The 110,161-nt window shown below is 39.0% G+C and overlaps 4 protein-coding genes across 8 annotated transcripts; 3 read left to right on the top strand and 1 right to left on the bottom strand.

Moving 5' to 3' along the window:
• The first annotated feature begins 304 nt into the window (after positions 1 to 304).
• On the top strand, positions 305 to 7,015 carry LOC127440210 (gelsolin-like). The gene is made up of 16 exons (XM_051696675.1): positions 305 to 426; positions 1,575 to 1,771; positions 1,907 to 2,061; positions 2,159 to 2,320; positions 2,414 to 2,563; positions 4,087 to 4,176; positions 4,265 to 4,397; positions 4,477 to 4,781; positions 4,906 to 5,039; positions 5,283 to 5,373; positions 5,551 to 5,721; positions 5,887 to 6,061; positions 6,170 to 6,291; positions 6,417 to 6,494; positions 6,575 to 6,635; positions 6,740 to 7,015. Exons 2-16 carry the CDS (start codon positions 1,579 to 1,581, stop codon positions 6,907 to 6,909), a joined length of 2,190 nt encoding a protein of 729 aa, XP_051552635.1. The 5' UTR covers positions 305 to 426; positions 1,575 to 1,578; the 3' UTR covers positions 6,910 to 7,015.
• Positions 7,016 to 7,153: 138 nt separating this feature from the next.
• LOC127439708 (transcription termination factor 1-like) lies at positions 7,154 to 12,461 on the bottom strand. The gene is made up of 6 exons (XM_051695970.1): positions 12,377 to 12,461; positions 12,203 to 12,236; positions 9,828 to 9,890; positions 9,577 to 9,704; positions 8,834 to 8,863; positions 7,154 to 7,305 (listed from the first exon to the last, which is right to left on the bottom strand). Exons 1-6 carry the CDS (start codon positions 12,411 to 12,413, stop codon positions 7,154 to 7,156), a joined length of 444 nt encoding a protein of 147 aa, XP_051551930.1. The 5' UTR covers positions 12,414 to 12,461.
• Positions 12,462 to 13,294: 833 nt separating this feature from the next.
• Positions 13,295 to 40,288, top strand: LOC127440211 (tubulin-specific chaperone cofactor E-like protein). 4 transcript variants are annotated; one of them, XM_051696679.1, is made up of 9 exons: positions 13,295 to 13,431; positions 14,963 to 15,131; positions 15,488 to 15,651; positions 19,900 to 20,039; positions 23,421 to 23,602; positions 23,921 to 24,177; positions 24,751 to 24,877; positions 25,067 to 25,183; positions 37,393 to 40,288. In XM_051696679.1, exons 3-9 carry the CDS (start codon positions 15,513 to 15,515, stop codon positions 37,715 to 37,717), a joined length of 1,287 nt encoding a protein of 428 aa, XP_051552639.1. In that variant the 5' UTR covers positions 13,295 to 13,431; positions 14,963 to 15,131; positions 15,488 to 15,512; the 3' UTR covers positions 37,718 to 40,288. The 4 variants fall into 4 exon arrangements, with proteins under 4 accessions (XP_051552639.1, XP_051552636.1, XP_051552640.1 ...); XM_051696676.1 differs by having other exon boundaries at positions 13,306 to 13,431; positions 14,958 to 15,131; XM_051696677.1 differs by having other exon boundaries at positions 13,312 to 13,431; positions 14,903 to 15,131.
• LOC127440207 (alpha-tectorin-like) lies at positions 25,067 to 83,094 on the top strand. Of its 2 annotated transcripts, XM_051696669.1 has the most exons (26): positions 25,067 to 25,183; positions 46,937 to 47,009; positions 47,251 to 47,390; positions 48,426 to 48,713; positions 48,884 to 49,021; positions 49,230 to 49,395; positions 49,711 to 49,943; positions 51,816 to 51,995; positions 52,175 to 52,745; positions 55,101 to 55,714; positions 56,531 to 57,101; positions 57,260 to 57,909; positions 58,741 to 58,845; positions 59,326 to 59,866; positions 60,729 to 60,931; positions 64,949 to 65,329; positions 66,389 to 66,675; positions 67,906 to 68,186; positions 69,415 to 69,525; positions 70,926 to 71,128; positions 73,889 to 74,052; positions 74,466 to 74,714; positions 77,616 to 77,778; positions 77,923 to 78,007; positions 78,213 to 78,332; positions 80,425 to 83,094. In XM_051696669.1, exons 2-26 carry the CDS (start codon positions 46,946 to 46,948, stop codon positions 80,526 to 80,528), a joined length of 6,612 nt encoding a protein of 2,203 aa, XP_051552629.1. In that variant the 5' UTR covers positions 25,067 to 25,183; positions 46,937 to 46,945; the 3' UTR covers positions 80,529 to 83,094. The 2 variants fall into 2 exon arrangements, 1 of the variants encoding a protein (XP_051552629.1); XR_007897093.1 differs by lacking the exons at positions 73,889 to 74,052; positions 74,466 to 74,714; positions 77,616 to 77,778; ... (1 more) ...; positions 78,213 to 78,332; positions 80,425 to 83,094 and having other exon boundaries at positions 69,418 to 69,525; positions 70,926 to 70,957.
• The last annotated feature ends 27,067 nt before the right edge of the window (positions 83,095 to 110,161 follow it).

Raw genomic sequence — 110,161 nt, 5'->3', positions numbered from 1 at the left:
ATTCTAACATTAGGACTAAATATTGTTATAAACCGATAGAATAACGCACATACGTTTTCATTGACAGATATTGTCACTGTAAATGCAAATAATCTTTGGCAACAGAGACGCGCAAACAATCATACGTAAATGCTGAAAACTGCCACAATTTGACTTTAAATATTTAGCAGTATTAATAGTGTCGTTTTATAGTATAATAAATGGAAAACTCTATGCGTTTTAATTTTGCCGGAAGAAGAAGAACAAACGCCTGGTTGAGCTCAAGGAGGGGTTTAATACGCAAATGTGACACACCTGTGGAAAGGGCGTCGCTACTATCAGCAGCCTACCTGCGGAAGTTCAGTGCTCAAACATAACCTGAAAGCTGTCGTCCCAGACTCATCTACTACTGCTAATAATATCTTAAAACGAGGACTTCCCCAACAGGTAATTTGTATTTCTTTAAATTAAGTAGCGAATGCATTCTAATTGATACGTTTTTTTGTTTTGTTTTGTTTTTTAGAGAAACATGAATTCGTTTCCTGCTGATTAGGCGTCATTCAGTGCATCTGATGCAGCTTTTAATTATTGACTGGTCTCACAGCATCATTCTCTAAGCAAACATAATTAGCCCATAATTAATTCATGGTAGAAATATAAAACGATTTGTCTTTTTTTTAATTATTATTATTGATTATTATTATTATTATTATTATTCAGCTGACTTTGTTTTTCTTTTATTTATTTTGTAAATTGTCAGTGCATGTTTTTGTTTGTTTTAAGAGAAACTGAAATGATCTGCTATACGATAATGGCATGGTATATTTTAAATGCGTAAGGTTACATTTACTTAGCTCTGTAAATATTGTAGATTATTAAAGTCAGTCAGTTTTATTCACACTCCTTTCAGATCAATTGCATTGCATTGAAAAGCAGAATATGGTTCCCTCAAGAAACAATACTGCAGACATTTAACATACATTCAGTGATCATTTACCACATGATGTGCGATATCGACAGTAAATTACTGACCATAAATAAGAGCATGGTGAAACAATGGATATAATTTGTCAAGTTTAGATGATCATGTTACAGTTACATTAACCAATAATAATGCAATAGGATATCATGGCAGCAGGGTTGCATTTTGCCCATTTTTACTGTCCACATTTGAAACACATCATGTTGTACACAGACAAACAATTAAGAACAGGTAAGGTAAATTGTGGGTGTTTTTGTGCCATTGCTTCACTCTTCTTCAGTAAGTGAAAGAAAGACACGCCCTGACTGTCTCATCCTTTTTGCATTGGAGGAGTAGATGTTTGTTTAGGGACATAATGAGACTTAATACCTACCTGCCTAGCGTGTGATTGCAGAAGCATTAGAAACCATTTTGAGATGTAGAGAGAGTGTTCTAGTCACAGGAACTGCAGTTGTTCCTCCTGAGTATTGTAGCGTCAGAATTATAGATTTCCCCCACTTCCTCTATGTTGCCCTAATTCTCAACATCAGACACTGTTTGGGTAAACTATGGAACAAAGGATTATACAAAAATGGCTATTGTGTTTACAGTAGTTGTTTTTCTTCTCTAACAGCACCATGGTGTACCACCCTGAATTTGAGAAGGCAGGAAAGCAGGCTGGCCTGCAGGTATGGAGGATCGAAAAGTTGGATTTGGCACCTGTGCCTCAGAATCTATATGGTGGGTTCTATACAGGTGACACCTACCTTATCCTCAATACCATCAAGCAAAACTCTGGAAATCTACAATATGACCTTCATTTCTGGATTGGTAAGACTGGTGTTTTTGTGTGTTTAGTTTAAATGGAATTTGTCCCCTGTGAGTATTGAGTAAATCAACTCTTAAATGGCATGAATCTTCAAACATGTTTTTGAAAATTGTTGGTCCCTCAAATGGTATCTCCAGGTGATGCATGCACACTAGATGAGAGTGGGGCAGCCGCCATCTTTACCACTCAAATGGATGATTTCCTTGGAGGGAAACCTATTCAGTACAGAGAAGTCCAGGGATATGAGTCAAAAACCTTTGTAGGTTACTTCAAATCAGGTCTTAAATACATGGTGGGTAGAGTTGTTACATTTGGTGCACATAAAATGCATTTCATAAATTGATTGCATGTGCCATTTCTTTAAACAACCTGCATTTTAATTTCTTCAGCAAGGTGGAGTTGCCTCTGGGTTTAAACATGTAGCTTCTAATGAAGTAGATGTGAAGCGCGTTCTCCATGTGAGTGGCAGACGTGTAGTCCGAGCCATTGAGGTACCAGTGAGCTGGGACAGCTTCAACCAGGGTGATTGCTTCATCCTGGACCTGGGAAAGGTGAAATGGAATAAATTAATCCTTTGCATTTTATCATATATCCATTGAGAATTCAAATATTAAAAATGTATTCATGCTTTGTGCATACCTCAGGAGATATACCAGTGGTGTGGATCCAAGTGTAACCAGTTTGAGAGGCTGAAGGCCACCAGCGTTTCCAAAGATATTCGCGATAACGAGCGTTGTGGGAGAGCAAAACTTCTTGTATGTGAGGAAGGAGGGGAAAATGAGAAGATTCTAACAGTGAGTATAATACGATGCAGTGTTTCTTAACTAACTTGTTATCGGCTAGTGCCTTGGTAAGGATCAAGGAAGAAATTTTTTTTATTATAATTTTTTTTAACACCTTGGCATCTGTATTCCAGGAAAAAACACAATTTTTACAGCAGAGGCCCATGCTTTGCTCATAGCTCTAGAACAGAAAGACAGTGCACAACAACTTTTTAATGTGCACAGACTCAAAATCTTGAGGCTGTCCTCACTGCGAACTGTAGCGTGATGTAGTGGATTAAATCCACTACGTGGTCGACTTCAATGACGTACTGGATGTTTTTAATGTGCATGCGCACAGCTACATATTTTATTATATTCTCTTTTCAACATTATATTATTTAGTGTTGTCAGTGTGGCATATAACCTATACACAATTTTGTTTGACAGGTTATATTAGCATAGTGGCTACTAAAAGTTTGTAGTTTAACTGTCGGTAGACATCATCTTGAAACAAAATCAAACTAATAAAAAAAAAAAACATAGTTATCCATACCAAACAAATTCACTCCAAATAGTCAGCAACCTCTCATATTCTTTAAAAGACTGAAATCCCTGAAGCTCAAAAGTTATTAATATGCTATACTATACTACTGACATAAAAGAAAGTTTAAGGAAATACAGTCATTATTGCACTCTCTCACTTTATTTACTCATGACGCTACATACTGTACACGCTGTTTCCATCAAAAACATCCAGTATATCATGGCTCCGAACGTTTTAAATCCATTAAAACATGGATTAAATAGGGGCCTGGGTAGCTCGGCGAGTATTGACACTGACTATCACCCCTGGAGTCACAAGTTCGAATCCAGGGCATGCTGAGTGACTCCAGCCAGGTCTCCTAAGCAACCAGTTGGCCCGGTTGCTAGGGAGGGTAGAGTCACATGGGGTAACCTCCTCGTGGTCGCGATTAGTGGGTCTCGCTCTCAATGGGGTGCGTGGTAAGTTGTGTGTGGATCACGGAGAGTAGCACGAGTCAGCACGGAGTAGTGCTGTGAGTCTCCGCGGTGTCATGCACAACAAACCACGTGATAAGATGCGCGGATTGACGGTTTCAGAAGCAGAGGCAACTGAGACTTGTCCTCCGCCACCCGGATTGAGGTGAGTAACCGTGCCACCACGAGGACTACTAAGGAGTGGGAATTGGGCATTCCAAAATTGGGGAGAAAAATTATTTTTTTCTTAAAACATGGATTTAATCCACTACGTAATTGTGCTATAGTCCGCAGTGAGTCCATAAACTATATGACGTTTTTGAATTTCTATCAAATGTCAAATTGAAACATCTATAGTTTTTGTTGTAATGTTCTAAGAAATGTTTTTACTTATTGTTTGGCATATTTTGTTTTTTTTACTAATTTGATCTTGCCATGAAAATAGCCATTGATGCCCACATGGCATTAAAAGTATAATAAATATGTGCCTTGGCGAGTATTCAACATGCATTGTTTTTCAACATTCTGAATGTGAGTGCTCTACTATATTTTGTCAGATTCTTGGACCAAAGCCTAATCTTCCTGACGCTCAATCTGAAGACACTAAGACTGATGCATCCAACAGGAAGTCAGCCAAATTGTACAAGGTACATTGATCTACTTGCTGGCTTTTACCCAAGAAATTATATTGAAAATTGTACTAAATGGGATATTATGATGGTCATTATCATTCAGGTGTCAAATGCCAGTGGGAGCATGTCAGTTACTTTAGTGGCTGAGGAGAACCCCTTTTCCCAAAGTGCACTCCAGTCCACTGACTGCTTTATCTTGGATCATGGTTCCAGTGGCAAGATATTTGTCTGGAAAGGTCAGTGAAGCGGTTCAATGCAACCAAAATATGCGGGATATGCCTCAATCTAAACCTTGACCCTTTTTTCCTTAAACAGGTAAAGCGGCAAATAAAGAGGAGCGAAGTGCAGGTATGAAAACTGCTGAGGAATTTATAAGTAAGATGGGCTACCCAAAACACACTGAGGTCCAGATCATCCCTGAGAATGGAGAGACTCCTCTTTTCAAACAGTTTTTCAAGTTCTGGCACGATGCCGACCAGACAAAGGGTATGGGACAAGCCTATCTGCCTAACAAAATCGCCAAAATCAAGAAAGTGCCATTTGATGCATCATCTCTTCACAAATCGGATGCAATGGCTGCTCAGTATGGGATGTTTGATGATGGTAGAGGGGAGAAAAAGGTAAATGTGACACTTATGCTGTCAAAGTACTAATAGATTGGAATTAGCAGAAGATTGCAACAACTGAGTTGAAGTTGACAATTTAATTAATGGACAATTTGTCTTCTGTTGTTGCTTTGGAAAGATCTGGCGCATTGAGGGAACAGACAAGGTTCCAGTTGACCCATCCACTCATGGGCAGTTCTATGGAGGAGATAGTTACATCATCCTGTACTGCTACAGGCGTGGAGAACGTCAGGGCCAGATCATATATATATGGTAAGGAGTACAGACACTCTTACTTCTAGAATCCATTCCTTTATGAATGCTGAATCTGTAAACTAAACATACAGAATGCCTGAGGATTTGATCCTAAGCCAGGGACGTTCATGTTACACATGAACAAGTAACAGAATCTGATGGTCTTTGAGTATCTCATAACCTCACCAAGCTTGGCTTCTGTTAGTCAATAAGATGAGTCATCACAGCAAAGGCTTATTTAATGGAGTTGTTTGTCCAAAGGCAGGGGGAGGACTCCAGTCAAGATGAGAAGGGAACCTCTGCCATCCTGGCAGCACAGCTTGATGCAGAGCTTGGTGGGGCTGCAGTTCAGGTGATAATACAAGTAGAGATTTGAGACATGAACAAATCAATGGGTCTGTTCCAAAACTTAGCAAGTTGCCTCTGGAGGCAGCATTTTAAGGTATCACAGACATGCTCCCGATGTAAAGGCTGACTCCTAAGATACCTTGATATACCACCATGAATGTGAGCATGTTTGTCCACATAGGTGCGAGTAATTCAAGGCAAAGAACCCCCACAACTCATGAGTCTCTTTGGAGGGCACCCAATGGTGGTGCACAAGGGTGGAACCTCACGAGATGGTGGCCAATCCCAGGCTTCTGAGGTCCGCCTTTTCCAAGTGCGTGCCAACCCTGCTGGGCATACACGAGCTGTTGAGGTGAGTGGAATAAACAAAAGTGAAAGAACATTGTCAAATTTTAGCTGTGGCTGTGCACAATGTACAGTTTAGTTTTTGTCACATGTTCTTCTCCATTTTTAAATGTATGCAAAAATGGTTCCCTAAGACAATTGGCATTTGTTTTGTTCACGCTGTCTGAAACAGGTTGATGCTGTGGCCTCCAGCCTCAACTCCAACGATGCCTTCGTTTTAGTGATTCCCTCAGGCTCTAAGCTGTGGCTGGGTCAGGGTACCAGTAATGTCGAAAAGAATGGAGCCCAAAAGCTCAGCGGTATTTTAGGAGTGGAACTTTCAGAGATATCAGAAGGAGCAGAGGGAGGTGTGTGTACATGTTTTGCTTAACTGATGGTAGACAAGTGTTCCAAATGATTTAACCTTGACATTTGAAGATATAAACCCTTTGGTTTTTTGTCAAATTTCTGTATAGATGATTTTTGGAGTGCTCTTGGAGGAAAGGCTGAGTACTGCACATCTGAAAGGCTTAAGAACAAAATGGACACACATCCCCCAAGGCTCTTTGCATGCTCTAACAAAACGGGAACATTCCTTGTAAGTGTTCTTGTCACCATGTTGGAGGGAGGTGTAGAATGGTCCAAAATTAACAGGCCACAATCACTGAAATGCATACAGTTCCATCCTTTATATTTCTCAAATTTTGTTATTTGTCTATCCAGATTGAGGAGGTGCCAGGAGAGATGACCCAGGAGGACTTGGCTCCAGATGATATAATGATCCTGGACACCTGGGATCAGGTAACCACTTGAGCAATAACATGAACTCCAGAAAACTAAACTAATGCTCTGCCATTCTTAAAGTCAATTTTGTGTCCAAGGTCTTTATTTGGATTGGAAACGAGGCTAATGAAGAAGAGAAAAATGAAGCTGTGACTTCAGGTGAGAAGGACCAAATTTTCAATAGCAACATTGTGCAGATGTTTTTATTAGATAACCATTTATCTTTATCCTTAAGTTTCTTTTTTGTTTTTTTTTCTCTTCAGCTGCTAAATATATTGAAACGGATCCTGCCAATAGGGATAAGAGAACACCCATTGTTACGGTGAAGCAGGGCTTTGAACCTCCCACATTCACAGGCTGGTTTCTAGGCTGGGAGCATGATTTCTGGAGTTCTGACCCATTGCAACGAGCCATGGCTGATTTGAAAATGTAGTCCAATGACTCAAAGCTAAGGAAACAGGATTGTTTTATGTCTGTTTAATGTGAAGTGCAACAACCTGTCTTTAAAACTTCATACTAACTAAACTTTCTCTCCATCACCCAAGAGTCTGACTGTTGTTTATTTTTTAACATTAACACTGAGCATATATTCAGTACATTTTTTTGAATATTTAGCATCAATATTTTTCCAGGTCTTATTGATTTGTACAATTATTTAAGGTAAAGTAAAACTGCTGTCACTCTTTCTGTCTTTGTCCACTCTCCTCATCACTGTCATCACAAGATTCCTCAATGTCCTTAAAGATGTCAGCGAGAAGGAAGGTCTCCTGCTGGTCAACTTTTAGCTCATTCTCATCAAAGTCCTCAAAATCAGTCCTGGCAAGCTTTTCTTATACAGGAAGTCAACAATGTCTGGGGAAAATTATGTAAAGAAGGAACAATTTAGTTTGATAGCCAACATAACTTGATAGACATGATTTAAAAGGTAATTCAGACTCCAGTCACTACATGCACATACATGGGTTCTTTTGTCAATAATAAATGAATAATATTAAATTAATAAAAGAAATATTTTTACTGCACATAATGGATTTCAGAACAGAAGTGTTTAATCTAAAAAATTAATATTATGTCCACACAAAAATTCAGTGAAAATACAAACCTCCAAAACCATTGTTCTGCCAATTTGGCACTTAAATTTCAAGCTGATGCCACTTTATGGAGGCACAGACACAGAGGACAAAAAACATGACACCAAGCTCATTTACTCCGCCGCCAGCAGCAGCATCATGCCTGAATAAGCAGACACATTATTCTAGTTACTAGGAACTTGAATAATGCAGCCTGTGTAATTGGACTCAGATGCCTGTTACACCTACTTAATGAACTCCTTAGGGAATACTCTTTATTTTGGATCAGTCGATCATACTAATGGAACCTTCAGAGATCTCATATTTCCCTCATTGTTAGGAAAATTTCCCATGTTCAACGAATGCATTAATTATTGGATTAATGCTGTGTAGTAACAGTATTTTGTTGTCATTAACAAGGCCACCCATGGGTCATTTCTGGTGTTATGAGTGGAATCTCCGAATAGTCATCTTGTAATTACAACACAACGTGAATGCAGCATTAGCATATCACCACAGGAAAAAAAAAAAATACATCTTAAATATTTTCTGCTTTTGATCAGTTTCGTCTTCCTCATTAAATTTCTTTTTTTTTTTTTTTTTTAATTAAAGTGGACAGGAGTTAGTAAGCTAGTTATATAATTTGAGACAGTACCACTGCTCCCTTTACACATATTATACATTCTGCGTAGGGAACCAACTCCCTAGGGGGGCACCAGAAACTCCACCTGCTGCCATTCCTCACACATTATACATTACTCAAGGACCGTATAGCATTCGTGGAACACAGACGATCGCCTCGCAGCTCGCACCACGTCAGATTATCGCCTCGCCAGGTGCGGGGCAGCACAGTTCGGGGCACCTTTTCCCATTGCAATCTTGCGAACTGTGGGGGGGTGGCCGGTTGCTGCCTAATTCGCCTATGCCAGGATCTGCTACTGCGCCTCGCGCTAAGCACCCCCCCCCCACTGTCCGACGATTCGATATCACGCAGGCTGATTTGATATCACGCAGGCAGATCAGTCATGTAATAATCACATTGTTGGTGCTGCAAATAATGCGGTGAGATCCTCCCAGTCGACATCCGCAACATCCTCTATTTGCATTTCATACAGCCTGTGAGCAGAGGTGCAAAAACCATATATGCAAGGTATGCAATGTATGGGGCGCCATGTAAAGGGGGGCGCCAGAGGCTCACTAAAGGTGGTGTAATCGGCCTCCTCGACCCTTACAACATCACCCCCCCCCCCGACAGATACATGGGGCACAAAATGTAGTTTTGCATACCCGCTTGGAAATGTGTAGTTGCGCCCCTGCCTGTGAGTGGTAAAGAACATTTTTATGTATTACAAGTAGATGCCAGGTAAAAACAAGTCAAGATAATACATTCTAACCAAGCCTTCAAAAAACAAGCTCTCTTACGCTTTAATAAGCCTGATTTTGCTTTCCTGAGATATCTTGCCACTGTATACAGCCCCTTACGACATCTGCACAGCTAGGCTGGACATCCTTAAGGGTGAAGCAGAAAATTCATGCAAAATGTTTATGCAGCATTAAGAGGAACAGTAGCCTCTGTAGCAGACAACCACAGATTTTAGACAGTTTATCTGAAACTGAAGTGAGGGGGGAAATTATTATAGAAATAGGTTAATTACATAAAATGTTATGTGAATTCAAATTTGTGTGAATATTAAAAACAATAATGATTATTTTCCTCTTTCTCACCATTTCATTCTTGGCACTTGCTCCAACATCGAGTTTTACCTTCAAAGCAATATCAAACAGGGTAGTTTCTTGTAGAGCATTTCTCTACTGACTCTGGTTGGTGTTTTCTTATTAGCCTCAGATTTCAGTTTTGCTACAATATGGTTTCGCACAGCCCTCAAAAGTCTCTGCACCACCTCCTATGACCATGGCCCTTCTACTTAAGCTGTGTGAAAAGGGATTGATATGACTAACAATAACCTACAAAGGACAAGCTATATACATAGTTGGAAATGAAGAAAAGAGGTCTGTGGATTTAAACTTACAGCTACTGATCTGAGAAAATTTTTTCTCTAGAGCGAACTGGCTATGACCAGTCAATTCTGAAATCTTTTGCCAGTTACTGCCATGCATTGTATGAAATCTGAGCAATGCTTTGATTTCTTCTGTAAACCTTTGGGGAAAAGGAATATAAAGTGTTGAGCTTTTTAAATTTTACATGAAGAAAAACAAAAAGCAGAGCAGCAGATCACTTTTCTCTTAACAAATGACATTTAAAAAATGATACATTTCCTACCTTCCCTTGTATTTGTTTTTATCAAATATTTTCCTCCCACAGGTATAAACATCATGGCAAGGTCTGGGAATGAAACAAAAGTGTAACTTAGGCATTTTCAAAACTCATAACTACTAAGCTACAAAACTGTTGCATACATTTTCAGTATAGCCTCTTATAGAGTTCAACACGGACTAAAATTTATTTAAATGTAGAAAGTATACAGTGCATCCGGAAAGTATTCACAGCGCTTCACTTTTTCCACATTTTGTTATGTTACAGCCTTATTCCAAAATGGATTAAATTCATTATTTTCCTCAAAATTCTACAAACAATACCCCATAATGACAACGTGAAAGAAGTTTTTTGAAATCTTTGCAAATTTATTAAAAATAAAAAAACGAAAAAAAAATTACATGTACATAAGTATTCACAGCCTTTGCCATGACACTCAAAATTGAGCTCAGGTGCATCCTGTTTCCACTGATCATCCTTGAGATGTTTCTACAACTTGATTGGAGTCCACCTGTGGTAAATTCAGTTGATTGGACATGATTTGGAAAGGCACACATCTGTCTATGTAAGGTCCCACAGTTAACAGAGCACAAACCAAGCCATGAAGTCCAAGGAATTGTCTGTAGACCTCCGAGACAGGATTGTATCGAGGCACAGATCTGGGGAAGGGTACAGAAAAATTTCTGCAGCATTGAAGGTCCCAGTGAGCACAGTGGCCTCCATCATCCGTAAATGGAAGAAGTTTGGAACCACCAGGACTCTTCCTAGAGCTGGCCGCCTGGCCGAACTGAGCGATTGGGGGAGAAGGGCCTTAGTCAGGGAGTTGACCAAGAACCCGACAGTCACTCTGACAGAGCTCCAGCATTTCTCTGTCGAGAGAGGAGAACCTTCCAGAAGAACAACCATCTCTGCAGCACTCCACCAATCAGGCCTGTAATGTAGAGTGGCCAGATGGAAGCCACTCCTCAGTAAGAGGCACATGACAGCCCGCCTGGAGTTTGCCAAAAGGCACCTGAAGGACTCTCGGACCATGAGAAACAAAATTCTCTGGTCTGATGAAACAAAGATTGAACTCTTTGGCCTGAATGGCAAGCGTCATGTCTGGAGGAAACCAGGCACCGCTCATCACCTGACCAATACCATCCCTACAGTGAAGCATGGTGGTGGCAACATCATGCTGTGGGGATGTTTTTCAGCGGCAGGAACTGGGAGACTAGTCAGGACTGAGAGAAAGATGAATGCAGCAATGTACAGAGACATCCTTGATGAAAACCTGCTCCAGAGCGCTCTGGACCTTAGACTGGGGCGAAGGTTCATATTCCAACAGGACAACGACCCTAAGCACACAGCCAAGATGATAAAGGAGCGGCTACGGGACAACTCTGTGAATGTCCTTGAGTGGCCCAGCCAGAGCCCAGACTTGAACCGGACTGAACATCTCTGGAGAGATCTGAAAATGGCTGTGCACCGACGCTCGCCATCCAACCTGATGGAGCTTGAGAGGTCCTGCAAAGAAGAATGGGAGAAACTGCCCAAAAATAGGTGTGCCAAGCTTGTAGCATCATACTCAAAAAGACTTGAGGCTGTAATTGGTGCCAAAGGTGCTTCAACAAAGTAGAGCAAAGGCTGTGAATACTTATGCACATGTTGTTGTTGTTGTGTGGTGTGTGTGTGGTTTTTTTTATTTTTATAAATTTGCAAAGATTTCAAACAAACTACTTTCACGTTGTCATTATGGGGTATTGTTTGTAGAATTGAGGAAAATAATGAATTTAATCAATTTTGGAATAAGGCTGTAACATAATGTGGAAAAAGTGAAGCGCTGTGAATACTTTCCAGATGCATTGTATCTGGAAAGCATGACAAATTGCATGTTTCATCATAGCTTAATGTTAAGCAGAAAGCTTTTGGTGCAGAAGGTCAATGACCTTCCATAAAAGCAGTTGAAAGTGAGAGGATGTTTTATGAGTTGAGCTTTCCTGTTCAGAATGAGAAACCAATGGAAAAATAATCATGACAAAAAAATAAATTATAGTACTGTGAAAAATTATTTGCCCCCATCCTGATTTCTTCTGTTTTTGTGTACATCTCAAACTAATTTGTTTCAAAAATTCTAACATGAGTAAACTCAAAATACAGCTTTTAAATGATGTTATTGAAGCAAAAGTTATCCAATACCAACTGGGCCTGTGTGAAAAAGTATTTGCTCCTTAGTTACTGAATCACCAAATCTATGAAACTGCATTCATAATGGGGTTCTGCTGGACTAGACACACCCAGGCCTGATTACTGCCAGCCCTGTTCAATCAAATCAACACCTAAATAGAACTTTTTCAGTATGAAAATTCATAAGTAGTAAGAATTTGGCTAACAGGTCTCACCCAGTAGCACAATATGCCAAGGTCAAAAGAAATTCTAGAAATGAGGAAAAAAGGTGATTGAAATACATGAGTCTGGGAAGGGTTACAAAGCTATTTCGAAAGGCTCTGGGACTCCAAAGAACCACAGTGAGAGCCATTATCTCCAAATGGAGAAAACTTGGCACAGTAGTGAACCTTCACAGAAGTGGTTGCCCTTCCAAAATTCCTCCATGAGCACAGCAATAACTCATCTGGAAGTCACAAAAAAGGCAAGGACAACATCCAAGGAACTGCAGGCCTCTCTTCCATCAAAAAAGGTCACTGTTCATGACTCCACTATCAGAAAAACACTGGCCAAAAATGCCATCCATGGAAGAGAGGTGAGGTGAAATTTTGATCGATTTCTGTTGTTGTATCTTCATTTATTTTCCTTGTGTGCTTTCTAGTACCAGTTTGTGTGGCAGGTTTCATGAGGTCTTCAGCCTCATGAAAGTCAGTTTCCTTATAATCCATACATAGGAATTTCCCCCACTTCTGTGGTCCCTGCAGACAGCTCTTCTGCCATGTCATCACAGTTTGTATGGGCTACCTTTGCCTTTTTTCCCCTCTCTCTTTCTTCCTTCGCCGGCTTCTTTTCAGTTGTTCCCTGATGCTTTTGTAATTCTGTTGTAAAAAGATATGGATTTAACCTCTGGAGCATTATGGATTATTTGTATGCTGCCTTTATGTGCTTTTTGCTGCTTCAGAGTTCTGGCCACCATTCACTTACATTGAATTGACCTACAGAGCTGAGATATTCTTGTATAAATCTTCGTTTGTGTTTAGCAGAAGAAATAAAGTTATACACATCTGGGATGGCATGAGGGTGAGTAAATGATGAGAGAATTTTCATTTTTGGGCGAACTATCCCTTTAAACAAAATGACAGAAAGATTCTGAAAGGGAGCTTTTTGACAATCTCATATTAATGTATGTTTTAACTAACCTATGGTATTTTGTGGAAACCATGATAATTTCATGAATAATAAATTACTTATTACTACTGAGCAAAAATATCTACATTTTCATGATTCGGGTTATGATGTAATGCTGCAATGCTGCCACCCACTGCACTGGAGCGGCAGGCTGCAAAACAACAACAACACTGCTTTGCCAGTAGGAAGTAACTACGTTAGACCTCCGTGTTCAAACACACTGTCAACGGATCAACAACAAAAACACGCAGAGCGAATCGCCGAACCGTTGTCATTGGTAAGACAAACAAACAACTTTGAATAAGATGGCACATAATGCATGCATTTCGGTGTGTTGTGCCTATACATAACAGGAGAGGCGATGCGTTATACATTTAATTATAGTCATTTTTCAACATTGTATGTATTGTATTTTTATTCAATCAACTAGTAGCATCGTAAATATGCTCGCCGGTGGTCATCGCGCGACATATTTAATAACACGTTTTCTCTTAAATGTTCAACTAGGTTTTAACGCAGCCGTTATGTTGTTTTGTGATGAATAAATTGCATCAACGCGCCTATTGGTTCGCTGTCGCCATCTTATTGTATTACTAGAATTTACTGTACATTACGCCTTTCTATTCTATATTTAGCGTAACACCAAGTCATACGGTGCTAGTTTAAAGGACATACGGTCTTATATTGCATATGCAGTAGTGTTTAGTTTAGGAGCACTGAAAACTGACGACGCTCTAGAACAAAAACATTTAACACAGTCTTCGTGTCAATACTACAGAAGTTTCCATTCTAGAACTGCCGAATCTTGTCGAACAGCGCTCATCCGAAACAAAAGCGTTGTCATGGCAGCCGAGCATTTGAAAGTCAACAACAACTTGTCAGCTGTTGACTCTTGACCCGAGGCTTATTTTAGGACACGGCGAGTCAAGTTGATAGTTTTCTTGCATAGGGCGACAAATTGTCAATTTTATCTGGAAACTTTGTAAGTGAAACTTTTGTTGTTTTAAGAAGTCTTACTAAGTAAAAATCTAGTCCCACCCACTATTGGCGTTTTATACTCTCTCTCTCTCTCTCAAAAATATAAATAAAAACTGGTTTGGTTTGGACTGACAAGCTTTGTTGAAATTCACCTTCATGATTAATTTAACCCATAAGTAAACTTGTCCAATAGCAGGGCAGTTATTGAGAGTATTTTCAGCTGGTCATGTGAACATAAAATGGCAGCACCCATGAGGGGACCCTCTCCATGTATAATAAAACAGCTTTTATAAGGTTACTGATATGACTGGAGATTCCATTTCATGTGAGTGCTCAATTTTATACATGTGTTTCAAAATGACAATTAATATTTAGTAGTAAAACTGTTTTAATGAGGAAACAATTACTGTGTTCACCTTTAAAGACTGGTTTTAGATCACTTGAAAGATACCCACAAACAGAGTACCTCAGCAGGCCAATCCGTTAGCAATAAAGATCTGTTTACTCTTACAGTGTCTTCTGTCAAGACAAAAGATACATATGCTCAGGGTGCCTCATCCATTCAAATCATCGGAGCTTTCCCACTGTGCTTCCTGTGTAAAGCAACAACATATAGGAGTCGAACAAAGTGTTATTGGATCTGATTTCAAGGACAGACCTTTCCATGCTAGTGTTACCTCGTTTGTCTAGACATCATAAAGGGATAGAAGAATGATTGTTCTGTGACCACAAGTGCTCTGTGTGACACGTGCATTATCTCATTTGTCCAGTTCTCCGTCTTTATCTCTTTCTTCCACTCTTGGTCTCCGTTGCTATTTTTGTGAGTCAAGGGTTGTGGGACAGCCCCAGCCCTGACCCACTAGGCCGCAGGTTAAGAGATCCATTCCTGGATGCTGTACTTCCATAGCTGTCCATTTAGGATCAAAACCAGAGAGGTGGCCCACCATCAATGTGCTGATAATTGACCTCCAGATCTGGACAGGAGTAAAGACCTCGTCTGTGAGTTAACACATTTCAGTATGTTTGGCTTTAACCTTGTAGCATTTTTCTTGATACTACAAATCAATCTCTTTTTAGAGCTCATGGTGCATTTTGATCATCTGTAGACTAATGGAAGTTTCAGCTCTTTCAAATTTGTCATACTTAACTTTTAGCTGGTTAGATAAATTATCTTAGCTTGTATATTCCACACAATTCAACTGACACCCCCTTTCTGATGTCAATAAATCATATCTTTCAAGCTTTTGCCTTTACACTGAGTGCACATAACTGATAAACTACTTTGTTTTATTGGATTAAGTGGTCTGATACAACCACAGACGCACACTTTCATCTCTAACTTTGTTCTGTTGAAGGTGTGAGAGTGGGACAAGAGGTGAGATGGAGTCGGAGGAGATAGAAGGACGTACTTTAGTGCAGGTGATCAGTGAGAAGTACAGTCCTGACAATTTTCCTTACTGCCGTGGGCCAGGGGTCGGAGTGGTGATCCGGTCAAGCCCCCAGGGTTCACCTGTCAAAGGTGAGTGGTATTTCTGGCCTAAGGTAAAATGCTGGGAGGACTAGTTAAAATTAGATATGATCTGCAGCCTGATGAACTAGTAATAACACTGGTTTTACTTGAATTTGCTTGAAACTGTTAAAGGGCACTTGATATAATTGTATTATGAATTCTAGGGCTAAGGTTCTAGGAATAGTTCACCCAAAAATTTAAATTCTGTCATTATTTACTTATCCTAATGTCGCTCCAAATCAGTATTGCACTCTCTCTTTTGTGGAACACAAAAGGTGAATTTTTAAAAAGTCTTTACAGAGTGTATTGAAAAAATGTGAAGCTGATTTTCCACCATCAGGTCAAATGGATCTCGTTGAGGAACCATGCCGTTCTGTAAACCAATCAGGGCTTGATGGCATGGTTAAGGTTTCTTTTTCCACTGTGGTGCTGTAAACTCAGGATTAGAATGGACTGACTGAGCAAGTGATTATCACAAATGTAAACATATAAAGGAAGTTTTAAAATGTTCGTGTTTTCCCTCATGATGCTGATAGAGGTCTAGGCCCTCCAATCAATTACAGAATCGAATATGTTTGAGTTGAACAAGCATTTCTGATTGGAGTTTCTGAAATTATGGACAGGTTCCCGGGGCACGTTAACTCAAATGTGGTCATGCAATTTTGCATCCACATGTGGTAAGAGATCAGGGCTGCTTTTCCCAAAAGCATTGCAAGCTTAAGTTGATCATAGAAGCCACTGCTGCCAGTGGTTTCTACGATCTAATTAGGCTTACGATGCTTTTGGGAAACACAGCCCAGACCAGTTATATTTGTGAATCAGCGTCACAAAAACGTTTCAAAGTTATACATCTTTGAAGCTGACTACAAAAGCTATTTAAGTAACTTTATGGCACTAATCCAACTGAATATGAAATGAAGTGTATTTGTGCATTTTGATGCGTTTGATGGACAAACCCCTTCCAAATACGTTGTGGCACATGGTTATATTATACACAGAGTGATAATTCAAATAATAATTGATAAAAATGTGTTTGAGCTGGTTAGATTTGCGATATAAAGATAAAAAAAAAACATGCAAACATGCCTCCAAATGCTTCTTTATATTTGATGTAGAATCCTTTGCAGTTGGCGGGACATTAACTTTTGGAAGGCAGAGTTTACATTTGCACAGTGATGTTTTTTTCCATGTCTCCTTAAAAATGAAATTATCTCTATAGATCCAGTAGTTCAATGTTGAGGAACCATCTTCACCTGGCTGACTAGTAGCCAGTATCAGTTCTGAGTGCAATACACTCAACTCTCCCCCTCTCTTCCGAAAGTCAAGTCATTTTTATTTGTATAGCGCTTTTCACTACACACATCGTTTCAAAGCAGCTTTACAGAAAATCATGTATTAACAAAAAAATTTAACTGTAAAATCAATAAAGTCATAGAGTGATCATTGTGTAGTTTGATTAAATATGATTGTAAATTGTGTATAAAAATTAAATAATACTTGTATTTAGAACACCTTTGAGCAAGCTGAAGGCAACTGTGGCAAGCAACACAAAACATTAATAAGATGTTGGTTAATGGAGAAAAATAACCTTGGGAGAAACCAGATTCACTGTGGGGGCCAGTTCTCCTCTGGCAGTAACACACTGACATAGTGATTGATATATGTCGTGATGAAACGGAGTCCCTCCCCTCTAAATCCAATCACAAGTGGTCACAGGAGATGCATTTAAATGACCAGGTGTAAACAGCGATGTGTCTCACCTGACCACATGTGATCGCATCACTCAAGACGCATCTTAATACCAAGTGTAAACGGGGTCAATGACTACGTGTACATGGACACCAGAAAGCTGTTTATTGCGAGAAAGCTGCTTAAGGCTCGAAATCAGTGTATGAGTTTACATGAGCTGTGTTAGCTGCTTTCTCTTTACTCCCATATACATGCAGCTCGATCATTAAGCTTTCTCCACAGACGCACTTCTCAAAAACTGGTTAGAACGCTGATCATGCGTTTACATGGCCACATTAATCCACATTCTCTGGGAAAAACCTAGGTGTGTTAAAGGGATAGTTCACCCAAAAATGAAAATTCTCTCATTATTTACTCACCCTCATGATATCTCCCACGTGTGTATGACCTTCATTCTTCACCAGGACACATTTGAAGAAAAATAGTAAAATAGCTCAGTAGGTCCTTAAAATGCAAGTGGATGGTGATTTGACTTTTGAAGCACCAAAAATCATAGATAGTCAGCATAAATATCATCAATACAACTCTTAAATTAATTGTTTGAATTAATTTCTTCTGAAGCAATCACTTTTGGAAAAAGTTTTCGGGTAAACTTCACGAGGGTGGAGTCCAGGCGGTCTCTCGTGTGATATATTTGTGTTGCCATAATACAGAGGTAATCTCACATTCTCCTCTCGGTTGAGACATCCAGGATAAGCACACAAACGCACTATTGTATGTAAAGAAACAGATAAATACAGATCTAAACCAAAACCTACGAAGCTTCTGTACAGTGTTCCTCCTACTCACTGGTAAACAGCTCTGCTCTTCCATGTGTGTCTCACATGCCTCAGTTCTTGTGTGTTGAAATGCCAATGTGATTACGTCACATACTAATACTGCTACTGACCGGAAGGATGATTTAGAGTTAAAAAAGTACTTACATATTGATCTTTTTCACACAAAAAATGATTGTGTCACTTTAGAAGACATTAATTTAACAGCTGGACTTGTATGGATGACGTTTATGTTGTCTGTCTGTGATTTTTGGAGCTTCAAAAGTCGAATCACCATCTACTTGCATTTTAAGGACCTACTGAGCTGAGATATTTTTCAGATTTTCTTCAAATGTGTTCTGGTGAAGAAAGAAAGTCATATCTGGGATATCTTGAGGGTGAGTAAATAATGAGAGAATTTTCATTTTTGGATGAACTATCCCTTTAAACTGCTTTCTTTTAATCCCTTAAACGTCTTAAGGAAACTAGCGTTCTAGTTTACATGACGTTTCAGAATGGTGCTTTAAACGTGTAAATTGTTGCTTAAATGTAAAGTAAAAATGTATAGGAATTTTTGTGTGTTACTCACTATTTGTCTGTTTCTGAGTGAAATAAAAAAGGCACTTAAATTTTGACATTACAAATGCCATCAGTGTAACAGATCAGACCAGTTATATTTGTGAATCAACAAATCACAAAACAAGTCTCAAAAGTTGTCACAAAAGCAATTCACAAAACTACACTGTATGTGCAATTCCACCACCAACCCCCCACCACCCCACCCCCTCCATTCTAAAAAAATTTAAGGATTTGAGGGATCAGTAAATTATGAATAATTTACTGCCTTTGCCTGATTGTAATGTAATCATGTAATCCATAAAAACTGTAATATGATTTAAACTATATAAAAATGTAATTAAATCTAATTACACTTGATTCTGATTACATAATCAAGTCATGTTATTTTGATGTGTATACCGCTTTTCACAGCACACATTTCAAAGCAGTTTTACAGAAAATACTGCAGTAACAGAAAATGAAGCTGTGATGTCTTAAAGTCATCAATTTGCAGTTTGATGAAAAACACGATTGTAGATCATGCCTTAAAGAGTATATTTGTTTTAGTATTATTTGTAATCCAGATTACATGTAATTCGTTACTACCCAGCACTGATCACCACATACTAAAGACGTTTCACCTGCATGATTGGGTACGGTAATCAAACCATACAGAACCATGCTCAAGTGGAAATGCTTCTGGAACCATTACTTACCGTGCTCAGAACCTTTTGACCCGATGGTAGATTAGCGGTTTATGAGAATAGAGACTCCGGTCTGTCACGCTCAGAAAAGGACAAAAATAAAACACAATAAACCACTGTATAAGTACTCGATATAACTATATTCCAAGTCTTCTGAAGCGAAACAATCACTTTGTGTGATGAACAGAAAGAAATTTAAGTTGTTGTTCACTCTCAGATCTATTCATATTAATTAAGGAAAGCACTTAAATATGACAGCTATGTCGACAACATCAAACTTTTTTGGTTTTCATTGCATCTCATGACAAATTGACATGTCATTCAAGACACAATGAGTCAAAGCAGTGTCCTGGGTATAATACAAGTTCAGCTCTATCGACAGCATCTGTGGCATGTTGTCAATTACCACAGAAAGTATTTTCGACTTATAGACAGAATGTTTTACTTATATTGTTTATTTAAAGCCCCTAACGTCTGTGTGTTTGTGTCAGATCGTCTCAATCTGCCCAGGATCCTGGTTTTGGATGGTTGTGGTATCACAGAGGCCGGAGATGAGGAGGAGGTGGCCACTTTCTGTGCTCACGTGGTAGAGCTAGACCTCTCTCACAACCAGCTGAAAGACTGGGGAGAGGTGAGAAATCTGGGTTTGTGAGTCACAGGTTTTGAATATTTTTGTGTGCATTTAACATAAGGAATTATTTAACATGATTTTACCCATTAATGTCAGTAGATAGAAGGAAATTTTGCACACTTTATCAAGTGTAATTTTGAATATGGTGAGATCATAACATTCAAAAGTACAATGGAATATATATTACAATATATTTTTTGTTTTAATGTTGACATTAGTCTTTTTGCACATGTGCATGCACACATTACTTCATCTTTGAATCAAAGCTTAGCAAGCTGTTGGCAATGCGATGCAGACTGTGCTCGGAGAGGAAATAAAAGAGTGTACAACTTTATGTTTGGGTCAGATTTGGTCATAAAATTTGCCAGTAAAAGTGTAGCCAGGCCACAGTTAATTCCTCTACAATTGAAGGGTGTTTAAATTGGCTTGTTCTCAACTGGTAGGCTGCGACCTAAAAATGTGTCACAGGTCTGTTCTGATAGAGCCGGGGATTGCAGGGGAAAAAGCAATGCTAAATGCCAAAAAATTTTTTTAATGCAATTAACCATATAGGCCCTGTCCCAAATGGCAACCTATGCCCTTGCGGACCTATGCCCTTGAGTCCAGACTTTGTTAACGTAAGCGAGTGCAGACAGATGGGGCTCGTCAGCAAGGCCATAAGGGTGCATGAGTCATAAAAGTGTGCAACAACAAAACCCCATCTTTTTAAATATTTAGAGATTAAATGAACATGACTTCGACACCTAGATGGTTACAGGCAGGTGCTTAGAACACAGAGAGCGTAAAAAAAGTAATACATAGGTCGCGCACGCTGGCATAGCTTGCAAAAGTTAATACATTTATGTACACAGCCACACCTCTTCAGAAATATACTGTAGATTGCCAGCAGACCGAACATTGCTATTTAAAAAAATAGATAACATTTTGCAAGCTAGTGTGGGAAAGTAATAATTCTCTCCTGTCTAAATCTTTCAGAGACTCACAATAATTCTAAAATCCTCTTTGTAACAGCGATAACAAAGGTTTAGTTTTAAGTTCCTTACTTTTATGAAAGTAAAACGTTCCCAAGGAAAACTATTAAATGGAAACTGAATGTGTAATTCCATCTCTGGTAAACTGAATAAAACAATGTGTTTTTTTTTTAACCAATTATACACATCGCATTAAAAAGTGGTAGGATATACACTTGAAAGCAAGAGATACAGTATGTCATTTACAACAATCAGAGAAAACAATTACTGAAATAAATATTAAATCAACACTTGATATTGTTTCGTCCGGCATGATTTATCGCGTTAACTTCTAGCTGTTTAGAGCTTCCTGAGCGATGACTAGCTATGCATATTGATTAAAAGCTGTTTACATCTTATGTAATATATTATGTAATATTGTTTTGTGGTTCAGCAATTCTGTTGAAAGTTTTCATGTTGTTATTGTTATGCATGTTATTCTATATTATGTTCTGTATATGCAATATCATTTTAATATTTCAGTCATTAAAGTTATACTGCATACATACATATTTGCGATTAAAATCATCTTGTGTGTATTTAATGCCTTACCATACACTGCATAATGAAATTAAATTGAGATTAAACTGTACTTGAATTACATAATGTGATTTCTTTAACATTTCACTATTGTCCTTTCACTATTGGTAAACAATAATAAAGAAACGCATAAATGTCTTTTTTTTTTTTTTCAATTTGGAAATCCCAATGCGCTCTAAGTCCTCGAGGTGGCGTAGTGACATGCCTCAATCCAGGTGCCGTAGGACGAATCGCAGTTGCCTCCACATCTGAGACAATCAATCCGTGCATCTTATCACGTGGCTTGTTGAGCGCGTTACCGCGGAGACATAGCGCGTGTGGAGGCTCACACTATTCTCCACGGCATCCACGCACAACTCACCACGTGCCCAACGGAGAGAGAGAACCACATTATAGCGACCATGAGTAGGTTACCCCATGTGACTCTACCCTTCCTAGCAACCGGGCCAATTCGGTTGCTTAGGAGACCTGGCTGGAGTCACTCCGCACGCCCTGGATTTGAACTCGCGGCTCCAGGTGTGGTAGTCAATGTCTTTACTCACTGAGTTACCCCGGCCCCCAAAAAAATGCATAATTAAACAACATTACAAGACTTAGGATTTGTTTCCATATATGAAAAGAAAATAGTTTATTTCCATATGTAACACTGATGTAATTGCACTAAGGAGTGCTGTAAGTGACTTGCGTGTGCTATATTCTGAACGAGCAGGCTAATCGGATAGCAGTCAGCTTACAAAATGTAAGGTAACTGAAAAACAAAGAAAGAGAAATGTTTAATTTCACACTATAGTTTCAATTAAATACAATTATGAGTAACATGTTTTAAAAGTCATGAAATGTCGCATTTACAAAGTTTTATATATAGATATATATATATATATATATCTTAAAAAGATTTGTAGGATTCCTAAACATGCACTTAATAGAGTAACCACTATACGTTTTTTTGAGCCAATGGAATTACTGTGATGTCAGATGAGGATTCGATTGACCGGGTGGACGTCCTTCTGAATGCAAAAATGACAACTGGAACACCCTATGTTCTTGTGGACTTTGCGGGCACAGGCAAATGAAGGCCAAGAGACAGCAAGTCCACATCAAGTGTGCCATTTTGGACAGGTCCATAATCATGCATAATTATGATCAGGGCCATAACTCGGAATTCTGGGCCCTCTGAATTGGATATTACTTTGGGACCCCCCCCCATTTTAATCATAATTTTTTTTATGACAATTTTTATAGGGTAATAATGCTCAGAATTTATATATGTAAAATCTTTATTCTTTTAGATTGTTTCTTTATTCACACCACCCCAAAGGCCCTGCACAAAAAACAACACGATGCAAAAATAAAAGGTCTACTACAAAGTCAAAAGAACTGATTTGACATCAGTGACATAGGCAGATTAACTAAAGGGTTAGCAAATGCACAAATAAATCATATGAATAGGTCTGCTAATATTTAGTATGTAAAGATGATTATAATGAAAATTGGTGTGCTAGGTTTGAATCATTTTGTTGTTCATCTGTCAATATAACAGACAGCATTTGGAATTATACGTCATTGTTTTACAATTCGGTAAATGACGATAAATCTCTAATGTCCTAACCCAGTAGTTAATTCCATTCCATTAAAATTTGAATGTTTATTTATTTATATTACCAATTTCTTCACCGGATTTTCTACATGGAATGAAGATTTAACAAATGCAAATTATAAACATGTTAAAATCCAGTTAGGTTATTTTCCTAAATAACAATACATTGTTTATTTTAAAGGAGTAAAAGTAAATTAAAAATTTAAATTGTTTACTCTTCTCTTCTCCATGAAGATAAGTAAGATCCTATCTTATATCCCTAACCTGGACTTTCTCAACCTGAGTATGAATCCACTGAGAGGGTCGAGTCTGGAGCCTGGAGCTGCCGAAGCCTTCTCGGGCCTCCGCTGCCTTGTCCTCAATAACACGCATGTCACCTGGGACATGGTGCACACACTCACACAAGAGATCCCAGAGTAAGTGTTTGTGTGTTTTTTAGAATTTAAATAGCCTCAGTCTGAATTTGTCAGTTGCTGCCCCCTGCAGACTCTACAGGGCTTTATCTGACGTGTTTATGTGTGCTGTAGACAGTGTTTTGTTACTATACAGTACTTACTTAAACTGGTAGTTTTTGCTTTTGCTTTCGTAGAGTCTTTTATATTTTTGTAATTTTAGCCCTGTTTTTGCTGTATTCCACTTGATATGAACATTGTCCACAGGTCATTTTGTCATGCACTAAACCTACTGTGTGTGTTGTTGTGGTTGTGTATGTGTGTGTGTGTGTGTGTGTGTAGATTGGAGGAGTTGTTTTTGTGTCTGAATGAGTACGTGAGCGTAAGTGCGTCATCTGTACCATTCCCGTCCCTGCGTCTGCTGCATATCACAGATAACCAGCTGCAGGAATGGGCGGAGGTACGCAAACTGGGCCTCATGTATCCAGGCCTGGTGTCTCTTATCCTGGCTAACAACTCCCTTTCAGCTATCCACGAGCCAGAGGACTCCCTGCAGAGACTCTTCCCCAACCTTCGTAGCATCAACCTACACAACTCAGGTGCTGAAAATCTCTCTGCCTGTAGAGCACTTAAATGACTTAAAGCACTTGCACAAGCATCAGTTGCAGTTATAATTATATAAAAATACAATTATGTAATCATTTACTTTTCCTCATGTTGCTTTAGCTTTCCATATGACTTTTTTACTTCTGTGTACACAAAAGGAGTCATATAGTAACACGTCTAGCAAGCTGATCTTTTCCATACAGCAGAAGCAGATGGCGACTGTGCCTGTCAAGCTCCAATAAGGACAAAAATTACCATAAAAGTAGTCCATATGACTCGTGAGCTATGTTCCAAGTCAGACCAAGCTTCTTTTCCTGCATGACATGCATGATACAAGCTCAGCACACTAGACACCAAAGGAGAAGAAGGAGGAAAGGGCTGGTTATTTAGTTCTTGTGGGTCTCACAATGCTCCACGTTTTAACGTGTGACTAGTGAAAGAGAAACAGTGTTTCGCTCAGTAAACTTTAATTTATTTAAGCAAAATATAAGCATGTAGGCCATAATAGATTAAATTAGATAAGCATTAATAGACTTTCAGCTGACATGTAGTTGTTTTTTTTTAAGGTCTAAGTCGCTGGGAGGACATTCAGAAACTGAATTTATTTCCAAAGCTTCAAGAGGTCAGAGTGTTGGGTATTCCTTTACTGCAGCCCTACACAGATCAGGAGAGACGCTGCCTCATGGTGGCACAGTGAGTACACTTACATACACAAAACATTTAAACACTCACATGCAGTTCATAAACATAGTGGCCACTTTTGAATTATAAAAACTTTTACACAAACTAGTGTGGCCACCAATATGGAGTGTGTCTCTTGCTCTTTTCTCCCTCCCTCACACACACAAACACATGTCCTTCTGCTGTGTTTTGAAACTGTAGGTTGCCTGGTGTGACTGCACTGAATGGCAGTGTCATCACTGATGGAGAGAGAGAGGACGCGGAACGCTTTTTCATCCGTTACTATCAGGACTGCCCTGAGGACGAGCTACCACAGAGGTAACCCCACCTCACTTGATGTCTTAGGAAGTTTACATATTCATCATGGAAATATAAAATATGTGTAGTGACAAAGAGCAGTGCCCTTCATTTGTTCTTTAAAACAATACAAACGAAAACTCAGGTCTTATTTGTGACTCATGTTATTAATTTTCCGCAAGTGTTTGATAAGCTTCCATCACATAAATCTTTTTTTAGTCGTATCTTACCAGTTCTATAATTGGTCTCTACTGTTGCAGCCAAGTCAATGGGCCTCATTTATGAAACATGAGCAGAACGAATTTTTGTGTAAATCGTTCTTAAAGCCGTTCTGATGTAAATTCTCGGAATCATGAATGTGTTGTTTTTTTTTTTTTCAAAATGTTAGATGGTACGAACTAAATTTACACCTGCTCCCGACCATGTGTAAATCTTGAGTAAGACAGCGTGTTGTGTTCTGTTCTTCAGTGTGTTGTGTTCTTTCAGGCAAACTGCCATGACTACAGTTTGATAGAAGTGAAATGAAATAAGTAATGAAAAAACTAACTAATAATGAAATGAGTGAAATTTACCTTAAAAAAAGAACATAAATTAGTAAAAAAAAGTTTTTTTAATTTTTTTTTAAATTTTTTTTTATATGAGCTCTATAATTTAGGTTCCATAATTTTGCATAGGTGTCGGTAAATCGCATAAATGTGATAACATATAGTCAATGCTAATGATGTTGAACCCGTAAATAAACACATACGCAATTCAACGGGGGAAAAATAGAAAAAGCCCGCTGTTGTATAGCTTGCAAATCTCCTAAAATCTTACAATGTTTCGGTCAAAGATTTTCCTAAGGCATTCTATTAATTTCTCTGATGATTCTTCCAGTTGCATGTATATCACTGTTATCATCACAAATTACCCAAGAAGTTTCACAAATTACACTGCCAATGCGCTGCGAACAGAACCATAGAAGTTTAATGGTGGTGGACATCCTCCTGCCGGCGTTAACTGAACATTTTTTACACTCATGTCAAACCATTTTGATTGACTTTATGAACTGTTTGATTCACAAAAGAGCCTCCAATGACAGCAAAAACATGCAATGACAGTCCTTACTTTCTTTGAGACGCTATTGTGCTTGCTAAATCTCAATTTTACGATGTGAATGCACTCCATTCATAAAAATTATTTAATTACTGTTCCACATATGTTAAGAGCATTTACTAGCGAGTCTGGTGCCTTCATATATAGGGCGTTTTCATGGGCGTGGATTATGATAATTGTGATTGAACATGTACACGCCCCCTATTTACGAATGTTTAGAATTCACTAACATACGTTTTACTAACAAATCTGGGATGTGCGGAGCGTTTGTGAATCTGGCGAAAAGTTTTCGTAAAAGTCCATTTTATATGCAAATTACTCAGAATTTATGCATATATTTATGCAATGAGGCCCAATGCTGCTAAGAATGTGCCTATTAAATATTTATAGAAATGTACATTATTAAGGTTTTTAAGAGTGTTGTATTATGTAAAGGCATTTATATTATAATTATATGCTGTAAGGTTTCTTGTATGTCTTTCTAATGCTCTACTTTTTGGGTATTCTCAAAATAGGTCTTTATGATTGTGATTGGTTTTTTGACATCCACAAGAAGCAAATTGGGGGATTGTCTTCAAAATGGGCGTTTGCAAAGACTAATACATCTCTAGTTTTATTATAATTATGAGCATTGTTGTAATGAGTGTAGTTTCATAATATTTATAACTTGAAGGCATCTATAAGGCAGCTACCCTTTCTTTCAATATATAAAAACTAATATCTACTTTCCAAACAATATTTTTCCTATTTCCTAATAATATGCATTCCATCTAAGCATTTTGCTGTAATTCAAGTTACATTCTTTTAAGCCCTAGGTATACTTACATTTTGACGCGAACACTTAGCGTCTGTGTGCAGCCGAACGCGAGCCTGTCAAAGTATACTCCATATGACTGTGCGTGCATACACAGGCGGTTGACGGATGCATGCAACGACTGCTATGAAACACCGGACTATTTCTCTTCAAGAGTTTAGCCCCATAAAGATGTCTTTATAGTCCTTCAGACTTGAGTTTACTAATGCAGGTATCTCCTGACCTTCTCACACACACGCTCTTGACTTGCACATCCACTGTTGTTGTTTTGACCTTCATCTCCTGATGTTTAGTGGCAATTACATCTTCTACTGCTTCTTTGTGACAGCAACGGCACAAATTTGAGTGTTCCCACCTTGTGGATCCACTAATTAGTGGAAATAACTCCAGGCGTATGCACATTCTTCACGTTCAAAGACATGCGGTTAGAAAAATCGGGCTGCGCACGTTCAGTGCTCTAGCACTTTGCTGATGACGAAATTTGTGTCACTCATCCTGTATCTGACCGAAGTATACTTTGGGCTTTATAGTCATTTCACAGACACTAAAGGTTAGTTTTAATCATGGATCATTCTAAATAGTCTATATATCTTTATAGATTTCTATCAGTCAGTTTTGCTTGTATAGGAATGTCTGAGCATGAACATTGTGACTTTGGAAATCAAATATGCGAAGCTGCCATCAGGCCCTTTCCCACTGCGGGAACTAAAGCCTGTTTTAGGTACTTTTACCCGGAACTAGTACTTTTCGTCGTTTTCGCACACGAGGAACTATAGTTCCTCTTAGCCATTAAGAGGGACTTTAGACTGATTTTTTAGCTCCTACTCTGGGATAGGTACTTCTACCCTCAGAAGAGGGACTGTTGGAGGTGCTGCAGCCTGTGAATGGTCAAACATGTATGACGCACAAAGCAATGAGAAGCGCAAAGAGTTGGCAGCCGCTATGAGTAAACAAACTTGTAGCTGCTATTTAGTGGTCTGCGCTAATTTGCCAATTCCCTTAACAGAAATAACTTAAAACCAACAAAGTATCCAAAGAGTATCGCCTGTCTCATCAGGTGTGCCTTTCCTCTTAAGAGTTCTCATCTACAAAGTTACTAAGGAAAAGTATCGGGACTTTATGTGGGGAAACCGGCTATTGAATAAACTTTTAGAGAACCTAACCTCCTCTTTCCAGATTATTACAACATTTCTTGACAACATATTTGACCTTCACCTCTTTTTCTTTATTCTATCATCTCCAGTTATCCAGGTGACGTTTAACAGTCCCACCTTGCATGTCTTCTGGCCTCCCCCTAATCCTTCAGTGCTCCCTATTTTTGGGGGAACTTTCAGGGGATATTCTGGTGGTTCTTTCTGGGGATATTTTGGAGGGTCTGTGCCGGCCAAAGGCACAGTAAACGGATCACCCACGTTCTTTAACCCACCCCATTCCACTTAACCTGGGAGAGTGTATGGCAGACTTTTCCAGTTGCTGCGGCAAGCCCCAACCTCCAGCAGGGGAGTCTAACCTTTGGGAGACAATGTGTCCACTCTCTCCCTCCTCAAAGACGGCTTTGTACTAGAATACTCCAATCAGAAAATCGATACACAAGGTGGCAGCTTTATTCGTTCTTCTCCCCCTTATATCCCCCTCTCTCATTTGCTTTAAGGGGATTGAGTTAGCAGGAGGATTTTTTTCAAAAGGGGTTGGAATGACGTCCCTGACTCAGTCTCTCTTTCTGTTTTTTCTATTGAGTGATAGAGATGCTGTTGCCTTTGTTCTGGAATGGCTCACACAGACCTAGTGAATTGACTAAGTTGTGCAAACTGTTATGACACTGGAATTCCCGCTCTAGCACTTGACGGTTGGGAAACTGGAGATGTGGGCCTTTCTCAGAACTAGGGGCCTTTTATCATCTGTCTGACATACAGTATAAGATGCTGAATTAAGAAAGATCCAGTCACAACCATTTTAAAAAATAAGACTGATTTGAAAAATCTTAACTGGTAAAACATGCAAATGGGTGATTCTTACAAAACTTGTCAAGAAAATGGCCTGGTCCTATTTTACTTCAAAGTCAAAAGAAACAAATAATATTTTGCATATTGGACAATTAAGATTTTTTACATTTTGACATTATTTTCCTAAAAGTTTTCACGCACATTTTACCCAACACGAAAAAAGGTGGTCATTATGATATTCCCATTACCGCAATTTGAAAAAGAAAATATATATTTTTAAATTGTTAAGAATTTATACATCATAGTTGTACACTCTGGTACTGCTGTTAATTTTTGCTGGTTTTAATTTATAAAAATATTGTACAACATGTAAATACAGTAAAAAAATACATAAAAATACAGGAAAAAATTTTTTGTTTGTGGGGGTGGGGTAGGTTTGCTTAAAGGGTCATGAAACCCCAAAAGTGATTTTTTGAGATGCTAACAGTTATGTACATATTGCACATCATTCAATACAATAAAAGCACTCTGATATACTGAGGAGAATATGGTTAATTTAAATATTGAATTTTTTGAGCCATTTCGTTCTTTCGGTTTAAATACGAAAGTTGAAGCAAAGTTACAAAATTTAAAAAAAAAAAAAAACTCATGTCAACTCTCTTTTTGGTTTTCTTTTGCTTTGTGCGAAAGTTAACTGGATGTTTTCATGATTTATTGGCATTACATCCTATACGTCCTTGTATACTGGATAACTTTACACTGACAAGGTTAGTATGCGATTTTATCACACTAGAGTCATGTAAACACGTATTATGTTTAATTATTGTGGCTATACTTTTGAAGCAGTGCGTACTTAATGTTTTGTGTATTGAACCTTTTTACTTTCGTGGTATGCGTCTTACTGCAAGCTTTTTTTTTTTTTTTTCAGAAAAAGAGGGATGAGTCAAAATTATTTTCTGTGGTAATCAACATTATGCCAGTAGAGTTCAACTTGTATTAAACCCAAACATATCTGTGTTAAGTCTCAAAGCAGTCCTTGCTTTCTTTGCAGTGTCTGCTCTGAGTGCTGTTCTCACCTCATTTTTTTATCTTCTTCACCCCTCACACATTCACCTTTTTGTCCCATGATTGATATGCAGCATACTACCCATGTTGTTTCTTGTTTTTTCTCCATCTCTCTCTTCCTGTTTCTTTCTCTTGAGGGAAAGCCACTTTCCCAGAGGGATGAGTTTGAGATGAGAGTTGGCACTGGAGAGTGAAAGGGCAGGTGCTGAAGTCGATGGTAAACCGTAGATATTGGCTAAGGTTGCCCCCTTTTTGAACCCAACCTGCTCTCTCTATCCCCCTTGGGCAAAGATCAGAGCTTAGGCTATGTTACAAACTCTGTGATAAACCTCTGAAAGAGGGCAAAGATCTGTGGAACAGCAAAACAGATGAACAGAAAGGAATTATGCCTACCTGACCTCAAAAACCCCTTTGGACGGGGCGCCTTTGAATTCATGAGATGCAAACAATGCAGAGACCTATTCAGCCTAAATTAAGAGTTTCAAACTGGTAGCCTAAAGTAATGGCTAGAACACATAAGAGACTTTTTAAAGTGACTCTAAAGTAACCTTAGTAGCATTTACGGTTGCTTAGACATAAACTTAAGCCATAAGTAGGCATGTGAATGTTATCTTTATCTAACGCTGAGGAGATATTCAAGTAATTCAAACCCTGCACTGCTTGATTGCTCACATTGATTTTCTAGTTGAGGCCATTTTAGTATATACCTCAGAATATCCCTTTAAAAGGTTACAAAACAACTTACAGTTAATGTGTGTAGTTTTTCGATGTTTAAATACTTTCTCGTATCCCAGCTAAATAAGCAGAGTCAACTATAAGTAAGCCATTCCTAGGTTGATTTCACCTAAAATTGTAAACATTGTAACTTTGTTACACTTTCAAATTATTCCTTTGTTTGAGCGGCCCGTCAGGCCCAACACAGCAAGGCTGACGTAATCAGTGGTGTATATTTTGGGCGTGACTCTGTTTGTACAACCAATGAAAGATAGGAGGAGTTTTTTGGACTCTGTTTGAAAACAGAGATTATTTTTTAATTCTGTTCAGTGACATTAGTGGTGAAGAAAGTACACACTTAAGCTTTAAAAGCACTAAAATAAAAACTACTTAATGGACACTAACAACTTTGCGGTATTTTTATGTGCGACTTAAGTGTCCATATACTTTTTGGGGACACTATTTGTAGTATCCAGTTAACAAAAGGTGTGAAATACTTCAGTTGTAGCTTCCTTTTACAGCTAGCCAAGGCTGCCAGATGAACTGGTCCCAGTCACCCTCCAGTGGTCACCTTGGAGATACACTAGCTACAGTACATAGTGTAGGTAGGGAGGAGGGAGACAGTTAAGTTGGTAGAGGAGCCCTATACATTCAATAGCCTTTGAGTAACTAAAATTTGAGCCTTGACCATGGGCACGATGATCCCTCTGAGGAAGACAGAAGAGAAGTGAAAGACAGCAGAGAGGAGGAAGCAAAGAAATGGATGAGGAGGAGAGTGTGAAGGCAATGAAAGAGGGGATTGATTTTACTGTTTTTGAGTTACCATAGCCTGGGACCTTGTTAACAGCTTGACGATGAAGGACTATGTAGAGGACTGGAGGAGAAAAATCTCAGTGTGTACAGCTCGTACATGCCCATTTAAGTTAGACTGAAGCTCAGTGAGAGACTTTGAAACTTAAGAAGATAAGTGGAGGGAGTTAGCAGCCTCTTTAGTGTCCATCACGATAGATGTGATGCTAAAGATGTCAAGAGATTGTATAATAATTACAGCTAACATGCTTGTTGTAAGTGTTCCAATAGGGAAAGATCCAGCAGTGCTTCTAGACTTCCTGTCCCATTTATGTAATGTAAGGGCGGTTTTAACAAATGTGAAAATGGGTCATTTAAGTGTATAGTTAATTTTACATTGGGATGGCAATGGCCTAAAGGTGCAGGACCTGTGCTGCTGGGTTAATAAGGCTTTGCTCAGACAGGCAGCAAAATTTGTGTGTATCTGACTCAAATACATAAATTTTTTTGTTGTCTGAACAGAACAAAACAACAACAAAAAACATGATCCAACAAACCCAATCCAAACCACATTCCTATGTTGTTGTTTTTTTTTCATTATTCTGGAAGCCACATGTATGTAATATCATACACAATGTGTAGTATTGTCTATAGTTGTGTTCGAATTCACTGATTTTCACTCATAGTGAATGTAATTGATTTTGTACAGTATACAGTTGCCCAAAAAAGTATTTTGACTCTTAAGTTGGTGTCACAATAACCGACTCCAAACAACTAGATATTGTCAAGGGTGTCACACTTACCAACTATTTTGCAGTATGACATACTGAGCTGAGCTCACCAAAATGACAACTGGAGTACCTCATGAACATAAACAATTGTGATAGAATGATTTAGGATGGAATTCATGAAGTAACTTTACCTTGTAAATACATTGTGTGATTGTGTATTTATACCCTTGAGGCTTGCCATAGAACATGTATGTTCAACAAAAAGAGACTCTTCTGCCTCCACTCTCTGAATTTATTAGTCATTTTTGTATAGGAGGACCTACAATTGTTGTTTGTGATGATGTAAGGTTGTGAGTGTGATCGCTGATGAAAACATTCAGGGGTGCGTTTCCCAAAGGCGTCATTAGCCAACTATGGTCGCAAGGTCAATCTTTACCAACATAGTTAAACGATTTGGTGTTTCCCGAAGACGTTCAGTTCTTTACCTGTGGTTAGAAGTATAGTTCCTTGTTAGTTTGCTGTGTGGACATCATTTGATATTGCTGAGGCTTCTATATCTTTCATTCTGTCAAGACTTCGACCAAGTTGATGTGCATTTAAGAAAACGATTTATTCCGGGGTTTTGGAGAAAGCAGCGATCTGAAACGTCACGTAAACAGCTGTTAAGAGAAAGTGCTTTATCACACACGGTTTCTGTAGGAGAACACGGCTTTTATGTGTTTGTTAATGCATAAGTGCCGTTTATGTTTTTGAAGAGTGTGCATGTGCATATGAGCTCAAGTGCATTGAAGGAACACCGAAGTCTGATGAGAGAAATCCATCTATTGCAGCGCAATGCATCTGTCGCATTACAAAGTGCATGACGCTTTTGCGTCTTCAGCAGCTTTCTCGAATTAAATGGCTTTCTGGTGTACGTGTAAATGAGCTATTATAATTTAATATTTGCGGAAGTTATTTTCTCCACCCCTTAAGTAATGTCATTGATGACAGCTCAACAACGTGGTTCAAACGATGGATGTGCAACATAGTTCCTATGGTTTCGGAAACAGTCGTGCACGGTTCCCACGGTCATGGAAAACCTGGAAATTTACAGGGAATTTTAAAATTGTGATTTCCAGTCATGGAAAAATCATGGAATATTTTTATAGTTAATATATTTGTATTTATTATGCTCGGGATGTTACGTTGCACTGGATTAAAAACAATGTGAAAAGTTTAAAATATATCATGTTATTTAGAATACCTGACCAATTAGAGACAATGATGTGCCGCTAATCCCCACCCGTTTTAGGATTCACGCAATGTGTTCATATGGATTACATTTAAAATGAAATGTTTTCAGTTTAACTTTTATTAAACAATGTTATGGTTTTGTTTTGTTTTTACAAATTTGTGATTATGTGATTTCAGTGCCATTTTCAGAATGAAAGGCTAAATGTTTGGGAATGGAACTTTCAAGTCATGGAAATTCATTTGTTGAAAAGAGTGGGAACCCTGGTCATGTCTAGCTAGTTAATTTCTCCAACGATGCATCGTATGGTTACGCAGGGAGTTATGTCGTTGTATGGGAAACACACCCCTCATCAGCGCGATGTCTTGTCAGTTCTTCAGTAAAAGAAGCTCATTGGGCACTTCATGAGAAAATGAAAATGAGCCCAGCCCAGTGACAGAACAATTTTTTCTAAAAAGTTTGATCTCCTTTTCCAGTTCTCAGAGCCATTAACTTAGAGTCCAGATGGTCAAAGAATTAACAATGTCCTGCTGTCAGACACTAATCCGAGATCCATCTCTCACCTACTGGCCGGCGATTATGTAAATGGTTACGCCTGAAAATCACTGGAAAAAAATTGGCTAATGTGACGCTTGCTTAATGCATACTTAAAGATGTTTAAATGTTGTTGCAGTAGATACAAAATTTCAAAGCAGTGACATCTGCAAAACAAATTATGCTAGAACTAACTTTATAAAGCCTTTTTTAAATTACATTTAACCAGCTTTGCCCAAGGTGATTTTTATTGGATGTATGAAGTCAGTTACTCTCCTAATAGAGTAGCAACAGGTGTAGTTCATCACAACTATAGATGTTCCACAAAGAAAAAAAAAACAGAAATTATCATAATATTGTACAAAACGTCTATTGTTTTATCATTTGAAACCTAACCAACATCATTTTGTAAAATGTTTGGCTTGAATAGTGTGTTTTTGCCTTCTTTGAAATACCACTTGGTTTGATATTTTATTATTAAATGCAGTGACATTTGTACATTGTTGAGTGTGGCTTAAAGGGATAGTTCACCCAAACTTTTTTGCTAGAAACTCTTCTCCCTGCCCAATAGGGGGCAATATGCATGAAGAATGTGAATCACCAAAAACAAGAAGAAGAATGTGAAAGTTAAAGTTGAAGTGGAGATTGATTGAGCAGGGAGGAAAATTAACAGTAAAGACCTATGATATCACTTCTGAAGACACTGATTTAACCACTGGAGTCTTATGAATTATTTTTATGCTGACTTTTATGATTTTTGGAGCTTCAAAATTTTGGCACCCATTCACTTGCATTGTATGGACTTACAGAACTGAGATATTCTTCTAAAAATCTTCATTTGAGTTTAGCAGATGAAAGAAAGTCATACACATCTTGGAAGGCATAAGGGTGAGTAAATGATGAGAGAATTTTCATTTTTGGGTGAACTAACCCTTTAGTTTCTAAATAGTTTCTTGGGCCACTGTGTCTAAATTACAGGAATGCCTCCGCTCATGAGTTTCTCACCATGGCAAGATGCTATGAAGTGCATAAGTAGAGGTATAGTTTTCCGTAATTCCATACTGACAGCTTGCTACTCTCAGTTGTTGGACAAGAAAACAACTCTCTTGGCATCATGCTGCCACCTACATCATTAATAGAGCAACTAATGTAAATATGTCTGAACAAACAGATCTGATTTCAACATTTGCAAAAGGACAGTGTGGACAGTCAGCCTTTTGTTTGTTTGATAAACAAATCCAAATTGTGTGCAGTGTGAACAAAGCCTAAAATTCTTTATCTCCACCATGCCTTTCCATTAAACACTTGCCTCAGGTTCATTCAGGGTGACTGCCATTGTAATACATGTCCTGAAAGTTGCTTGGATAAAAATGTTTTGCCAAATTATACACACTTTCTTAGATCAGAGGATATATCAGTTACGTTAAGTTGTAGATAAACCATATATCAAACTATCTACATTCACCGATATCTACATTTTGAGCTTATGTCGATTGTGTCTCTGTAGTCTGTAGTTCAGATTATCTACCTGAAAACCGATCGCATTGATTTTTATGCCATCAACAACTGAAGTATCTACAGTAGAATCACTGTATACTGTATGGCTCTACTATGACCTTGGTGCACTGCACAGTAGTAACTATCCGGACCCATCTTCGAGACTGATCTGTACACTTTTCCAAGGAATCCAAGGCAGCTAGGTTATCACAGCGAACACCATTCGCCTTCATTTAAGTAGCTTAGCCACACTAAATGAGACCCTTGAGTGAGATTGTTCTTTCTCTCAGACAGAGTGGCACTTTGTATAGAGGGGGCAGTATTCCCATGGTGAAGGCAGGGAGCCACAGGCACCTACCCAGGCTCAGGCTCTGCTTTGTGGGGAGACTCTTCTGGACAAGCTGGGGAAATTACTTTGATTGGCTGTGTCGGTTACTGTAGCCCACTAAAGCTTAAAGACTTTTTTGTAGAGATTTTATTTAATTGTTCCTGCCGATCCCCTCTTATCTTTCCCACAATCCTTCAGCAAGACGGGAAGAGAGGGAGGGTGGAAGGGGCGGTGGTGAGAACTTTCTCACGGTATAAAAACTTAGTGTGCTATACAAACACACAAACAGGTACACAAACACACAACCACATCTTCACACAAACACACAAGTTCTATGGTTCCTTCCTTGTGCACTGATTGTAATTATGCCTGTAAAATTATTTAGTTACCTTTCTTTAACATTTGAGTGTGATTGAAAATTTTGATGAAAACCAAGTCCATCATTTGTCAGTTTTTTTCAAGCATATTTAAAGTAGAAGACTGTTAGTGTGCATTAACTACATTTTCATGGCTCATTAGCTCTGTTATAAAACCAAATTTGTTTCTACTGCCTACATAGGCAGGATCCATCATGAAACCACACAAGTGACTGATTAGGAACAATTTACAACTCTGCACATCATTGCGCTCCTAATGTGAAGTGCATGGAAGATCGACTCACAATTAGGGTTTGGATATAATGCAGTGGACACTTTTCAAGGGCTGTGATGATGTGGTTCCACCTTATTTAGCAGTGTTAATCAAACAAACGTGATATCTTCCATTTTTTATTATTTAATGTACATTTATAATATTAATCTTTGTGTTGTATTATGCTGGAATTCATATAAAAAAAAAAAAACTATTTAACACTGCTGCTGTTCTAAGTTTTTTCCCTCTTTTGGAAAGTTGTTAAAAAGTAATAGTGGATTTTTTATTTTGTCGCTTGAGTAAATAGGAATGCAAAAATAATATTTGCATAAAATATAAGCATAATACATTGTATGCATAAATATTAAAATTTTAATTAGGTTGAACCATTTTTATTTAAACCTTTCAGTATTTAATGAAATGTAAGTATATTTATTATCAATATATCTCTCAACTTGGCCGCCATCTTGGATGATTTTTTTTTTTTTCCAGAACTTGTCAGCAAAGGATACATGTGATGCTGCTGTAGAATTTAGCCAAAATGAGGTGTCCTAGAAGTCAGCATAATGTTGCTGCCTAACTTTTGAAACAGCCTTTGCATTGGGACTGCCTTAAAATGCTTAAAATGTAAATGGTACGCAAGGTTTTGTAACAGAGCTATTGTGTGCTCCCCATGCTTGGTTTCGTTACAGTCTTTTGGTCAAATCTACTTCAGAACTTCCTACAATTGGTTTTTAACATAGATGGGTTACTGGCTGTTGTAGCAAAAAAAAAAAAAAGCATAGATTTGACCCAACTGAAGACATTGAATTTGCCTTACTCACATGATCTTCTCCTCACTGCTGTCCACTATTTTCAGGTACCACACTTTGGTAGCACGCTATGGCCGCCTAGCCCCACTTGCAGAGGTGGATCTGCGCCCTCTCTGCCATGCTCAGGTTGAGGTGCGTTTTGGGGACCAAACAGAGCCCCTAGAGCTCAGACTGGATCAGACTGTGGCAGACCTAAAAAAGCAGTTGAGAGCCATGATCCAGCTACCTCCAAACAAAATACGTGTGTACTACATCGACCGGCAGCTCGGCTACGCACTAGAGCCTCAGGAAATGAAATCTGGAGTTCGAGCACTTCATTCCTACAGCATACGAGATGGAGATCAGATCTTGGTGGTGCCTAAGACTCAGTGACAGAAGAGAACTGAACCCACTGCAAAAAAATAAAATAAAAAAAATATTCCCCTAATATTCCAGCTTTGTCTCTTCAAAGCTGGAATATGAGGGGCATCCTGTTCCAGTAAAGGCAGTTGAATATTGTGCACTAAGACTGTGCATAATTGAATAGTCTGCCTTATGTTCATGACAGAGAGAAACAGCGCTACTAATAGAAGGTCCCTAAAAAAGACTTTGGATTCGGGAAAAGAAGCTTTCTTTAACTTCCAGTGATCTGTTTTCTGCTTCATGGACGTGTGAATTGTAAAAAAAAAAAAACATGCTGTGGACTTTTAAAGAACTGTTTTAACCTTATTTACTTAATAGTTTTCTTGTGTGTTTTTGAGACTGCTTCTCAGGAATTACCAATATTTGTCTACTCTAAAGAGCATTTTTACTAGCAGTTAATCAAGTCAATCTTAATAGCACAATTCCAAAGTGCACATATTATATGAACATGTTTCCAAAATCAGGTATGTGCCCAGGCTTGTGCATCTCATCACCTTACTATTTAAGCTCAACTTAACAGCTCATCACCCTGCTGTCTGTTTCCTGAACCAATGTTCCATATTCAAACACTTAAAGGAATAGTTAACTCAAAAATGAAAAGGGGTGTTGGGTGGTGAAGCTGTCGTATGGTGGCTGGTTTTAAGAATTAAGGGAGGGGGCATATAGAAAGTCTCCAGTTGCAACACCAGCCACAAAGCCACTTCCTCTTTTCTTGAATTACAACAGAGTCAGCTACAGGTCTGAAACCCTCCAGGGTTTGTATGCGTCTTTCAGAGACACACTTTACATCCACAAACCTGGCTCCTTGCCCTCACCCCCCCCCCCCCCCCCCCATTATCACCACAGGTTTACTGCAATCCCCTAGTCATCTGTCATATCATTCTAATCTGCCATGTTTTCAGTGAGACCCCTGCCACCTCTCTCATTGGTGTAAAGAGTCTTTGGAGTTTGCAGGTGCCATACAGAGCATGTGCTGTTGGGTTCTACACCAGCATTCCAGCATTTTTGGCCCTTGTTTGAAAGAAAGAAAACTGCAAAAAAAAAAAAAGGAACAATAAGAATTAAACCAAGTGATGGCCTGTGCAACACTTTGGCATTCATATTTATTGTATGGATTTATTTATTTTTTATTTTTTTATTATTAACTAATTAAAAAATGCCTCAACATTTTATAGGTTTTACATAGTTCTCTGCCGTCGTTTGTTGAGCATTAGAGGACAGCCAAATATATATAGAACCTCATTCTTTTTATCTATAACTGTGTAAATGCTTTTCAGTGCATTCAGAGAACATGTCACTTACCACAGGTGATTTTACATTGCCATGCCCCTGTTCAGTCTGAATCTAAATTGTATTAAGTAATTTGTGAATGTCCCACACAATTGTAATATGTAAATTGTAAATGTCCCACAAAGATGATTTCAAGAACTAATTTTAAAACATCTTAACAAGTCAATGTCTTTTTTCAGTACATATCAGTCTATAGATTTTAGGAGATGGATTACAAGGGCTTGTCCTGTTCATTCCCATACCGTTTCCCAGCAGAATGGCTATAAGTTTGGAGTGACTTATATAGTATAGACTCCCTCTTTAGTTACCAAGCTCTCCCTATGCAACCCTATCCCAGTGGAGGGTGTTAACAGGGAGCTCAGAATCCATTAGGGGTTCAGATTAACCAAAGAGGTTATATGTATATTATCCCTATTGATAGGAGAAGAGCTTGCATGGATATTATTATCAGACATCGAGAAAGTTTTGTTACAATGTAACCACATATATCAAACTTATGATTTGTTATTGTCTAATCAGCAAAGACACTGTTCCCAGTCCAGCTCCTATTTGTGCTCAAATCCTATAAAGTTGTGCTCATCGGTTCCATCACTGTTTCATTTCTGTCCCATCAATGTAAATTGAGCTTGATTGTTATATTTTTGCCCAAATCCTATGAGTAGACCATATTGTTGCCACATTTATTTGCCTCCTCCCTGTGTAATTTTACTCTTCGCTGATAATTGGAAATCCTTAAAAAGCTTTGGAATGTCCTCATTTGGATAGTAACCTTGCACTATGTCAATGTCTCACTAGTACCACGATGTTTGATTTTTCTTTCATCCACAAATTATAGTCTGTTCACTTTCTGCACCCCTTCCTCTGGGCTTTCAGTGGTGCCTGTGTCTCTACAAGTTTCTCATTGCACATTTTTTGTTCCCATTGTGTTTTGGTTGTGGTGAAGACATTTGATCCTCTCTGTTCTACTCCCAAAGGGCATCTGGCCTCTAACGCCAAAATGTTGTTAACAGAGCAGGTGCTGAGATATTTACTTTATTATTGTTGGGTCTGTATAATGGGTTATTCTGGTTTAAAAAGGGTCATTAGCTTGTGCCGTGGATACTAATGCAGTGTTAAATGATTATGTGAATGTTGACATGGAAGATAGTTGTAAAGGTGTGATATTTGTGTTACTAATTGAATGGTATTTTACGCTACTATGAAGTTCCGTATAATGCCATACATAAAGATAAAAATAAATAGTAGCCAAGGCTTTGCATGAAATTCATTGGTCTTATTGTCCAATATTGTTCAACATTGTCTTATTGAAGTTGTCGATGTAATGTCACTCTTCTATGTAATTACATTTGTTTTATAATTAAAGGCCATATTACAATGTTCATTCTAAATGAACAGAAATTAGTTAAGGCTAGGGTATACTTTGTTTTTCTACATTATGTCTAGTTCATGGTTGAGCATTCTAGTCTTTCAAAGGGTACTCTTTTGACCACAAGCCTTTACAGATATATTTAACGCAAGCGCACAACAAATTGCATTGTGATACTCTTTAGTCCAGTTAAAGGGATAGTTCACCCATAAATTAAAATTCTCTCATTGTTTACTCACCCTCATGATATCCCAGGTGTGTATGACTCTCTTCACCAGAACACATTTGAAGAAAATAGAAAAATATCTTAGCTCAGCAGGTCCGTAAAATGCAAGTGAATGGAGATTTCTCATTTGAAGCTCCAAATATCACAGACAGTCAGCATAAACGTCATCGATACGACTCCAGTGGTTAAATGAATGTCTTCTAAAGCGATACGATCACTTTTGGTTCAAAAAAAGATAAATATTTAAGTACTTTTTAACTATAAACCATCGTTTCCATTAGGTTTCATGAGAGGGTGGAGTCCAAGCGGTCTCTCGTGTGACGTATTCACGTTGCCATAATACAGAGGTAATCTCACATTCTCCACTCAGTTGAGACATCCAGGATGAGCACACAAATGCACCATTGTGAGTAAAGAAACAGATACATTTTCATTTTTGGGTGAACTATCTCTTTAACTCAAGGCACATTTGCAGACAACAAAAATGGGCTGTATGCGTGGATTGTGCTGATGAAAGTTCTGCGTTGCGCATTGTGCATAAGACATAGTCGCACAAGGAAAGCAGAAGCATACATTAGCCTTTATTCAGCTGATACAGATGATACTAGTATTCAGACAGCACCTATGTCATGCCCTCATTTTGTTATGATCAAAAGTCTACATTAGTTTCAATTTATGGAACTCCTTCCTGCTGAGAAGATCAGCTTACACCAGCATGAATTTCCATGCTAGTTCAGTAGTGGTTTTGTGCTGATCTGGCTGGTGTACCAGCAAAACTTAAGCTTGTTGAGCTGTTCACCTTTGCCTGTTGCCAATGGTTCACTGTGGTTTCTTGTAACTCTTCTGTTGTTGCTTTAGTTGTAGTTGTTCTGTTAAGGTTAGGGAATTTTACCCAAAACTCACTAGGGACAAGCCACTGCAGAAACCTCTTACAAAGCCTAGGCAAATGCTAGCATCCAATTGGAGTCTATCCAGCCAGACAGCCACATGCTACCTTGCCACCTGGATCACTGAAGCTGTTTGGCTGATAAAAAATCATGCCTAATTGGTTTCACCACTTTCTGAAGTGCTGGCCTATCCCTGTCAAGCCTACAGGAGAAAGCTACACGTGCCAAATTTGGCATCGCTGTCACACCCACACACTAACCCACAGCTCTGTCCAACCCAAGCTTAGAACTTCTGTCTCCTTAGCGGCCTTACTGTTGGGCAGCATAGCCTCCCAGAGTGAAGCAGGAGCCAGAGTTCACCGGTGGATCAGCAACACTGATGAGCTGTGCCAATCTGAGAGAAGAGGGACAAGGGGTTACCAGGGCATGAAAGCAGGGGTAGGTTACAAAGGTCACACAGGGAACTGCTGAGGGATTTTGTGTGTTTTGGTTAGGTGGGGGTTTTAAGTAATTTTTTTTCATCACCTCACTCATTAACTAAAGCAAAAAGAGCTGGCTGGGCAGCTGGTAGCCTGATCCACCCTGTGCACCATGGAGCAAGGAAGGCTGAAGGAAGCTCATTGTGTGGCCAGGAGGGGGAGATGTTTTCTGGGAAGGTTTGGGTTACCTTAAGGGGGCTTGACATTGTTGAGAAAAGGAAAGAAAATGAGGGCACAGCAACTGCCTGGCGATGGATGCATGAAGGGGGTTTGGATGAAAATGAAGATATTGGATGACCCAGTCAAGTTCTTGCCCAGGATAATTTCCTGCTTCCAGGGTCAGGCCTGGTGGACCTACCAGCAAGCTACTGCAACATTAGTGCTTTCAACAACACTCGAGTCCTTTCCCACGGAAACTGTTTGTTGACTCCAAAGGCCCTCGTTGTACCCAATGACATTATGGTAATTCGGTCAGCCTGATTTGGATCTGCTAGGTTTGGTTGGCAGGTGGTTGATGGCACTGACAGTTTGTGATTACATTTATCAGACACTTGACTCCTATGCCCAGACAGTGGAGTCAATGCTTATCGCTAAGCTCATAGCCATCTCTTGTTCTTAGAGGGATTGAAACTGGTTGTAAAGATGAAGGATTATCTCAACTGAGTTGACCTATTCCACAACCACAAAGGTTTTTATGGGGAGTCAAGATTACATAGAATGAGTGACAAATAAAAAGAAAAGGAATAGAATGATAAGCTGTATTAGCAAGCTCATTACATTGCAATAATAAGATGATGGTGTGAAGATTTGGATTGCTGTCTCCCTCATCCCCTCATTCACTTCTTTCTTCTCTTCATGCTCTATCTGGTCATTCCAGCACAAGATGATTTAACTGTCCAACAGTCAGTCTGGGACCACATTGCACTCTTTGTCAAATTATCTGTGTCCTTGTTGTGCACTAGTTTCGTTAAGAGTATGAGCTGCATTTACACAACAAAGCAACAAGGTGTAAAAGAACCCTCCACTGGGACCCCAACATTGGTCATAGGGAATCTGGGGTCTGCGTCCATCCAGTCAGCTTTCACACATCTTTCCCCGCTCCGGTGTCTAGTTACATCCACTGTCCTCCTAGAAACAATGCTATGTCTGACTCAGATCTCTCTCCCATCTCCTTCCCAGACCCTATCATCGCGGATGCACCAATGATTTCCCCCCTTTTGTTATCTCAGCACCACATCTATGGAAATGAGTCCCATTTTGAGACAAACCCAGGGTTCAGTGAGCTGTTGCAAATGAGGCCGTCCTTAATTAGTGCAGGGAGCCTAGTAAAACAGGAGGGGGAGCACTGATTTGCTCACACAGATGCACACACAGAGTCCAGGCTGATTCATGTTAATTTGGTAACCCAAGCCCTTCTCTTTTTTTTCCAAATAAAGCAATGTTTTTCTGCCATGTTTCCTTTTGTAAATAAATGCCCCTATCATGGGCAGAAGAGCCCCTGAAGAGATGCAGTGGACTGTGCACTAGCCATGGAGAGGGCTGCTGTCTAGGGAATTGGGGATTATTCCAAAGGCCTGACATTTTCTTCAGAAATCCTCTGTGCTTTCAGGTTCAGTTTCAATATTTCTCTTTACTTACTGTGTCAAACACCAACCTTCACTGGTCCACAGCACACACACACACACACACACACACAATCTACTTTCTCTTTACCACTCTTTTCTCTTTCTTTGCCTCTTTCGAAAGTCTCAACCCCTCTCTGCATCTCCACCCCTCTCTCTTTCCCTCTCCACTTTCTATCCTCCCTCTTCCCCAAAAACTGATCTCAGATTAACTTTAACACTATCCCTGGTGCAAAAGGTAGCTCCTGCCTCTGATGCGTCTCCCTCCAGTAGAGCCGTACAGGGAACCCACACACTCACTCCTCCTCTGTCCTCTCATTTTGGGATCACTTTCTCCAGACTTTTGCTCTTTGAAATCAAGCGTACCCTGAGGCACGGATTGGGCTCTGTTTGCCATTCTTGTCCTTGGCGGTTGTCCTGTGGAATCAGACCAGCAGAGTGCTCTGAGTGAGTAGAAGATTTAGGAGGGTTTTCTGGGCATTCTCCCCCTCCCTTTTTTGCATCCAAGAGCAGAGCCCCTCCACTCTTGAGACTGTGTTGATGGTACCCACTTGGATGTGACTTAGAGGCTGATGCACAGGTGATGTGCTGAACTTCTGTCCTCTGAAGGCAGGTGAGTGCCATTTTATGAGTTGTGGTCTTTGAGCTCTAGTGTTTTGTTCTTGTTTGTTTTTTTCCTATTACAAATTGCCTCTCTGTCTCTCCTTGTCTGTTTCTCACGAGTGATGTTCAGATGCTCTCTACCACTTTTACACCCCCATTCTCTCTTTGTTTCAGAAACACACTTTGTGTGTGAAAAGGTAAATGATAGGTTTTAAATACCAACTGGTAATTAAGTAATTTTCATAACATCTATCAATGGTATTAATGCCAGTTGTCAGACAGGCAGCCCGTTAGAGAACTTTGCCAGTCTATGTAATGTGATGTGGAGAGCAATGGATTTGCCTGTTGGCATCTCACACTGTATCTCATGGTTCACTTGGGATTCCCATCGAATGGCAGTTTTGTCTGTGCTGTGATTTCATGATGGAAGATGTTACACAGGACATTATTCAAACACATAGGCTCTCCTTAGGAGACTAGGTTTCAGTTATGTTGGAAGGTGGATCTTTTTTCCTATTTGGCAATGAGAAGCAATGGTACACTTTTTTTTAAAGACTGAATTTATTCCTCATTCAAATAGATTGAGTTAACATTTACAGTAGTATCTATGGCAGTTTTGAAATACTTTGTATGATGATATCCTGATATTGTAAATGCAATTTGCATTGAGATTTTTAAGTTTTCTTTGACTTCTATTTGCATTTACACTGATTTCTAAAAGGATTCCTTGTGGACAATAATAATCTTATTTTAATATTATTTGATTATTTTAATTTTATGACAAAAAATACTTTGTCTGCTGTATGGTGCATACTGCAGTTTTACAGAGCTCAGTGTTACATTTAATCTGTTACATTCTGGTAAAGAATTATCTTACTGAAAAATGTTAAGGCTGACTCACACTTGATTCCATGTCTTGATTAGTAGAGCCAATGACACAACAGTTGTGACTTTTGGTTCAGTTAAGTGGGTGATGATGACATCTGACAACATAATGTTGGATATGCGATAATGTGAAGTAAGTATTTGAGCTTACAAGATTCACAACTGAAAACTAAATCGTAATTGCATTTCCATGCCTAATACAGTTAAATGATATATACTGTAACAGTGGGGTTCAAAAGTTTGACTCCACTTGTGAAAATGCATCTATTGTACTGTTTTATTTTTAATAGTTAATTTTAACACTTCTTTTCATTATAATTATATTACCAGCTTAACAATTTGAGTAAAAAGCTTAATTCAGATTTTAAGCTGAATTAAAAACAAAATTCTTTGTATTTGGTATAAGCCTTTTTGGTTTAAAGACAGCATGCCCTTGAGCTGCATTGACTCCTGATGATCCATGTTATCCCAACATTATTTGAGAATGTTCCAAATAGCATCTTGTGTGCTTCAGTGGAAGCAAGGAAATCTGGCCTTTTATATAAAATATTTTTCATGGTCAATGACACAAATTTGCGATTAATTACCTAGAAACGGGAAAATCCGTTTTTATTATTATTTTTTATTTATTTTTTATTTCTTACTCATTCTACAGTGCACCATAAATATTTTAAAATCCTAAAACTTTGAGTTTACTCAAGGTTTAAATTTTCAATGTGGACTCAAACTTTTAGACCCCACTGTATATATAACGTTATCTATTTTCATGTTATAAAGGCTATAAATTAAATTGTTATGTAATAAGTATATTTAAATTATTAATCCAATTCTAGTACTTAGCAGTATTTGTCACTTAGCAGTATTTTGCATTTGAATATTATGTAGATTATTTAAAGGCAAGTGTCAACTTTGCTGGAATCACCTTAATACAAGATTACTTGTGCATTAAATTGGGAGGAAATTTGGATGCATCAGTTTAAACCATCTTTGATCACTTTTGCTTAACTGATTTCTCATTACCCCTTTTGAAAGTCATTTGGTCATCCATTTGGTAAACTACTGTATGTGTTTACCAAAAACGAGGACAATGAAATATTGTTTTGTTTCAATTTTTTTTTACAGCTTCCCCATCAAAATAAATACTATGTTCTTATCTGTAGCACCACCATTTCAGGAGATGTCCATTTATTTTGGCACACTAAGTTTGGGCAAATCTAAAGGGACTGAAACTCATACTTCAGCCCCTAAGGGTTTCTGTAAAGACACTGGCAACTCAAGCCTGCTAAATTAAACCCATTAGCCTCACTGTTCACAACCCTTTCTCTGATGCCAACAAGTCATAGCACATAAACACTTGGTAATGGACCTTTCAGAAGATGGAGAGGAGCGAGGAAAGTTCTCCCAGCCGCAGGCTCATTGGAACTGTATAGGCCTAGAACTGCATCACCATAGCCCACTCACATGGTAGTGCTGGAGAATGTGATCCCTACACATTGTTCCCCATCACATAATGGAACCTTTTCAGCTCAGGGTGAACAGGCCCATCATGGAGGGGGAGAAAGGGCCAGAATGCCCCCATGGGAGCCCTGGGAGACTGCTCTTTAAAACGGGGAAGACTGGAGACAAATGTGTCTTGGCCTAGTTGTTACTTTTTTTAAATTTGCTTATTGCCACGCTCAGTATTTTTTATATAGAAGAATTGTCAAAGTGTATCATATGAAAGTTAATGATGTTTACAATGCCGGTGGCACTAGAACATTACTGTTTCTTTTAAGTTCGTGATGAGAATTTAACGGCATACCTCTTGAAACTCCACATATGTGTTTCTCAGGTGTTTAGGATGGTCAGAACAGGCACTTTGGTCTCTCTGCTCCAGCTCTTCAGCACCCTTGCTCCCAGAGGAGGTAAGTGATGTACATCCTACAGCCAATAAATCTTATTCTGCCTCCATAGTTCCTAGAAGCATTAAATGTAACAGTTATTACACCTTTATCTTCTGTCATTATTATCTAGACACATCTTTAAATTTACATTAAAAGTTTAAATTAATTCTTTACAGTGCATTATACCACACTGACAGGGGCACCTGAACAGTGCTTTTTTCTTTGGTGACAACATTTCTCAATTTCCTTGCCCCTTGCTTAGCTTTCTCTCAGGATACCCTCTACCCCTTTGGACCAGCTCACAGGGATTTAGAATCCCCCAAGATGGATGACGGCAGCTCTCCAGAGATTCCGCTACTCATTCCATTCATTTTCTTCAATGTGCCTTATAGGTCCCTTTATGTAAGTGTTCAATATACAGCACTGTGCAAAAGTTTTAGGCACTTGTGAAAAATGTTGCAAAGTGAGGATGTCTTCAGAAATAATGACATAAATAGTTTTCATTTATCAATTAATGTCATACTTAGTCCAGTAAACATAAAAAAGCTAATTCAATGTTTGTTGTGACAACCTCTGCCTTCAAAACAGCACCAATTCTTATAGGTACACCTGGACACAGTTTGTCTTGGTTGTTGGCAGATAGGGTGTTCCAAGCTTCTTGGAGAACTTTCCACAGTTCTTCTATCTATTTCGGCTGTCTCCATTGCTTCTGTCTCTTTATGTAATCTCAGACTGACACGATGTTCGGTGGGGCGCTCTGTGGGGGCAATGCCATCTGTTGCAGGGCTCCCTGTTCTTCTATTCTAATCTTTTCTATTTGCAAAAGGAATGTCTGGAAGTCTAAAATGTATATTTCCTTTTGACACATTAAAGCTGAAGATATAAATAACCATCTTAAGACAAATATTTTTGTGAAACATCTTATGTGCCTAAGACTTTTGCACAGTACTGTATATATATATATATATATATATATATATATATATATATATATATATATATATATATATATATATATATCACCAAAAATCTTATTGCAACAAAATGTCTAAAATGATGTGACGTCAAACATAGGTGTCCATTTCAGCACTGAATTGGGAACTTGGTGTTATTTAAATAATCCCTTAAAGGGATAGTTCACCCAAAATTCAATTGTCATTCACTCACCCTCATGTTCCAAACCAGTATGACTTACTTTCTTCCATGGATCGTGATGGATGATGTTAGGCAGAATGAAAGTCTCACTTATATTGTATGGAAGCAAGCTGCAATCAAAGTGAAGAGTGAGGCTAACATTCTGCCTAACATCTCCTTTTGCGTTCCACAGAAGAAAGCAAGTCATACGGGTTTGGAACAACACAAGGCTGACATGAATTTTCATTTTTGGGTGAACTATCCCTTTAATTAATTCGTCCATCCTCCTCTTTGTCCCCACAGGTCAACAACAATGGAGTGATCTCCTTCAATATTCAGGTGAGTCAGTTCACTCCAGAGGCATTTCCCCTCAGTGACAGCCGTTCCTTCATTGCCCCTTTATGGGCTGACGTGCACAATGGTATCCGTGGGGATGTGTACTACCGTGAGGCAACAAAACCCGAGATCCTGGAAAGGGCCACTCAGGATGTCAGAAAGTATTTCAAGAATAGGGCTTCCTTCACTGCCACCTGGGTCTTTATTACTACCTGGAACCAAGTCACCTTTTATGGAGGCAGCCAGACCACACCAGTGAGGAAAATAGATTTTTTTTCATATTGTTTTATTTACCTGACTAAAATCTAAACTGTGCTTCTGAGGAGTATGTAGTATCAGATCACCAGTGCTAAACAATGCAGGGCTCAAAGATTCAAAAGAGAGAAGAAACTGTAATTGTACTTTTAATATTTTTTTTTTTTTAGGTAAATACGTTTCAGGCGGTATTGATCTCTGATGGCCAAAGTTCTTTTGCAATGTTTAACTATGGAGAGATTAATTGGAGCACTGGCACAGCTAGTGGAGGAGACCCTCTAACAGGCCTGGGAGGAACCACAGCACAGGTAATCTAGCAAAACTAGTCTATGATATAACAGCTGTTAGAAAAGTTACAGTATATTATGATCTACTTGATGATATCCTTCTTTGAAACAGATGTCAGATGGTCAAATCTAAACTTTTTCACCCTCTGAAAACCTTAATTTGTACAACATGATCTAACTTCTGCCTCTCAGTCTCTTTCTCATTCTCTGCCATGATTGTTCTCTCTAGGCAGGTTTCAATGGTGGAGATGTCAGCCATTTCTTCAACCTTCCCGGATCACGCTCAAATGAAGTATTGAACATTGAACAGACGACTAATGTCAACTTGCCTGGACGGTGGTTCTTCCGCATTGACACAGACCAGATAGACCCAGCAAATGGCTGCAGCCACATTGGTACAAAAAGAACATTTGCATGTTCCTTAACTTACCAGCCAATAAGCACTGAGAGCAGCAAATACCTTAAACAAAATGGTTCATATGTTTATAACCTTTAATTATAGCTCTGTTTTGGAGATTGTTTTTTTGAGATTGATGATTAAAGTGAAACAGCACTTTAAAGATTAATAGCCGTATTACTATAGCTAGAGCTATTAATTTAATTGATGTTTTCATGGCATCTGACACATCCTTGTTGTTCCGCATGAATACTTGCAACACAACTGCTCTTCACCTTATGCCCTTTCTTGCTCTGCAATCTCTCTCTTTCAGGGCGGTTTTACCGGCGTGGGGAGTTGTTCTGGCTGTCAGACCAATGCACTCAGCGATGTAGATGTCTTGATGTGGATAATGAGGTGATCTGTCAGGAAACTCCATGTGGTCAGTTAGAGACTTGTGAACAGGTGGAAGGGGCCTTCTACTGCCAGCCCACCCGCACCAGCACATGTGTGGTGTTTGGAGACCCCCACTACCACACTTTCGATGGACTTCTCTATCACTTCCAGGTACACTTTAGGATTACAATGTCCCCCTTTTTATAAAAAATCATAGTAAATGAGGAACTTTTTAAGCAAGAATGCATCTTTAAATGAAAGGAATATAAAAGAGCATCATTCTTCACAGATTTATTTCACAGATATCCATTATAAAAGGTTTTGTGAGGTAAATTAATTTTTACAATGGGTCGGTTCATTACAAAACTGAATATCATTGATATCAGCAGGGTTGGGAGGGTTACTTTTTTAATGCAATCCATTACAAATGCTGATTACTTATTAAAATGTAATCAGTAACTTTATCCAGTTACTTCAGTAAGAAAATAATGTAATCAGATTACTTTTATTTTTGATTGCCTCAAGATCGCATCTGTAAATAATGTCAAGAGAAAAGCAATATATTCTTGAAGACATTTAATCATGCCTTTTGAATGCAAACTAACCATGTTTGAGTAATGTAGCTATTATTATATATAAGAAAAAACATGAAAACAGGGGCAGTGCCTTCTTATTAGGAAAACGGAATATGTTCAAATGTAGAACAACTCAGGATTTTTAACCAAATTAGGTGAGTCCTCTATCTGTTACAGAAAATAGTTATTTTCTCATCAAGCAAACACGGTTAAAACAGATGCACTGAATTATCTTGGTTAACGTTAAACAAAATCTGACAGGATATAGGCTACTTCAGATTCAGAAACACTACCAAGTTAAATTCTGCCATTGCAGTTAGCATGTAGACTAATTCACACTGACCATTCATTAACTTCCGACTGCAATAGGTAGATCACATACAATCTTCATCATCATCATCATCAATATTATTATTAATGCAGTGCCTCCAGTGTCTGTCCTCTGCTTGCTCATGATCCACAGTCAAACATCACCAGCTAACGTTTATGGGTGATTCTATGTTTATATTTAAGGAGGAGTTTAATGACAAAAATTTAATAAATAATAATAATAATAATAATAATAATAATAATAAATAAATAAATTAAATATTGCTTTAAAGAATAGATTGAAATAGATAAAAAAAAATGTTAGTGTGTCTTGATTTACTTATTCCTACTTTCTGAGTTTTAAAATGTTACATTTGCCAGTATTTCTCCCTCACCCTTACTTTTGAACATTTATAATAAGTATCAAAATCAGATAAATTATCCATTGCTTTTTCCCCTAAGAACTTAATAACATTTTCAATTCATTTGGTATTCGTGTACAATTTGGATTTTTTTTAACAAAGAAAAAATTAAATGCTGTCCCAATTACTGTTGTCATTACAACATGAATGCATTTCAAAGAACAGTTGTAGAATTTCAACTGAAGTTAAGATGGGAATGAGAAGTCACACTAAAGTTTCGACAGTAGACGTCCCATGTACTGGAATACTGTCCGTTCGCCGGGGGAAGTGGTAATTTCTCCGCTTCTATTCCTGCTCCCGTGAAAATGATCGAAAGACGGTCTGATGGCAAAATTAGGGAACACTTATGACTAGTTTTAGCTATCCTAGCTAACGTTATTTTCGTGGGTCTTACCTTTAAATGCCTCTTTTAATTATATGTCGGGTCCTTGGAAAATCACTGCATCTTCACAACTGGAAGGTAGCCTCTAAATTGTGATGAAATAGCCCTTAATGGTTTGACCTCGTTTGCCTGGAGAGCACAGTGTTGATGTAAGACAGTTTTTAATTGCGCATGCGACAGTAAGTGGCGCCAGATTTACGTGAGTCACGAGAGACCCAGAAGAGACACAATTTTTGTATCCTGATTACATAACACCGTTACAAATATTCCGCTACTCCCCAAGCCTGGATATCAGTAGCAGTTTGTCAAGAACTGTGGGAATTAACCTCTAAGATCTCCTTGATCTCTCTTCCAGGGTACTTGCTCGTACCTGTTGGCTCGTCCGTGCTGGGAAATGCCTGGTTTGCCTTTCTTCAGTGTGGAGGCCAAGAATGAGAACCGCGGTGTGACCTCTGTGTCCTGGCTACGAGATGTCACAGTAGAGGTGTATAACCACCGTGTCACTCTACCCAAAGGGACTCTGGGAACCGTGCAGGTCAGCTTTCTTCATGTTTCTGTCCTTTAAATGTGAAGCTGTTTCTCCTGCTAATTTGAATCGCTTTACAATCAGTATGAATAGCAGCCTAGTAGATTAAATTGTTCTTGCAAGACACAGGCAATATAACCTTTCCCAATGCCTTTCACTTTCATGTATCTTTGTTTCTGTGGTTACAGGTAGACGGCCTGATAAAGACTCTCCCTGTTCAACTTCAACTAGGCGCAGTCAAGGTTTACCAATCTGGTGTTTCCGTCGCTTTGGAAACAGACTTTGGTCTCTTGGTGACCTACGATGGATTGCACTATGCCTCCATCTCCCTCCCCAGCTCCTATTTCAACAACACTTGCGGTCTATGTGGCAACTACAACGATGACCCTGCCGATGACCCTGTGTTGCCAGATGGCTCTCTGGCAGAGAGTGTAGTGGAACTGGGTGGTAGCTGGCGAGCTGAGGACACAGATTTTCGTTGTACAGACGGCTGTGCCCAGAACTGTAGCCTGTGCGAGCCAGCAGCCGAAGCGTTCTACTTTCGCTCAGATTACTGCGGGCTGATCAATAAGACTGATGGGCCATTTAGAGACTGCAGGGCTGTGGTAGACCCTACAGCATTTGTTTACAGCTGTGTGTATGATATGTGCAGTAATCGTGATAACATCACTACCCTGTGCCAGGCTATACAGGCCTATGCACTTGCATGCCAGGCCCTGGGGGTCACTATACGACCTTGGAGATCACGCTCTTTCTGTGGTGAGTGATACCAGGTGTGAATGTGCCTTCAAAGACAAAGAGAATTCAAGAGGGAAGGTATATCCCTCTCAAGTGTCTTTGTAATAGATTCATCAATAATTCAAACACTACAGAGCACAATAATCAATGTCAACCCTGCTGAAATAAAAAAACAGAATAGCTGGTCACCAGCATATGTTGTGTTGTGAATGCTGGTCCACAACATGGGATGCTGGTATGCTGGTGTTGCAACAGAGATTTTTGAATAACTTATTCAGCAACAGTGGTGGTGATTTTGATTAATTTTAGTGACTTGATTCTTTTGATTCTTTTCAACAAAAATATTTGTTCAGATTCGTTCATTGATTCGTTTACTGACCAGATCTTCAAGTTACCCCTTTGCGCCTGCAGTTGGTGCCAAATGACCATCTTTTAAGTAATTGCATTGAACCGCAAGCAGTAAACAAGTCTAATTATCCTTTATTAAAACTTTACTGAGAGACTGCAGTGTCAAAGCATCATAAGTCTTCCCCCAAAAATGACCACAAAGCATTTCTATCATACTGTGAACTGCTGAGCATGACTTTTTTAATCAAGCTATACAAAAAAGGACAACAATACTAGCCTAAATATAATTATGAGTTTCAATAATGTCCGTATATCATTGTAATGTGTGGTCATCAATGACTTTTATTTGTAATTCCTCCAGCCCCTTTTCTTGTTGAATGAGATTGGCGATATAAACGAACGACATGCAGATCCTCCTCTCGGTCACAGATCATTGTTCATGATGACTGATTCGTTCATGTTGGTCGTGAACGAGTTTACCAGTACACTCAGTTCGTTCATGACACGAACAAAATGACAGACTAGTTCAGTCAAGTGGCGTATTCGTTCAGTGGGTCCAACCAATGATATGCTCCTTCACAGCCCGCTCTCGAATGCTATTGACTCACACTAAAGTCAGTCTTTAAAAGCAACACAAAGTAAAATTCCAAAAAGGAATTTGCATGTCTACAAAAGTACGAAGACACTTTCAAAATAGTTTATACACCATAACCATATTCAACACAAATGGCAGGTCTTATTTTCCCTAGATTTTGTCTAATGCTGGTCTTAATTATTCCCAAATAAAGAAAAAGTTCAAGAAAAGCCTAAACATCGTACACTGTGCATCAAATCACATCATTTCCATCTGTAATTCATGTGATTTTAACTGTGTGGTCTTCAGTAATTTTTACACATTCATAAATTGGGGATTATATTTTGTGTATACCTATAAACTTGTCTTAAGTGCATTTCACACCTGTCTCTAATTGTTGAACGCGATTGACTCACATACTGAACTGAATGAATGACACCTCCGTCTCGTTCAGTCATTCAGCAGATCTTTGTTCGCAAGTCATTCGCGAATGAGTTTACCATTCAGTTCGTTCACGAACGATATCTCATGTCGTTCAGACTCAAATGACTGACTAGTTCAGTGATGGGGCGTATTCGTTCAGCAGGTTGACCCAGTGATATTTTCCTTAACAGCCTGCAATTGAATGCTATTTGCTCATGCTGAAGTCAGTTTTTTGAGGCATGAAAAGCATTAGAGCTCATTAGCTTCGTAAGGGAGAGGCATCAGTGAATGAAAAATATGAGTCAGTGTAAGGAGGTGAACGAGAACAATTCGTTCACTTAAAAGATTAGTTCAAAAAGACAGGTTCATTCATGATTGAAACATCACTAGTCAGTAAGACTTCCTATTGCTGGTAAACCAGCATTACCATTTCTGGATCACAGAAATGTAAGCGTAAGCATAGTTCAAGCAAGAAGATCTCGGGATTCATTCATCAGGCATCACATCCAATCATAATACAGTCTCCGCTTTATTAGCCTGCCAGCTGCCTCTCCCCCCATCCCACCCCATCTCCACCAGTTTAGGTCCCATCCTTACGCCAAATTATATAAGTATATTTTCATTTGTATTATTCCAAGAATCTCGAGTCTTTCTGATAGCAGTGGAGTGATGCAGTACAATCTTGGCAGAGCTAGCCAGGTCGCAGTGGCCTGCTGCATTATCGGCTATAAAAGGCTCAGAACCAGATCAGAAATGTGCAGTACAAGTTGAGCTCAGCACAGAATTTGGCCTTATCTGCATAAATCCTTTATTTCTAGTGAATTGGGTGCCAAACCAACGCAGACAGCGCATGCACATAAACAGTGATTTTACTGGGTGCAATTCATTCTTAGTGAATTCCCCTCTTTTAAATTAAATTAAGTACTGAATATAGTATTGAATAATTTTCCTACTTTCTTTCATAGATATGTTCTTTCTATGCTCAATTATCATCTGAACTGCCCTTTTTGTATTTTTCATTGGCCTTTTAGCACTGACGTGTCCTGAGAACAGCCACTACCAGGTCTGCACCAGTGCATGTCCTGCCTCCTGCTCCGACCTGACTTCTCCCCTTTACTGCACCCATCCATGCACAGAGGGCTGTCAGTGTGACCAGGGCTATGTGCTGAGTGGTAGCCACTGTGTCCGTCACTCTGAGTGTGGATGTGAACGTGATGGCCTCTACTATGCCCTAAATGAGTCCTTCTGGGCGGGGGAAGGGGGTGAGGTGGGTGGCGAATGCTCCCAGCGTTGCGTGTGCGGCCCGATAGGTGAAGTAGCATGCTTCAACGACTCTTGTGGTGAAGGAGAGGTGTGTGTGGCAGAAGTTGGGTTGCTGGGGTGTTACCCTCGTCGCGAAGCAGTCTGTTCGTTGACTCAGGCTCAAATACTGGCTACATTTGATGGGTCCACAATGCTATTCCCTGATGAGAGCTCATTCTACCTGGTGAAGACTTTGGGCCGCTTGCCTGCAAACGTTACATCAGTCGAGGTGAAGATTGGCAGGAAGCTGGTGAATAAGGGCCCTACATGGCTACGGCCAGTGGTTGTTAGGGTGTCACATTTGGAAGCACAGATAGGAGGCTCAGATTTTGACTTGATCAAGGTTTGTGGTGGCTTTTAGACTTTAATGATTTGCAAAAACAACTCTCATCTCTGTGGAACAGCAAGATGCTTTTAAAGGAAGAGTTCAACCAAAAATTTGAATTCTTGTATCATGTTGTTCTAAATCCGAATCAATTTCTTTCTTCTGTGGAACACAAAGATATTTAATGATAATTTCCTGTTGACTGAATTCAATACAATTGTAATAGTGCTTAATAAACCACCCAAAAGTGTCATAAAGGCTGTCTGAAGGCAAACAATCACTTTGTGGTGACGATGTTGATAAGAACAAACCTCACTGTTTCTTGTGCGTCTCCTGACTTCATGATGCTTGGTCACGAGACGCGCATGAACCAATGAGGTTTGATGTTTGACATCATTGTCGCCATATTAGATGCAGCGCTGTTTACATACTATATCAATGATTTAATTTGATTTAAGAGTGAAAAACAACCTAAATTACAATCTGTTCATCATGCATAGTGGTCGTATGCTTTCAGAAGACTTGGAATAAGAGGCATGGACTACTTTTATGACACTTGTGGGTGCTTCATTGAGAGAGTCTCTATGTATAGCCATTGCACTGAATTCAGCCAACAGGACTGGATTGAATAGAAAGTCATATAGGTTTGTTAAGACATTTTTGGGTGAACTATTCCTTTAAAAAGACACCTCTTGGGTGTCTTCTTGGTACACCTAATTATAACAATATCTTTATTTATATTTTTCATGGCTCATATGTCTCACATGTTACACAAACTAAGTTATTTATTGTATGAAATGAGCTGATGATGTCATTCCTTTCTTCCCCACCTAGGTAAATGGTGAATTAGTCATTCTTCCTTATGTCCATCCAGTGGAGCCTCTCACGATATACCGTTCCTCTGGTAATACCACGGTGATTGAATGGAGTGGTCTGGTCCGCACCCGATACTCCCGTCAAGGCTTCCTAAACATCACTCTCTCCACTCTCTTTTACAACACCACGTGTGGTCTCTGTGGTTTCTTCAACGGAGATCCAGTTGATGACCTCCGTCTACCCAGTGGCAGGCAGGCTGATACAGCAGATCAGTTTATTGAAGGCTGGAGAGCCATTGCGGATGATCTGACATGCAACGGCGATTGTGAGGACTTGTATCGTATGTGTACAGATTTAAGGCTGTACCAGAGCTCGTGGTTGTGTGGAAACATCAATGACCCAGGAAACAGCTCGTTCCTGGCTTGCCACACAGCTGTTAACCCATCTCCTTTCTTTAGGAACTGTCTCTACAACATGTGTGTGCGGGAGGGAAACCGTTCCGCTCTGTGTAACTCCCTGCAGGCATATGCTTCAGCTTGTCAGGATGCTCAGATCAACCTAGGATCCTGGAGGAGTGCGACCAACTGCCGTAAGAGACAATTGCATGAACAGATGACATCAAATCAGTTATTATTAGATACAAACATTGTTTCTATTGATTGTGTTTCTCACTTCCTTCTCTCTCACCATTTCACCATGCTTTCTTGTTACATTATTTCCTCTTTCTTTCTTTCTTTCTTTCTTCAGCTTTACCCTGCCCTGAGAACAGTCATTTCGATGAGTGTACATCTGCATGCCCTCTCACTTGTTCTAAACTGGACGATCCTGAGGAGCCATGTCCAGTACCTTGCTCCGAGGGCTGCCAGTGTGAAGAGGGCTTTGCCCTGCACGACGGCCTCTGCGTGGCACGTAGCGACTGTGGCTGCTTCTACCTGGGTCGCCAATTAGCCACCAATGAGACATTCTGGACGGACTGGGAGTGCCAGGAGCGATGCTTCTGTAACGGCACGGACAACAGCATCTACTGCACATTCTCACACTGTCACCCAGAGGAATACTGCCAAGAGAGCGAAGGTCTGTTTTTCTGTCAGCCGAGGACAGAAGCCATGTGTGTTGTTGCTGGATACGGACACTTTTTACCATTTGGAGGTGTTCCATTTGACCTCCAGAGCAGCTGCACTCTTCGTCTGGCTACTACTGAGTGTGGAGAAGGAGACGAGGATGGATTTGGGGGACTGGAGAGTGCAGAGGAGGTTCTGGGAGGACTGCCCAGGTTCCAACTCTCGGCACGTAATGAGGAGAGAGACACAGGCCAGGCTATATGGCCGCGAGGATTTGTTCTGGAGGTCTATGGATATGAGATCGAGGTCTTGCGAAGCTTCAAACACACAGTCACGGTAAGAAGATATGGGAGACGGATTGTTCAGGGGAAGGCATCAATATTGTGAATAATGTTAATGTTATTCTAAACAGGTCCATGAATATTAACAGTATTTTGTTTAAAGCCTGCGTAAAGAGTCATACAGCCTACTCTTAAAGATATCTTGTTCTTATTGTTTCCAATGTGTACAAATATGATCCAGCAGCTAAAACTAATTTGAATCTTTGCAAAATTCTACACCTGCACTGGAACAGATAGCCACTGATCAACTTGCTGCTGCTGCTACTTGGCCATTTGCTTGAGTGACAGAAATTCTATAATCGCAAGAATTAATCTGTAATTCTAGAACACAATGAATCTACACTTTTTGAAGGTTAAGCTCCTCATTTGTATGACACAAAGTTATTTTTAATCAACCAGACAGAAGAGCTCAACAAAGGGGTACATTCCGATTTTTTCAGGTGTGGAGTATAGGATTACAGCCAGCATCTGTTAGCATATTGGAGCAGATTCAGAGGGACACTTACAAGTGAGTGACATCTGGAATGAGTTCACAACACCACCTAAAGATCTGAGGAACTTTAGATCAAATAAAGATTGAGAGGAGAAGAAAACCAAGATAGTGAATGAGAGACAGAGTGAATCATCAAGAAACTGGCTTTTGAACTTTGTTAAGTGTAGATAGACAATGAACAAGATATGGATAAAGAGGACATGGAGGGAAAGAGATAAGTAGCAAAGCCAGGGGATGAGAGAGAAAGGAATGAAATGTGTACAAAAGAGTTTTGAATTACATTAAAGAAACAAATGTGATGAAGAATTCAGAGTATTTCTTTCTCTCTTTTAGGTGAATAAAGAGCGCCTGTACTTGCCATTAAAACTTGGTCCTGGGAAGGTTAACATCTACACCCTGGGTCTCCAGTTACTTGTGGAGACAGACTTTGGCCTGAAGGTAGAGTGCAAACCAAAAAGTCATACACAGACCATTGATGACCAAAACACATTCACAGAAAAAGCTATAAAACCCTACCATTTACAGTGTTTACAGTGATTATAATGATTATTATCAGAGTCAAGTAGCTACCATCTACTTGAATGGGGAAAGACTGAAATCCCAAAAAACGTTGGTCAAGATTACAAGCAAATAACATATTTAAAATCAGCAATACAATCTGTGCTTCTTTAGCTCAGATCATGCTAAAAAAGCGTTTTGTTTCCGAGCTGGTGCAGCTAATGTGCATGCACATTCTCTATGAAAACTGACAAGCGATGTCTCTTTTAAAAAGGTGATTAGCTCTTTTAACTGTAAGGCAGGACTCCTATGTAACCATTTCTTCCACTCATTAGTATACATGTGACCTGTCTCATCCTATACAGTCTCTGTTATTATTAATTTTTTGAAGATGGTTAATATCTCCATATCCCCATACAGGTGGCTTTTGACTGGAACACTCTACTGCTCGTCACACTGCCTCGCAGTCTCTTTAACGCCACCTGTGGGCTCTGCCAAGGACTGCCCATTTCTGGCCCAGCTCTCAGTGTCACCGAATGGGGTATGGCATGGGCAGACCGTGATACCTTCTGCCAGGTGGGATGTGGTGACTCTTGCCCCCGCTGTGGATTGGTTGAGAGGGGTTTGGCTGCTGAGGTTCCCGCCCAAGTAACTGATGCTGTTAGTGGCACTGACATGGAGAGTGGCAACCCAGGCAGCCGTTTCCACATTGCTGAAGGGCTGTATCTGTATATTGAACCTGAGGCCGTGAGATTGTGCGGACTTATAATAGACCGTGGAGGTGTGTTTGCGCGCTGTCACAGCAAAGTAGCACCAGCGTATTTCTACCAGAGCTGTCTGCAGGATACATGTGTGGACCAAGGTGCAAGGGAGACCATCTGTAATTGGCTACAGATTTATGCCAGTACCTGTCAGACACAAGGAGTGTCTGTCACTGGCTGGAAAAGTTCAACACCCTGTGGTGAGAATCTTAAATTTTTTCTGTTGTCACAATATTCTTAGGCATAATAATTAGTAGTGCTTGCTAAGGCAAGAATCACTAATTATTATTTTTATACTTAGGATTAGGAGTTTGTAACTTGCCCCACACATTTGTGCTATGGACATAAATGATACCTTAAAGTGTGCGGCTTAATGAAAAGAAGTGTGCTATTGCTGTTCTCAGTGATCAGACTAATACTTTTCGCCTGGGAGACCATAAAACAAACAAAAAACTCCCATAGACTTACATTGCAGTAAGGACCCAAGCCATATCTAAGGACCAGAATGTCATTAAGCCCTGTGCTGGGCATTTTTGACTTCGGCTAGTAAGCAACCAGCCAGAACACCATAGCAACCACCTATCATTGCCCTAGCAACCAGCTACAACACTCTAGCAACCCCATAGCAACACCCTGGCAACCATCCAGAACACCCTTGCTCACACAGGCTAGCACCCCTCAGATTTCAGTTTCACAGTTTCTTCAAAAAAGAGGAGGCTGAGAGGAATTATTTGTCTAAATTGCATTTATAAACATATTTTACCATTTACACACAAATATTGTTGCACTTCTAGATCTGACATGAGAAGGCCATACCAAAATCCCATTATGCCTGGTGTTACGCTGACTTACTGCAAACTATGGCTTAATTAAAAAATGTTCTGTTTAGCTAACACAGAAACTACAGGACACTTTATCACAAACAAAGCCCCATGAATGCCACACATTCATATAAGCCCTTTACAGTGAAATACAATACATCCTTCTTCTAGAGAAATTCTCCCATTCCAAATTCTCCATTGAACTCATCTTGTTCTGCCCTCTCTGTATGTGTGTGCCCAGTGTTGCCGTGCCCTGTGAACAGTCACTATTCCAGCTGTGTGATGGTTTGCCAGCCGCAGTGTACTCCTGCACGTGGGCAGAGGGACTGTAACCAGTTTAACTGCGTTGAAGGGTGCCAGTGTGACCAGGGCTATGTGCTCAATGGCAAGAGCTGTATCCTCAGTCAGAACTGTGGATGCTACATGGATGGTAAATACTATGAGGTGAGACAGGATGTTGAAAAATTGGAAAAGGTCAATACCCAAAATGGGATGGGCCTGGTAGCTCTGCGAGTAAAGACGCTGAATACCACCCCTGGAGTCATGAGTTTGAATCCAGGGCATGCTGAGTGACTCCAGCCAGATCTCCTAAGCAACCAAATTGGCCCGGTTGCTAGGGAGGGTAGAGTCACATGGGGTATCCTCTTCGTTGTCGCTATAATGTGGTTCTCGCTCTCGGTGGGGCATGTGGTGAGTTGTGCGTGGATGCCGCGGAGAATAGCGTGAAGCCTTCACATGCGCTGTGTCTCCGCGGTAACGCACTCAACAAGCCACGTGATAAGATGTGCGGATTGACGGTCTCGGACGCTGAGGCAGATGACGAGACTTGTCCTCTGCCACCCGGATTGAGGCGAGTCACTACACCACCACAAGGACTTAGAGCGCATTGGGAATTGGCCATTCCAAATTGGGGAGAAAAGGGGAGAAAACAAATTCCCCAAATGGGGCTGTATGGTAAATGTTCAGTACAAATTGAGCTGATATAGTCAGACATTGAAGATGAGGGTAGAAATGAGGTTGCACCCAAACAAACTTTAACATTCTTTATTAAAACGTTTTGCAAATCAGAATATAACACTGCCAAAATAAATTATGTATAGTTTCTATTTCCAAACAACAATTCCTAATCATTATCTTTGTCTTTTTTTGTGTGTGAAAAAATAACTTAACATCCCATATCTACAACTAAACATCTTACATTTAATAAATGTAATGAATGTATCTTGACTAAGTGCATCATGTCTTGTTCCATTGGCAGATTTTTTTCCACTCGTTTTACGCATAAACCTTGCAAATGTTTTTTATTTTTTACGTTTATATTTATTATTCCTGTTTTCTAAGAACCATTTTTCACAGTCCATCAAACTGATAGAATTTGAAGAAACTGGATTTAGTATGTGTATATATATATATATATATATATATATATATATATAGTATTAATAGTGGTGCTTGATGAGCCATGCACTTAAAGCTGGGATATAACTCAAATCGTGCAGCTTGTTGAGGAGAGGAGTGCTATAACTTTCCTAAGCGATTAGATTTACCATTTTCACCTGACAAATGATATAGTCCATTATCACACTTCCGTGTTCGCACAACGGAAGCTTCGATTTGTAGTGTAAAACAACTTCCAAAGCAGTCTGTTTCAGTGGTAGTACCCATAGCACGGAATTATTATGGTCTATTTTATGTAAACTTCATCTCAAATACTTAATCTAAACAGACCTACCTCATATTCCAATAAGTACACAGGGATGATGAAGCAAGTAAAAACAGTGTCATGTTACTTTATGATTTTTAAAGAGTATGTATGTGAGTAGGTAGCACTTCACAGTGTATAAGTTTATTTTATTAGAGGAATTCAAGAATATAGTAAACAAGAGCACATATACACATTAAAGAGCATTAGAACAAGACAGTGATATACAGTGTGTCACAAAAAAATATACACTGGCGGCAAAAAGTTTAGAATAATGTACAGATTTTGCTCTTATGGAAAGAAATTGGTACTTTTATTTACCAAAGTGGCATTCAGCTGATCACAATGTATAGTCAGGACATTAATAACATGAAAAATTACTATTACAGTTAGAAAAAAATGTTCAGAACTTCTTAAACTACTTCAAAGAGTTCTCATCAAAAACTCCTCCATGTGCAGCAATGACAGCTTTACAGATCCTTGTTATTCTAGCTGTCAGTTTGTCCAGATACTCAGGTGACATTTCACCCCACGCTTCCTGTAGCACTTGCCATAGATGTGACTGTCTTGTCGGGCACTTCTCACGCACCTTACAGTCTAGCTGATCCCACAAAAACTCAATGGGGTTAAGATCCATAACACTCTTTTCCAATTATCTGTTGTACAATGTCTGTTTCTTTGCCCACTCTAACCTTTTCTTTTTGTTTTTCTGTTTCAAAAGTGGCTTTTTCTTTGCAATTCTTCCCATAAGGCCTGCACCCCTGAGTCTTCTCTTTACTGTACATGAAACTGGTGTTGAGCGGGTAGAATTCAATGAAGCTGTCAGCTGAGGACATGTGAGGCGTCTATTTCTCAAACTAGAGACTCTGATGTACTTATCCTCTTGTTTAGTTGTACATCTGACCTTCCACATCTCTTTCTGTCCTTGTTAGAGCCAGTTGTACTTTGTCTTTGAAGACTGCAGTGTACACCTTTGTATGAAATCTTCAATTTCAAGCATCGTATAGCCTTCAGTCCTCAAAACAATGATTGACTGATGAGTTTCTAGAGAAAGCTGTTTCTTTTTTGCCATTTTTGTCCTAATATTGACCTTAAGACATGCCAGTCTATTGCATAATGTGGCAACTCAAAAACAAACACAAAGACAATGTTAAGCTTCATTTAATGAACCAAATAGCTTCCAACTGTGTTTGATATAATGGCAAGTGATTTTCTAGTATCAAATCAGCAATTTAGCATGATTACTCAAGGATAAGGTGTTGGAGTGATGGCTGCTGGAAATGGGGCCTGTCTAGATTTGATCAAAAATGACTTTTTTCAAATAGTGTTGGTGCTGTTTTTTACATCAGTAATGTCCTGACTATACTTTGTGATCAGCTGAATGCCACTTTGGTGAATTAAAGTATCAATTTCCTTCCAAAACAGCAAAATCTGTACATTATTCCAAACTTTTGGCCGCCAGTGTATATATTTTGTGTAAAGATTATACAGGGTATGAGCAATGATAATGATCACATTGCTTTCATGTACTTACTTTTTAATATAATCTTCAGGTATGTTATAAGATCCATTTAATAATGTCCAAAAAAAGAAACATTTCTACCCCAGAGTCCGATAACAGAAAATAACTGGTTTAATCTTGTAAATGTTGAGTTATATCCTCATAGTTTGAGTGCAATCATTGGGGATGCATTTACTGGTGAGCAAGTGCATATTTAAATAAATAAATTGAGATGAAAATTCACGGTGTCTACAACTGTATTATATTTAAAGTACATACAGGAGATTAGCATGCTGCTACAGTGAAAACAATGACATTTAAGACTTAAACACAGTCTCTTCGGACTTGAGTTGAGCACATTAGTCCTCTGGGAGTAACCTGAACAGCGCGCAGCTCCTCATGAACTGGGAAAACTTTGCGCTGATAATCGCCTCGCTCAGATACTATTATACGTTAAAGTGGAAGATCACACACACTGTGAAGTGCTGTGTTAAGCCAAAGAAACAATTTAAATGGTTGATGTTTATTGTTATGTGCATCTAAGTTAATTTAATTTATTTATAAAAAATGACGATCATCTATCCATCTTTTTCCTGAACGCGGAAGTGTTCCATGGTTTGCCTGTTTTCAATTTCCGGTCTCCAGTGTTTTCACCCACATCAGCATTTATTCTTAGCTGGTAAAGTATTACATTTGTAGAAGCTGTCAAAAAAAACCATGTGAATCTATAGCGGCGATACTTCAGAGTCGAGATGACCTCACCTGATTTAATGACATGAAGCAATGATCCGAGGTTAGTTACGTTGATATCATTAACTACTTCGAGTTGTTATGACAGCCAACAACTGCACAAGTTGAGCGTGAAATTAATTTGTACTCCAAATAACACTTAAATGGTTGTTGTTCTTCATCTGAATCGCTCGTTTCAGTAAGATGTACATTGCGTGTGGAGACCACAAACAGAAAACAGGCAGTTAGAATCATCATGGCGCCGCCCAGTGGTTGCTCAGGAAAACTGTGGATAGACAGATCAATGGGTGGAAGTTTGATTACCCTACAATTTGGAGCCGGATGTGACGACACGCGGACTGTGATAAAGGCTAATAATGGGTGAAAAAATCCCATAGACTTACATTGAAGGATGTGCCCGAGCCATATCTAGGAAGCACAAGGGGATGTCAGTTTTGAATTTTGCTTCTTGTTGAATATAGTCATGTTAGTAGGTTTGTTCCATTTTCTCGCTCTCTGTCTCTCTCAGCCTAAGCAGTTATTCTGGAACAGTGACTGCACCAAGCGCTGTCAGTGTATTGGACGGAATCTTATTCAGTGTGACCCACGGCGATGTAAAGCAGAGGAAGAGTGTGTTCTACGTCATGGTGTTAGAGGATGCTTTGCCCGACGTAACCAGCACTGTGTGGCATCAGGCGGTGGCGTCTTCCGCACTTTTGATGGTGCCTCTCTACGTTTACCTGCCTCATGTTCCTTTGTTCTTTCAACCATCTGTCACAAGCTACCAGAGTTATCTTTTCAGCTCATAGCCAATTTTGACAAGTGGAGTATGCCCAACCTCACCACCATCTCTCATGCCTACCTCTATATCAACGAGGAGAACATTCTCATCTCGGGAAGCACAGTCAAGGTAGGGATCCACAAGTCATACTGCTCCTGATGTTTGGGACAAGAGATCTCACTGGTGAAAATTGTATGGTTGTCACGAATTGTTTAGGAGAATGTTTAAACCGAGCAGAAATACGTTAGGCCAAAATTCTCTCATCATTTACTCACCCTCATGCCACTCCAGATGTGTATGACTTTCTTCTGCTGAATACAAAAACATTTTTTTACAAGAACATCTCAGCTTTGTAGGTCCAGTGAATGGTGACCAGAATTTTGAATGTCCAAAAAGCACAAACTCAGCATAAAAGTAATCTATAAGACTCCAGTGGTTAAATCCATGTCTTCAGAATTGATGATATTGGTTTGGATGGACACAGATACATTTTTAAGTCCTTTTTTTACTATAAATCTCCACTTGAACTTTCACATTCTTCTTCTTTTGTTTTTGGCGATTTGCATTCTTCATGCATATTGCCACCTACAGTACTGGGCAAGGACGAGAATTTAAAGTAATAAGGACTTTCATATTGATGTGCTTCTCACCCACACCTTTCATATAGCTTCAGAAGACTTTGATTAAACCACTGGGGTCTTATGGATTACTTTTATGCTGCCTTTATGTACTTTTTGGAGCTTCAAAGTTCTGGCCACCATTCACTTGCATTGAATGGACCAACAGAGCTGAGAAATTCTTCTTTGGAATGGCATGAGGGTGAGTAAATGATGAAAATTTTCATTTTTGGGTGAACTAATCCTTTAAGCAATTGATACAATATACTTATTGTGTATGTGTACATACAGTGTTGTTACACTGTACTTTTAGGGTGGATGGCAAGATGGAAACCCTTGTTCTTAAAAATGCGAGATTCACGTGCAATATTGATACACTGTATTTTGTCCTGCAGTGATCTTACCCATACCCCGTGCCCTTACACTACCCTTTCCCTATTCATGGTAGCTGAAAATTCATGTATTAAAAGTACATAGTATACACCTAATATAAAGTGGGACCAAATTATAATGTAATGATTAAGACATGTTTCCCAGCTAAATGCTTAAGCGTTTTCCTCTTTTACCTCAGGTAAATGGTACACCCGTGTCCGTACCTTTTGTCACAGGTCTGATGACACGAGTGTCCACATCCGAGGGATTCCTGGTAATTGACACTCCCCAGGACATCCAGGTGCGTTATAACCGATTCAACACCCTCAGCATCACCATGGGCCCGCGGCTGCAGAACAAGGTGTGTGGACTGTGTGGAAACTTTAATGGGGACCCCACCGATGATTACATCACTTCTCGAGGCAAACCTGCCATCAGTGCATTGGAACTCGCTCAGAGCTGGAAAACCAATGGCATGCAGAACAGGTTAGAATGAAAAGTGTATCTTAACATTTGTAGGGATGTAATGTCATTCATTTATTTTAATATCTCAGATAAATGAAGTGATACTAACCATTTATTAAAGGAATATTCAGGATTAAACACAACTTAAAGGAATAGTTCTCCTAAAAAAAATAAAAATAATAATAATAATAATAAAAAATTAAAAAAAAATAAAGAAATCTGTCATCATTTACTCACCCTCATGTCGTTCTAAACCGACATGATTTTCTTTCTTCTGTGGATGGCAGTGTAAAGTGATTTAGCTTTCAAGCTTAAAAAATAATGCAAAAGTATTCTTCTTAGTGTTCTGAATACATACATACAATAGGTTTTGGTGAAAGACAACACTGAATTATAAAAAAGTCTTTATTCAGTGAAAATCTTGAAGTCTGTTGCACACTCATAAGAGAGCATGAGAGAAGCTTTCTCTTGAACAAACTTGTTGAATCTGGGTTACAGTTAGGTACTTACAATGGAAGTTATTGGGGCTTATCCATAAACGTTAAAATACTGTTTCAAAAGTATAGCCGCAAGACGAAAACAAGACGAGTGTTAACATAATTTTAGTGTGATAAAATCACGTAATAACCTTTTCTGTGTAAAGTTGCATCAAATTTTACAACTTCGTTGCATGACGACATAACATGACGACATGTAAAAACAGCGATTTAAACAACTTTCCAGCTCAAATAATACAGAAGCTTTAACAGAAGAATTAATTTAAGTGCTTTCATAAAATTATAAACTCCACATTTTTGCCTATAAAACACTCCAAGAATTGGCCCCATTCACTTCCAACATAAGTTGCAAATTAGATGCAAGATGCAAATGTCTGCCACAGTGTGACATCACAATGTGGAGCAAGTAGAGAACGAGTTGTCTGGGCAGCTTGGTTTCAACAAATGCTCTTTCTGCAGTGAGTAGGAAGTTTTGAGAAACTTACAGTATGTTTTTATAGTACATTGACCTCTTATGTTAAAAGATCAAGGAACATTTGATTCCTCATGTCAAGAGGAATTTGTTAAAGTGTTTAACAAAAATACAAGCTTCAGATTTATGCTTTTAAAACCTCTGGCACAATACCCCCCCCCCCCCCGTAGACTTCCACTGTCTTCCTTCATTTTTGCATCATCCCAGTAATTTCCTCCTCTCCTCTTTTCATTCTCCCTGCCTCTTATTTTCTGTCCTCCTCTGCCTGACTCTTGTTTGTAGCTGTGATGAGACGCAGTACGTGGCACTGGCTCAGTCCTGTGATAATACAGCAGTATCAGAGCTCCAAGGAGAGGACAACTGTCTGAAACTCACAGATTTGAAAGGTTTCTTCCAGCCCTGCCATGGCCTGCTGGACCCCCACCCCTTTTACCAGTCCTGTTATCTGGACGGCTGCTACAACCACCGTAGAGCCCAGGTGTGCGGCTCCATGGCAGCCTACGCTGAGGCCTGCCGCTCTTTTGGCACGCTCACTACCAAGTGGATTGCCCAGGAGAACTGCTGTAAGGGGACGCTGCCACCTACAGGATAAGATGGAAAAGAGGTGTAGGGGCAAAATGTCAGGGAGGGTGCAGAGGGAGGGGAAAAGGCAGTGAAAAGGATTTCAGAAAGTTGAGGGGAGGGAAATATTTTGTGAGGATCTGTGCATGTAAATGCATTCACATTCCTTACTGATTCTCGAGACAAGGGACAAAGATTGTTTAAAATCTGAGTTTTTATTTTTTTAATAAATTAATTAATTTGAAATGGATATTGGAAAAGGTCTCAGCTAACAAACCATGTAAGGCAACAGGTTTTTATAAAAACACTTTTTTCTGAAAACTGACATTTATTCATTTCATAACTTACATCTTACTGTAATTAGTGTCATCTCCGTCAGACACACTAAAAAGCATGCAATTTTAATTAAATCCATCCAACAATTGTGTAAAGTTTTTAATTATCTAATAATGGTGTTCAGTAAAGGAGTTAAGTTAGAAAATACATTCTATTCATTTTTTTTTCTGTTTTTACACTATTCTGAAAATTGAAGAGAGTTGACAAAATTGAATATTTTTCCATCTTAATCATGTGTTGTACACTTGAGCCATTTTGTTTTTTTCCTCAATTAAAGTTGCCTCTATAACCTATATAAAAATATATATATAAAACATACCAGACCATGTGTCCTACTGTTGCATCCACTATGAGCAGGAAGTGGAAAGAGGTACTTAGAGTTATAGCTGACCATGATATTGTCTGATTTATTCAGGATTATAAAAAAATCGCAAAGTGTTGACGCAAAGTGAGGACACAACCTTGATCTTCCAACTGTGGAATCTTACAGATCCCTAGCTTTCATTTGATATTTATTTGAATCTGTAGCATTTTTAAACACTTTGTTTGGCAGTTACACATCATGACATCTAGGTGAGGACAGGTTAAGTTACATGTGCTTCCAAGTATAGAGCAAGCATTTTAAAGAATTCTAATGAAATTATTTAAAAATATAAGTAATGAATGCCCTGAGTATACACATTTCCTTTAGATTTAACTTTTCCAGTATTTTTATTATTATGAATTTCTTGATTTTTAACATAAAGATGACTTTGGTATGCAAGACATGTTTTGTCCCTTATCTCAACAGTCAGTGTCCGTTGTTTGTGTGAACGTGAGTGTGTAATGAATGGGTTCATATGTGTGTGCTTGTGCATGTCTGTGTGCTAACTTTGTACCTGGACCTGTCTTTAGCAGAATGGATCTATGACCCCTGTGCAGGAGAGATCTGCTCGAACAACACATGTGAGCAAGAGAATGGAGGAGATCTGTGTGGCTGCCCTGAACTACCCAGTACTGACTTTAGTAAGTAAAACAAGCCCTTCTGTGACATGACATATTGTGGCAGAAATTCACAAAAATCCTTTTTGAAGTTACAATAATAAGCTCTTTGTCTTTCAAATTTAGCAGAGAAAACCAACTCTAAACCATTTAATTAATAGTATTTGCAAAAGCAAGCATCACTGTGACTATTGCTCATATTTATGCTTAAGGATTTGAACAATGCCCCAAATTTTAAGTATATTAAAGGAATATTCTGAGTTCAATACCAGTTAAGCTCTATCGACAGAATTTGTGTAATAATGTTAATTATCACAAAACTAATTTTGACTTGTCCCTTCTTTTTTTAAATAAGAGGTTACAGTGAGGCACACACAATGAAAGTCAGTGCCAATTCACCACATTTTTGAGCGTTTAAAGGCAGAAAAGTGAAGATTATAATTTTATAAAAGCACTTGCATTAATTATTCTGTTAAAACTCATGTATTATTTGAGCTATAAAGTTGTTTAAATTGTTGTTTATACAGTCGTTTTAGGGTTTACAGCATTATGTCGTCATGGCAACAAAGTTGTAAAATTGGATATAACTTTTAAAAAAAAGTTACTAAGTGATTTTATCATACTAAAATCATGTTAATATTCATATTGTTTATGTCTTGTGTCTATACTTTTGAAACAGCGATTATTTTAACATTTACAAATTCACTTCCATTCACTTCCATTGTAAGTGCCTCACTGTAAACTCGGTTTTGCTTTTTTTATAGAAAAGGAGGGACGAGTCAAAATCTTTGTGGTAATCAACATTATGCCACAAATGCTGTCGATTGAGCTTAATTTTTATTGAACCTGTAATATTCCTTAAAATTTTCATCAGACATGAATGGCATATCAAATTGTGCAGCTTGTTGAGGAGAGATGTGCTATTACTTATTTTTCTATTAAACGATAGGACGGTAGGCCTATTGGACGATAAAATGGGGAAAAAAAAATCTCATAAACTTAAATTAAAGAACGGACATGAACTATCTATGGTCCAGACTATGACAGGGACTTGGGGGTGGGCTCTTTTGACCACCCAGAACAAAAAGAGCATTTGTTGAAACCAAGCTGCCCAAACAATTCGTTCTCTACCTGCTCCACATTGTGATGTCACACTGTGGCAGACATTTGCATCTTGCATCTAATTTGCAACTTATGTTGGAACAACCATGCAGAACTGCTTAGCAACCACATAGTTTTGCACAGGCAAGCTCTTCTCACATTTTCTTTAGAAAATGTAAAGGTTTAGTTGTCTTTTTTGTTTTAGTAATGGCCAAAATAAAAGTCTACATTTTGAAATGAACTTTATTTGATAAGAAATTATTGTTTAACGATTGGAAGACAATAAAGATCCTCTTTTTACCAACTTTCTCTTTGTGATGTAGGTGAGGATGACATCATCAAGGCAGAGGTGACCTGTAAGCATGCTCAGATGGAGGTTTCCATCTCTAAGTGCCGCCTGTTCCAGTTGGGCTTTGAGAGGGAGGATGTACGAATTAATGACCAGCACTGTGCTGGCATCGAGGGAGAAGATTTCATCTCCTTCCACATCAACAATACCAAAGGACACTGTGGCTCTATTGTACAGGTGAACATGTCCCTTCTCTTTCTCATTAACAAAGGTTCAAGAACAGACAGTGTAGTTCTTAAAACAGAAGTCTCAGTTCTGCCTCTTGGGAAAGAAAGGAAAGTACTGAGCCTTGGAGTCCAAAACAAATGTGTGTAGTCATGAGTTGTAGTCATAGTATCTCAAAAAATAGTGAGTTGCCTACTTCGATATCTTTTGGGCATAACAGACGCACCTGATGTGAAGGCTGTCTCAAATTTTAGATAGCAAAATTATATATATATATTTTAATTCTCAAAATGATGCCAAGTGTACCATTTGAAAAATTTCATTTGGCCAAAATGTGAGGCAACATATCTATTCTTATTATTACGACCCTCATATTCTGCATCATAACGAGTTTCCATTCAAATTTCCATCCAATATGGCAGACAAAACTGTTGTAAATGTTGTTTATAAATATTTTTTCAGTACTGGGAAGTTTAGACTGGAAGATGTTCCACCTAATTATGTAGGCTATTTATTATGTGAGCTACGTTTCTTATACTGCTTATTCGAGAGGTTTATGCTTATTTGGGAATCATTCGTGTATATCATCTGGGAGCGTTTATGGCAAGCCGAATTGACATTTAATCATTCGCAGAAGATTTTCACTAGTTAAAATGCAAAATCATTATATCAGGAATATAATCACAACTAGTGAAATTGCTAATTTTTGATATCAGTAATTACATTTGCACTAGTAAAAATGTTATTTCTTGATATCAAAAACTATATCATCACTCGCAGAAATTATATAATTCTTGATATCAAAAAATTTAATTTCTATTCGGTAAAAACTGTAATTTTTGATATTTGAAACTGTATTTTCACTAGTAGAATTTCACAATGATCTGTCATTCACTACATAAAACGCAATTACTGATATCTAAAATTAATTTCTTACTAGTTGAAATTCCAATTTCACATATCAGCAAAGCACTTTTTTACAACTAGTAAAAATGCAAATTTTTCATATTAGTAATTTCTTTTTCACTAGTGGCTATGTTAATTTCTAAAAGCTGTAATGTGATTGGTACTAGTAAAAAAAAAAAAAAAAAAATAAAAAAGCCTTTGTAGATACTGTATCTTTAATTTCTTTTCAATTTTATCGATATCCCAAATCTATTTCCAGATAAATGAAATACCCAATCTAACATGTTGTAATACATTTACAGATATAAAAAATTTGCCTTTTCACTAGTTTTCATTATGATTGTTGATATCATGAATGGATATTTGCACTAGCAACAATGTAATTATTGATATAAAAAAAAAAAACATTTACTGGTAAGAAGTGCTTTGCTGATAAGTGAAATTAGAATTTCAACTAGTAAGAAATGTATTTTATATATCTGTAATTATGTTTTGAATAGGAGTGAATGACAGATGTGATTCTACTAGTGAAAATACAGTTACTGATATCAAGAATTCTTTTTACTAGTGGAAATTTTCGATATCAAGAATGTGTATTCATGTGAGTGATAATGTAATTTTTTATGTCAAGAATTGACATGCAAATATAATTAATGATATAAAAAATGTGCACTTACTAGTAGGTTACATTCATGTTAACAAGAATTAGCATTTTAACTAGTAAAAATGTAATTGTTAATATCAATCATTCATATCCTGCACATGATTTAAAATCAGTTCGGCTTGCCATAAGCATTATCTCCTTCAGTCCCATGAGGAGCGCTATTCATGTTGCACTTACATGAATATTTCACACAAAAATAAAAATTCTCTCATCAGTTACTTATCCTCATGCCATCCAAGATGTGTATTCTTCTACTGAGCACAAACAAAGATTTTTAGAAGAATAATCCATGAAGCTCCAGTAGTTAAATCCATGTCTTCACAAGCAACATGATAAGTTTGGGTGAGAACCAGATCAATAATTAAGTTCTTTATTACTATAAATCTCCACTTTCACATTCTTTTTCTTTTGTTTTTGGAGATTCACATTCTTTGTGCATATTGCCACCTACTGGGCAGGGTGGAGAATTCAAAGGATTAGATCTAGTTCAACAACGAGAAATATTCTTAAATATTGATCTGTTTCTCACCCGCACCTTTCATATCACTTCCAAAGATATGGATTTAACCACTGGAGTCATTCTGTATGGATTGCCTTTATGTGCTTTTTGGAGCTTCAAACTTTTGGTACCCATTCACTTGAATTGTGAGGACCGACAGAGCTGAGATATTCTTCTAAAAATCTTTGTTTGTGTTCTGCTGAAGAAAGAAAGTCAAAAACAGCTGGGATAACATAAGGGTGAGTAAATGATGAGAGAATTTGTATTTTCTGGTGAACTATTCCTTTAAGTGACTGCCTATCAAGGACTTGCTAAATCAGTTATTTAAGAAGTGTTAAGTGGTATTCATGTAGACAGCTGCTTTTGTAGGCGGTAGGCAGTGAGTCAGCTCAAGAGTTTTTTTTTTTTTTTTTTATTCTGTCCAAGTTTTAACACAACTTTTTTTTTTTTTCACAAATGATCCTGCTCTCCTAATAGCTTTTAAAGAAAAATCTCTTTGAAGTGTCAAATATACACAATGGACATATAATTTCCAGATTTCCAGAATAGCTCATATTCTTCTCATTATGGTTCAATACATTTCATGCTCACTTATTGTGCCTGTCTGGTTGGCTACTGTACAATACAGTATTCTCTCTGGAAAGGTAATTAACTTCAGAGTAACTTTATGTGTACGTGCTTGTGTGTGTATTTGTGAGTTCAGTCCAATGGAACACACATAATGTACAAGAACACAGTGTGGATTGAGAGTGTGAACAACACAGGGAATGTGGTAACACGTGATAAGACGATCAACGTGGAGTTCTCATGTGCTTATGAATTGGACATCAAGATCTCCCTGGAGACGGTACTGAAGCCCATGCTCAGGTGAGCTGTTAGACAGAAGTCACCCTCTCTAATGAAGTACAGTGGTATTACCATGTTTCCTTAGTAATATCATGCTTTTTGGACACCATGATGATAATAACATGTAATTCTTTGAAGTACCTTGGAGTACCATGTCAATACCATGATATACAGTATGCATATGGTCAGCAGCATGCAGTACCATGGCGTATTTTAAATGATCATGGTGTTACTATCTGTTGCCATCTCAGTACCAAAGTACCGCCACAGTACTTTTTTGTAAGAGACAAAATAAATAACAAACACAACAGTTAACGAATAAACAACATAATATAATTTTACATGTATATTTTAACATTTATAAGTTGGATGCTGCAGAGATCTGACAAATGATTAAGACAATAACCCCCTCTCTTTCTCTCTGGTGTCTACAGTGTAATAAACCTCACCTTGCCAACCCAAGAGGGCAACTTCATCACAAAAATGGCACTGTATAAGAACGCCTCATACCGGCAGCCATACAGGGAGGGAGAGGTGGTGCTGAGCACCAGAGACATCTTGTTTGTGGGGGTGTTCGTGGAAGGAGCAGATGATAAACAGCTTATTCTCATAGTCAACATGTGCTGGGCTACACCATCTCGTTATAGCAGTGATCGCCTTCGTTATATTATCATAGAAAGAGGGTAAGGAAATGATGTAGCTTCAAATGGTTAGTTTACTCAAAAAGCTAAATCCTGTCATTATTTATACACCATCATGTCATTCCAAACCTATATGATTTTTTTTGGAACACAAAAATTAAAATTTTGCATAATGTTCACGCTGCACTTATACATATAATGAAAGTGAGGGGGATGGTTAATATCCTGAAAGTATCATAAAAGTCAATGTGATATGTACTATAGTCCAAGTGTTCTGAAGCCATTTGGTAGCTTTGTGTGAGAAACAGGCTGAAATTCACTGAAAATCTTCCCTTCAAAAATGAAGATGCATAACTCATGCCAGATTTGATGTCAGAGATGCCAAATAACACTGAGTAATTGATAGTGCCACAGAAATTTTGAAGTTTGTGAGATGCCGGAGAGGAAGATTATTTCAAAAGTGCTCTGTGAACATTCTTCAAAACCTTTCCTTTTGTATTCCATGGAAGAAATAAAATCTTAAAGGGATAGTTAATCCAAAAATGAAAATTCTCTCATTATTTACTCACCCTCATGCCATCCCAGATGTGTATGACTTTCTTCTGCTGAATACAAAAAAAGCATTTCTGTAGGTCCATTCAAAACAAGTTAATGGTGGCCAAAACTTTGAAGCTCCAAAAAGTACATAAAGGCAGCATGAAAGTAATCCATAAGACTCCAGTGGTTTAATCCATGTCCTCTGAAGATATCCAATCAATTTTGGGTGAGAACAGACCAAAATAGATTCATTTTCACTGTGAATCTTTTCATCGGCAGTCTTAGTAGTGATCATGATTTCAAACTCGATTACACTTCCTATAGCGTTATCTAGCACTTTGCGCATGCATCAAGCGCACTAGGAAGTATAACTGAGTTTGAAATCATGATCGTGCTTAGACACTGTGCTCTCACCCAACACCGATTATCAGTGTTGGGGAGTAGCTAACTACATGTAGCGACGCTACTAACTTAACTACATTTTTCAGTAGCTTGACAGTAGCTCAGCTGCTTTTAAAACAGAGTAGCTTTTCCTACTACTTTTTCCAGCAAGTAGCGGTGTAGCGTGACCAAACGCTACATCATGTTGGTCAGATTATTACTAATAGCCTTCCTTATTGCGTAGAAGTCAAACTTTTACCGGCAAAATGTCAGACGATCTGGCAGCATATTTCTGTCTGCTGATCAGAATCAGGCAGTGTCGTCGTCTTCTTTTGTAATGGCAGATCACAAACAAAAATAGTGAATTATCGTCATCTACTGAGGGCTTATTACAGCTCACTTGGATAAGAAGAGATTGTCTGATGGTTATGTAAAGCGAGCAACCACAAAAAGGTTTGTTTACCTTTACAAGACGTACAGGGACAGGTAAATCTGAAAATGATAAAAGAACACCATTTTATTCTTCTATGAAACAAAGAATGTTTCAGATACTTTGTTTTTAATAGATCACACAACAGCATATTTACCTTTACTATTTTAAATAAAATAATTCAAAAAGTTATTGCCTTTTGAGGGATTTTGTTCTGTTCTAAATATGTTTATTTCGCTTCTCATCTGTGCGTTATTGGGAGCAGTGAGTGAATTATTATTATAATATTTATAAATATACAGTATATATTAATTATTATAATAATAACTATCATGCAGAACTATTTGATTTCTCCATTTCTTAGCATTTAATTAACTATTATTTTCATGTAATATAAATAAAATGATTGGTAAAAGAAATAATTTATGGCATGTATTATTATGCATCAATCTGGCTGACCATCCGTCCACTTTTTTGGACCTGAACAAAGCGAACAAATATTTGTAGAGCAACCTCTGTATGTGACCTGTAAAGCTGGCACTTGCATGTCAATGGCAAAAAAGTCAGAAAATACAATGAGCATGAACCCAGGTGAGGGGAGAAACAAGCCCTGAGTCTTTATTTACATATTATCCACACTAAATATTATGTGACAAGAACGAAAAAATGCCAGCCCAAGGAGAGTTTGTCATAAAAATTTGATTTGTATGGAAGTAGGCTACACCTGGCCACAGCAGGACTGAAAAGTGTGAAGTATAGTATAAAAAATATTTTTTAATGGCGTCTGATCTTTTTTGTTTTTATTTTATACTGTTGTATTTTATTTTATGGCCATTATTAATTGTATTAATGTTACTATTCATTAAATGTATTAAATACATTTAATATATTTAATTAAACGCATTAGTGTACATTTTGTTATTAATATAATTGGTTTGATAGTAACATAAAAAAAAATATTGCCTCATTAAGTAGCTTCCATGTAGCTAGCTACCTTTTGATAGTAATTGTAGTGTAGCTAACTACTTTTTCAAAAGAGAAGCTTGACAGTAGCGTAACTACTTAAAATTATGAGTAGCTTGTCAAACTACAGTTTCAAAGTAGCTTCCCCAACACTACCGATTATATCGCTTCAGAAAACATTGATTTAACCACAGGAGTCTTATGGATTACTTTTATGCTGCCTTTATGTGCTTTTTTGAGTTTCAAAGTTTTGGGACCTGTTGACTCGCATTGTATGGACCTACAGAGCTGAAATATTCTTCTAAAAATCTTCTTTTGTGTTCTGCATAAGAACGAAAGTCATACACATCTGGGATGGCATGAGGCTGAGTAAATCATGAGAGAATTTTCATTTTTGATTGAACAATCCTTTTAAGGGTTTGGAAAACATAAGTGTGAGTAAAAGTTTATGGAATTTTCCTTTGTGGGCGAACTATTTCTTTAACAATACACATATAGGCACAAAATCTGCTTACCACTGAATAAATGTTTTTAACTGCAGAGCCTTTTGAAAGAACTAGATAGCTATGTCCACACTTCATCTATGAGTTACAGTACACCAGCACTCGTATCACATGACTCTATTGTTCTAGGTGTCCTAACATTAAGGATAACACTATAGGCATGGCTGAGAACGGGGTGTCCCTCACCTGTCGCTTTCACGTCACCGTCTTTAAGTTCATTGGTGATTATGACGAGGTGCATTTGCACTGTGACGTCTCTCTTTGTGACTCCGAGACCAACGCTTGCAAAGTGGTGAGAGCATGAGCACACACACACAAAAACACGCCTTTTTCATTTATCTATTCATTGATTGCCATTTTAGACAATAAAGACAGGAAATGATTAAGAGAAGGGATGGGGAGTGGGATCGATACATGACATTACTTGCTTTTACAGAATTGCCCACACAACAAACGAAGTTACACAGATTACAGTCAGCATAAAGAACAGATCCTATCAGTGGGACCAATCAGAAAAAGAGGTATGGAGGATATTTCAGATTTGTGTATGTGTGTATTGCATGACTGTGTGTGTGTGTTTGTGTGCGCGTGCAATATTTATGTACTTTCAGATAAAAATGGTGTGATCAATAAGATGTGGGTGTGCAGTATAATTTAATGTTTTGTGTATGTTTGCATTAGCAGGGTGATAACAGATGTAACCATGAGTGTTTTTGTGTGTTTCAGATTCAGATTGGTGTGAAGTGGATAATGGTGGCTGTGAGCAGATCTGTACGAGTCTAGTAACAGGTGCTGTTTGTAGCTGTGTGACAGGAATGCTGCAAAGAGATGGGAAGAGCTGCCGAGGTAAAACACAAGCACACACAAATTCACATCTGAAATTATTTGCTACTTTAACAATTTCATAATAAATTAACATTTAATCAACAGATTTTCTTTAAAGGTTAAGCGAGTAATTTTTAAGAATTGCAAAATAATGGTTGTTTCCAATCAGGTCTCCTAAACACTCATACTGTCCCTTTCACCCTGCCCCATCTTCCATTGTTCGGGCAAACTAGTAAATTCCCTGCTAAATGGCTTTTACAGATAGTCCCTGAGTCCTAGATTCATGCCATTGGTTGAGATGACATGTTGGGCCACTCAAACAAACAGAATATTGTTTCGAAAGCGCTATAGAGCCACAGTGTTGACACTCTTCTGGGAAATGAAACAACTAACTACTCTGCACCTTAAACAGGGATAGGAGAAAGTATTTTTAAAGGGATAGTTCATCCAAAAATGCAAATTCTCTCATCATTTACTCACCCTCATGCCTTCCCAGATTTACATGACTTTTTTTCTTCAGCAGAATCCAAACGAAGGTTTTTAGAAGAATATCTCAGCTCTGTAGGTCCATACAATGCAAGTGAATGGTGACCAGACCTTTGAAGCTCCAAAAATCTCATAAAGGAATCATAAAAGTAATCTGTATGACTCCAGTGTTTAAATCCATGTCTTCAGAAGTGATATAATAGATGTGAGTGAGAAACAGATCAATATTTAAGTCCTTTTTTTTACTCTAAATCTCCATTTTAACTTTCACTTTCAGATGTGAAAGTGAAACTAAACAGGCACCACATGTGACTTTCAGATGTAAAAGTGAAAGTGGAGATTTAGAATAAAAAGGAATTTTGATCTGTTTCTCACCCACACCTATTATATCGCTTCTGAAGATATGGATTAAACCACTGGAGTTGTATGGGTTATTTTTTGATTTCCTTTATGTGATTTTTGGAGCTACAAATTTCTGGTCACAATTCACTTGCACTGTATGCACCTACAGAACTGAGATTTTCTTCTAAAAATCTTTGTTTGTGTTCTGCTGAAGAAAGAAAGTCATTCACATCTGGGATGGAATGAGGGTGAGTAAATGATGAGAGAATTTTCATTTTTGGCCGAACTATCCCTTTAACATTCAAAGTTGCATAAAAAATTACACAATTCACCTTTAACTGCAGGCAGCTAACATCTGGAAATAGAGGTGTTCAGGTTGTAGTCCAAAAAATGAGAAGAGAATTAGCATTTTTGAGCCATAGGTTCCCTCTGGATTTTCCTATGGCAATTTTTATGATGGTATTTTTGGATTTGTGAGTAAAATAAGGTCTGTGTGCATGGTAAACATTCCTTTAAGACACTTAGATGTTTTGTTCTACAACTAAATTAAAATTATACACAGTCATACCCAAATGTGAATTTTGAAGCTGCCATGTTTATTGCTAACAAGTTGCAAGATAAGAAATATGACGGTTTTCCATATCGTCAGACACATTCCCTCACATGCTTCTGGTATTTGTAGTCCTTATCTAGCAACATGTTTGCAACATACTTTTTTTTTAAATATTTTTTTTTTAAACACGGCGGCTTCACAATTCACGTTTGAGGTATGACTGTGTGTAATTTATTTTGTAGAACAAAACGTCCAAGATCTTCAAGTAATGATAACCACAGATCTTATTTAACTCATAAACTGAAAACACAATTATAAAAAACCCATAGGAAATTCCTGAGGGAACCCACCATGGCAAATTAGCCTTCTGGGTTCGCCTACAAATTGATGTCACAGCTGAACAGCTCTACTGATTTCTCTGTTAATTAACATCATCCTTCACCAGGGGTTTGTCTATAAACTGTTGTATAAAGTTGCACATTTTTCATTTACAATAAATGCCAACGTAGTCATCACACAGCATATTAAATGTCAGCAGTGTCATCCATAGACATCACAGTTTTGGCTGTTTTTCTGTAACTCAAAACTCAAAGTGAGTGCATTCTTCATGACTCTAACATACCATTCAAAGCGTTTCAATGTAATAACTAGGACATTCTCACAACTCACTGACCCTCTATTTTCACGAATTTCTCATCTGTCTTTGCCTCTATATTTCTCTCTCTCTTACAGTCACCAGTATAAGTGCTGACCTTCAACCTCTGGTTCCTCTGGTAGCCATTGTTGTAAGTGTCAACATCTTACTGCAAACACACTCCTCGGTTTTCTTCTCTTAACGCCCACCCAGCAAGACTAAGGGAGAGAGTGGCACGGACAGACAAAAGGAAGGAGAAAAGCCAAACAGAGCCAATGAGGGGATGTGCATAGGATGCAACTGCAGTCCTGTGGAGAGGACCACCTCTGAGCAGTTCCCTTCATCGAAGTGAAAACTGTGATCAAATTCGATCAATTGATCCTTCACCAGCTGGATAGCTCAGATAGAAAACAACATGCGTCAGTCCAACTTGAAAACATGACACCCTACAGACTCTGAAAGAACCCAACTCTTATCTAAGGCATAAAATCTACATCCAAAAACAAACTGTCACTTTGAAATGTAGTGATAGATAAACAGCTACTGAATATTTCACAGACACCAATGACAGATTAGCAAGTGTTACTTATTAGATGATGAATTTTCCTGAGTATCACCAAAATGTGAGAGCATGTGTTGTGAGAATGGATGATAATTCTCAACACCAGTTATGTTGATGTTTGTTTTTTATGTAGTTGATTTGAAATGCATACAGTATCCTCTCCTGCTCTAATTCTCAATTTGCCAGTTTGTTTGATATTTAAAGGTGCAATCAGTCATTTGTCCTCATTAAAAAAGTTGTACTCATAAAGAAATGATAATAATTTTGAAACACATATTATAAAATTGTGACCTTTCATATGAGATGAAGACTCCAGTCACATCAGTGACCTAACAAAAGCTGTTTTATTCTACACATAGAGGGTCTCCTCATGGGGGCTGCCATATTAGGATCACATGACATGCCAAATATCGCAAGAGACAGTTTAGCAGAGACAGACCACTGGTATTAAAAGGAATGGGAGAAATTGGAGCGCCCAATGGCCAATGAATTTAGAAAAGGACTTTTTTTTATGATACCAATTTATGATCCCATTGTTGTCAGATTTTACTGCTGATTCTAATTATGTTCTTTGATTGTAATCTTGACCAACCATTTTGGAGATTTCAGTCTTTCCCCAAGTAGATAGGAGCTGTACTTTTATGCCACTTGTATCCATATAAATAGCTGCCTGAGAGCGTTCTAAAGATGGCCGCCAAGTGGACTGACTTGCCTTGAAAGGGACTACTATGGAGTAGTAATTTCAGTTACCGCCCCGTTATTGGACACTGTCACTCATAGATTAAATTAATCATGGCTGACTGTGAATAGTGAATTTCAACAATGCCAATGCCAAAACTATAGTATCTGAATGATGCTGCATCCAGGCCCTTGGGTGTCAGTGTAAGTTCAAGACTATACCCATTCAAAAAATTACTGAGTGCACCTTTAAACCCCCCTTTTTGCCATATTGAAGTATTTCTGAGATCAAAATGCCAATCAACATTTGTATTGATTTGTATTCCTGTGGATACAAATGAGTGAATAGTATTCCATACGAACGCTCAAATGTTCTCGAGTAGCCAACTTTTAAAGCGTATTTAAGCTGTGTATGTTTGGTGGATGTGAACTTTTGCCCTGTACCATAAATACTCAAGGTACTGTATGAATCACTAAGATGGAGTGGAGTATCTTTAGGGTAATCAACTCCGATGCAGTTTAGCCTGGTTCAAGTTAACCATACTTGACTTGATGATGACAATAATAGAAGGTTCAGGGACTGCTTTGAATCATTTGCAAGCCAAACTGCTCATATGAGACAACACAGCTGAAATATACTGCATTTCCTGTAGGTTTGGGACAGCCAGAACACCATGGTAGCGTGAAGTACTTAGTCAGCTCATTGGTGACCAAAACTCTGATGCCCATATCTTACTGTAACAATGTTTTCTTGTTCTAGGGGTTGTTTATTTGTTTAGTTATTAATCCGATATGATTTATTTGAGAATAATGTGAGCAATTCACATCGATTCCACGATTCTATTCATAGTGTATTAGTCATGGCTTCTGCAGCAAAACAAAGATCATCCGCTTGGGGGGCGGTTCATTAAATCCTGACTTCAGAAAAGAGCAAATATCAGCGCTGCACTCTGTTCTGGTGTGCTGTCACTCCAACCAACTGATCAAGTGCGTGATCCAGCATCCCTCTTATATGGTCTTTTGCTGAGTCGTAAAGGAGCGCTTGGTATTTAGGGAAGAAATCTTTTGGTGATCACGCGGGAGGATGAACTGGAATTCGGCTGGTAAGGATCTTATGCGGCGAGGCTCTAGCGCAGGATTGAACATGTGACAGAACTATACTACGAGTAAACCCGTTTATTCATGCTTCTTGTATTGTTCATAGGATTTTAACTGACCACGAACCGTTTTCAATGGCAGTTTGCCATTTTCATAGTCAGCTTCCGTAAATCAATGGGCAGTGAATGCAGTGTGCTTATAGTAACTGCTGTATCCTACAGTAACAGTCTCTGTTTGACTGCAGGCTGAGATTGAGACTGTCCACTGCTTTAATAGGCAGCAATGCATTAGTTAATGAATTAAGTAATCTGAGTTTAGCTTCCTCTATCCCTATGATGGACTTGGCATTACCATAAATACTCGCTTCTTCTTCTAGGCACTTTTGGTACTTCTATGTTTTTGGACCAGGCACTGAATTTTTTTTAAATTTATTTTATTTTTTTTAATTATGCATTTAAATTTTATAACAAAATACCATCAAATTTGACTGAGTAGTCTTTAATAAAATAAAAAACTAAATAATTTAAGTTTAATTACACATGAAACCCTTCAATTCGATGGAATTTCGTTTTAAAATTTAAATATAAAATATAAATTTAAATTTAAAAATAGGCGAAAATAGAATGGAAATAAAATAGAAATAAAAGAGTTGGCCTGTCGTTATGAACAATCGTAAACAACAACAAAAAACAGCATTGTATAAAAGGAAAGTGCGACTGTTAATTTAAAGGGATAGTTCACCCAAAAAATGCTGAAAATTCTGATATCATTTACCCACCTTCATGTTGTTCTAAACCTGTATGACATTCTTTCTTCTGTGTAACACAAATGAAGATGTCAGGCAGAATGTTAACAAAAGTTACCATTCATTGTATGGAAAAATAAGCAATAAAAATGAATGGTGATCGAGACAAACATTCTGCATAACATCTCCTCCCTTACAAAAAATCAAGAGTTCTGGCAAACTTGCCGCTAATTTGCCACACATTTCTTTCACATGCAAATGAGCTTGTGATTTGCTGCAAACGTTTGCCAGAGGTTTGCAGCTCTTCACTGGTAGTGGTGAACCTGCAGCAAACCTTTGGCAACAATGGACAATTTGCCACTACAGGCAAACATTTCTGTGACAAACCTGTGGCAACAATAAAGAGTTTGCGGCAAATTTTCCAGAACTCTCAATTTTTGTGAAGGCTTTTGTGTTCCATGGAAGAAAGAAAGTCGTAGACCTTATTCACGCTAGCACCATCTTTGATTTTGAATGGGAATGAAAACGAGGCTGTGAGGGATGGACATATAGTCTCTTCAGTGGGCTGTACTGCAGTTTAAGCTGTTTTTGGGTCATTCTGTGGACAAAACATTGATAAAATATCTGTTCAAGAACATTCAGTATACAAAGAACTCAGATGTGATCTAGGAGCTTTATACAGTTTTATACCGTTCGTGCCATTGAAGAGACTGTAAGTCTGTCCCTCACAGCCTCATTGTCATTCCCATTAAAAATCAAAGATGGCACTAGCGTGAATAAGGTCTGTAGAGTTCATTCCAAACCGCACACTTCTGCTCTTTTCTACATCATTTTGTAGTGTAAGTTGTGTGAGTAGTATGTTAACACTGAAAATTAAACTAAAAGAAATGTGGAATATCGGGCACTTCATGCATTTAGTGCTCCAGGCTTGCCGTATGTAGTGGAAGTTGCTGAGTTGCTGGTCTGACTAAACAGTTGTAATTAATGGAGAATGCCGCAACTAGTAAAACATCAATGAAGACAGCACCTTACTAATATGGTGTATATTGCATCATTTGGGACAAAACACAATTTGGAACAATGCTAGGGTAAGTAAATGATGACAGAATTTTCATTTTTGGGTGAACTATTCTTTTAAAGAGCTTTTTCTACCTTACCTGACCTTTAAAATTAATTTATAACCCAATGTAGTCAGGTTGATTCAGTGAAATTAAATAATATTTTAATTTTGACTTGAATAAAACCATTTACTTCTGATGTTACCACATTAAGGTTACCTGGCAATTTTTTTTTTACTGTACAGTAGTACCATGTAAATGTCATACTACATAGTATCAAAGTGCCGTGGCTTTACTATTTGATACTGCCACTGTACCAGTCTGTTTAGGGTGTTCCTCTTCTTCTTTTTCTGTGTTTCTGTGTTTGTCAAACCCATAATGGCAACCTTAGAGCCAATCTTGTGAGTCTCCATGTACATTACTGGCTAACAGTAACTCTAGTATGCTCTTGTCCTACTTCCACACAACTGATACTGTAAGATGAGACAAGTCACGTTTATCATGTTGTCTTAGTTGCTTGCATGTGTTTGCATTAAAAAATGAAGTTCCCTTATAATCTACAGTATAATGTAGATTATTTATGGTAATAACATTTGATATAGAATAATGGGTCAGTCTAGACTCAGAAATTAACGAGGGGTCTGATAAAATTTTACTCTAATTCAAAATGTTAGGGGTGTTTTTGTTTTGAGCACCTGAGATATATATATATATATATATATATATAAATTAAATTCTAAGTCTAATTAGTTATTGTAATGATTCAGATGGAGAATTTATTCAACTAAATAGACTAAATTGAGGTATTTGACATAGAACTATTAGGTGCGTCACAAATTGGACACTTCTGCACTATTCTAAACCATTTTGTAGTGCAAGAAGTGCGCGTAGTGCGTTTACACTGAAAATGCAACAAAAAGAAGTGTACTATGTATGAGTACCCCGATGAAGTACTTCTTCAACCGAAATAACAGATTGTGGAATGTTGGACACATGCACTCAACGGTCACGACTTGCCCTACGTACTAGAAGGGGCGGAGTTACCTTGCCGTGATGCTGGTCTGGCAAAACAATTGTAATTAATTGTGAATATGGTGAACTAGCGAAACTTCTGCGAAGACAGCACCTTGCAAATGTGAGTTGAATGCTTTACTGTCACCCCACACTGTGTCATTATGTACATTATTTGAGTTAGGCTAACATGCTAAGCTAGCAGCAACACATCACGTGTTTGAAACGTCACTTCCGTCAGCTGAAAAACGGCGAATGCTTCTGTGTTGTAAAAAAATTTTTGTGTTCCATTTGGGATGATACTACAATTTGAAAATTCGTACACTTCATGGTTGAGTGTGTAGTGTATAGTGCATCATCTGGGACACAGCTTATGACAACTAGTGTGTTTTTATACAGTTATACATTTTATACAGAAGAAATACATCCTTATAAGGGTAAAAATGCCCCTGAAAATCTATTACAGGAGGCAAAATTCCTCCATAATAAAAAAAAAAAGGAATTTATTTCAGAGACTGGCTTAGTCCCACTTTGGATTGTGTTTTTTTTTTTTCATGATTTTTTTTTTTTTTAGCACACTCTGTTTCTGTTTATAACAGTTTGGCTCTCACTTCCTTGGGGCTGACTTCTTATCTTCACATCTTGATCATGTCTCCAGTCTGTTCTGCCCCCAAATACTCCACTGGCTCCACCCTCTTAAGCCCCTACAGTTCCTATGACCCCTGCGATCCCACCCAGGGATATAATGTCCATGGTCAACCCCGGCTCTCCAGGTATGTTCCTTCCACCTCCCGCTATCTGAACCCAAGTCATTGCCTCTCCCGAGGCGTTTTGTCCTTACCACAGGAACCCGAACATGGGCGAGCTGCACTCCATTCACACTCCCACATCACCCGTCGGAGTGAAAGCTCCAGTCGGATGCAGGTTAAAGGTCCTATTCCCCAGATGAATGTGCTAAGGGGCCGTTTGCCTTTAAGGACCGGATACACTTGTACATCTTCCCTATTAAGGCAGCGACGATCGGTCAGTCAGTCAGAACTTGTGCATGAACTGGTCACATTGGAGATCTGTGAACAAGGAGCGGTGGAGACAGGAGTGTACCCAGTTAAAGAGAGCACGATCAGGGGACGGACAGATTACTCAGGGTCCCCGTACTGGAGCTCAGGGGTGAGTCTGATTCTCTTGCACACTGACAATAAACAGCTTAAAGGGATAGTTCACCCAAAAATGAAAATGTTCTCATTATTTACTCACCCTTATGATATCCCAGGTCTGTATGACTTTCTTTCTTCTCCAGAACGCATTTGAAGAAAAACAGTAAAATTTCTTAGCTCAGTAGGTCCTTAAAATGCAAGTGAATGGAGATTTCTCTTTTGAAGCTCAAAAATCACAGACAGTCAGCCTAAACGTCATCCATACGACACCAGCTGTTCAATTAATGTCTTCTAAAGTGATACGATCACTTTTGGTGTGAAAAAAGATAAATATTTAAGTACTTTTCAACTATAATCAAATGCTTCGTTTATGCTGACTGTCTGTGATTTTTGGAGCTTCAAAAGAGAAATCTCCATTCACTTGCATTTTTAGGACCTACTTGAGCTGAGATATTTTTCTATTTTTCTTCAAATGCGTTCTGGTGAAGAAAGAAAGTCATACACATCTGGGATATCATGAGGGTGAGTAAATAATGAGAGAATTTTCATTTTGGGGTGAACTATCCCTTTAAATCAGTTACACTCTTTATCATGCTAAGGGCATTGGGATTCATATCTGTATTATTCATCTCAGTTTAAAAGGGCTTTGTGACACAATGTTGATTTCATTTAGGCCGCATTTGGACTGTTTAAAGCATATAAAGCATGCGCTTGTTCATCGACACTCTCACACCTACACTTCACACACTTGAGGATACATTAGGCTAATCAACACCACAACACCATCCATGTCTATTTCACGTGGGCTGTGCAATAGTACACACAGACATACATGCATGCACACACTTTCAGTCATCTTTAATACTTGTCAGCATGCAGTTCAGATAGAAATTTGTTAGCACAATTGGTGGTGCATTTAGTAAACTACTCTATTTATTTCTTACCATTTTAGTTAATCCCTCAATATGGATTATGTTACAATAATGCATCAGGACTGGAATAAAACGCACCTTACCAAAATATTTTGTGTTAGTACTAGGTACTAGCTCTGTAATTACTGACCTCACTATTAGCCCTGTAATACTCAAATGCACTCACTAGAGTGCGCTGCCTTCCTCTTTTAATTACAGGCTTAAGCTGTACTCTTACTGGGGCATGGCAGTAAGTATCTGTGATACTAGGTTGAGAATTATTACACAAGCCAAAGCTTTACCTATACATAAACATAATGGTAGATCGATTTGATAACCAATGAAACATATTATTATGAAACATATTATATATATTATTTTATGATAACAAAAAGATTAAGAAACAAAGAAAAATGCCCTCAAGTCCTCAAGAAGATAGTTGTGCACTAAGTAGTTTTTTGTTTGTATTACACTGGCCGATTTGGTCTTGGACTTTATATCAGTGTTGAGGAAGCTGTTTTGAAACTGTAGCTACCTGAGATACAAGCTACTCATAACTTAGTAATAATTTTAAGAACAAAAATATATCAAATTTAATTGAGTAATCTTTAACAAAATACAATAAAAAACTAATTAATTTAAGTTTTATTCAGTTTGATGGATTTTTGTGATGAGATTAAAGTGCGTAAATTGTAAAAATATTTTTACGATTTTTATTTTTCGCTAAAAAATCAAATAAAACAGTGACTTCTGGCAAATTCCCTTTAAGTCTGCACAGGAGCTCAAGTGAATCAGTGAATCATTTTTGTGAACTAGTTCATTTACATGAACTGTCCGAACATGGACAGTAATCATGCTAAATGTTTTTGGTTATAGATGTAGAAATACTTCAGAAATACACAGGCTGGAATTATAGTTAGTCAATCATGATTAATTTATCCCGCAATAAAAAGTGATTGATAATTTGGGGTTAGTATTTAGCTGGTCATGTGATCCCAACATTGCAGCCACCGTAAGGAGGGAACACCCTAATGTAGAATACAACAGCCATTTCTAGGCCACTGATATGACTGGAGTCTTCATCTCATGTGAGTGTACATCATACTTATTGTACTTTTAAATATGTCATACATTCTCATCTGAATACATAAGCATACACACCCTTATTGAAGCCTTTGTCTGGGCATGTCATGGGTCTTGATCATGCTTGATCAGGTCTCACAGGTTCTGGCCTACCATAAACCACCTCTGATTACAACTCATTTCAAGAAGCTGGCTTCGATTATTCATTTATCTGCTGACTTTGTGCCACATTGATTGCTAGATGATTGCTTTTACAGTGCAGGGATATAAGGGAGAGGGGCAGAGGTCTGTACAGTGCTGAATATACAGTAATGACTTTTTCATGGTCATTCAGCACAATTTCATGTTGTTAGCTTGGGTGTTGTCATTGTCAGGCCTATTGCATATCATCAACCAAATCAGGGTGTAATAAAAATGTGCAGTTCCAGGTGCTGTACAGCTAAGAACTCTGACTAAAGCTTTTTTCATTCCTGTTCTCCTCCTGTCCAAACAGTGTGACATAACCAGTTGCTTTGAAAGTAAATCTTACCATTTTTTAAGCATTGTTCGAACTTCAGGAGTTCACTGTGGCAGGTTTATATTTTTGTTTTCTTACCTTCCCTCGCTCCATGTGGTCTTGGGAGAGGTTGTGAAAGAGATAGAGTGATTTATTTTTTATTATATGGCTCAATCCCCATTTGGTGAAAGTAAAGGTTTGTTGCTTGGTTTGTGTGTATACAGTAGGTTACATAAGCCTCCACTTTCAGGTCCAGTATTATTATAAGGATAAGGCAAAGTGCTGGAGTACTTGAACATTGCGATAAGGCTCAGATTACAACAAGATCACAAAAATATACCTCTTATCACATCAGTCCATTAAAAAGCTGAATTATATAACATTGTCTTCTAATAGTCCTCTAGTCTTTGTTTAATCATTATTTGTACAATTTGTTTTTTCAAAGGCGAAGTGTGTAATTTCTGTGCCACTAGCTTCACCGAACAGAATAGCAATAATTATTGTTTTCAAATAGGTCAAGCAGATAGTCCCTCCCTAAGCTCACACCATTAGTCAAGCCAATGCTGCTGTGATGGGCAGGGGTACATTTCCCAAAAGGATTGTTTGGCAATTACTGTATAGTCTTAATTACATTGTTACCAACATAGTGCAATGATTTGGTTGATCCCGAAATCATAGTTCCAATGAACATTTTGCAAACAGCATCACAAAGTTGTGTAGTTGGAACTACAGCTCTCCACCTGTGGTAATAAGTATAGTTTCTTGTAAGTTTAAGGTGTTGTGGTTCGAACGACAGATATGCGGCGTATTTACCAGGGTTGGAAGGGTTACTTTTAAAATGTATCCCGCTACTGATAGAATACATGGTGTAAAATGTAAGTTGTAAAGTATTTCGTTAGATGATTTAAGGTCAGTAACGTAATCTAAATACTTGGATTACATCATCAGCACATATTTTTTCACTTTTTTAACTATTAACCAGATTGTAACAAGTTAAAAATATCTGGCAGTACAATAAGAAAGAATACACTTTAAAATACTGTACATTTTCTGAAGAAAGCCTAAATATCTTATGCAGTGTTGCTTCTAAAACAAGATAAAGTACATTTATCTTGTTTGAAGAATTTTAAGATGGTTTTACTCAAAAACAATATATATATTCTCATCAAGAATAAGATTTTGTTGCCCTAATATAAAAGTTTCTACTAGAGACAACAAATTAGGATCTAACATGGATTTTCTTGATAGCAGGTTCATGTAAATGAACTATGGCTAGCAAGAGCATTTTAGCTTAGCATAAAGCTAAATGTTCACATGACAGTTAACACAAGGTTAACTAGTTCTGCTGCTCCAAATTTCTTCAAATCCCCACAGAGTGTACACTACGACATCTTTTTTCTGATTGTATGTGGATTCTCCAGAGACTCTTTTATGTAAGGGATTATGTACAGTCAGCTGGTTGTTTTCACACAATATACCCAGACAGGTTGGTCTTGTATCACCCTGAAGGGGTTTATTTTGCGATAACTACCGACTGACTGTACATTATCCTGCTTATTACACAGCTAGTAACCAAATTAATCAATGCATGGACAGAAATATTGATTTGTGCTCAAATTATGTAATTTGAGAAGAAAGAAATCACTGAACAGCTGGAATCAACCTCCGGTTTGCATCAGAGTTCTGTTGGTGTTTACTTTGTAAAAATGACCATCTGACTCCTCATTATTCAGCCTGTTACAAGACTGCTTGCCAAATAAATAAATAAATGCACATGAAACATTGATTTGAGTTAAATTTATTTTATTAGCTTACTTGTAGAGATCTCACAGTGATCCAAGATGCAGGAGAGACGGCAGAACCCGGATGAGTGGTCTTATACGTCTTAATTCCCGGATGTGAGGTTGTTACAGAGCAATATCTGACAGCTGCATGGCGACATTGAACAATCAGAATCGAGTATTCCACAGAGCCGTGTAATAAACTGAGATAACAACCTCTACTATAGGAGAGAGTGTAACAGTCAACTAGTGTGTATCGACAGTAAGTCACCATTTGCAGATTTACATTTACATTACATTTACATTTATGCATTTGGCAGACGCTTTTGTCCAAAGCAACTTACAGTGTACTTATTACAGGGACAATCCCCCCAGAGCAACCTGGAGTTAAGTGCCTTGTTCAAGGACAAAATGGTGGTGGCTGTGGGGGTTGAACCAGCAACCTTCTGATTACCAGTTATTTGCTTTAGCCCACTATGCCACCACCACTCCCGGTGCCGTACAAATGAATGGGGCGAGCCGTAAACTAACACTGCGATTGTCTGTGAGTTCTGTTATAAAACAGCAATTTTATCATAGCAATCTCCACACATAGATCACTCCAAAAGGACTGTTAGTAAAACATGTTTATTAGTGGATAGGTGGTCAGTTTATTAAGTGATGAGCTGTTTCCTCACAAAAGTAGTTTATTTGTCGTAATGAAGCATCTCCTCCATTAACATCCATTCAGAAAGAACTGCCTCTGTTCTCCTTGCCATAGAACTGCCACGTTACGCTAGGTTTTGCTTACATTGCAGGTTCCCCCTTGGTAGAGGGGTTCTGGATTCTCTCTATTAAGCTCCCAAAGGGAAAGTTCCTCAGTGATGTCATATCCACCTTTTCACTCATAACAGTGTAAAGGTCCCTCTGTCTGCTGGTATGAATGTAACACATCATAAGAAAGTATTTCACCACTGTTCAAACGATCCTCGGATGGAATCATTTATATGGATAAATGTTTTCCAACTGAAAATATGCAAAGTAATCTCTTAAATAATAAAAATACTTTTTGAATGTAACTGTATTCGGATTACCAACCATCTAATTTGTAACTGTAGTGGAATACAGTTATTAATAGTTTGTATTAATAGTTTGTATGTTTTCGGGAAACAGACTTGACTATAGTTAAGCAGTGAGTTACATCGTTGTGCTGGAAATGCACCCCTGTTCGGGAGTCGGGACATAAAAAAAACAAAAAAACATGCATTTTATTCTGTGAAAAATCTAAATATGAATGGCTATAGTTGTGTATAATAAGTTATAGTTTGTTATAATTATTAAGCGGGTATAGCAGAAAGGATTTTAACACAGAAAAAAGTACACACATTAGCTTTATTGTCAGTTTTTGTACCTTTATTGTACATTAGTTCTATTGTTCATCACTGATGAACAACCCTGATCATTATCAGAGTTCTGCATGTTCTGTAACATTCTTTTTCTGACCGTCTCAGTATGATACATAGTCAAGGACTGTAACCCAAGGACTTATGCATTGACATAAGGTTCTGTGTGTGTGTGTGTGTGTGTGTGTTATAAAGAAAGAAAGTGAGAAAGGTGGTGATGAGCAATAGAAAAAGGGAGTGAGTGTAAGTAGAACATGATAGTTCTTTCACTGGGAGAGTCACAAATACTAGTGCCACTCCTTTCTCTTTCTCTCATGTCAAGTCAAAAGCATGAGCTAGGTTCAAGACATACATGTTTGTACAAACACATACACATTTAAATACACTCCTATACAAACTAAGAAACACACAACAATACGCTGCCTTCTGTGGTTTGTGTCAGATTGAAATTGCATGGGAACACGTCCTCCGTCCCACGTTCCAAATCACTCGGTCACCTCCTGGGATCTGTGCTGAGCTGTCACCATGACAACTAAACATGTCTGCACAAGACACCAGAATGAGTCAACGCTTCTTGCGAGCTTAATAAAAGGGCTGTTAGTAGTTTATAACAGGGGATATTTAGTTGGTTGTGGGCGGTGCTATGTGAATAAAGTTTGCAGGTTCTTGCGTGGCAAGAACATTGATCTTTGTCCTTTGAAAGATAATCTAATTATGTGAATCTCACAAACACTGTCACGAACATGTCGGGGTCATATTTCAATGCAAAATCAAAAGGAAAAGTAAGGAATTGTATTTTGCTTAAAGAAAATGAAGCCTATTTTTAGGGTCATTAAGTTTTTATGCATTATGACAGTATTTTTTATGACAATTAAGCATTTTCCCTCCAAAATGCTCAAATATGTACACTATAAAGTGTTCATGTGTTTCCTCAACTTGGGGCACTTTTAGCACTTTGGATTTATAAAAATTAAAGTGTCATTCACATTTGTTTTACACTTTCACTGTTTATTTAATTTGTCTACCAACAATGTATATCAGTCTATGTATGTGCATCGCAGGAGATTTATGTCATTTTTGTCTTTTTTTCTGAAAGCCATAAAAATTCCACCATATTGTCATTTCCACCACATCTCAAATTCTGAATTGTGAAATGATATGGAATGTGATGGAAATGATATTTTTATCGTTTTTAAAATAAAATGGCCAACTCCTTTGTCATGCCAATTTTATTTTAGAGATCACATTTTATGTATCCTAAAAACACACAATTTAATAATATTTAATAACTTTTTGCATAATTTGGGAAATTTTTTATATTTTCCTCGATTTTTCTTTGTTTTCTTCTAACATCACTTATTTTATATTTCACCTCGAGCATGTTCATCACTGACACGTGTATCGAATTGGTTAACAAGTACACTAACTTTATTAGGGGCGAAATTGTATGGTGTGGTGGAAATGAAGCCACAACTGTGGGACAAATCATATTCACACAATAAAAATTACAATGGTTTATGTCTATTTCACTCTTTGTTTAGATTATCATAGTTTTAAACATGTAATCATTTTTATTTTTTAAATGTTTTTTCTTAGATTAATATTGAAAGTCTGGGTCTGGGACAAGTTAAAAACAATAAATTCTATACATAAAAGGCATTTGAAGAGTTCCAAAAATAAATGACGAAGGCCTCGTAAAAAGTTTTTTGCTTTAATGTGACGTTCATATAACAAAAAGAAAAGAGTTGAAGAGCTTGAATAAAAATCAACCCCAGCGACATGAAATTTGCCGGAAGTTGAAGAAACACCCTTATGCTGTACATCATTGTAGTGTTTTGTACTCTATTTAATTTATGCTGATTTACATTTTAAAAAGATAATTGTATTACAGTCATTTTTTCTGTAATACAAAAAAAACAAACAAAAAAAAAACGATACGACAGTATTAATAATTAATTGAGAATCACCATGGGATTTACAAAAAAGCAATTAAGTAAAATGTTCGAATGATGAGAGATCTTAATAACGTCACAAATTGGGGGGGGTAGCTCAGTGGTAAAGACGCTGGCTACCACCCCTGGAGTTTGCTAGTTCACTAGTTCGAATCCCAGGGTGTGCTGAGTGACTCCAGCCAGGTCTCCTAAGCAACCAAATTGGCCCGGTTGCTAGGGAGGGTAGAGTCACATGGGGTAACCTCCTCGTGATCACTATAATGTGGTTCATTCACAGTGGGATGCATGGTGAGTTGAGCGTGGATGGCGTGAAGCCATGCAAGCTATGTCTCCATGGCAACACACTCAACAAGCCACGTGATAAGATGCGCGGGTGACCATGAGGATTTAAAAGCACATTGGGAATTTGGCATTCCCAAAAATTAGGAGAAAAAGGGGGAAAATCCCCCCCCCAAAAAAAAAAAAATAATAATGTCACAAATTATTCTCAGATTTGCTAAAGTCAGAGTCAAACATTTCTCATGAAATTCTTCTGTACGTGACCAAATTGGTCCGCACTGTATGTCAACTATTGTTTCATTTGTGTCTGTTTTTATACAGTATCTCCTCTTTAGCAGAAACATCTGAAACAAAGCTGATACTTACTGAGAACTTTATCGCAATAGTTGAGCAATATTCGGTTGCATTTTCCTCTTTTCTGCCAGTAACAAGTCAATGACCCATAACTTCCTCTTAACTTTGATACCCCTGGAAATTTCCATTCTTGTAAGTCTTTACTTTCCAACGTATGACAACTTAAAAGCCTAAAATAGCAGAATTTGTTAGACTCAGCTCCCCATGACATGGGAGTAGTCTCGTCAGTTCAGTTCATTTGGCTTCATTATTATTAGAGCAAAGGTGATAAGATTAGTGAAGAACTGATTTTGTACACATTTACAACTTGAAGGACAGTGAAGAAGCCAAGATCATACTTATATTACTCATGGCTCGGATAAGATGGTTTATTACACGAGAAACACTTTGCACTTTCATCTAAATTAGTGTCAAGGCCGATTGGCTTATTCTGGCCTGCAATAAGAGCAGGCCTAGGGCCAGCTGTGTACTTGACTGAGAATGAGCCATTTGAAGTGACAGTATGAGACTTCCTCCGATAGATACCAGAGACAAGATGACTTCATACTGGCTGCACAGTCTGAGAGAAGCCATGGCCTCCATCACGTACTACAAATTAAGCACCTCTTAGAAAACTACAAAATATACTACCAAAAATAATGACACAGAGTTCTATGATCATTTTATACAACAATTAGCACCAGTCCTCAAATCTGATTGGACAAGATGGGTTCCAAGAGTGCTGATATTTAGTATAATAACAGCACTGGGATGATTGGCTGTTTCTATCACTTGTCTGTGTGTTCACAGAATTTCAGACAGGATGTCAGTCTGTGCGCAGCTCTGCGACACCCAACAGCTGATCCTGCTTTGGCTTCGTTTAAAATTATATTCGTTCCTATCTACATTAGCTAGCTATTGCAAGAATGCTTCTTAGGGGCCTGGGTAGCTCAGTGGTAAAAGACACTGGCTACCACCCCTGGAGTTCGCTAGTTCGCTAGTTCGAATCCCAGAGCGTGCTGAGTGACTCCAGCCAGGTCTCCTAAGCAACCAAATTGGCCCGGTTGCTAGGAAGGGTAGAGTCACATGAGGTAACCTCCTCGTGGTCACTATAATGTGGTTCATTCACAGTGGGGTGCGTGGTGAGTTGAGCGTGGATGGCGTGAAGCCTCCACATGCGCTATGTCTCCGTCGCAACGCGCTCAACAAGCTACGTGATAAGATGCACAGGTTGGCAGTTTCAGATGCAGAGGCAGCTGGGATTCGTCCTCCGATTCGATTGAGGTAAATCACTACACAACCACAAGGACTTAAAAGCGCATTGGGAATTGGGCATTCCAAACTGGGTGAAAAAGGGGAAAAATCCCCCCAAAAAAGAATGCTTTTTAATAATCTTAAAAATCTTCTCTCTTCAAAACTTTTTGATTTGCAGTTTTCATTTGCTGCTGATTTGTGGCTGATTATAATTTTCATTCTAATAATGTAGAGTGAAACAAACTTAGATTTAGAAAGCTGATCTTACAACAATGCAAGCACATGTCTTCTGTCTAAGCTTTGTAATGTCTCTGAATGGTTTGGCTGAAGGTGGTGTGATGAGACAGGAGGCCCTGAGATCTTGTGGTGAAGAGATAGACATCTCATCTCACTCACATTCCACACAATCCAATAGCTGTCTGTTCTCTTGCTTTCACTGTCAAACATACATATATGCCAGATTCCTGACATACTATATTTGTTAAGCAAGAACTCAAACCTCCTCCTTATTCTGAGTCATTTGAAGAGTCTTTGAAAAGACCTTGCATTTGTTTGAAAGTCGCACCTGAAAATATTTCCTGTATAGGGCTACTTAGAATTGCAACTTTATATGATACTGTATTACCATAATTATTTTATTTTTTTTTAAAGTCAGAAGAGTGACTTGTTTCTTTTTCTTCTTCTTTTTTTTTTCTTTTTTTTTGCTACCAACTGAAATGAATTCCACAAAAATCTCTGGAGATTTTCACAGAATTTGAACATCTGCCACTCACAAAAGTCTGTATCTCCCCTACCTCTTGCATGTTCGATTAGTGGTGCTTAAATGTGCTATATGTAATATTTTTACTGTACTAAATCATAAAATGACCATAACATGTCATTAGAGAATTAGGAAACATGCTAAGTTGAAATACTGGCTTCACTGATAACAATGCAACAGCCAGTATATTCTACTTTGAAGTTTCTATTCCGGGCCAGAATTTCTGTTTATGTTTTGGCCTGTGTGATCCCACCCACTGCCCACTCACCAATAGTATTTCGACACTGACGGGTTGCCAGATTTTACAGGCAAACAACACTGCGTGCGGCAGCCATGGAAGTCAGCAAACGAACTGGATCAGAGATCACAGATTCCACCCGACCTAAAAAGCCTCGCCATCCGTCTAAAAACCACCATGACCAGAGGCGTAGTAAAATAAGGATAAATATTGGAGATGCCTTTGGAAGATGGAGACAGCTTAAAGCCCAGAAATCCTTTAAAACGGATGCTGAGTTGGCTAATTCTGGCAACCTGCATAAGCTTCGTGTTTGGGGTGGGGCAGACAACTCTCCAATATTTTGAATTTGGACTGCAGTACCATTTCAAATGCTTGTTGTCAATCTTACATATAGCACCTTTAATAAAGCTTTGAACAAACCGCTTATTCTAGGTAGTAAACTTCACCCTGCACCTTTAGGGCAATGCACTTGAATGATACCTCAAAGTGTGTGGTTTGTTGAGGAAAGGTGTGCTATTACTTAATTAATTAGGCAATCAGAAATGTTTTTATTTATTTATTCTTTATTTTATTTGTGTAAATCAAAAATGTCAATAGACTTAAACTGAAGGAATTATGAACCATGTATAGAGACTTTTTGACTTTGTGCAAGTAACACCCTAGCAACCACCTACGTAGCAATGCCTTAGCATCCACCCAGAACGCCCTAGCAACCGCATAGCAATACACTAACAAGCACTCGGAACACTTTAACAACCTCATAGCAGTGCTCTGACAACCACCCTGAATACCCTGCCATTATGATGATGAGTTTTACATGGGCAAGCAACACTCACATTTTCTTCAGAAAATGCAAAAATCAAGCTTGTTTTTATAATAGCAGTTAATAAGATGTAAGTAGTTTCAGCTCGCCCTGTGATGGACTGGCCACCTGTCTAGGGTGTTTCCCTGCATTTGGCCTGAGACAGCTGGGATAGGCTCCAGCACTACCAGCGACCCTGCATACGACAAGTGGCTATAGAACTCTGAAAACCCTAATAAGTTCATTGCACTCATTTGATTGAGTAAACTCGTTCCCTCAATTCCATTGAGTAATTGGGTCTCCCAAAACGTGAGTATTTAAGTTCAATTAACTTGGTTTTCAAGTAGAGTGAACTTAAAAATTTAAGTTGAGTTAATTACATGCAAGTAGACTTAAATCAGATTTGAATTTAAATATTGGGTTTCTACTGTTGTACATTTGAATTGAATTGATTCAGTTTTAGATCAAACAACAGCACCGCTCAAATAAAGATGATAACTGATTCTAAGTCAGTTATTAAATAATTATTTGCAGAAATGCATATATGCACTTCAGCTGCACATGCACAAATGTGAGAACTAAAATAGTGTGACCAGGGTCCGACTTAACCAAAGAGACACAGATCACCCTAATGGTGTACTCAATTTTGTGCTCAAAAGTTTGAGTTATTAACACTTCAGATCTTAAGTCTATGGATTTTTAAGAAAAATAAGTTCAATGAACTTAAATATTTGAGTTATGAGTCCACAACTTGACATTTCAAGTAATACTTAATTAAGACAACTTGATTTTTACAGTAATGACAACATTAGGGTTTACAGTGAAGATGGATGGATAGTTTCAGCTCCGTTTAATACTTTTTCTATATTTAAAGTAATATTCCATGTTTAATACAAGTGTTGTTCTATCGACAGCATTTGTGGTATTATGTTGACTACTAGAAAATGTATGTCAACTTGTCCGTCCTTTTCTTTAAAAACAAAAGCAAAAATCTGGGTTACAGTGAGGCACTTACAATGGAAGTGAATGGGGTCAGTCTGTAAATGTTGAAATACTCACAGTTTCAAAAGTATAACCACAAGATATAAACAATATGCATGTTAACATGATTTTATTGTGATAAAATAGCTTACTAACCTTTCCTGTGTAAAGTTGTATCCAATTTTACAACTTCGTTGCTATGACAACATAACTGTAAGTGCTTTTATAAAATTATAAGCTTCACATTTTTGCCTTTAAACCCTCCAAAAATTGGCCCCCATTCACTTCCATTGTAATTGCCTCACTGCACCCTTGTTTTTTGCTTTTTTTAAAGAAAAGGAGGAACAAGTCTAAATTATTTTTGTGGTAATCCACATTACTCCACAAATGCTGTCGATTGATCTTAACTTGTATTGAACCCAGAATATTCCTTTATATCCATTTAGCAGAATTCTGCACATTTCTTCCACAATCAGTACAGATAATGTGAAAAAAAAATGTTTGCCGGTTGTTCAGTTTACTTAATTAAAATGAACTAAAGTAACGCAATTCTAGAACATTTTGCCTCAACTTGATTTCATTGTGTTCCATCCAATAAAATGTGTAAAAATTTTAGTTTACTTAATCTATTTGAGTTTGGACTATGTGAATACTTTTTGTAGCATAAATGAAACTGGGCAGGGGATTTCCATTTCCCAGCATGCTTTGCATGGGGCTAGATGGGGTGAATAAATGTTTAAATTAAGTGTTATTTTATGCATGTTTGAGCAAGATGAGAATAGGAGGAGATTTATTCATGTGTAATTCTCTATTAAATTGGTATTTAAAAAGATTTTCTGTTAGGCTGGAGTTTTGGGGGTTACCTTTGCGGTGAAGATTGGCATTTGTGCTTAGATTGAGGATAGACTTTCACTTTTGAATCAATCAATGCTTGATTCAAGTACTGTTTAGCACCATAAGCAGTTGCTCGCCTGGCATGTACTATTAATTTATAAATTACATTTAAAATAAAATAAACATTATTAAATTGAGTTTGACTAACCTAACAAAGTTGAGTTAAAACTATTAAAGTACATTGAGTTGATCTAATTTAAATAAATAACGTTGGCTCAATGAAAATTATTTTATTTGAATTAACTTAATAAAATTGTGTTTAAAAACTTTCTCAAATTCAATTTAGTAAGGGTAATGGCTTCATTTTTTGAATGTGTGCAGATTCTGAATTTTTTTTTTTTGTGCGTTTCTAAACTTACTGTCTGCTCTTAAGTCACCTGCTATCTTTTGACTTGATCATATCTTTTCTTTTATGGCAAAACCACCCCTGACTCTTTACTCTCATAGATATGCTGATGATATTGCGAAAGATAGGTATGCAAGTATCACCTCCAGACCACAGTTAATGCACACTTAGGAGCTTTAGTTTGCCACTACATAGTGCTTTTACCTCTCCAGAGATAACAAACACCTAATGGCAAAGGATTAATTAGCCCCCCTGAGTACACACTTCTGTTGAGTCAGCACACAAATGGCTTGAGGATTGAGCAAGTATCCAAAAATTATTTCCTTTTCTATAAAAATCAGCTGAGATGGACAGTGTAAATGCCTTTGTAATGGTAGCCTTAGTGCATGATGGTTTATTTTAGTGAAGGTACATTTCGATTCCCTCTTTGATCTGTATTCTGTAATGTGTATATATACTGTTTTGTTTTTTTCTCAGAACTTCAGACATTATGCAACTAACCTGCTTACAGAAGCCATCTCAGATTGCTCAGATAACATCAGCATTTGACCTGTACTAACCAATTGCTTTCTAGGAGGAAACTAAACTAAAAATACATTTTCATGACTCGTATGACTAAAATAAAGTGACCACAAATCAATTTTTGTTTTAGTTTTTAATAGTATATTGTTAAATTTGAAACCTTAATTTGAATTTTAATAACCTTACATTTTAAATTTAAATATATTTAAATGATATCAGTTAATGCATTAACTTTGGCAGCAATAAAAAACAAAAATGTAAAACTAAACTTAATTTAGAAAACACAATTGTAGAAAACACAGGTTAACTGTATGTATAATTCACCCTTGTTTTCAGTTCTCATGAGTGCCCTGACAGTAGGGTGCTCTTGGTTATAAAGGCTGATTCAGGTAATAGGTTAGGGAAAGTCACTGTATAGAAATCATGACTTAACTAGGATTACATGGGTGGGATACAGACAGACAGTGTTTATGTGTTCATTGTAGGTTAACGCCCCCCCCCCCCCCCCAGCGCACACTGCGGTCAGCATGGTGATGATATAATGTCAAGGGAGATCTAAAGGAAACATCCGGGACATGGGGCAGAAAAAAAGCAACAAGAGCTGTTGCCAGAGTTACCTGAAAACATAGTTGTGCATGTGTGTGTGCTTGTGTGTGTGCCTTTTTGGGGGCTTTAAGTCTATTTGTGTGCCCATGGCAAATACGAGGGTACACAATGTTTCTCTGTCTCATGTCTCTGTTCCACATATACACAGACTCTCACCATTCTCTATAATCCCACTTATAACTCCAGCTGTCACTGAAAACCTTTGATCCTCATGAAAACAGTGTTTGCAAACAAAGTTATTCCCACACAGTCGACTTTCTCAGTTAAAGGGAAAGCACTTAAAATACATGAATAAATCTTTTTTTGTTTTTCTGCTAATATTCACACTATCGGTTCTTCAAAACCAGGTCTACCAATAAATGGCCTCTCAATAGTGAAGTAACTCACATACTGTATTTAATGTATTATTTGCATAAATTACTCCTTTTATGTACTGTAGCCACAATTTCTCTAGTGACAAATGTGTTGTATTTTAAGCTTAACAGTTAGACATACCTCAAAATAATTGCACAAAGATGACATATTAATAATAATAATAATATTAATAATAATAATAATAATAAGCCATGTTGTTTTGATTGAAGTTGTGAAATTATTATTTTTACTGTGTTAAAAAAGCAGAAATAAACCAATATTAAAAATCGGTTCTGTGTTTCAGTTATCAGACACTTAAACATTAAAATAATCAATAAAAACAATATCGGTTGATCTCTATAAAACAGCCAGTTACAGTAACTATGTTTACTCTGAAAGGACAACCCATTGAAAGGTTATTAAGTATGTCACACCTCCCTGCTCTCTTTACATAACTAATAGCTATCCTATTTGTAGCTAAATATAAGCATAGAACACATAACAAAAAGTTTCTATTTAAAGCTTAACCCTGTTCTCTGACTGGCGCCATGTTACACGTTACCATTACAGGACACTGTTTATGTAAATAAATACAGTAGCTTGTCACAGGACAGTAAAGCCTGCATGCTATATTCAACAGGCCACTGAGAATCAACAGAACATCTGTGAATGTTTCTGATGTTGGACAAATGACACTCATAAAGTGTCATCCAAACAAACCCAAAGCTCCATCTTCACAAAGGTCACCAACTGCAACAACACCCCTCTCCATCGACCCCCCCCCTGCCCCCAGCAAAAGGGGGACTTGTTGATACATAATTTGGGGTTCAGCCATATATTGCGGAAACATCTATGCAAGCATCAAAATTGAACACACGGGAAACCTCCGTCCACACTGAATGCAAGTGTGAAGTGATGGGATGCGTTTCTACTTCTCTAGGCAATTCAATAGAAATACCCCTCAATGGTGAAATTGGAGCGAGTACCGCCCATTCAGCGCTGCACCAGGGAGGGCCCCCCTGGAAGAGACCAACAGGCCAAGTGCCCAAGATTAAAAGCAAAGTAATAAAACAAAATTTTGGGGAGGCCTAAACCTCCGTCAATTGGTCCTTGCAACTTACTGAAATGTAACCCAGGTCGTTTACCACCCCAAACAAAAGACTCAGATATTCTATCAAATTGTTTAAAATAAGAAAGAGGAACCTCTAGAGGGAGAGACCGCAGCAAACAATTGAACCGGGGGACACAGCCCACCCCTACAACATTGACCTTCCCAGCCATAGACAAATGCAGCGAAGCCCACCCACCAACACCACACGAGAACCACCCCCCACCAATGCTCCAACTAAATCTCTCAAATCTGCTGGAAACAAAATGCCCAAACACCCAATACCCCGCCCCGGCCATTTAAAGGCACCAGGCTAGAAAGCCTCGGCAAGGCAACACACCGTCAGAGTAGGAGCCTCCGACCTAGACCAATCCACCCTGCATCACGAAAACCCGGAGAAAGAACCAACAATTCCATGGAGGCCAGGCACAGATCCTCCAGGGTCAGAGACAAATAACAACACATCATCTGCATAGAGCAAAAGTCCATGCACCACACCCCCTGCCACAACACCAGGAAAATCACCCTCCCCTCCCACTGCGTCTGCTAATGATTCCAGGGCAAGACAAAACAGCAAAGGGGAGAGAGGTTAGCCTTGCTGGGTCCCCCTACCAAGACAAAAATAATCTGAAATGAATCCATTTGTTTGCACTGCCATTGATGGATGTTTATAGGGTAACTTAATCCACCCAATAAAAGTGTTCCCAAACCCATTAATTTCCAAAATCATAAAAAGATAGTCCCATTCCACCCTATCAAACGCCTTCTTGGTGTCAAGTGATATGGCAGCAGTCGGGGTCTGATCATTCACTACTGACAACATAATATTGATAAAACATCTAATATTATCAGAAGAACTACGACCACAAATAAACCCCACTTGATCAATATGTATAAGAGATGTAATTACTCTGCTTAATCGATTAGCCAAAATTTTAGCCAATATTTTTACATCTAACTGGATCAGGGAAATTGGACGATAACTTTTACATTCATTTGGGTTTTTATCTTTTTTTTAAATGAGACTGATCAGGGCTTGCGCCATGGTTGGCAAAAGTTCACTTTTCTTTAATGACTCTGTGCAAACTTCCAACATAAGTGGAGCCAGTTCTGTGACAAAAGATCTAAAAACTTCTGTGGCAAAACCTTCTGGCCCCAGTGCCTTACCTGTTGGCAAGGCTTTAATTACCTCAACAAGCTCCTCCAAATTAATATCATTCGTCAATTTAGGAAGTTCTAATGGCTCTACGAAGTTGCTAATATCCTTATTGGTATACGAAGATGTGGAACAATAAAGATCAAAATAGAATTCTTTAAATGCCTTATTAATATCTGTGGCAGAGGTAAATACATTGCCTCCAGAAGACTTAACTGAAGGAATAATGGGAAAAAAACCTCTCTGTTTTATGTATCTAGCAAGAGGTTTCATAATTTGTTTTTGTTTTTTTCTCCCCTTTTCTCACCAATTTGGAATGCCCAATTCCAAATGCGCTCTAAGTCCTCGTGGTGGCGTAGTGACTTGCCTCAATCCGGGTGGCGGAGGACGAATCAGTCAATCCACGCATCTTATCACAAGGCTTGTTGAGCGCATTACCGCGGAGACATAGCGTGTGTGGAGGCTTCACGCTATTCTCCGCGGCATCCACGCACAACTCACCATGTGCCCCACTGAGAGCAAGAGCCACATTATAGCGACCACGAGGAGGTTACCCCATGTGACTCTACCCTCCCTAGCAACTTGGCCATTTTGGTTTCTTAGGAGACCTGGATGGAGTCACTCAGCATGCCCTGGATTCAAACTCGTGACTCCAGTGGTGGTAGTCAGTGTCTTTACTCGCTGAGCTACCCAGGCCCCCATGCTTTAATCTTTTTAATGAATGAGGCATATTGTATGATCCGCCCCCTAAGAACTGCCTTAAGTGCCTCCCATTCCATACCCACAGAGGACACTAAGGACCAATTGGTTTCTACATAAAAGTTAACTTCTGTCTTTAACATTTGTTGAAATGCTGGGTCCTGTAGAAGGGGTGTAGTGCCATCTATATTATTTACTTTTCTCTATATGTGGCAACACTAAACACACCTAAGCATGATCTGAAACTAAAATGTTCCCAATTGAGCAGTCAGTGGCAAATGGAATAAATGACTTAGATATAAAAAAAAATCTATTCTAGAGTAAATCTTATGTACTGATAAAAAAAGGTGTAGTCCCTCCCAGATGGACCCAGAAGTCTCCAAATATCTGTAAGACCAAGATTTTTACATATCCTCTGTAGTGTCAACTTTGCTCTAAAGGGTCTACACACCTCTGCATCACCACGATCAAGGACCGGATCCATCAAAAGACCAAAGTCTCCAAACAAAACCACACCATGGAGGATCCCAGCTGCCCGCAACCTTCCCTCAAGATCTACAAAAAAGCTCTCACCATCACCGTTGGGTGCACAAATACCAGCCAGAACAAGACCTCGCCCTGCATTTCAACCAAAACAACAATGACTCCCCCCAAACCATCCCCAATCTGCCCAAGACAATTAAATTGTAAATGCTTACTTATCAATGTTATGACTCCCCTGCTCTTACTCGAACCAGCACTGCAAAACACATGCCCACCCCATCCCCTACCAAGTTTTTCAGCTTCATGTGAAGAAAGGTGCATTTTTTGAAGGAACACCATTTTAAAAAAATTACGCTTAAGAAAAGATACAACCTTCCTTCTTTTTATAGGGTGCCTCAGCCCATTAACATTTGACATGGATAGAAACACTTTACCTATATCAAAGTGTGACATATTGACATGCAAAGACAAAATGTGTACCCAAGGCTAAATTATATAGACCACTATTCAACATTGATGTAACCATAAAATCCTTAATAACCCACAGAACAGAAAAAAGATGCACTTCAACACTGCGCACAACAGTCCCAACTGGCGTCCATCCCCCAGAAATCCGGTGGTCCATGCACGCTCACGAGATTTTCAGTGACACTATTGCTATCAGATTGCTTTTTTTTATTTTTTTTTATGTAAATTGTGCCATTAAATTGCACATAAATGTATTCAATAAAATAGGCCCCAGTAAGTTATTACATTGAACCCACAAAATGAACAAATGAACTCAACAATAAGTCAATAAATGGAAAGTTACCCACTCACACCATTGATTTAATGAAATCCATAGCTTGTCGTGGGCATGTAAAAGTCTTGCGTCCATTATTGATGTCAATTTACAGCTTAGCAGGGTAAAGCAATGCGAAGCTCACCTTCTGTTCGTGCAGATATTTCTTACACTCTTTGAAACTATCCCGCTTCGCTTGCATAGCTTTGGCAAAGTCCAGAAAAAACGTCATGGTTACTGGTGTAACCTCCGTTCCCTGATGGAGGGAACGAGACGTTGGTGTCGATGTAGTGACACTAGGGGTCACTCTTGGGAGCCCGAGACACCTCTGGTCTGTGATAAAAGGCCAATGAAAATTGGTGAGTGGTATTTGCATGCCACTCCCCCGAACATAAGGATATAAAAGGAGCTGGTATGCAACCACTCATTCAGGTTTTACGCTGAGGAGCCGATATAAGGTCCGTCCATTTCAGCGGGTAGTTCAGCGTTGTGGCAGGAGGGACCAACGTCTCATTCCCTCCATCAGGGAACGGAGGTTACACCAGTAACCATGACGTTCCCTATCTGTCACTCACTCGACGTTGGTGTCGATGTAGTGACACTAGGGGTCCCTATACAAAACGCCACAAGGCTGAACTGTGTTACGTGAACTGGCAGTGTGTGGTGGGCAGACTTGCTGTGTGCCTCATAGCCAGCACACCAGGTCGACACGTAACCTCCCCCAACACAGTTATGAGTGTCGAACGGCCCTTTTTGGGGACAAGTCGACTACCCAGAGATAGAGACAGGCTTAACCCAGTCGTGGCCTCTTTCCCCTTCTCTTTTTCCACTCCCTAAAAAAGAAGGGGGATTATCCGACTGGGCCGCCAGGTCTAGTCGGGGGGTGTCCCTCCCAAGGGGAGGACACCGCGGAGACCACACCTCGCCCCAAGAGAGGGGGGGATATTTAAGTGGAAGAATACATCACATGGTCTTTCCAACCATGTGGAGAGCCTTCAAGGTAGATCCTGCCCAATGGGGGAGGAGTTACTACAACATGGAGACTGGGGCAGAGGGGCTCTGCTCAAGGAAGACGCAGTTTGCCAGCAGGGAAATGAAAGGAAGATATAGATCGCATGGGGTTAGCCTTACAGGGAACCGCCACATGCGGAGCACCTACCTCAGAACCGGGCTCTTAGTTAGCGCGTGTACTGGGCCGGCAGCGAGTCTCTCCGAAGACTCGACTGCCACAGGGCTCGGAGGAAGTCAACCAGGGAACAACTTTTGTGAACACTACTGGGAATTAACAGCGCACGTCTTCAGCTCAAAAGGAAGTGGAAGGCGCTATGTGCAAGCGATACACCCGGCCGGCTATCCCGGGCTTATCTGCTTGTGTTGCGTGCCACTACCTGGGACGAAACCGGTTCCACCCGGAGGTTGTAGAACCTTGCAAAGGTGTTGGGTGTTGCCCAGCCTGCTGCTCTGCAATGTCTGTTAGAGAGGCACCTCTGGCCAGGGCCCAAGAAGCCGTTACACCACGGGTAGAATGGGCTCGTAACCCTACCGGGGGCGGCATGTTTTGGGCGAGATATGCCATAGTTATGGCGTCAATGAGCCAGTGGGAAATCCTCTGCTTGGAGACAGCGCTTCCTTTCCGCTGTGCACCAAAGCAGACAAAGAGCTGCTCAGAGATTCTAAAGCTCTGCGTGCAATCCAGATAGATGCGTAAAGCGCGCACCGGACACAGCAATGACAGGGCTGGGTCTGCCTCCTCCTGGGGCAGCGCTTGCAGGTTCACCACCTGGTCCCTAAAAGGAGTGGTGGGAACCTTGGGCACATAGCCCGGTCGGGGTCTCAGGATCACGTGAGAATAGCCCGGACCGAACTCCAGGCACGTTTCGCTGACAGAGAACGCTTGCAGGTCACCTACCCTCTTGATGGAAGTGAGCGCAGTCAGGAGGGCAGTCTTCAAGGAGAGTACCTTAAGCTCGGCTGACTGCAAAGCTCAAAGGGGGCTCTCTGTAGACCCTGAAAAACTACAGAGGTCCGATGAGGGAACGAGGCGCGGCCTGGAGGGATTCAGCCTCCTGGTGCCTCTTAGGAACCTGATGATCAGATCATGCTTCCCTAAGGACTTACCGTCGACTGCGTCGTGGTGTGCTGCTATGGCAGCAACGTACACCTTCAAGGTGGAAGGGGACAGCCTCCCTTCCAACCTCTCTTGCAGGAAGGAAAGCACTGATCTGACTGCGCATCTCTGGGGGTCTTCCCGACGGGAAGAACACCACTTAGCGAACAGACGCCACTTAAAGGCATACAGGCGCCTCGCAGGGGGAGCCCTAGCCTGAGTGAACGTGTCTACCATCGCAGGTGGGAGACAGCTTAGGTCTTCCGCGTCCCGTCCAGGGGCCAGACATGGAGATTGCAGAGGTCTGGGCACGGGTGCCGGATGGTGCCCCTTCCCTGAGAAAGAAGGTCCTTCCTCAGGGGAATTTGCCCGGGGGAGCTGTCGCGAGGAGCGTGAGGTCCGAGCACCACGTCTGGGCTGGCCAGTAGGGTGCTTACCAGGATGACCTTCTCCTCGCCCTCCCTGACCTTGCACAGGGTCTGTGCGAGCAGGCTCACTGGGGGAAAACGCATATTTGCAAATGCCAGGGGACCAGCTGTGTGCCAGCGCGTCTATGCCGAGGAAGGCCATGGTCACGGCGTACCAGAGCAGGCAGTGGGGAGGATTCTTGGGAGGCGAACAGGTGCACCTGTGCCTGTCGAATCGACTCCAAATCAGCTGGACCACCTGAAGGTGGAGTCTCCACTCTCCCTTGAGGGTAACCTGTTGTGACGGCGCGTCCGCCGAAGTGTTGAGGTTGCCCGGGATGTGAGTGGCTTGCAGCGACTTGGTGCTGCTGACTCCGTTGGAGGAGACGGTGGGCGAGTTGTGACATACAGCGGGAGCGCAGACCGCCTTGGCGGTTGACATATGCTACCGCTGCCGTGCTGTCTGTCCGAACTAGCACGTGCTTGCCCTGGATCAACAGCCAGAACCTCCGCAGGGCGAGCAGAATTGCCAGTAACTCGAGGCAGTTGATGTTCCAACGCAGCCGCGGACCCGTCCAGAGGCCGGTGGCTGCGTGCCCGTTGCCAACAGTGCCCCAGCCCGTTTTGGAGGCGTCTGTCATGACCACGACGCGCCTGGAGACCAGTTCTAGGGGAACACCTGCTCGTAGAAACGAGATGTCGGTCCAAGGGCTGAAAAGACGGTGACAGACCGACGTAATGGCCACGCGGTGTGTCCCGTGGCGCCATGCCCATCTCGGGACTCGAGTCTGGAGCCAGTGCTGAAGCGGCCTCATATGCATCAACCCGAGCGGGGTGGCCACCGCCGAGGATGCCATATGCCCCAGGAGCCTCTGAAAAAGTTTCAGTGGAAGCGCTGTTTTCTGTTTGAACGCCTTCAAACAGGCCAGCACCGACTGGGCACGCTTGTTTTTAAGGTGCGCCGTCAAGGAGACTAAGTCCAACTCCAAACCGAGAAAAGAGATGCTCTGAACCAAGAGGAGCTTGCTCTTTTCCCAGTTGACCCGAAGCCCTAGTCGGCTGAGGTGTGAGAGCACCAGGTCCCTGTGTGCGCATAACACGTCTCGAGAGTGAGCTAAGATTAGCCAGTCGTCGAGATAGTTGAGAATGCGAATGCCCACCTCCCTTAACGGGACAAGGGCAGCCTCTGCGATCTTCGTAAAGACGCGAGGAGACAGGGACAGGCCGAAAGGGAGGACTTTGTACTGATACACCTGACCCTCGAACGCGAACCGCAGGAAGGGTCTGTGTCGAGGAAGGATCGAGACGTGAAAGTACGCATCCTTCGGGTCTACCGCCGCAAACCAATCTTGATGCCGGACGCTCGCTAGAATGCGTCTTTGCGTCAGCATCTTGAACGGGAGTCTGTGTAAAGCCCGGTTCAGTACTCGCAGGTCCAAAATTGGCCGCAACCCACCGCCTTTTTTCGGTACAATGAAGTAGGGGCTGTAAAACCCTTTCTTCATCTCGGCTGAAGGGACAGGTTCTATCGCGTCCTTCCGTAGGAGGGTAGCGATCTCCGTGCAAGGTAGCAGCGTTTTCGTCTTTCACCAAGGTGAAGTGGACACCGCTGGACCTGGGCGGATGCCCGGCGAAGTGAATCGCACAGCAGAGTCGGACGGTCCTGACCAGCCCTCGTGACGGACTGGAAGGCGCAAGCCATGCGTCCAAGTTCCGCGCAAGGGGGACCAAAGGGACAACGTCATCGGATGTACCGGCAGGTGCTGAGTCCGAGGACATCGAAGCACTTACCTGGCTCCTTGTGACCACCCCCG

This window comes from Myxocyprinus asiaticus, chromosome 4 (assembly GCF_019703515.2).
Source record: "Myxocyprinus asiaticus isolate MX2 ecotype Aquarium Trade chromosome 4, UBuf_Myxa_2, whole genome shotgun sequence".
Lineage (NCBI taxonomy): Eukaryota > Metazoa > Chordata > Actinopteri > Cypriniformes > Catostomidae > Myxocyprinus > Myxocyprinus asiaticus.
Note: the sequence above shows the minus strand (reverse complement) of the source record. Positions and strands in the feature narration are given on the sequence as shown.

What these genes read in the sequence shown, in the direction of transcription:
- LOC127439708 (XM_051695970.1), bottom strand. Translation starts at nt 12,413, where the DNA reads ATGGAGGAATTTTGGAAGGGCAACCACTTCTGTGAAG. An exon ending in GGGCAACCACTTCTGTGAAG is followed by an intron (nt 12,237 to 12,376) that starts GTTCACTACTGT and finishes CCTCATTTCTAG; the next exon opens with AATTTCTTTTGACCTTGGCA. An exon ending in TTGGCATATTGTGCTACTGG is followed by an intron (nt 9,891 to 12,202) that starts GTGAGACCTGTT and finishes TTTCATTCCCAG; the next exon opens with ACCTTGCCATGATGTTTATA.
- LOC127440210 (XM_051696675.1), top strand. Translation starts at nt 1,579, where the DNA reads ATGGTGTACCACCCTGAATTTGAGAAGGCAGGAAAGCAGGCTGGCCTG. An exon ending in AAAATGAGAAGATTCTAACA is followed by an intron (nt 2,564 to 4,086) that starts GTGAGTATAATA and finishes ATATTTTGTCAG; the next exon opens with ATTCTTGGACCAAAGCCTAA. An exon ending in ATCAGAAGGAGCAGAGGGAG is followed by an intron (nt 6,062 to 6,169) that starts GTGTGTGTACAT and finishes ATTTCTGTATAG; the next exon opens with ATGATTTTTGGAGTGCTCTT.
- LOC127440211 (XM_051696679.1), top strand. Translation starts at nt 15,513, where the DNA reads ATGGAGTCGGAGGAGATAGAAGGACGTACTTTAGTGCAGGTGATCAGT. An exon ending in CCAGGGTTCACCTGTCAAAG is followed by an intron (nt 15,652 to 19,899) that starts GTGAGTGGTATT and finishes TGTTTGTGTCAG; the next exon opens with ATCGTCTCAATCTGCCCAGG. An exon ending in CGCTGCCTCATGGTGGCACA is followed by an intron (nt 24,878 to 25,066) that starts GTGAGTACACTT and finishes TTGAAACTGTAG; the next exon opens with GTTGCCTGGTGTGACTGCAC.
- LOC127440207 (XM_051696669.1), top strand. Translation starts at nt 46,946, where the DNA reads ATGGTCAGAACAGGCACTTTGGTCTCTCTGCTCCAGCTCTTCAGCACC. An exon ending in GAGGAGTGCGACCAACTGCC is followed by an intron (nt 57,102 to 57,259) that starts GTAAGAGACAAT and finishes TTCTTTCTTCAG; the next exon opens with CTTTACCCTGCCCTGAGAAC. An exon ending in GAAAAGTTCAACACCCTGTG is followed by an intron (nt 59,867 to 60,728) that starts GTGAGAATCTTA and finishes GTGTGTGCCCAG; the next exon opens with TGTTGCCGTGCCCTGTGAAC.